This window comes from Episyrphus balteatus, chromosome 1, assembly GCF_945859705.1.
Source record: "Episyrphus balteatus chromosome 1, idEpiBalt1.1, whole genome shotgun sequence".
Taxonomy (NCBI): domain Eukaryota; kingdom Metazoa; phylum Arthropoda; class Insecta; order Diptera; family Syrphidae; genus Episyrphus; species Episyrphus balteatus.
In genome coordinates, this window is record NC_079134.1 from 87,870,778 (window position 1) to 87,990,496 (window position 119,719).

Here is a 119,719-nt window from a genome sequence, read left to right on the forward strand (position 1 = left end):
GGTAACGATTTTTGTTTTAAAAAAATTCCACATCTGAACGTTTATGTGTCAATCTGGAATTTGTTCATACAAGCACCGTACCGTGACCCGTACCGCTACCGCGCATCTTCCGGTGTGGCCAAGCCTTGATTTCAAAAAGATTATTTGAATCACCCTATGTGTAGCAACTACCTTGCCGACAATTTTTTATTTTGATTTCATGTGATTAGGAGTTAATCCCTTTGACATTCTTGTAAAAAAAATTTTTACTCCAACGCCGCATAAGAAGTTATTACTTCAATAATCTTAATTTTAAATTATATACTCAATTAAAAATATTTTTCCAAAAAAAATTGTAATCTCTATTTGAATTCTTGCATGAGAAACAATTTTAAGAGTATTGTTTTGCTGTTACAAAAAAATAATTTTTTCTATACATAAGTTTTCGAATTTTTTCAAAAAAAATAATTTGAAAAATGGTATGCCATTCTGAAGAAATTTTTATCAACATACCTATTAAAAATTTTTTTTAAGAAATTCATTTATCCGAAATAGAACCGAAATGAATACCAGAGTTATGCGCGTCAAAGTTATGTAAAACCGAAGTTATGAAAAACCAAAGTTATGAACTACCGAAGTTATGAAAAACCGGAGTTATGAAAAACCGAAGTTATGAAATACTAGTTCTATGAACACCAAAGCTATGAAACGTGATTTTTGGGTTGGCAATCATGGAGAGGAACGTTGAGTCAAGACAAGAAATAAATTGTTTGAGACGGGGTCGTCTATCCCCCCCCCCCCCCGTTTAGCTGCGAGGGGTAATTTTCTAAAAAACTGACATCATTTAGAAAAACTATTGTTAAAAAACAACGGTTACATCAAAAATATGTACTGTACCTTTTTGTGAAGCCAAAGACTTTTTCTTGTATTTTGTTTTTAAATAAAGCTGTTTTTGAAAAATAGTTTTGTTTCTTTAATTTATCGATAACGAAAAGACATTTTTGGATTCAAAAAAAAAAAAGGGCATTGAATTTTGAAAACTTATCATAAAATTATAAGAAAAATTAGTTCGAAATTTTTGTTCTCACTTTTTTTCAAAATTTGGATTTCGGAAATTAATTTTTCAAAAACTAGTCCATTTATTTAAAAACGTATTAAAAGACATAGTTTTTGACTTTTCAGAAAAACAGCACGTTATTGTTGGTGAAACAGTTGATTTTTAATATTTTTTTCCCAAATTAAGTCAGTATTTTAGAAAATTACCCTTCCCAGCTAAACTACACACCCCCGTCCCTTACAATTTTTTTCTTGTCTTGACACAGTCAATACGCTCTAGCTTTTTGGTACATTCCTCCCTTATATCGTTCCTGTTAATGGTTGCCTACCAGTGGCGAGGTGTGAATAATTTCAAATTGTAGTTCGAAGAAAAATTATTCACCAAGAAATTCAATTCCAAATGTTTAGGTACCTACTTGAAATTATTTCAAATGGTAGGTTGAAGAAAAATTATTCACCAAGAAATTCAATTCCAAATGTTGAGGTACCTACTTAAAATTATTTCAAATGGTAAGTCGAAGAAAAATTTGCTTTCGACTATCAAGTTTTTGAAATACTTGAATAATAACTAGAAGAAAACTTTATTTTTGGGTAATATTGAAGTGGCATTATACCCACGTGTATTTTTTTGTTAGAACCTTGAATAACCCTGATACCAAATTTATACAAAACTTTTAACTCAGCTGCATCAGTTTTAAAGCAAATATGACTTTCTGTCCAACTAAGTACGCAAACATTTTACATGACTCTGATTCAATGAACCGCAGTGTAAAAAAAATGCCGTACGATGTTTCGGCAAGTTACCCTAAAAGTTGGTGTGTTCAATTTTCTTTTCAAAATGGTATAACATTGTTAAGAATATTTCATAAATAACCGAGATAAAAAATTTTTTCTTAAGAAATCCGACTTCTTTTATTAGGTAATTTTTCCATATTATTTAATTTTTGTACCCTTTAAGAACCGAATTTGTTTCCAAAAGTAATAGTTGAAAAACTACGTGTAAGCAAAGGTTTATGAATGAAAATAGTGAAAAAACCTATCCTTTTGGCTCTTTGACCGGAAATGAAATACCCAAAAAAGGTTAGTAATAAACTTTTTTTAATGTTGAATTTAACGGTTGCATGAATTTTTGACTACTCGGGAAAGAACAAAAGAGAAAGAGTTCTTCTTCATAGTCTCCAATACAATTAGAAAATCACGCAAAATACTGACTAAGCAACATACAATTTGGAATGGAAGAATAAGAAATCAATAAAGTTCTAATCGGTCTAACACCTTTCACGAGAACTCAGAATTTCATGCAATCATTAAATTCAACAACAAATACATCATAGGAATGTTAAGTATAATAACCCTTTTAAAAAAATTTATTACGAACGAACTATTTTGGATACGCGGTGTTCTGCGGTCGCCATTTCCAGTCAAAGGACAAAAAGGATAGGTTTTTCCACTATTTTCATTCATAAACCTTTGCTATAACGTGGTCTACCAACTTTTACTTTTAGAGTATTAATTAAACTTATTTAACCTTTAAAAATCAACACCTAACTACTTCTAAAAATACAAATTCGGTTCTTAAAGGGTACAAAAATTAAATAATATGGAAAAATGACCTAATCAAAAAGGCGGATCACAGGGTGACCATTTTTTCGCATTTTTTTCGAATGCCCATAACTCACAAAATACATGGCTGCGATTTTTAAAAATTATTTTTCTGATAACTGTCATCACCTTCACTATCTACCATTTTCGTTTCGCCGTTGACTTATGGGCCACCCTGTATATTGGAAAAAAATCTATGATATTTCAAAATCTTAGACCTTCCCAACTAACAATTTTACTTCCACAAGGTTAGGATCTTTAATTTCTTGCAGCTATTATCTCTACAGGGCTTGTATTTAGTTTGTGAATCGAAAATTCAAACTTCCGAGGCTTAACTTTCGTTAACCGCTTCCTAGAAACCTAGTGCAAGTGGAATTTAAAAATTTCTACAAGCATTAATGAAAACATTTCGTTTAAATTTCAATATGGCCACATGAAATTCCATTGTAGAAGCACAAGAAATAAAAGTCAATAACTGACTTCTTTTAAATGGCTTTGCAAAAGAAATTGTATTAGAACTGCTTACAAAATCTTTATGGATGCTTTGTATTTTTTTTATCCAATTCGAAAATTTAGACTCAAAAATGACTTAGGTAGGTTTTTTAGTATGGTAGAAGTACCAACAACTTATACAATTGCCTTAAATGCATTTATTATTATAGTTCTATATAACCAAAATTTTGTCAATAGTATATGAGTCGTGATATTCATTTAAAAAAAAAAATTACGTTGAATTTCAAATAAACCGCAGTTAAACGGTTTTGTTTTTTTTAAACAAATATTCCACAAAATAAATGTGTTATAGTTACTCTATTCTAATATTTGAATTAAAAAATTGTTGAATCATTGTTTTTGATTGAAAATTATGTTTAATATCACTTTCAAATATAACGACTTACATATTTGTATGTTTTGCATCTCTGTGTGAGAAAAAAAGAAGTTCAATTTCCGGCGCATGCGCGAAAAGCTTTTAGTTTTATATGTTTGCGTAAGCGAAGTTAGGGGATATTTATTTATATTTGTAGAAGTCCTTTAAGTACAAGCAAAACATTGTAAAAAGCATTTAATTTTATAAGTTTGCCTAAGCGAAGTTAGGCTCCCTAATTTTATTTCTAGAAGCCCTGTGAAAGTGAGTACAAGCTAAATTATTTAAACTGTCAGGCAAACTCATGAGAATAAGAAATATTTGGATAAGTGCCATTATGGTAACCATTTTTGGTTTTTTTATTCATTGTTATAAAGAAATAAATGAATAATCTTTTTTATCAAAAAACAAAACCGACTTCCATGGATCAAAACAGGGTTTTATGATTTTTCTAATAGTTCCCATGGCTAAAACTGATTAAAATTAAAATGGGACCACACTGCAGCCACCAGCTTTCCAATACAAAAAGAATTATCAAAATTGGTTCACTTAGTCCAAAGTTATGAGGTAACAAACATAAAAAAAAAAAAAAAAAAAAATACAGACGAATTGAATACCTCCTCCTTTTTGGAAGTCGGTAAAAAGTGAATCTTTTCATATCGGTAATTGGTTTAAAATAGTGATATTAAAAATGGTTTACTGTCCAATTCGGAGTTCATATTCAAGTAAGTGGAGAAGAAAGGAAAACAAGATTTTAATCTTCTCCACTTATTTAAATATAAAATAGTGATGGACATTTTTCAGTTCTAACTTCAACTTTGGAGACTTTTATACATTTTTGAAAACTGCAATAACACGACAAGTTTTAAAAACAATAAACCAGTGCCACACCAAACAAATTTTGTTGAGGATGTTGCTCTGAAATAAAAGAAAGATATTGAGTTTTTATAAAACATGGAACTGTTAATTAATTTGCAGCAAAATGGCGTATGAAATGAAAAATATTTTGATTAATTAATTATTTCTTATTATTAGGCAATGTTTTAGTGAAAGAATTGTGAAAAACAAAAATCAATTATGAGCGGAGGAAGCAAAATAATGTTGCAAAGTCGGGATTTTTCGAAATTTCACAAAAACTGCATTAAATCGAAAACCGTAAGGATTTGGGATGAACAAGTTACCAAATTCTGAGAGCCCTAAAGTTGGCCTATCAGCATATTTCGTTTGATCCATTACTTTTGGGACACCCTGTATATCTGAGTAGCTCGATGGGTAAGGTACCGGACTATCAATCAGGGATGTACGAGGTTCAAATACAGCAAAATGCGTCAAGTTAAGTAAGAAGTTTTTTTCTCAATATAATTGTGTTTGGAAATTTAATTTCAAAACTTGCAAAACTTGTCTGGATCGAAAACAAAGAAGAAAATGAAAAAATAAAATGTAATAGGTACACAAAAAAAAAAATAAAATGAAAAAAAAATATTTTTTTCTTTATTCTATTTGGGATATACCTCGTTAAGACTTTCACAATCCTTCGACAAGTCTACTCAGAGCTTCTAAATAAAAATAAAAGCCTGCAACAATAATACACATTTTCAAATTTCAAATGTTGGTTGTTTCTATAAGGCATTAAAGACATGTTATGAGTCTCTCCAATCAACTTGCATATGACTCTTCTAAGGCCTATCAAGCTTCTCGGGTGGGCCAGATGGCTCTATCGTCGTATACAAGCAATATTTCTAAAATCGAAACAGCTTCGTTAGACCCTTGTGGAAGTAAAATTGTTAGTTGGGCTTAGAAGTTAGCAAATGACAATTTGTGACTTCTGAATTCAGAACACTACTAAAGTCAATTAAAATCACAAAGCTAGGTTCTTGCTTTCGACTTTTTTTTCCAACCAATCATATTAAAGCCATAATCAAACCACTAAATCTTACTACATAAACACTTTTTACACCTTTTACACCATCTAAATTTGTATTATTGGCTGAATTCAATTGGGGCAATTGTGTCACTTTATGTAAATTGCAGTTATTTTATGCACTTTCTGCCAACAAAATTTCCTAATGACATACAATCTAACATCCACGCATATTACTTATAATAGTGGAAACCTTTGACACACCAGCCCAGTGGAGAGATACATACAAATTCATATAAAAAGTCGGAAAGAAGCGTGTTATTTTCTTGTTGTATTCCTACCTATTTTATTCCTAACTGATTTTTTTCAAATTAAACCTACCTCACCCCCAACCTGTGCAACATAATTTGGCTCATCACATCAGCCCAACGATTGCGCGATACACACAAATTCCCCAAATAAGTCGGAGGAAACCGTCTTATTATTAGCCCAGTCGGGATGTACAAAAAATTAAGCTGAAATGGAAAAAATTAGATCGTGCAATTTTTTTCATAGGACGATAGAGGGGATCACTGAGAACTTAAAACCAGTTTTTCGGGAAAATCGGCCTGGAGCTTAAGCCGCCATCTTGGATAAAAGGTAAAATACGTTTTAGTGAATAACTCGGCCATTTTTGATTTTTGACAAAAATTATGCATATACAACTTGTAGAAAATTTTATTTTTTTTAACTTTTATCTTAATAAATTTTTCTATATGACCCATATTTTTCGAGTTAATTTGAAAAAACTATACCCCTACTCAGCTTAAACTTTATCACCTGTTTGATTATAGATTTTAAGATGAACGCAATATGGGAGTGTTTTTATATGTTTTTGGGGATGATAAATCTAGCTGCAATGTTTGTTTTTGCAAATTCCTGAAATTTTATAAACAAAAGGAACTATCTCAAAATCGGTAAGTGTCATTTTAAACAAAATAAGTAAATATTATAATTGATGTCTAGCAAGACAATTAAGTCTTTGAATTTTTCAAATCGCTTCATTAATGCCTGAGATATGACCAATTGTTTATAACTCACTCCATCTTTTAAGCTCTTATTATAAACAATTGGTCATATCTCAAGTCGATTTTCCCGAAAAACTGGTTTTAAGCTCTCAGTGATCCCCTCTATTGTCTTATGAAAAAAAAATGCATGATCTAATTTTTTCCATTTGAAATGTTTAATTCGACTGGGCTATATACATTTTTTTTTCTTGAAATAATGTTGACAGCGTGTGCAGGTGTTGATTTAAATTATATTCATGTTGCAAAAAGTTTATGTTGTTGAGTTTAAGAATTTCAAAAGGTAAGACGGAAATAATCGAGTTATATGAACTCCTACCTTAAAGCCACATCCTACCCAAAAGCCACATTTCATAGCGTTTTGATAATACCAAATTGATTAAAAAAAAAAATATTGTTTTTAAATCTAAAATTGATATATGTATGTATTTGTAAGTGAACGTTTTGTTTTTGAATTAAAAGTAATAAAATGCTCTCGTACAATTTTTTTTGTTGAAATTGGTTTAATCAATTACAAGAAAGTCCGAGGTGAAGAAAACTGCTTTATAGCAGGTATGAGTAGGATTTTTGAACTCAAATCACAATAAGCTTTTCTGTTAGGTCTGAATGAAGGGCTTTGTTATATTATTAACAACATAAATTTGCCTCAAATTTTGCACTTAAAGTTTGTGGATAGATATTTATGTAAGATTTATTTGAATGCTTTATTGGTAAAGTTGTAAGATAAATTTTATTCAATTTATTTCAGCGTATGCGATTGGTGAATAAAATTAAGTGCAGGTATTTTGCGATTACCCCTGTGCTGATGAAACTGGAATACTTCCGTAGTTGTAGTAATAACATCTTGTCTGCTCACAAATAAAATCCTTAACGGTTGAACAGTCCTCTGACATCCATTTGAGTGTAGGTTGCTTCAAAATTACACATCCTTTCTCAGAACCGCTGCTGCTATAACAGAGTTTAAAAACATTCAATACATATAAGCTGTAAAGTATCATACCTATCACGAGCCGTTCTTTGCGGTGAAGTATTGCTATTATGATCCACTGGATCTAAAAGCCCGGCTTGAATCCCATCTGTGGAGTTTTCAAAAAAGTCGAATGTTGCGTTGAATGGCAGACCTGTACTCATCCACAAAAACATGCCAGTGCCAAGTCGATTTCCAGAAGTCCAAAAATCATAATTACCATACCCAGCGTTTCGTAGATAAGTTGTCATTGATTGTGCTTTTTCTTTTGTTTCAAAAGATGCTAATTGTAAACCTAATGAACGACAATATTGATACGCAAGGAAATAATTAAGTTCTGGAGAGTATGGATTCATGCGGCTTATGAAATATTGTACTCCATCTAGATGTATTGTTGTAATGCGTTGAGCTGAAAAAAAACAGTGAATAAACAAATTAATAAATAAAGAACAAGTGAATAACTTCTTATTTCTAAAATATGATTTCAAGTACAGTTTCTTTCTCAACTTAAAGTTATTATTCTATAAATATATTTTAGGTGAAAGGGTGTTTTTTTGTAAAACAAGGAAAATCCGCCATAAGTTCAATAAAATCAATTATATAAAAGGTACACCTACGTTGTTTATTAAAAAAACGTTGATTTTTCCATGAGAATTACGAATATAATAAGTCTTCACTAGTTTAAAAAATACACCTGTCACTGAAAAAAATTATTATTCTTAAAAATTATGAATCTCGGTCATAAACCAAAATTCATAAATTTTTAAGAATTATTCATTAAATTTAAGCACGAATTCTTAAAAAAAAATTATTTTTAAGAACAATTCATAAAATGTAAGAATGAGTTTTCATAAAAAATTTCCCATGGAAAATATTTTTATAAATTTTTTTTAAGAACAAATACGAAGGTTTATGAATAAATTCATAAACTTCGAACTCCCATTTGAAAGAATATTTTGCTGAATCTTAGAATCTGGACATACTTTTATAAATGAAATTCACTATTATTTTCCATTCAGTTGTATTTTGAGTTAAAATAATTTTTAAAATTGACTTTTTCCCCTTCTAAAATTGAAAAAAATCTATTTTCAAAATTACATTTGTAAGAATTTCATAAATTTTTCGTTTTTAAGTATTTTTTCTTAAAATGAATGTATTTTTTCTTAAAATGAATATATTTTTTCATTAATCGAAAAATAACCAGGGGCGTATACAGGATTTCTTCTTGGGGGGGGGGGGGGTCATGCAAAATTTTTTTTAAAAAAGTTTTGATAGTAGGCATAAACTTGAAAATGTGCTATTTGAATTAAAAATATTAAAGTTTGTTCGTTTTGCATATCGAATCGAGCAGTTCCGAAGAGGTCTAAGAATAACCAAACAAAAACGTTGTCTGATTCGTTTGCTTTTGTTTAGGGTTCAACCTTAAGTCTAACCAATTAAGACCATCCTGTCCTTAAAGTACAGTGTAATGTATAGGGATAGGATTTCCATACACTTAAAAACGAAAAATATGCGCTCAAAATATACTCTTAAAAAAAAATATGCACTTTAAATATGCTTTTAAGGCCACATGAATTTGTAAAATATCAATATTTCTTTAAAATTATAAAAAGATTTTACGTAACTTTTATGAAATCTTTATACGAAACCATTTCCGAGTTCAAAGATGTAACTTTTTGGAAATATTGGGGTTTTCTTTAAAAACAATATATAAAATTGGCGAAAATTTACTCTTAAATAATCCAATTTATAATTTGAGCGTGTTTTTTATGAGTTTGGACAACGTTGATTTGCCAGTTTTGTACAGCATTTGCTTACGTTTTTGACTTTTTTCCAATTGACTTTCAGTCACTTTTAGTCAAAAATTTTAAGCGTGAAATTTCGTTATTTTTTCCAATTTTTGCGAAAATATGCACGAAAAACATGCATTTATTTCCAAAATATGTCAAAATATGCAAAAAAAAAATGCTAATAAATGCAAAATATGCAAAAATGTGCACTAACGATTGATTGCCATTTTAAAAAAAATATGCTGATTCGTGTACATACTTCATTGCCATACTTCCGAGGTGTTCCTAAAGCATTTGCATGGAAACCCGATCCCTAGTAATGTACAAGTCCTTCGATTCAATAATTTGCCTTTAAAAAACTCTGCATTGTTTTCCGCTAGTCCAGAATTATTTTATGAGTTAAAATAAAAATCATTTTAATTTAATAACACTGGTAACTTTCGAATTAATTGTTTTTCCAAAAAAATTGTGTTTGAAAATATAATTTTTTTAAATTTTGTTTTAAAATTGTATACGCACATTTTTATTTTTTTTTTAAGACGAGGGGGTTACAGGATTCAAATAGGTACCTCTGTGAAAATAGTAAAGACAAAAAAATATTTTTGTCGTAACAGAAAATATTAAACAAAATTATGCTAGTTTTAGGGTAGATATTTTTTCGAAATTTCAAACGCCAATACTAATTAAAGAAATGCTTTAGATCACTCACTAAGGATTTTACAATTTTCGGCTCTGATTTCGTCAGATTTGAGGTATTTATCGGCGGTTTAAAATATAAAACATATTCAGTTATATTTATTAGATTTTCTTAAATTGATTATCGAAGGATATTTTAAGTGATCTAAGCTTGCTTAAATATTTAATTTGCCTTTAGACAAGCTTGTTTATATTATTATCAAAATTAAAAAAATATTTGGATTTTAAATCCATACAAAACTCTACAACACAGCTTAACATGTAGCCTATCAATGCCTTATATTATCGAACGAATCAAAATAATCCTAATCCAGCATAGCGGTTGCTAAAAATATCCCCAAATATAGGAAAATAGTTGGTTTGAATACCGAAAAATTTTTTCACTTTTCATTTTCGTTCATGTTCCAAAACTTCGACATTTTGGAAATCACATAACAATTTCTTGTTTAAGTTTTGAGTTCTTGGGGGGGGGGGGGGGGGGGTCATGACCCCCTGACCCCCCCCCCCCCCCCCCCTGTATACGCCGTTGAAAATAACTAGTATTTTACCATATTAAAAGCGATTCTCAACAAATCCTGTACACTTGAAATTGTCATTGCAAATTAAAGCAAAACATAGAATTAAGTGAGTGTTAGATTTTATTTCATTTCTGTAAATATTTAAATTTTGTTTTAACATAATATTATTATCATTTCTCAAATTATTCTATATGATGTAGGTACCTATAAATTCTTTATATTTTTATCTTTCCAACTTATTCAATTTTGTATTGTGTTTTTTTCAGCTCCAGATTCTAATGCTGCCGATTACAATAAGGTAAAAGTTAATTTAACCTTCTATTTCGATTTCTTAAACCAAATAGTACATAGTCATTTTACTAATACAAACTTTTTTCTATCTTTCCAGATGATGCATCCATTAAAAAAGTAAAATTAAATTAAAAATTAAATTGATAGTGATAGTGATCAATAAAACATTTTTATAACGTTTAAACTTAATAATTTCTTTTATTTTTAAAAACAATTTTCATTTTTTTGTTTTAGATGTTTAGCCCAGTCGAATTAAACATTTCAAATGGAAAAAATTAGATCGTGCAATTTTTTTTCATAGGACGGTAGAGGGGATCACTGAAAGCTTAAAACCAGTTTTTCGGGAAAATCGACTTTGTGCTTAAGCCGCCATCTTGGATTAAAGGTAAAACACGTTTTAGTGAATAACTCGGCCATTTTTGATTTTTGACAAAAACTATGTATGTAAAACTTGTAGAAAATTTTATTTTCTATAACTTTGATCTTAATAAATTTTTCTATATGACCCATATTTTTCGAGTTAATTTGAAAAAACTATACCCCTACTCAGCTTAAACTTTATACCCGCTTTGATTATAGATTTTAAGATCAACGCAATATAGTGTTTTTATATGTTTTTGGGATGATAAATCTAGCTGCAATGTTAGTTTTTGCAAATTCCTGAAATTTTATAAACAAAAGGAACTATCTCAAAATCGGTAAGTATCGTTTTAAACAAAATTAGTAAATATTAAAATTAAAAACATTAAAAACATATATGAACACTTCCATATTGCGTTGACCTTAAAATCTATAATCAAAGTGGGTATAAAGTTTAAGCTGAGTAGGGGTATAGTTTTTTGAAATTAACTCGAAAAATATGGGTCATATAGAAAAATTTATTAAGATAAAAGTTATAGAAAATAAAATTTTCTTTTGCTGTCTGTTTGTTTGTTTGGAATTCAATTTTTTTTAGGAACAAATTAAAGGCTTGGAATGGTAATGTATTATATGCATTTATATAAATAAATGCATACATTTTAATGAAAAGGGTATTATATTTTATGAAAACAATCATACAACTTTAAGAAAAACTCATAGTTTTTATGATTTTTTCATAAAATTTAAGCAAAACTTCATTTAAATATTTACGAAATTTATGAAAAAAACTATAAAATTTAAGAAATAATCTTAAAATGTAAGAAACTTTTCTTAAACTTTATTCTTAAATTATAGAAAAAAAAATTTTAAAAATAATTCTTAAATTGTATGAATATTTGTTTTATCAATAATGATTTTAATTATTAAAATCTAAGAAACTTTTCTTAAAATCTAAAGCCCATTTGCTGAAACGAGTCTTAAATATTTATGTGAAACATAAACCCTTAAGTTATACATAGCGGTTTGCACGAACTTCAAATTGTGTCATAAATTCCTCTAAGTTTAACATAACTTAGGGGCAAGAAATAGTAGAACTCAAGGATTTTATGATCAACTTAAAGTATTTAATTGACCAAAAAAGAAAGAACGCGGCTTAAAAAATTGATGTATGTGGGGGAAAAGGAAAAACATTATCAATTTAATATAAATTCACTCACATTTATTATTTATTTATTTATGAATAATTTTTTTTTATTAAATTAAACACATTTTTATTGCCACTTTCACTATTTAACACTTTTTTCTGCAATAAAAATTGCCAAAATAATAAATTTGTTGAATTATTCCCGGTTAATTTCTCAAAAACAATTCAAATACACTGACGTTTGAGTCGTTTGATATTTTAATTTGAAGCTCTCAGCGATTTCTCGCATGAAAGTGAATCGTTGCTAGGTTTAACATAAATATTTTTTAGAAACTTAGAATAAGCTAAGTAAAACATTAGAGCTGTTTAATTATCTATTTAAACATTATTGTACTAACATTTAAATATAGATAATATTTTATGACCATAAGAATGTTATGTACATATTAAGGTTCAAAGTGGACGGCGACGGCATATGGCATAGATCCTTGTATACATGATTCACACTGATTGTGTTTATGACACACATCTGTGTGAATCGTGTTACAAACAAATGCTTCTCTGTATCACACCGTCGTTATCCAGTTTGTTATCTATGTAAATAGTCTTATCTGTAGAAGTAAGTTAGATATAAGACATATATGTATATGTAGCTGTAATGTAGTTTAGTTTTAATTCAATAAATCAGTTCGTTTCTTATATTCAAAATGGAATGTTGTGTCTTGTGTTTTGATATTTCGATTGAGAATTATTCAAGAGCTATGTTCGACCTATCTAAGATTAGAATTTATGACTAGTATGAGCAAATGGGCCTAAGAAACTTTTCTTAAACATGTTCAAAAATTTTCGAATTCATTTATGAACAGAATTCTTAAAATTTTCAAAAGGAAACAAGAATCTGAAGCGTCTAATAGAATATAATGGTAAAAAGGGTGTTTTTTCGAGTGAAATCAAAATTGATGAGCCGCCTTACTGAAATTTAGTAAACACGTTGCGTTTACGATAGAAAGCAAAGATAAAAAGTTGGGGTAGGTACCATTTTTGTCCCAGTTTTTGTTTAACCAATTCTGAATTTCATCATTTCTTAAAGAAAAAACACCCTTTCACTAAAGATTATTTTGTATACTCGTATAACAAACGAAACCTTTGAACTAAGTTTACAAAATTTAAAAAAAATTTAGTCAGCTTACTTTCTTACACATAACTGAAACCATAAAAAAAACCTTTAAGAACTTTATGAATCCTTTGTCTCTACTTTATCTAAAACTTTCATCCCGAATTTCATCATCGTTTCATGTTGTCCATGGGTTTCGGTTTTATTTTACCTGTTGAAATAAAAAACAAGCACCCTTGTTTTTAATCGGAAATTTGCTTTAGAGCAATCGTATTGACTATATTTTAATGTCAATCGATTCAGCATCAAACAATACCGTAAAAACATGTGTCATATAATAATTTCACAAAAATTTTTTTTTAATATATTGTCGACCTTCGCCCCTCTCTCTCTACGAAAAAACACCTTTCACCCTTTATAGACTTTACTATCCTTGGTTCTTATCTCAAGAGCAAACTTTTTGCCAAGTTATATGAGGGTAACAATTTTTTTAAATTTCTATTTTACCTACCAACTTAAATATATTTGAGCAAACTTTTTGCCAAGTTATATGAGGGTAAACATTTTTTTGAATGCCTATTTTTTAAATATATTTTGTTTTCAAGTTTATTCAATGTTAGATCTTAACCGTTTTATCTCCCTATCAACTAAAAAGATTTTTTTCAGTATCCATCAAAACTCCTACAAATATTAAGAAAAATAACGGCATTACAAAACATCTGCCCATTCACCCTATGAAAGACAGAACCTCAATACTAGTAGATGCGTTACATTACAGATTCACCACTTTAGGAAAACTAAGTAAAATTATAAGCAATAACGAGTTCAACACAGGCTTCTTAATGTGGGTTTGAAGTGTATATCTTGGAACACACACTTCAAATCTGTAATACAAAGGTTTCATTTAACACTAAACGAACATTTGAGCTTGCTCAAACTAAATAAGACACTAAATTGGCATTTCTCGCAAAACTCGTTTCTTCTTCTTCTTCTCAAAAAACGCTTGTTCGATCATATATCAAACTTTTCCATGCAGATCATGGGCATTAGCTTTGACAACCTCATAAAGTTCAGAACTCTAATACTTTTTTATAATATAAAGCAGACTAAGCAACCTGACTATTTGTACAGCAGATTAGATTTTGCAAGTTCGCAAAGAACATCTTATTTTATTCCACCTCGTTTTTATTGTCTGCAATCGGAGCGCTCATTCTTCGTACACGCCGCACAGTGTGGGAATTCGCGAATTTAGCGGAATAAAATTAATAACGCTTGCATTTTAAATTTTGTTGTGGTTTTTTTTTGTGATTAGTTCATTGAATATGTGTATACAATCAAATGTAATTCACATTTTGGTGATATTTTATTTAAGTTTTTGTAAAATGAGCTTGGAAGTGACAGGTTATTTTCACCAAAAAGTACTTTTTTTTGAAAATCATAATTTACAAAAAAAACTTTTGAGGAATGATTTATTGTTTAATTTTATGACAAATATGAATAAAATAAAGAAAAAAGTTAATTATTGTCAGAATTGACTAGGTTTTTTGCAAACCGATATGTCAATGACGTTGTTTATGAACTAAAGAAACTATTCTCTAAAAGGCTACTAAAACGTACAAGATACTATTTCAAAGGATGTTTTAAATTATGTAGCTTTATTTATGCACAATCAATGTTTTTTTTGTTTAAATTGGTAAGTGTTCTGTCACGAAATTTTTCTGCCATACATTATCAAGGATACCAAAAATTAAAAGAACCTTAAAGTTCCTGTCGAAAAAAAATCAGTTTAACTGGAATAGACAATTTGTTTTTACCAATCGTGTTATTTTTGTAAAATAAACAGCCAATTTGAATTTATTTAATTGTTTTTACTGTATGTTTTGTTTTTAATGTAAACAATTTCACCCTTACTAATTCCTTTTTCCACTTTTTCGCAAACTAATTTCATATGCAGTTGAAATTTCTTCAAAGCTAAATGAGTCTAAGAGGCCTTCTACTTTCTTCTCCTTCATTTTTTCACAGGACTCATTAAATGATTTTCTAGGTCGTAAAATATTTGCTGTGGTATTACTAAATAGCCACTGAGCCAGGAAGCATTTTTGCATTCAAAGCTTTCACGGTTCCTGTTTTTTGACCATAACTGATCTAACTTAAAACAAGTTGTCCTCACAGACGCCTTTAATGATTTAACTGCTTCTTCAGAAAACGTTATGTTACCAAAAACACTTAAAACAAATGAAATAACTGCCTCAAAGCGCTTAATTTTTATTTTTGAGACCCAAACATCAAATATTTCCTTCTTTGTTATTTGGAAAGACATTCTTTAAATTATATAATACCGAAATATTTTGTAATTTAAAAGGATAGTTTGCTAATTATTCAAATAACATACCACATTATAAAAAGACGAAAATTAATACTCCACAGTCATATACACACAATAACAAAACACAGCACTTATAACAAGTAAAATTAATTTTAATACCGATTTTCAAAGTATAAAATATCAAATTTTGTGAAAAATACGCGTTAAAGGCACTATTTCTCGAAAAATAAACAATTGTTTTTTTTTAATTAATTTATTTTTATTATTATAATTGGAACACCCTTTATCAGATGTAATATTTTTTTTTATTAATTGATAGTTTTCGTTTTTAATTTTTAATATAACTTAATTCTTTTTTTTTCTTACTGTTAACTTTGAATTTGAACACCCTGTATTTTTATTGGAACTATTTTAAAATCAAATTCACAAATTTTTTGAACACCCTGTGAAATAAAAAAAATTTCTAATTCTATAACATTCTTCTTCTAACAAAATACCAAAAAGTGAGCAGCAGCACGGGTTTGTAAGAAAAAGATCAACTGTAACAAACCTGCTCACCTTTCTTCATAAATGTTCAAATGCATTAGAGCAGGGAAGGGAAGTAGACTGCGTATACACAGACTTCTCAAAGGCATTTGATCAGCTTAGTCATAAAGTCATCATTTTTAAACTTAAAGCTTTTGGGTTTCCGCCATTTTTCATAGCGTGGGTAGAATCATACCTTATTAATAGGTCCTATCAGGTAAAATTTAGAAACTGTCTTTCAGATTCTTTCATTGCTCACTCAGGTGTTCCTCAAGGAAGCCACCTGGGCCCTTTTTTATTCATTCTCGCTATAAATGATGTAACATCATGCATGCGTTCGAGTGAAATTTTAATATTTGCTGACGACATGAAGATATTCAAAATAATTAAATCTAACGATGATCACGTTCTTTTACAGAACGATATTAATAGTTTTAGTGTTTGGTGTGAAAAAAATGGTCTAACACTTAACCCAGTTAAATGCCAGACAATTACTTTTTCTAGGAAACGATTTCCGAGTGTTTTTGATTATTGCATTTTGCAACAGCAACTTTGTCGAGTTGACCGTTTAAGGGACTTGGGTGTTCACTTTAGCTGAAATTTAGAATTCACTGAACACATCAATTACATTATAAATAAAGCTAACTCTATGCTCGGTTTTATTAAACGTTGGGCAAAGGAATTTAATGACCCCTATGTTACACTTTCCTTATATAATTGTTACGTTCGACCCCATCTCGAATATGCTTCGCAAGTTTGGACTCCATTTTATGAAATTCACAAAAGCCGTATTGAATCAATTCAACATAATTTCATAAGATTTGCTCTAAAGGGACTTCCTTGGTCTGATCCTTATAACCTGCCTCCATATGAACAAAGGATCCAACTTCTTCAGATTCAAACTCTATATCAAAGACGAGTTAATAATGACCTAATATTTCTCCATCAACTTCTTAATGGATACATTGATGCTCCAACCTTGTTAGCCTGTATCGGGATTAATTATCGCGGAGGGTCTCACCACCTTCGAAGATTTGAACTTTTACACGTTGACTTTCATAGAACAAACTATGGCATACATGAACCTCTTAATCGTGTGTGTAAACTTTTTAACTTAAACACATCTTATATCGACTTTAATATAAGTAAGGTGGGATTGAAAACAAGTTTTCGGACCAGTGTTTTTCAATGTCTGTATTAATTTTATAATGTAATATATGTTAATTGTTAGTTTTGTATCGTAGTATATATTTTTGTGCATGTGTTATTTACTAACCACTAACACATGCACTTATGATGAGCCTCTGATTGTAGATTGCAGCTTGCTCTAAGCTCACTACATCGGAAATTTCTGAAGTGTAAAAAAAAAAAAAAAGTTATTCGATTTTTACGGTATGCCATCATTTTTTTTTGTTGATGGTCATTTAGAAAAAAAAATGAATATTGTCTCTAAGCGGAATAACGCTGAATAACTAAAGTTTTGCTCTAACAAAGGTACAAAAATCGAAAAAAAAAAACACATTTTTTTAACTTCAATCACCAAAACAAAAATGTAAAACACCCTGTGAAATAAAAAATTACTTACATAATTATATCTTGATATTTAGAAAATATAAAAAAAAATAACTGGAATAGACAATTTGTTTTTACCAATCGTGTTATTTTTGTAAAATAAACAGCCAATTTGAATTTATTTAATTGTTTTTACTGTATGTTTTGTTTTTAATGTAAACAATTTCACCCTTACTAATTCCTTTTTCCACTTTTTCGCAAACTAATTTCATATGCAGTTGAAATTTCTTCAAAGCTAAATGAGTCTAAGAGGCCTTCTACTTTCTTCTCCTTCATTTTTTCACAGGACTCATTAAATGATTTTCTAGGTCGTAAAATATTTGCTGTGGTATTACTAAATAGCCACTGAGCCAGGAAGCATTTTTGCATTCAAAGCTTTCACGGTTCCTGTTTTTTGACCATAACTGATCTAACTTAAAACAAGTTGTCCTCACAGACGCCTTTAATGATTTAACTGCTTCTTCAGAAAACGTTATGTTACCAAAAACACTTAAAACAAATGAAATAACTGCCTCAAAGCGCTTAATTTTTATTTTTGAGACCCAAACATCAAATATTTCCTTCTTTGTTATTTGGAAAGACATTCTTTAAATTATATAATACCGAAATATTTTGTAATTTAAAAGGATAGTTTGCTAATTATTCAAATAACATACCACATTATAAAAAGACGAAAATTAATACTCCACAGTCATATACACACAATAACAAAACACAGCACTTATAACAAGTAAAATTAATTTTAATACCGATTTTCAAAGTATAAAATATCAAATTTTGTGAAAAATACGCGTTAAAGGCACTATTTCTCGAAAAATAAACAATTGTTTTTTTTTAATTAATTTATTTTTATTATTATAATTGGAACACCCTTTATCAGATGTAATATTTTTTTTTATTAATTGATAGTTTTCGTTTTTAATTTTTAATATAACTTAATTCTTTTTTTTTCTTACTGTTAACTTTGAATTTGAACACCCTGTATTTTTATTGGAACTATTTTAAAATCAAATTCACAAATTTTTTGAACACCCTGTGAAATAAAAAAAATTTCTAATTCTATAACATTCTTCTTCTAACAAAATACCAAAAAGTGAGCAGCAGCACGGGTTTGTAAGAAAAAGATCAACTGTAACAAACCTGCTCACCTTTCTTCATAAATGTTCAAATGCATTAGAGCAGGGAAGGGAAGTAGACTGCGTATACACAGACTTCTCAAAGGCATTTGATCAGCTTAGTCATAAAGTCATCATTTTTAAACTTAAAGCTTTTGGGTTTCCGCCATTTTTCATAGCGTGGGTAGAATCATACCTTATTAATAGGTCCTATCAGGTAAAATTTAGAAACTGTCTTTCAGATTCTTTCATTGCTCACTCAGGTGTTCCTCAAGGAAGCCACCTGGGCCCTTTTTTATTCATTCTCGCTATAAATGATGTAACATCATGCATGCGTTCGAGTGAAATTTTAATATTTGCTGACGACATGAAGATATTCAAAATAATTAAATCTAACGATGATCACGTTCTTTTACAGAACGATATTAATAGTTTTAGTGTTTGGTGTGAAAAAAATGGTCTAACACTTAACCCAGTTAAATGCCAGACAATTACTTTTTCTAGGAAACGATTTCCGAGTGTTTTTGATTATTGCATTTTGCAACAGCAACTTTGTCGAGTTGACCGTTTAAGGGACTTGGGTGTTCACTTTAGCTGAAATTTAGAATTCACTGAACACATCAATTACATTATAAATAAAGCTAACTCTATGCTCGGTTTTATTAAACGTTGGGCAAAGGAATTTAATGACCCCTATGTTACACTTTCCTTATATAATTGTTACGTTCGACCCCATCTCGAATATGCTTCGCAAGTTTGGACTCCATTTTATGAAATTCACAAAAGCCGTATTGAATCAATTCAACATAATTTCATAAGATTTGCTCTAAAGGGACTTCCTTGGTCTGATCCTTATAACCTGCCTCCATATGAACAAAGGATCCAACTTCTTCAGATTCAAACTCTATATCAAAGACGAGTTAATAATGACCTAATATTTCTCCATCAACTTCTTAATGGATACATTGATGCTCCAACCTTGTTAGCCTGTATCGGGATTAATTATCGCGGAGGGTCTCACCACCTTCGAAGATTTGAACTTTTACACGTTGACTTTCATAGAACAAACTATGGCATACATGAACCTCTTAATCGTGTGTGTAAACTTTTTAACTTAAACACATCTTATATCGACTTTAATATAAGTAAGGTGGGATTGAAAACAAGTTTTCGGACCAGTGTTTTTCAATGTCTGTATTAATTTTATAATGTAATATATGTTAATTGTTAGTTTTGTATCGTAGTATATATTTTTGTGCATGTGTTATTTACTAACCACTAACACATGCACTTATGATGAGCCTCTGATTGTAGATTGCAGCTTGCTCTAAGCTCACTACATCGGAAATTTCTGAAGTGTAAAAAAAAAAAAAAAGTTATTCGATTTTTACGGTATGCCATCATTTTTTTTTGTTGATGGTCATTTAGAAAAAAAAATGAATATTGTCTCTAAGCGGAATAACGCTGAATAACTAAAGTTTTGCTCTAACAAAGGTACAAAAATCGAAAAAAAAAAAACACATTTTTTTAACTTCAATCACCAAAACAAAAATGTAAAACACCCTGTGAAATAAAAAATTACTTACATAATTATATCTTGATATTTAGAAAATATAAAAAAAAATAAAACTTTTTATTAAAACGCACACCAAACGCACGAGAAAAAATTAAGAGCAAAGTAATCTCTTTCACCAAATAAACAGAAAAAAAATCGCCAACTGCAACTTCGAAGCTATTTTTTTTTTGTTTACATGATCCCCACCTATCAATGCTTTTGTTATCACTTTCTACAATCTATTAGCTTTAATAAAAACCGGTTTTGGCATCAAACAAGACAAGTCATTTTTCGAATTAAATTCCGCTAAATTCGCGAAATCCCACACTGTGCGCCGGCCGTCTCTTTATGGAACTCATTACCCCTTTCACTTAGGAGAAGTACAAATATGAGTAATTTTAAAAATAACCTTTTCATTCACTTGGACAGTGATACATAAATAGATCTTATTTATTTTTTTTATTTAGCTCAAGCTTTTATCAATTAATGGGTAATGTATTTTTAAACATAATATTTAATTTTAATTTAAATTTAAATTCCAAAAAAATATATATTGAACAACTGTAAAGCATTCACTACCTATAAGATTCTTCATAATGTGAAATCATTTTTCAATCAATAAATGTAAATGTAAAATGTAATGTAAATGCAAGTACGAAAATAGCTGTTGATAACCTTGCATATTACTCAAAATACGAAACATTTTCGGAACGTGAACAACTTTTCGTCCGGAACTCACAATAGGAGAAAAGTGAAATAAATTTTTTCAGCTCTTGTGAAACTCACTAAAGGGGTGATTCACTTTAATATGAATAAATTTGAATGAGAAGAACTCTTGAACTTTGTTTGAAGAAAAAATGGAAACAAAATAAATAAAATCAATGAAACAAGAGTCAATACTCCTGATTTAAAGAAAAATGAAAAACATACTTAAAAGGAAAAAGCGGATATAAACGCCATCGATACAAATTGTAAAAAGAAACTATGAATATCAAGAGCTAATTTAAGAAAGTGTACAATTTGATAGAACTCTAGCCGGAAGGGATTATTCGAACAAAGAAGGGGTTTCTAACCAATAAGCGACCGGGAGTTCGAGTTCAAAACGTCAACAATTTTTTATGAAAAAAGTTTTAAATCGTAAATTCAATAAGGTAAGATTTTGCTAGAGTATCTTGAAAATAATAATAAATAGAACATCATCTTATGGTAATCACATACTCAGTGGCGTACTTTGAGTCACCGGGGCCCCGGGGCAAGACTAAATTTTGGGGCCCCTTTGATATTTGGGGGCCCCTTAGATACAAAAAAGTACGTATAAACCATACATTTTTTTTTGTATGGCTTATTTATTTTTAGGTTTATTTTTATATTTTAATATGTTCGTAATGCACTTTGCTATACTTACTTAAAATTCCTATCAAAAAAGTAGTAAATACTTGTACTAGGGGCCCCCAAAATTCAATATTTAGAGACCACTAAAATAAAAATTAGTTTAGCTTAGAATTGATAGTTCTTACACATTTGATTTTCCATCATCAAACATAGTTTATTTCTTTTGGGGCCCCTGAAAAATTATTTTTGGGGCCTCAAAATTAAGTGCTTAGAGGCCCCTAAAATATAATTTATTTTTTTTGGAGCCAAGAATTAATAGGTATTGGGACCTATGTTCTGAAGTAATATTCGGAATGCCACCAATAACGTAATGTTTTTATTTTGGGCCCTGATTTATTTATGTTGGGGCCCCTGAATTGATATTTAATTTTCCATTTGATTGTTTTGAACCACTGAAGTAATAGCTTTAGAGGATCCTCAAATAATATTTGTCATGCCATCAGAAAATTTGATGAATAATTTTGGGCTCCTTAGTTATAGATTTTGGGGCCCCCAAATTAATATTTGATTGCCTCTCAACTAACGGGGTTCCTGAAAAAATATTTTTTGGGACCCTTCATATAATATTTTTGGAGCCCCGAAGTCATATTTTTTGGGGCTCCTAAAGTAATATTTAGTAATCCATCAACAAATGTAATTTATTTTAAGAAAACAATTTTTTTTTATTTAATTTTTTTTTGACGCCCTGAAGTAAAGGCTTTTGGGGCCCCTGGCCTGAAATTGTTTTTTTCCTTTTTTGAGGCCCCTAATGTATTATTTGTGGTTGCAAAGATTTTTCAAGTAATATTTTTTGGGGCCCTGAGATAAAATTATAATTTTTCTTTTAAAAAAGCAGTTTATTTTTTTGGGGCCCCTGGGGTAACCTTTTTATTAAATCAATATATATCGAGTGGCTACCAATGACCAATGATACTGAATGACATAATTTGTCTCCCTTGTATCCGAAGTGATTCAAATACATTTTAATTTACTTCGTAACTCAATTTCTGCTAACAGTTTCCTTCTCTGCATTTTCTCCAAAGGGGGCCCTGGTGTCGGTTGGGGGCCCCGGGGCGCCGCCCCACTTGCCCCTAGAGAGTGTACGCCCCTGCACATACTAATATTCTTCCTTATGTTAACATTATTAATGTAGTATTTTTATGCTATCCTTACTTATTTAAAAACTTTAGTTACAAGGCAATTTGTAAAATAAAATTTCAAATATAAGTTAAATGAATTAAGTACAAACCTAACCTTTACTAATAACATTAACTTTAAGAAAATATGTATGGTTGTAAATTAAAAATTAATTTTATATAATAACTTGGAAAATATACTGTTTATACAAAATCTATAAAAAAATTATATTACGTATACGCCATAGTGTCCCACAGTTTATGAACATTCATTGCATTTCATTTAAATGTTATGTCCATTCTTAAGGAGGGGAGGAGATTCATGCACATTGCACCTAAAAACCATATCCTTAACAATTAAGCACAGTGCGATATACATGTTTCAACTTAATATACAGTAGCGACCAAAAAAAATGCAAACAATAAAAACATTTGCATTAGCTCGTCTAAAAACGCATATTTAGGTAGACTTTTGACCAAATAATGGTTTTGGAGTAAAATATTCCACAAATTGACTCTGTTTAATGAAATAAAACAGTTTCAATATGCCAAATTTGGTAACTTAGTTCTTGTTAAAAACTCTTTTAACCTCTTTCGTTTGCATTTTTTTTGCTCGCTACTGTAGATAGTTGTGCCTTCATCAGTGTTAAATTTAAGTCACTTGTTGTATGTACGAGTATTGTTATCTTTTTTACTTGGTACTATAGGATTCGTAATTGAACTCGAGATAACAATTAGACATGACATTACGATGATGGAGAATGCCAAAAAATTGGGGCCGGCTATTCTGTCTGTCTGTCTGGCTCTATATATCTCGAGCTATATAGCCTAAACTAGAAAAGAGATTTTCTTCAAACTTTATTAACAGTTTTGAGTGATTCACTAGGGAAGAATTTGAAATTTTTTTAGGACCCAAACAAACGGTACCTCCCATACAACGGAAATAGAAGAATACATTTTTTTTTAAAGACGGCTCTAACGATTTTGGTTAAAAACTTTATGTGATTGATTGATTGATATTTGGGGTGTAAGATGCACTGCGACCTATAAGATCTATTGTACCCCCCTTTTAAGCTATATGAGTTAGTACCTCATTTTATAGCTCCTCCTCTAACCTAATTCCTTTCAGGAAATTGAGTAATGCTACAAAGAATACCCAAGTTTATACAGGGTGTCCCAAAAGTAATGGATCAAACGAAATATGCTGATAGGCCAACTTTAGGGCTCTCAGAATTTGGTAACTTGTTCATCCCAAATCCTTACGGTTTTCGATTTAATGCAGTTTTTGTGAAATTTCGAAAAATCCCGACTTTGCAACAGTATTTTGCTTCCTCCGCTCATAATTGATTTTTGTTTTTTACAATTCTTTCACTTAAACATTGCCTAATAATAAGAAATAATTAATTAATCAAAATATTTTTCATTTCATACACCATTTTGCTGCAAATTAATTAACAGTTCCATGTTTTATAAAAACTCAATTTCTTTCTTTTATTTCAGAGCACACCCTTTAAAAAATTTGTTTGGTGTGGCACTGGTTTACTATTTTGAAAACTTGCCATGTTATTGCAGTTTTCAAAAATGTATAAAAGTTTCCAAAGTTGAAGTTAGAACTGAAGATATTACAATTTAAAAGCAACAAAACAGGGCTTTTGAGAGAAAAATTTTTTTCAGGGTGTTGCTCTGAAATAAAAGAAAGAAATTGAGTTTTTATAAAACATGGAACTGTTAATTAATTTGCAGCAAAATGGCGTATGAAATGAAAAATATTTTGATTAATTAATTATTTCTTATTATTAGGCAATGTTTAAGTGAAAGAATTGTAAAAAACAAAAATCAATTATGAGCGGAGGAAGCAAAATACTGTTTCAAAGTCGGGATTTTTCAAAATTTCACAAAAACTGCATTAAATCCAAAACCGTAAGGATTTGGGATGAACAAGTTACCAAATTCTGAGAGCCCTAAAGTTGGCCTATCAGCATATTTCGTTTGATTCATTACTTTTGGGACACCCTGTATATAAAAAAATATTTTTTGAACCGTTATTAACGGTAGCTGCCAATGCCAATAAACACTTTTGGTTTGGTTTCTGAATATCTCGTACACAACTGACTCAATTTCAACTAAAATTTTTTAATACAGTCAAATAAGGTGAAAGAAGGGGTAAACCTCGGAATGAATGCTGCATATCTTCGTTTTGGCATTCTATAACATACCTCAAAAGTCTAGAAAAATCTCATGTCCGCAAGTCGAAGGTCAAAGCGCGAAATGGAGATTTTCAAAATTAGCAATAATAGACAATGACTTCAAGGTATTTTTTAATGCTGATGCCAAAAAATCTAAAATCAAGACAATCTGACGTCTCTGAAAAAAGTTATACCTGTTTTTCATCTGTCAACCCATATTATTATAACAGTTGCAAACTTACTACCGAAAAACCTTTAAAAGTTATAATAGGGTAACCAAATCCAAATTTTGCATGAAGGCTTACATATCCATTATCATTAAGTATCAAAACAATGCATTGAAAAAACATTCATATCTATGAAAAATTGGTATTTTTTGAGAAAAGGGGAAATTTTGGGATGTGCACTAAAAAACATCCTGGTACAGACTTGGAATTAGTGCTAATAGGCTATTTTTTTTGTTTCTATTTTTGTTTGGATATTCTATAACTTATGTCAAAAATCTAAAAAAATCATATGTCCGCAAGTCCTAATTTTGCAGGTTAAACTAAGCAAGGTGGAGATTTAAAAAAAATAATAAGAAAAGTTAAAATTTGTATATGTATACCAACATAAGCGACATGATTTCAAAGTAATTTTTAACACTTATTCCAACAAAACTCACAAACAAGTCAACCTGACCATCCCTGAAAAGTAATGCACCTTATTCATGTTGATCTGACACAAATATGTGAAGTGTTGTTTTTCAATTTTTAAAAATCTGCACCTTATCTATAAACAAAGAAAATTAGGACTTGCGGACATTAGATTTAGTTAGATTTTTGTCACAAGTTATAAAATATCCAAAAAAGATAGAAACAAAAAAATTAGCCTATTAGCACTAATTCCAAGATTGCATCAGGATGTTTTTTAGTGCATATCCCAAAATTTCCCCTTTTCTCAAAAAATACCATTTTGTCATAGATATGAATGTTTTTTGCATTGTATTGTTTTTATTCTTAATGATAATGGATATTAAAACCTTCATGCAAAATTTGGTTGCCCTACCATAATTTTTAAGGGTTTTTTTTTATTTGTTGAACAATTTGGAGCTTCTTATAAAGCGAGCTAGTATATCTATGTCTATATTTGCTAGATTACTAGAATTGTTATAGAAGAATTCTCCCAAATGGAGTCTACGTCTTTGAGATAACAGGTGTAGGACATTCACAGAGAAGGTGGGGAATCGATTCCACCTCCTCCTCATCCACGCAGCTTCTGCAAAAATCATTGGAATAGATTGCAAGGTGTGTTGCGTGCTTGCCTTTTATACAGTATCCTTTTATGACACCTATTTCGGAGCTGATTTGTGATCTGCTTAGAGATATTAAACAATTAGAGCGCTTCAGATCCAGTACTGGCCAGATCTGTTTAGTCGCTACACATGTGGTGACATTATTCCACCTAAGGTTTGTTTTATTTGTAGCACCTTGTTTCAGTATTAATTTACACATAGCCATGGGGATACAGTGTTCCACTTTTGGCAAGTTCATCAGTACTGAAATTTCCTGAAATGTCTCTATGACCCGGCACCCAGCAAAGGTGAATGTTAAATTGCCGTGCCATCTCCATCAGAGAGTATCGACAGTTAAAGGCAATTATTGAATTGGTAGAGAAAGAATCAAGAGATTTAATGGCTGCCTGTCCATTAAATATCCGAAAAGATACGGATATTTTTGTTTGATATAACGTTTTATTTAAGCCAAGACAGGACTTCTTTTATCGCCAAAAATTCCGCCTTGAATACAGTTAAGGAGAGACTCAAATTCAGTCTATCTGAGTATACACCTCCACCAACTCCATCTTCAGTTTTTGATCCGTCCGTGTAAAAATGGATCAAATTATCTTTCAGGAATTTTCTGTCCTCCCAGACTGATCTAGAAGGGATGGTAACCTGAAAGTTTCTATCAAACTGCAGTTGTGGGATGGTGTAGTCTATTTTACTTGGGATTGATCCGAATGAGTTCAGAATAATATAGTGACCAATATTATTAGTGAAGAGGCTTTGTACTTACAGCCATTTGTTTGCCATATATGTCGAGGGGTGTTAGATGTAACAGCGTGTCCAGTGCCGCGGAAGGAGTTGTGCGAAGTACTCCTCCTATGCACAGACATGTTGAACATTGGACTTTGCTTAGTTTAACACAATTAGCATTATTTTCTAGACCAGTCCACCATACTGACACACCGTATGTTTGTATTTGTATTTATTTATTATAATCTAAATTACATGATACTACAAGATTAAATCTTATGATAAAGTATCTAAAAACAAATTTTACAAAATGAATAAATTTACAATAAATAAAATAATTTTTACACAATAAGCAATTATGTAAATAATAATAATTTTTACAAAAAAGGTATATAAATTTTTACATAAAAGATTTAGGTATAACAAAATAAGATAATTTTTTTTTTTTTAAAAAGATCATTTATTAAAAACAAATTATGAATGAAAAAATTAGTATGTTATGTTAGAATCGGTTACTGTTGTGTAGAGCCAATGAGTAATTCGAGATTGAAGCCCCTATTTGTTTCAAATGGCGTTTTTGCATTAGAAGTGCCACTGTGGAACCGTATTATTAAAAATTTAGAAAATTTCCAAAAAACACATTTTTGGGTTCCACAGTGGGTACCCTCCCATACAAAGTGCGGTCAAAAATATAATGACCATTTTTTTTTACATGAAACGCCTGTATTATGATTTATATGATGTATTATTGCAAAATAAAATAATAATAACACTGCACAACAAGGTTTTGGATGAATCAACTATACAATACTTTTCCAATGGTTTTTGGTGTGATCATCAAGTCAATTTTTTAAAATGTTTGTTATTTTGAAGAAAAAAAATGGTTAATGCCGGGAATAGAACCTGACTGTCAGTCGAGCACCTTACCCTTACCCTCTAGGTCAATCTTTTATAAAAATAATAGTGCCAATAACGCAATCTTTCAGTTTTAAGTTTTATTTTTTTTTTCTCAGTGTATAGTCATTAAAACTCGTATTACTCGAAAAGGGAAAAAAGGGAAAAGTGCGCAATTATTTCGAAAGGTAGGGCAGTATTCTTCTTTTGAGAACTTAAATTGTAGAAGGCACTCTAAGGCAAACCAACTGAATCTCTAATTTACTGAAAATGAGCTAAAAAAATGATTGAAATTGCTTCGCTTACGAGCCCCATTACAATAAGCCTTAATGTTATTTAACAATATAATTTATATTTTTAGGAAGTATTAACCTTCTCCTTTAATATCAATAATAACACGGTGTAACACTCAAAATATACGCGGGCGGAGACCTATCACGTTTTGTAGAGCTAGTCGCACTGATTACGAAACTGTATTTAAAAATTTTCTCAAAAACTCGAAGACATAGAAACATATAGTTTTCACTGTTCGATAAGGAATCAATTGAGGCAGTTTTCTGTGTGAGTAAATTTTTTTATTAAAATTCAGAGTCTGGACAAAAATAGTAGGTATAAAATGAGTTTTTAAAAAAAATTTTTCACCTATTTTTAACTTTGAAATCGATTATTTCAAAAACTATTGGTTATAATATATTGATTTAAAAATTAGAATTAAATGTACAGTAAATGCACGGGGGTGCATAGACACCCCTCCCAAAGCAAAAAATGTTTGTATTGAACTCCTCTACAAAAACCCGTTATCAAATCCTGGTGCCCAAGTTATCCTATTACGTGCCAAAACAACATTTTTGTTCTATACCTAAAAGTTCGAATTTCTGTATCTGGGTTGAAATCGTAAATTTTTTTTTCTAAGCCAATTTTAAACTGATTTTCATAAAAAATACCTCGTTTGATTTGGAAATAAATATTATTTTAGAATATATTTTTAAAACAGCAAGTTGTTCTGAAAATATATACCTTAATTTGATGTCGAAGTTGGGTAAATGACGAAAAAAAATGGAATTTTTGAAATTTGGCAGTTTATAAATTCTAGGTGGTTTAACCGAGTTACATATTTTATACATTGTTGAAAAGGAAAATGGGTAAAAATTTGACGAAGCTAGATTTTTTTCAATGGGTGAAGGTCAAAAAAACCGTTTTTTGCCCCTAACTCCAGATTTTGGGGGTGTTAGGGACTTTTTAAATACAGTTTCGTAATCAGGGCGACTAGCTCTACAAAACGTGATAGGTCTCCGCCCGCGTATATTTTAAAACCTCATTTTTGTAACACCGTGTAATTTAATATTATTCAAAAATTTTTAACACCCGTTATCACTATCGCAAGTTCACACATTATAACTGCAGCGATAAGCAAGCTGTACTTTTTTTTTATATATTGACTTTGAATGGCTATAAATAAGTGAAAAAAGGTGTTACCTTCTAACTTCTTTTGCTTTTGGTTTGATGGGAGACTTTAGAACGTTGTTTAACAACTGCATTTTTAAAAACTGATATTTAATTTTTTTATTTTTGACCTATGGCGGTACCCACTGTGGATTCTTAAAAAAAAACGATACGAAAATTAAAAAATTTTTGATTTCTGTCGCTCCTGTGTGCACACACATCGCTGGTTGAGAATTGTAAATTTAAAAATATAGGTAGGCACCTACTTATAAAAATTAATGGCGACGGTACAGTTCAAAAACACATACTATATCCATGATTTCACATGTTGTTCAAATTTCAACATAGAACCCTTTGACTGATTTTCTTCAAACAAAAATATGTATGGATTTCGGTAACATACAACTTTTTTGCGCACAAATTTGTTAACATGAAAACGAATGGAAATGAACTTTTTTAGATTCGCGTGTGCGGAGCACTTTCAATTAGAGCTCTTGATTTCGACCGGGTAGTACCCATCCTCGGGTATTACTCGAGTACCCGGGTACCCCTTTATACGGGTAACCGGTTAGTGCGGGTACCCGGGTACCCAGTAGTTTCATGTATTATAATACCCTAGTACCCGGGTACCCGGGTACAATAAAGTCATTTGTATCTGTAATTTATTTGGAAGTGTTCGATTTAAAAATATTAGGGCCATGGGATCTATGATGGGTGGAAAAATTTTTTTTTACTAAAAACCAAAAATGATTGGTATATTTTAAGCTACAATTTATGACCATGTATTTTAAGCTACATATGACCATGGCTGCGGCGTTCTTATGTTATAAGCGTTTGAAGGTACCCAACCCATGTTCGATTTTTTTTTATAATCAAACGTCAAAACTCTTTTGTAACTTTTCCTAATTTCTTTGCAAAATTTTGGTAATTTTATACTTGCATTCGCTCAATAATCTTATCAAAATTCATTTAAGACTTTAACCTGAAAAGTGTATAGCATATATCTGGAAATATTTACATTTTAATGCAGCCACTTAAAACAAATTTTCCCTTATTTTTTCAAGGAGAGGTTTTTTCAAATCTCATTTTCTCTGCTTTTTTTTGACTTAATATTTTGAAAATCTATAAAAATAAAAATAAACAAAGTGAAAGGTATCTTTGCACACGGCAAGGTCCCTTCTCCCGTGGGCATACATCGGCCACCCAGAGGAATGGAGACGATGCAAATGTTGCATCTTTTAATCTTTGCTAGGAAACCAAGTTAAAACTATTTTTGACTGCGATTCTTCGCTTTGATTGGAGAAGTGCTTTGAATTTAATTTTTGCCTTCAATCTTATACCTATGGTGTGTTATTTACCGTTTAAAATGCACAATATCAACAATTTTCCTAACAAATTCTTTTTTTTTTCTTTTGATACCCGAGTACCCGGGTATTCGGGTACCCGGGTACCCGTATTTCTCGGGTCCTTAATACCCGGGTACCCGGCTACTCGAGTTATACCCGAAAACTCGAGTACCCGGGTACTCGGGCGAGTACTCGGGTATCCGGGTATCAAGAGCTCTACTTTCAATTAGCAACCCAACGCATTCGCATTCTTCGTGGTATGAAAGTACGAACTCCTCAAATAAGCGATAGAAACAATATAGAAAATGCTTCAACTTCTGAACAATAGACATAAATTTAAATAAAAAAAACTTCTTTTCAGGTTCGTGGACTAGGCCTTTTGGGGAAACCACTTTAAAAAAGCGCTCCAATGGTGCGGAAAAGACTGGAAATGCAAAAGAACATTGCTTATTTCTAATTTATTATAATTCACTACTAGGTCTCAAGAACTAGGTTGCATCGTAAAAGAACACCAAAAAGTACAATTCTTTTTTATTTTTTTTTTTATATAGGTTGTTTTAGTTGCATACAAAATTGTTGATATTTTAGATTCGAAGAAACTAAAATAATTAATCATAACAATAAGTTCCTACACATTGTGAACATATCAAAATATTTGGAGGGTACAGAAGCAATTGAAACAAGCTTCAAATCCCTTAAAACAAGTAGGTAATTCAGAAATGAAAATCGGAATGACAATTATTGAAAAAGAAATAATTTCAATAAAATAAGAACTGTTTTGCTTTAGAAACTACGTGAAAACTGTACGCCAAAAGCGAGGTTAAGGTAATAAATATTTGGGGTAACGGTATGAAATTGTTAGCAGGATCTATGGACAGTACAGACTCTAAGAAAATATATTCGTTTATGGAAAATGTAGAAAAGAACTTGAAACAATTAACTGGCGAAACGAACAAGCAAGTTGAAATAAATATTAATATGATTCAGAATTGTCAAACCATCAGAAAGCATATCATAGAAAACGATGTGAAAATGAATCAATTTTATAAAAACATTACGACTTTGACAGAAGACATTCTTTTTAAGACGGACAAAAACTCTTTGATCCTACAGCTTTACGTGTACTCATGTAATTTAATAAAATGAAATCTCTAAAATTAAAGACAATATTTTGCTATTAAAAATAAACTTACTAGAACACGATATGTTTATATTGATGAAATGAGAGATTTTAACATAACTATTGAAATGTTACCACTTAAATAAAAAAATAATCTTATAATATTCGTTGTATCAATTCCGATATTTTGGAAAGAAAATTTTTATAATGCAGCCATTATACCTATTCCAAACCTAGATTCAATGGAAATTGAATTTGATATAACATTTGCAACCATAAATGAGATGAAAATTTACCTCTCAAATACAGAAAATCTTTTAAAATCTATGGGGGAGCAGTCACATCCGGACCCTTTGAAACTGGGTGTCTCCGAATGACGAACTCAGACTTCATGTAAATGACCTTGAGTGTATTAGTGACCTTTCTTCGCCATACATCTCTCACCTTCAACGGCATCTCAACTCAGTTCTCTCTCGGTGTCTTCATTTGCATTCTCTTTCCCTTTCTAGAGAACCAAAGTCATAAAATTATAGTTAGGTAAAAAAAACAACATCAAGGAAATAGCCAAAAAAGGGTTGCAAGGTTAGGTACACTCAGTCACAAAAGTAAGTATACACCCCTAACTTTGTTTAACCAAGACCGCTAAGATAAAAATCTAACACATTTTCGAAAAAAATTTAAATGTGTTTTTTTTTTTATTATTCATTGCCTACGTATTTACAAAAAAAAATTGTCAAATAAACAATACTAAATGAAAAACTGACAAAAAACTAAACACAGTACAAAATTTCGCATTACAAAAGTAAGTATACAGAGAAGAAAAAATATGAAAATGTTAAAAGTATAAATACCTAATTTTTTTTGGGAATGAATACATTTTAGGCTTCTTCCTAGACTTGACTTGGTCAAACTCACTTGAAGGAATTGATTTTACTAGGTTTTTTGCAGCATTTGGGCCGAATCTTATCCACTCTTCCTATAAGGCTCGTTTAAGCTAATCCTTAATACAAAGAGACAGCGGACAGGTAGCTGGGTAACAGCAAGTATAATTTTTTTGTTTATTTCATTTACATTGCTATTTATATTATTTAAATTCTTATTCATTTTACCTTATTTTATCATTTATAACCTATCACAACATATTTTTAATTACATTCATATTCACATACATTTATTTCGCGTCATTCATATTTTACCGGTTTTAATATTTTTTTTGTTCTCTTAAATTGCATTTGGTGGTTGATTACATTTTTTGTGCTTTGCTCTCCCACTCATTTAGTCGTCATCATAGTTTTGTTTGATAGTTGTTTTGAGTGGTTTTCGTTTTCACTCTTTATTAATACATTTGAGCGGAAATAGTCAGGGGTGACCAACCTACGTGCTACGGGTGAAATATTTTTTTTTGATTAAGGTGTAGACTTTCAATTAATTTTTTTTTAATTATAATTCATTAATTAATTTTATTGGTCAATAAATAGTTTGATTCGTAGGGTTGCCAACTATCTTTAATTTCGGTTTTAATTTTTTTTTAAATTTTTTTTTGGTTTTTGGAGATTTAAATTTGTGGATTGGATTCTGGTTAACAGAATATTCCAACCTATCGTTAACAACAAGTTTTTTTGGTTTGAGAAAGTGCAGGGTTACCATTTTTTTAAATTTTTTTTTAAACTTTTTTTAAATATTTTTTACTAAAATTCAATATGAATATAGGACGCTTAGCTCAAGATGAACTGGCCTACGAGATGAAGGTCAGAGGTTTGAAAGTAGGGACGGTCGAAGAGATGCGTAAGGCATTAAGTTCATCGAGGTTACTCGTTAAGAGGAACTCGATGGAAGTTAGTCAAGTTTATCCCTTCACTTACGAAGAGGATCGCGATGCTGTTAAGGCGAATATAGAGGAGAATAGGGACCTTCTTAAAGTACCTCCGAAGAATCCAAAATCTTCTGAGTACATTAAGATTGTAACTAAGATTGAATGGTGTATACTGTATAGGTAAGTTAGCTAGGACACCTTGTGAAGCCGAGGAGGAAGTTGATGAGATCAGCTCACTCCGAAATGAAGTTTTGTGTTTGTTGGGAGATTTCACTGGGGATAGTGAGAATAGTGAAAGGGAAGAAGAGTCACCGAAGAAGAAAACTCCAGCTAGGTTAGAAAACCCACCTAAAGGTACCGACACCATTTGGTCAGACTAATGGTTCTAGTCCAAAGTCTGCAGTAGTTTCTAGTGTGGGACGAACAAATTTAGGACCTATTTTAGCAACAGTTGCTGATCCAAGGGATGGTGTCAGCAGTCCTCAAGTAAGAGACGAGGTAGTTAGGGTTCCTGAAAATAATGCTAGGGTTGAAACTCGTTCCGAACGGATTTTTGTTCAACAAAAATGCCCAGAACGTATAGGAAAATGGGGGGTGAAATTTACTGGTGACTCAGACGGAGCATCAGTGAATTCATTCCTGGAGAGAGTGGAAGAACTTCGTTTGGCTAAATTTGTTAGAACCAGAGTGTGGTTATGTCCCGAGTTCTTCTGCATAGAATCGAGTGGCAGCTGTGGTTCCAGCTCCAAGGTGTTTTAACTGTAACAGGGAAGGCCATTTAGCTCAGAACTTTTCAGTTCAAAAACGTTGTTTCGGTTGTGGGGCAGTGGGGGGTAAATCGTAGGGATTGTAGAAGGTGTTCGGGAAATGGGAATCGGGCTCTTGTGTCAGCTGGACAGGAGACCCGTCGGCGTTAATTAAGTCGTCTGTTGGCAGCCAGCAGAACGATGGGGTTCATTTAAGTTTCACTTTAGCGGCAAATGGTAGGGACAGTAGACCATATTTGGGGGTTAATATTTATGGAATCAAGTTTTTGGGATTGCTTGATTCAGGAGCTTCACGCACCATTGTAGGGTGGAAAATTTTAAAAGAGTTAGGACTCAAATTGGGAAAAAGTAGTTTTGGGTCAGTATCGTTAGCAGATGGGGCGGGTGTAGGAGTAGCTGGATCTATTTCTTTGCCTATGGAGGTTGAATAGATCACTACTAATAGAATGTCTGGTTATACCGAAACTCCCACACCTGTTGATCTTGGGTGCTGATTTTTGGGCACTCTCGGGTATCGTTCCGGATTTAAGATCAGGTATTTGGAGTTTTTCGAGTCAAGAGATGGTGGCTTCGATAGCAGACAACATTGCGATTAGGGAAAAATCAGATTTAAATGAAACTGAAAGTAGGGAATTAGAATTGGTTTTAGAGGAACTTTTTAAATCAATGACCGAAGGATTAGGGTGCACCAATTTAGTTGAGCATAAAATTAGAACATCCGCAGAACCAATTAAGCAACGTTATTACCCTGTTTCGCCGGCGATTCAGAAACATATAGATAAGGAGCTTCAGGAAATGTTAGAAGCTGGGGTGATCGAAAAGTCAAAGAGTCCTTGGACATCTCCGATTCTTCTTGTGAAGAAGAAGGATGGTAGTTTTCGGTTTTGTGTTGACTATAGGAAATTAAATGAAGTTACTGATAGGGATGCTTATCCACTCCCCTTTATCTCAGCGATTTTGGACAATCTTCGAAACGCGAAGTATTTGTCTTCCTTAGACATTAAGTCTGCATGCTAGCAGATACCTGTAGAAGAAGAGTCGCGGAAATACACAGCCTTTACTGTACCGGGAAGAGGTCTTTTCCAATTTCGCAGAATGCCTTTCGGCCTCCATAATTCTCCAGCTACACGACAGAGATTTATTGATGATGTTTTAGGTCCCGATTTAGAACCCTTCGTTTTTTTTATTTGGATGACATCATCATCGTCACTGATTCGTTTGAAAAACACATTGAAATTCTCAAAGAAGTTTTTAAAAGATTAGGAGAAGCGGGTTTAAAAGTAGGTAGGGAAAAATGTAACTTTTGTAGACCGTCTTTAAAATTGCTTGGTCGTAGATAGGAACGGACTTCACGTAGACCCCGAAAAAGTGGAAAGCATGTTGAGGATTCCCCCACCGAAAAATCAGAAGGAAGTTAGAAGTTTTGTAGGGACTATTTCTTGGTATCGAAGATTCGTTCCAAATTTTGCAATTTTAGTTAGACCACTTACCGATCTCTTAAAGAACGGTAAGAAAGTTGAATAGACCAACGAATGTGAAGAGAGTTTTAGGAAAGCCAAAGAGTGTTTGGTTACGGAACCGATCCTAACATGTCCGGATTTTTCTCTGCCGTTTGTTGTTCAAACAGACGCGTCAGATTTTGGTATCGGGGCCGTACTTAGTCAGCAATTTGAGGATGGCGAAAAAGCCATCTGTTATTTAAGTCGGTCATTGAATAGAAATGAGAGGAACTACTCTACAACTGAAAAGGAGTGTTTGGCAGTTCTTTGGACGATTGAAAAGTTGCGGCCGTATCTCGAAGGTGTTCGATTTACAGTCGTAACTGATCATCACTCATTGGTCTGGCTAAGCAATCTCAAGTATCCACAAGTTAGATTAGCTAGTTGGGCTATTCGGCTCCAACAATATGATTTCAAGATTATCCATAGGAAGGGAAAGGAACATGTCGTTCCGGATGTTATCGCGAGGTGTCCCAGAATTAGTGGAGATCACAGGTGCGGATTTAGACCATTGGATAGTCAAAATGAAATCATTAGTAGAAAAGAGTCCTTTAGCGTACCCATCTTGGAGATTAGAAGATGGTCGGCTCTATAAACATGTTAGAGTAAATCATATTGTAGTTCACGAAGAAAGTGAGGAGTGGAAATTGGTGAGAGGTAAACAAGATAGAGCAAAAATTCTTAACGAGTGCCATGATGCTCCGCTTTCAGGACACATGGGCGTTAAGAAAACTTTTGCTAGAGCAGCGTAAAAATATTACTGGCCCAAAATGAGAAGGGATATAACTAAATACGTTAGAAATTGTAAAATTTGCCAAAAAGTGAAACCGCTGAACGAGAAACCAGCTGGTCTTATGACGGAGAGGGTAGGGAATTCTAAACCATGGGAAATGATTTGTGTGGACTTGGTGGGTCCATTGCCAAACTCGTCGAAGGGTTTTATGTACATTTTAACAGTGGTAGATTACTTTACCAAGTTTCCACTTTTGTTTGCGTTTCGGACGGCAACGGCAAAAGCAGTGTGTAGGGAGTTGGAAGAAAACGTTTTTCTTCTCTTCGGGGTTCCAAAGTGGATTGTCTGTGACAACGGTCCCCAGTTTCGTAGCAAGGAACTGAAAGCGCTTAGTGAGGCGTACGGGTCACAACTTCGTCATACAGCGCACTACACCGAAAAAAAAAATTGATAATAACAGCTATCAAATTAACATTTTTCAGTGACAAAAGTCGTCCAACAATTAAAATATCAATTTTGATATTTTATCATATCATTTTCACATTTTTTAATTTCAGATGGGATAGTGAAAATTTCACTTTGACAATTAAAATATCATTTTGACATTTTTTTAAGTTTAAGTGGATAGTGAAAATTTCACTTTGACAGTTAAAATATCAATGTTGACTAGATTTTACGTTTTAGTTTATTATAATGAAACCTATTTCTTTCCTTTTCTTTTTTATTATTTTTATTATTAAAAGAATTTTCTTTCTTTTTTCAAAACATTACTGAAAGGGAATATTCTTTACAAAATAATGATCATATTATTTTTTCTATTATAGGTGATATAATTGTTCTGTTATTTTCTTCCAAACTATGTGAAGTAAAATCTTAGTGCCGATCAAATTTTATCAGTAAATCATACATTTTACTTCGAAAAAACACAACGCGCCTTTAAATTAGTACACATTAAGAATTTTGTATTTAATATTTTTCAATAATTTGGAATGAGAAATTGATATGAAAAAATGATAATAAAATATCAAAAAAAATTTCCAAAATGTGACATTTAAATATCATCCTGATAATAAAAATGTTGTTTTAACATTTTAAATATCATTAAACACATTTTATAGAGCATTTTTGGCTGATATTTAAGAAATGTTAATTTGATATTTAAAAAATGTTAAATTGATATTGGTTTTTTTTTTCGGTGTATCATCACCAAGCTAATCCTGCGGAGCGCATCAACTAAATCATAAAGACTACTCTACGAGCTTATGTGTCAGAGAACCATCGGAGTTGGGATTCGCAACTGGCAAAAGTAGCCTGTGCAATTCGAACTTCGCATCATGAGGTTTTGGGAGTTTCGAAATACTTTGCGAATTTTGGAAGGAACATGGCAACTAGTGGCCATGATGTAGGGCTTAGAGTTGGTGATAGGGACCAAAGTGGGGAGGAAATTGATAGGCAGTTTAGAAAGTTGAGAGACGATATAAATAGGAAATTGGAAGCGGCAGGCAAGAAGGCCGCAAAAACCTACAACCTTCGAAGAAGAGACACGCAGTATCAACCTGGCGATCTCGTGTGGAGAAGAAATTTTAAGCGAGTGTCACCTTGGACATATTTGCTTGTGGATGAAAGGGGTAAAGATCGGGGGACATGGCACGTAAAGGATTTAAAGCCTTACATTGACGGCTGAGCCAAAAAGTCCCTTAATCTTTTTATTAATTTTGCTTTTAAACATTTTTTTATTAAATTATATTGGATTTTCAATTTTAGTTCTTATAATTCGTGCCATTCTAATAATCTTGTTATTTTCTTTTTTTCTTTTTTGATTAAATGTTTTAATGATGGATACCCAATATTGTGTTGTTCACCTTAATCCAAGCCTCTCTTTAAGAAATGGTTTACTTTTCTTGAAAAGTAAGCACATTTCTTGGGAGTTAAGGGTGGAGTTTGTTACGGTAAAATTTACCGCAACAAAAACCAGCTTTCGCTGCTTTCCTTTCCCCGTTCTCTTTTCGTTGCGGCTGCAAAATACTGGCGAAGTTGGGGGCAACCTTGGTCCCATCAGCCATTGGTGTACCTCGCCAGTGTTTTGCAAAAGCGACAAAAACAGGTGTTCGTGTTGAAGTTCGAGTTGGACAGATGGTCCTATATATTGTCTTTTGAAAATGCCAGCGGATGAGCTGAAGAAGTAACGAGTCATAGGACTCTTACTTACAACATAACATCAACAATAACATCAAGGTGAACATCAACATAAACATTAACATCAAATAGTAATTTAATCTTAACGTAAATTCTTTTAACGTAAAGTAATATAATTGAAAATCTTTTATATATATGTAAGCAAAATGGGTCTTTAACGCGCTTAAAATTTTAGTTTATTTCAAAGAAAAGAATTATCGGAATAATAGGTTTGAGTTTGAGAAATGCCTTCCTCCTTTAATATTGGAATTTTGTTCGCTCTTCGAATCACGCGCGAATCTTTTATGGTTAACTGGGAGAATGCTCAGCGAAAGCTTTTTCTCGATTTTAATTCTTTTTATTTTCCTCGTAGAATGTAGTTGGGTTTGGGTCTGAACTCGGCCATTTAGTTTCGGCAAGTTTTGGAAGACCTCCAATAACTTGCTTGTGTGTGTGAGAGTAAAGTTCGTTGAGACTCAACAACGGTGGCTTTCCTTAAGAGCAGAGAAGCTTCCAGGAAGCCGGCAATCCGTGACCGACGCACGTAGGAGTATTTGCAGTATCAAAAATCAAAATTGACACCAAGAAGTTTGGCAAAATGGGTGCAAAATAAACATGTGTCAATATGCTGCACTCATTTTTTTGTTTTTCGATCGTGTCTTGTTAAAAAATGAGTTCAATGTTAACTGTTACATCTACCTCATTTTTATTTGAATGCGAAGTATTTTGGTAAGTGTTATTCTATATGCGATATCGAAGTGTTGTGATAGAAATCTAAAAAAAATTAAATGGAGAATTTTTCTTCAATTATTTATTAACGATATTAATAAAGTTTTGAAAATGTTAGATGGTTTTTTCTATTTTAATTCGGGCTTAGAACTAGTATCTAAAAACTTGATATTTTTGGTAAGTTATTATTTGAACTTTAATAATTTTGTTTTAGTATACCCCGTTATTCTGCGATGAATTGAAACTTATGAGTTAGTTTATATATTCTTTAACACAATGCAACAACAATTGGGTGCTCTTAGGTGCTCTTTAGAGAATCGAGGGTCAATTAGTTTTTCACTTTCTGATAGAAAACACTCCTTACTTTATGCAACGTTTTTTATTTTTAAATTAAATTTACTGATGTCATTTGTCATCAGTGTATTTTATTTTGGTGATCTTAATTAAGGTTGGGGAAGAGAGAAAAGAAACTGAGAATTGCGTACTAGGGATGAGGAAAAAAAATTGAGAAAAATAAAGTCGACAGGAAGAGTACAGCGTTAATTAATCAATTTTTTTAGTTTTTGGTAAAAAAATAAAAATAACAAAAACTAGGTTTATATTGAATTTTCTTGTAGGAATACTCATTTTAAACAGAAATAATGACAAAAACCACGAAAAATAATTATGGCCAGATTTTTGATGACAATACTCCTATGTGCGACGATCACGAAAACGATTGATTGGAAGAATGTATGTGTGTAAGAATGGAATGGTCGAGGGAGGAATGTAATGTTGGTGATTGAGCTTGGAAGTTCACTTTTTGGTGAACTTACCAAGCGACATGTTGAATTTTTGGAGGAAGAGAAAAAGAGGAAGAAGAATCGAGGAAAAGTTTGCGATTAAAAAAAATTGCAAACGAGGAAAGAATTTAAAAAAAAAAATTGGAGTTTTTCGAGGAGCGGAGGAGTGGGTCGCGGTATTTTTCTTAAAACGTTTGTTAACGGCCCATTTGCGGTTTTAACTTTTCATTTTATTTTAACATTTCTTTTTTTTTGGCTAGCGGTTTACCGCAAGCCTTATTAAACTGTTGTAATCTTTGCATATAATTCTTTTTAAAAAAATTGGATTTTAATCCAGGGATTTCTAATCCCACGGTTTTTATCCAATTAAAAATAATTTAAATTTAAACAAATGTTGGTTCTTTTTATTTTTCTCATTGGTTTTTCTTTACTAATTAGTTTTGGAATTTTTGCTAATTTTATTGGTCAAACAAATTCCTGGCGCCCATTTTGATTGCAAGTACCCCACTGTACTTGTAATAAAGTATTCTCATTATATACCTAAATTGATTGATTCGACAATCAATAAAATTTTTCAAACTAATAAAATTCTTCCTCCACTGAACCCAGCCCAGCTGAGCAGTCGTAGTGGTAGCTTTTATAAACGAGCTACTTGTTGCACTTTTTTTCTTACATTCTCTTTTGATATCGTGTTCTTGTTTTTATCTGTCAAATTTAAGTCATTCGCGTTTAAAACATTCGTCGCATCGGTGCGCTCTTTGTCCCTCTTTCCTATGAGATGATAATTGTTTTACTTCAGCATCAATTTTATCGTCCAGAGCGAGTCGTTTTTTGTTTCGTTTTAGTACAAACGACTTACGTAATAGGGATGGGGTGAATGCATTCCCCTTTTCCAACTAACAACCCATACATGCCAGTCCAACTACTGGTTGGAGGCTACGAACTGGCTAGTTTATATATAATTTTGTAATTTTTTTTGTGTGATTTTAAACCGTGATTTCAATTTTTTTTTTATGAAAATCTAAAAAAATACGCTAAAAAATAGAACAAATACACGCAACAAACCATATTTTAACCTTCGTGTTTTTTTAATAATCACGTTCCTTAGGAGTTTTCACATGAGAATAAGAAGGACTATCATATATGTACTTGTACATATTTGAAAAAGTTGAGGTGATTTTACTTGGGAAACTCATGGTTGTACAAAAAAACCAGCGATTTACAAAAGCTATCCGTGTTTTACTGGCGAAAATACAGCAAAGATTTGCGTGGAAACCGTGACTTTTAAAGAGGAATCTCGTGATTTTAGGGAGGTAACCAAATCATTAATTTAACCGAACTAACCCTACCCTTGGTTTTAGTGGCCAACCCGTGCTTTAAACGACACGTTCCATGATTTATTTTTTTCCCGACTACCGAAGATTTTGCCAAAGCAATACGTGATTAGAAGATGATTTTAGCAAAAAAAAAACACAATCGTACAGCAGCGACTCATTCTTAAAGTGTAGAGATTATGTAATTTTTCCAAAGTAATTCGGGATGTTTTCGGAATTATCCGTTTATCGGGGAAACCAGTGATTTTAATGATGCGACATTGTGATTTTACCCAATTGTTGTGAAATTTTCTTTTTTTACCGAACGCGAATTACTTTAAACTATGATTTGTTTAGATTTTCGAATCCAAACAAATCAAACACAACGATTGCGATACACTTTTAATAAAATAAAAAAAAAAATAGCAAAGCACGAACCGCGTGCAAAAAGTATGATCAATGAAATGAAAATGACAGTTCGATAAAAAAAATGAAATTAGACAACTGACAGCTAGAAAAGTTCTGCCACTTTTAGCTCAGATTTGGGGTGGGTTCGATTTTTTTATTGGAGACCTTTTTATCAAGTATAGTATTTTTTTATACTTAATAAAAAAGTCTATCAAAATAGATTTAGATTAATTAAGAAAAAAAAACCAATTCAGGGTCGTACCACCTACAAAAAAATTAAATGGGCGCCAGGAAACTTTTGAGGTAGTTTACCAAACCGTACACTGAAAATAATGTATTCAAATAAATGAAAGATAAAGTATTTAAATTTTAATTCTTTTAATATCTAAGAAACCTTGGATAACCAGGATAAAAACTTTGAATTTTTTCAAAAAAAAAAAACAAGTTAAAATATACAATTTTTAAAGTATGGCCGTGGGTCAATTATTGTTGAATCAATAAATGTAAAAAAAAGATGAATGTAAAATAAAACAAAACTATCGCAAAATAATTTTTGGCTAACTTTTTATGTTCTCACTCGTTTGGTGGGCTTTTCAAAAGTGATCATAAAAATGGCGGGTGAAGCTCGTCCATGAGGTTACGACATATAGCCATCCTACTCAGATCTTTTTGCGTGGTGGTGTTCTCTTTCGGACATTCAGCAACATCTCGCCCATTGGCTGAGATTTTGCGTCCAGCTAGAAACAACCATCGCACGCGATCCCGTGCGTTGGTGAACGTGATCACCAATAGCTCAGTGGATGCATTCAACCCTTTTCCGTCAATTCCAATATAAAAAAAGTTAGCGAAACACTATTTTATAAAACTCGCAAAGTCCCCAGCCCAAACCGGCCCAAACTAATAATTTGGAGAAAGAGTATTTTCGTCGAACGGAATCTACACCATTTTCCTTCTAAAATGGTGAGATAGAATCTGATGGATTTTCTTTCAAATCTACTCTAAGCCCGTAGACCTTCATCAACCGGGTGATTTTTCTTTTATGTCGACGACACATTAGGGTGGGCACTCAGCCATACTAAATTTAGGTTGGGTGTATTATAATTCACACCTTCGTTGGACATGGGTAAATACTTCATGCCTTTTTAAATCCTGTGTGACTCATCTCTCACACAAACTCCAATTATAGTTATTTGTATGTTTATTGGACCGCCCGCCCGTCCAAATATTATGGTGTGTTTGTTTATGGGACCGCCTGTCCCAATATCATAGATATGTATTAATTAATCGGACCACCTGTCCAACAATTGTATATGGATAGGTGTTAACCACCATTTACACCATTATTTATAAAACCTGTTTGGGTTGCATTTCCAAAATACTCAGAGAGTAAGCTTCTGGCTGATGGCCCAGGTCTCTTAAAACCTCTTTGAATATTTTGGAGCACCAATTAAAAACGATTTGAAAAGAAAAGGTTAATATTAAAAGGAATGGGTCGTTGAAACTTGTTGTGGTAAAATTTACCGCAACAATTTTAAGAACAAACCTGTGCACAGCTGTGGTGACGAAGTGTCTCCTGATTTTCGTGCAAACCATCATTTTAATGCATAACTCAAACTCATTGAAATAAAAAGCACGAAATAAACCACTTTTGTTAGTTTACTTGAAGATTTTAAGAGCTGGCTCTATATAAGGGCAAGGGCGGCAAAAACTGAAGAGCCTATATCATGAAAATTTGTAAATCCGCCTCTGGATACAAATAATTTAATTAATATAAGACATAAATAATTGTAATTAAAATTTTGATAAATAACTCCCGAAAAAGTGCAACAATTGGCACCCAACGTGTATGGAAAAGCTGGTGGAAGAATTTGTGTTTTTGGTTTGGCGATTGTGTCGTGATTGTTTTTTCTTTTTTAATATATTATAAAGAATTAACTGCGTTTCTTTTTTATTAGGCAGATAATTTGGGGTGATAAAAATTCATTGGGAAAGGAAATTGAAGGTGCTTTGTGGGAAAAAGTACAAGAAGGTACACATACAACACAGAATTATTATACATACAAAACAATACAATACAAAGAGACAGCGGACAGGTAGCTGGGTAACAGCAAGTATAATTTTTTTGTTTATTTCATTTACATTACTATTTATATTATTTAAATTCTTATTCATTTAACCTTATTTTATCATTTATAACCTATCACAACATATTTTTAATTACATTCATATTCACATACATTTATTTCGCGTCATTCATATTTTACCGGTTTTAATATTTTTTTTGTTCTCTTAAATTGCATTTGGTGGTTGATCACATTTTTTGTGCTTTGCTCTCCCACTCATTTAGTCGTCATCATAGTTTTGTTTGATAGTTGTTTTGAGTGGTTTTCGTTTTCACTCTTTATTAATACATTTGAGTGAAAATAGTCAGGGGTGACCAACCTACGTGCTGTAGGTGAAAAATTTTTTTTTTGATTAAGGTATAGACTTTCAATAAATTTTTTTTAAATTATAATTCATTAATTAATTTTATTGGTCAATAAATAATTTGATTCGTAGGGTTGCCAACTATCTTTAATTTCGGTTTTAATTTTTTAAAAATTTTTTTTTTGGTTTTTGGAGATTTAAATTTGTGGATTGGATTCTGGTTAACAGAATATTCCAACCTATCGTTAACAACAAGTTTTTTTGGTTTGAGAAAATGCAGGGTTACCATTTTTTTTTTTATTTTTTTTTGAACTTTTTTTAAATATTTTTTACTAAAATTCAATATGAATATAGGACGCTTAGCTCAAGATGAACTGGCCTACGAGATGAAGGTCAGAGGTTTGAAAGTAGGGACGGTCGAAGAGATGCGTAAGGCATTAAGTTCATCGAGGTTACTCGTTAAGAGGAACTCGATGGAAGTTAGTCAAGTTTATCCCTTCACTTACGAAGAGGATCGCGATGCTGTTAAGGCGAATATAGAGGAGATTAGGGACCTTCTTAAAGTACCTCCGAAGAATCCAAAATCTTCTGAGTACATTAAGATTGTAACTAAGATTGAATGGTGTATACTGTATAGGTAGGTTAGCTAGGAAGCCGAGGAGGAAGTTGATGAGATCAGCTCACTCCGAAATGAAGTTTTGTGTTTGTTGGGAGATTTCACTGGGGATAGTGAGAATAGTGAAAGGGAAGAAGAGTCACCGAAGAAGAAAAATCCAGCTAGGTTAGAAAACCCACTAAAGGTACCGACACCAGTTGGTCAGACTAATGGTTCTAGTCCAAAGTCTGCAGTAGTTTCTAGTGTGGGACGAACAAATTTAGGACCTATTTTAGAAACAGTTGCTGATCCAAGGGATGGTGTCAGCAGTCCTCAAGTAAGAGATGTGGTGGTTAGGGTTCCTGAAAATAATGTTAGGGTTGAAACTCGTTACGAACGGATTTTTGTTCAACAAAAATGCCCAGAACGTATAGGAAAATGGGGGCTGAAATTTACTGGTGACTCGGACGGAGCATCAGTGAATTTATTCCTGGAGAGAGTGGAAGAACTTTGTTTGGCTAACGATGTTCCAGAAACCCACCTTTTCAAATCCGCTTTGGAGCTTTTATCTGGTAGGGCGTTAATGTGGTTCAGGACAGTTAGGGAAGATGTTGGGAATTGGCAAGAACTCGTAAAGGAACTCAAGGCGGAGTTCCTTCCTGCAAACTATGATGATCTTTTACTCAAAGAGATCAATCGTCGTTCGCAGGGAAAGGATGAAACTTTCGGCGCTTATCTTGCTACGATGAGGACATTGTTTCGAAGGCTTTCGGAACCTTTGACAGAGGGAAGGATGATTTCGATTTTAAGGAAAAATATGGACCCATTTTTCCAACTGCAGATTGCCAGTTCCAAACCACGGACCGTGAAGGAACTCGCAATATTAGGTAGAGAGTTAGATACCCTGAAAGTGAATGTGGACACTTTCACCCAACCCTCGAGAGGCAGAAATTTGTTAGAACCAGAGTGTGGTGATGTCCCGAGTTCTTCTGCACAGCATCGAGAGGCAGCTTTGGTTCCAGCTCCAAGTTGTTTTAACTGTAACAGGGAAGGCCATTTAGCTCAGAACTGTTCAGTTCAAAAACGTTGTTTCGATTGTGGGACAGTGGGGGGTAAATCGTAGGGATTGTAGAAGGTGTTCGGGAAATGGGAATCGGGCTCTTGTGTCAGCTGGACAGGAGACCCGTCGGCGTTAATTAAGTCGTCTGTTGGCAGCCAACAGAACGATGGGGTTCATTTAAGTTTCACTTTAGCGGCAAATGGTAGAGACAGTAGACCATATTTGGGGGTTAATATTTATGGAATCAAGTTTTTGGGATTGCTTGATTCAGGAGCTTCACGCAGGAAGGGATGGGTGGAAAATTTTAAAAGAGTTAGGACTCAAATTGGGAAAAAGTAGTGTTGGGTCAGTATTGTTAGCAGATGGGGCGAGTGTAGGAGTAGCTGGATCTATTTCTTTTCCTATGGAGGTTGAAAATAGATCACTACTTATAGAATGTCTGGTTATACCGAATCTCCCACACCTGTTGATCGAAAAGACAAAGAGTCCTTGGGCATCTCCGATTCTTCTTGTGAAGAATAAGGATGGTAGTTTTCGGTTTTGTGTTGGCTATAGGAAATTAAATGAAATTACTGATAGGGATGCTTATCCACTCCCCTTTATCTCAGCGATTTTGGACAAACTTCGAAACGCGAAGTATTTTTTTTCATTAGACATTAAGTCTGCATACTGGCAGATACCTATAGAAGAAGAGTCGCGGAAATACACTGCCTTTACTGTACCGGGAAGAGGTCTTTTCCAATTTCGCAGAACGCCTTTCGGCCTCCATAACACTCCGGCTACATGGCAGAGATTTATTGATGATGTTTTAGGTCCCGATTTAGAGCCCTTCGTTTTTTTTATTTGGATGACATCATCATCGTCACTGATTCGTTTGAAAAACACATTGAAATTCTCAAAGAAGTTTTTAAAAGATTAGGAGAAGCGGGTTTAAAAGTAGGTAGGGAAAAATGTAACTTTTGTAGACCGTCTTTAAAATTGCTTGGTCGTAGATAGGAACGGACTTCACGTAGACCCCGAAAAAGTGGAAAGCATGTTGAGGATTCCCCCACCGAAAAATCAGAAGGAAGTTAGAAGTTTTGTAGGGACTATTTCTTGGTATCGAAGATTCGTTCCAAATTTTGCAATTTTAGTTAGACCACTTACCGATCTCTTAAAGAACGGTAAGAAAGTTGAATAGACCAACGAATGTGAAGAGAGTTTTAGGAAAGCCAAAGAGTGTTTGGTTACGGAACCGATCCTAACATGTCCGGATTTTTCTCTGCCGTTTGTTGTTCAAACAGACGCGTCAGATTTTGGTATCGGGGCCGTACTTAGTCAGCAATTTGAGGATGGCGAAAAAGCCATCTGTTATTTAAGTCGGTCATTGAATAGAAATGAGAGGAACTACTCTACAACTGAAAAGGAGTGTTTGGCAGTTCTTTGGACGATTGAAAAGTTGCGGCCGTATCTCGAAGGTGTTCGATTTACAGTCGTAACTGATCATCACTCATTGGTCTGGCTAAGCAATCTCAAGTATCCACAAGTTAGATTAGCTAGTTGGGCTATTCGGCTCCAACAATATGATTTCAAGATTATCCATAGGAAGGGAAAGGAACATGTCGTTCCGGATGTTATCGCGAAGTGTCCCAGAATTAGTGGAGATCACAGGTGCGGATTTAGACCATTGGATAGTCAAAATGAAATCATTAGTAGAAAAGAGTCCTTTAGCGTACCCATCTTGGAGATTAGAAGATGGTCGGCTCTATAAACATGTTAGAGTAAATCATATTGTAGTTCACGAAGAAAGTGAGGAGTGGAAATTGGTGAGAGGTAAACAAGATAGAGCAAAAATTCTTAACGAGTGCCATGATGCTCCGCTTTCAGGACACATGGGCGTTAAGAAAACTTTTGCTAGAGCAGCGTAAAAATATTACTGGCCCAAAATGAGAAGGGATATAACTAAATACGTTAGAAATTGTAAAATTTGCCAAAAAGTGAAACCGCTGAACGAGAAACCAGCTGGTCTTATGACGGAGAGGGTAGGGAATTCTAAACCATGGGAAATGATTTGTGTGGACTTGGTGGGTCCATTGCCAAACTCGTCGAAGGGTTTTATGTACATTTTAACAGTGGTAGATTACTTTACCAAGTTTCCACTTTTGTTTGCGTTTCGGACGGCAACGGCAAAAGCAGTGTGTAGGGAGTTGGAAGAAAACGTTTTTCTTCTCTTCGGGGTTCCAAAGTGGATCGTCTGTGACAACGGTCCCCAGTTTCGTAGCAAGGAACTGAAAGCGCTTAGTGAGGCGTACGGGTCACAACTTCGTTATACAGCGCACTATCATCCCCAAGCTAATCCTGCGGAGCGCATCAACCAAATCATCATGACTACTCTACGAGCTTATGTGTCAGAGAACCATCGGAGTTGGGATTCGCAACTGGCAAAAGTAGCCTGTGCAATTCGAACTTCGCATCATGAGGTTTTGGGAGTTTCGCCATACTTTGCGAATTTTGGAAGGAACATGCCAACTAGTGGCCATGATGTAGGGCTTAGAGTTGGTGATAGGGACCAAAGTGGGGAAGAAATTGATAGGCAGTTTAGAAAGTTGAGAGACGATATAAATAGGAAATTGGAAGCGGCGGGCAAGAAGGCCGCAAAAACCTACAACCTTCGAAGAAGAGACACGCAGTATCAATCTGGCGATCTCGTGTGGAGAAGAAATTTTATGCTGTCTGATGCAGCAAACTATTATGCGGCGAAATTGGCGACCAAATTTGTTGGTCCAATTCCTGGCGCCCATTTTTATTGCAAGTACCCCACTGTATTTGTAATAAAGTATTCTCATTATATACCTAAATTGATTGATTCGACAATCAATAAAATTTTTCAAACTAATAAAATTCTTCCTCCACTGATAATCCAGTGAAATAAGGGTTTAACCTCGGAATGAATGTTAGTAGAAATTTTTTTTGCTCAATATCTTCCTTTTGCCATTCTATAACATATCTCAAAAGTCTAGAAAAATCTCATGTCCGCTTGTCGCGATTTCAAAATCAAATCGCGAAATGGAGATTTTCAAAATTAGCAAAAATAGGCTATGGTATTATATACACACATGATACATGATTTCAAGGTATTTTTTAATGCTGATTCCAAAAAATCGAAAATCAAGGCAATCTGACGTCTCTGAAAAAAGTTATACTTGTTTTTCATCTGTCAACCCATATTATTATAACAGTTGCTAACTTACTACCGAAAAATCCTTAAAAGTTATGGTAGCGGAACCAAATTTTGCATGAAGGTTTTAAGATACATTGTCATTCAGAATCAAAACAATGCAATGCAAAAAACATTCATATCTATGACAAAATGGTATTTTTTGAGAAAAGGGGAAATTTTGGGATGTGCACAAAAAAACATCCTGGTACAGTCTTGGAATTAGTGCTGATAGCCTAATTTTTTGGTTTCTATCTTTGTTTGGATATTCTTTAACTTATGTCAAAAATCTAAAAAAATCTCATGTTCGCAAGTTCTAATTTTCCAGGTTAAACTAAGTTAGGTGCAGATATAAAAAAAATAATAAGAAAACTTTAGATTCTTATATGTATACCAACATAACCCATATCATTTCAAGGTATTTTTCAACGCTGATTCCAACAAAACCCACAAACAAATCAATATGACCATCCCTGAAAAGTAATGTACCTTATTCATGTTGATCTGACACAAATATCTGAAGAGTAGTTTTTCAATTTTTTCAAATCTGCACCTTACCTTCAAAACAAGAAAATTAGGACTTGCGGACATGAGATTTTTTTAGATTTTTGAGGGTAGTTAAAGAATATCCAAACAAAGATTAAAATGAAAAAATTAGCCTATTAGCACTTATTCCTAAGATGAACAAGAATCTTCTTTAGTGCATATCCTAAAATTTGCCCCTCCATCAAAAAATACCATTATTTCTTAGGTATTTATATTTTTTGTAATGGATTGTTTTGATTTTTAATAATGATGGATTCTAAAATCTTCATGCAAAATTTGGTTCATCTACCATAACTTTTAAGGGTTTTTCGGCAGCAAGTTTGCAACTGTTATAATAATATGAGTTGATAGATGAAAAACAGGTGTAACTTTTTCCAGAGATGTCAGATTGTCTTGATTTTAGATTTTTTGGAATCAGCATTAAAAAATACCTTGAAATCATGTATCATATGTGTATATAATACTATAGCCTATTTTTGCTAATTTTGAAAATCTCCATTTCGCGATTTGACCTTGAAATCGCGACAAGCGGACATGAGATTTTTCTAGACTTTTGAGATATGTTATAGAATGGCAAAAGGAAGATATTGAGCAAAAAAAATTTCTACCAACATTCATTCCGAGATTTACCCCTTTTTTCTCCTTATTTTACTGTATTATGAACCCAGCAAAGCTGAGCAGTCATGGTGGTAGCTTTTATTAACGAGCTACTTGTTGCACTTTTTTTCTTACATTCTCTTTTGATATCGTGTTCTTGTTTTTATCTGTCAAATTTAAGTTTAAAACATTCGTCGCATCGGTGCGTAAATAATTATAATTTTGTTTATTGGGATTTTCGTGAAATCCATCGCGGTTTTTAAGTTCGATACAAATAATTTAATTAATATAAGACATAAATAATTGTAATTAAAATTTTGATAAATAACCCCCGAAAAAGTGCAACATGCTAAAAATCAACGCTATGAAAATTTTAACTACTCACTGTAAGAAAATTAGTTATATAGCATGTATAACAGTTAAGAATAGTTGAATTCGTTAATAATTGGTAATACGTTCCAAAGGGTTGGAAGACGTTGCATACTTTTGGGGTTATTTTGAATTTGTTCCAATCGTCTGGTGGGTACATACTAAATGATACTTACCTTTCGATTTCATAGGAAATAACGATATTGTGGGAAATTCACAATGATCGCTTATTGAAAATTTAAAATTAATTAGATAAAACTAAATATTAAATAAAAAAAAATAATCAATAAAAAAAAATATAAAAATAATAAAATAAGTAAATTATAAAAACAAAAAATAAAATTAAGGTTAGGGTGGGTATTGAACCTGCGATAGTTGAGTGATGATCTGTGTCGGTACACAGAACCATTGAGCTATCGGAGTGTTGCAGTAAGCTTGAAAGTGGGTCTATTTTATCTGTAGAACCATAGGTTATAAATTAATGTAAGATAAATTAAAGAAAAATAATTAAAAAGAAAAAAAAAAGGATTACTGATACAAAAAAAGGCAGTAGTATGAGTGATGGCCTGATTTTTGTTTGTTTGGCTAAATTCTTAGATTTTAACTAAAAATCTGAAATTTTTAATTATAAAAATAGCAAAAATTCTAAATATTATTGCATGATAAAAATGAAATTTTTGTAGTCAAAATTACATTTTTAATTGGGATATAAAGATGACCGGATCCACTTCCATGTTTTTAGTACATTATACGTACGAGTACATGTACAAGGACAGGTACAAGTACAAGTACTAGCACAAGTACAAGTACGAGTTCAAGATAGATCCTAGATCACAAAAATGATCAGTTGGTTTCTGGAGTTTAGTGCGATTAGTTATTCAATTCGGGTCATGGTATAAATTTAAAAATAAAGTTTAAAAATTCAAACTATTAATCATAAATTTTTAAACTGTGATAGTGATAAAACAAAAAAAAAGAAATTAAATCTGTGAATTTGCATCGAAGCCATAAAACCAATATCTTGGTTAAATTTATACTAGCAATTCGTAACCATCCAGGTAAATCTCGGCACTAGGCCTTTTAACATTCTATATTATATAATATCATAAGGTTTTAGATAGTTTATTGATACATATATCCATTTTTTTTATAAAAACCGTCAAGGTTTCGAATTTTTGCGAAACCCAGAAACCAACGACGAAATAAGAAAATACGAAATAAAGCCCTCTAAAACATCAGAGGTTTCCACTGGTTGGCTCCAGAAAGCACAACCAGAAAGCTCACATCTGGCTCCACCATAATCCACCACGCCAAAGTCAGCTCCAACTCGACCTCGCTACGACAAACCAAATAGCAACAAAACCCAACGACCCAAACGACAAGCAGCAGCCTAAAGCACCCAGCATTGCATTACAGCAAAAGTGCACAACAACAACCACCTAAAGCAACACCCTAAAACGTGAAAAAGCAACAGTACACGACAACATTAGCCTTATGCAGCGAAGCCCAACAACAGCAACAAATCCATACAACAACGTATAAAACCCTTAAATTCAACCTCCAATTCACCAAACATCTACAACAAAGTCATACAACAAGTTTATATCTCTTAAACAACACAACAATATGCAAATTACAAAATACCACAGAAAAATCTAAAAAAACTAAGTACACTTATCTGAAAACAATTTTTTTTACCAAAAAAAGTACATGTTCTAGTATTATTTAAAATGAAAATTAGAATTTCGATAAAAACAATCAATTAAACCAATTTAAAACTTATAAACTAGCTTGAAAATTAAATTATCTAAATTAAAAATTGAACTAAATATCATAAACTACAATTTAAGAAACGAAAACTTACATACCAGCTTTAAAACTTAAATATCTAAATCTACAAACTAGAATAAAAGATAAATAACTAAATTAAAACTTACAAACAAGTATAAAACTTAAATAACTAAATCAATATTTGATCTAGAATATCGTAAATTATAAAATTACAAACTAGTAATATAAAGCTTACAAACTAGCATAAAAAAAATTAAATAAAATAAAATTTAGCTAGAATTAATCAATATAAATAAAAACTTACAACAAGCATACCAAAATAAGAAAGCTTATCAAAATTGAACAAAAACAAAATTACATGCAAAAACACTAATCTGAACCAATAAAAAAAAAAAAAATATATACAGAAAATAGTAGAAAGATTTTATTAATATTTTCTTTGAAGCAATAATATTTCGATATCGAATTTTATTTCAAATCTAATTCTATTTTAATAGGTAAATTTTATTAAATTATAACAAACCAACAAACGACAAAAGATACGAGCAAAACATACAAAAAAAAACATAAAATCATCAATCCCATTGAAGCGGTGCACCTCCTCGACGGCGAACTCCATCTACATTAATAATAAATAAGTAAGCAGTAAAGCTCGGTAAGTCAATTCTTATTAGAATATATTTTTGAATAAATTTGATTATCGAAATCGAAAATTGCTCATCATATACACCAACCTAAATTTTATATTCAAGATAAAAAGCTACCAATAAAGTAAGCTTTTTTTTGTCATATAAATTTTATTTTAAAGCATACTTTGAGGCTAAATTTTTTTTATTTTGGAGAACAGATTCTCTATTGAAATTGAAGAAATCATATGTGTGATTTGCCTAAAATCAGGCTAAAAATTGGTAAAGATAACAAATCGACGTTAATTTGAATATAATTTAAAAATCATAGATACACATTCACTACATACGACGTTGGTTCGATTAGTTTTTTTTTGTGATTTTACTGAGATACATTTTATGAAACGAATTTCAGTATATATAAGCAGTATAAAATAATACACTGCAAAATTATTTACACTGCTTATTATTTATATTTATCTTTTTTTTAATAAAATGATTTATAACGTTTTACGAAATTTAATGTATCCTTATTTTCGAAATTGAATACCTATGGGAAGTTATTTGAGAAATTTTAAATGAATTTTTTTAAGAAAACTTAAAATGGAATTTTAAGAACATTTATTAGGGTGGATGTGGCGGACTTAAAGGACCTCTTAGGAAAAAGGCAATACATCATGGTGTCCTAAGTATATTTTTTTAGGACACAACGGAATTCGTTTAGGGGGCCTTTGCAAATAAATAATGAGGTCGCAATGGCCATGGACGCTTTATTAAATATTGCGTGGGGGTGTTTACCTCTTTTGGACTACAACACCAAAGTCCTTTCCACTCACCAGGGTTGCCAAGTCATCATTTTTCTCTCTCATTTCACATTTTATTAAAACACGAATAGTAATCTATTATTGTTTCAAAATTGGATGAATTTTGGGTCTCGTTTTTTTTATTAATTCGAACCAAAATTTTTTTATTTCGTTATCATCTCACACTAATTCGGCATGATATTTAACGTAACAAACGTTCTCGGTTACTGTGGCAAGAATCCACCCATTTCGACGAGCTAAGCCTTGGCTTCAAGCAAGCATGCCGAGCCGTAGTAACCAGGACACCCTTCACTTCAGCTGCCAGGATTGGCCTATAGGATCCTGTAGCCTATGGGTCATAATGGTGGCATAAGAAGTGAAGGTAAATAAGTACACAAAATTTTAATAGTGATAATTAATTGTACTTGGGTATTGCTATTTTAAGGGTTATAGTACCTCCCCTTTTTGGGAGATTCGAAATTTTATCCTTATTAAGATGTGTGCTTATTCGAACACCATAGGTTTCGTTACAGGTGGCGCCCAACGTGGGGCCCGAATTCGTCCTTTTTGGTATGAAAAAGGATATGCCAAAAAAAAAAATTCTTGGTTTTTTAAGTTTTAAATTTTTTTTTGATACATAGATGCTGTCAGCTGACGTCCAGTGGGTGGATGATAGAGTCTCTGCTCAGTCTGTTGCGTTCAGCTAAAGCACATGTGAATTACAAAAAATTAAACATAATTATTTCAAGGACTAAAACAAATCCGAATCTTGGATTGATTTCATTCGATTTTTGTTGTTAATTTTTAGAATTTGATTTTAAGTTAGAGGAACAATACTGTGTCTGACCCAAGTATTCGAGTCTTGTATTGTAGATATTGGTAGCAAGTACTTTAAAGTTACCTCAAATCTTTACAAATTTATAATAACCAGACCAAACTTGTTTTTATTTAAAAAGTAATTTTTTTTGTATGGCAATTGTTTGTGTTTTGTTAATTTGAGTAATGAGTGAGTTGATGAAGGATAAGGTGCGCTGGTAGAGTGGAACACTGACATGATGTAGCTGCTTTTCTTAAAGTTTTTAACATGTCACATCCACCCTTAAATTTTATGATAAATACACTTTTTTTTATACCTAATTTTTTTTTATTTCTTTTCTTTTTTTTATATACCAAATTTTTTCATTTCTTTTAATTTGTTTTTGATACAAAATTTTTTTTTTAATTTTTTTATTTCGTTTTCATACCATATATTTTTTTTGAAGTTGATTGAAAAAATTCTTTAGTTCTAATTTTTTTTGGTAATTTTATTTTTACAATTTTTTTTTTTTTTTTGATTTTTGAATTTTTTTTTATTTTTCTTCGATTATTTTAGTTAATTTTTTTTTATACTTTTTTGGGTATTATATTTCTTGCGTTTAGAATTATAAATTTTTTTATTAAATACCCTAAACTACTAAATTGAGGTTCATAAAGTTTTTCTTTGGTATTGAAATACCTACAAAAAATATAAAACATTAAATTTTCTTATAAGATCGGTGGGGAGTTTTCTTTAAGACATTTTTTTGTTGATATTTTTTATTTTTTTTTACCTTCTTTGAATTTTTTTTTGTTTTCATTTCGCCTAGATTTAGTTGATTTTTTTTATATTTTCAATTGTTTTTTTTTTTAAGTGAACTTTCTAATTTTTATTTGAAATTCCTCTCTACAAAAAAAAAAAAAAAATTTGAATTTTATTTACCTACAACTTTTTGATTTTTAGTACTAAATATAGAGACATACAAAGATTTTTTTTTATTCGGTAAATTTTGATAAAAAGGTTAAGTGATTTTGTTACCACAAAGATTTCAAAATGAGTAGTAGAAGATTATCCTTTGTTGAATTCAGAAAGCGTCGTTGTTTACGGAGTAATCCAAATGCACTAGCTGAAAGCATCGACGAATCAAACCAAACTCAAAACCAGTCCACCGACAGTAACAATCCAACTAAGGAAATTCCGGAACAATGTGTGGCGGGACAGGAAGGGGCGGCTTCGTTGTTGGCTCAAATGGCTCAAAACGGAACAAATGGAAATACAGTTCCAGATCAGGATGATCCTGCAGCTATAAACACTGGTAATCCTCCACAATACAACACCACAGAGTCCGAGGAAGATGAGCTGTTGGGTGATTACATCGAGGAAGTCGTTACTGCTGCTATTGGTTTGAATCGAGCACAGGAATTGGAGTTTTTGAGGGCGGAAGCTGAGCGCAGTAGAGTGTATCTACAGGAACAGGTGCAAAACATAGTGCGCCAAACTCTAGTGGCATTGACACCGACGCACAGTGGTGCCATTCTTCGTTTTTGGCGTCAAAATTCATTTGCACGGCCATTTCTGAACGAAGAGTCATGAAATTTGGTACACTGAATGATAATAGTATGAAGAATACAAAAAGGCTGCCAACTTTTTTTTATTCAAAATGGCGGCTCCAAAATGGCGGAAAGAATGAGCTTTAAAAGAGAATTTTCATTTTCAAAACAGTATATAAGCTAGAAATTGGGCTAAATTCATGTCAAAAAGGTGTTAGATTTGTGATTTAGGATTCATAGATTCATATTCTTTACAAAAAAAATCAAAAAATTTGTAAACAAAGTCCAAAAAATGCCAATTTAGTAAAACACACTTAAAGACCTCTAAATACGCTATTTCATGTATTTTTTTTTTAACTTATCACAATTTTGAGATCTCTTCTATTTATGTCTCATAAGAAAATTGAAAATATTGGGATTATATGGTTGCCAACTATGTTTTTAAGTAAATATAAGAAAACATGATATAACTGAGAATTTATTTTTTCCGTAAACCAAAATATACTTTCCTAATAGATTTTAACGTTCTTAATTGAAATCCGAAGTCGAAAAAAATCTATGACGTCACGTTTTTGAGATGTAAGCAGATCAAAATTAATTTTTATCTACGAAACGTGACGTCATAGATTTTTTTCGACTTCGGATTTGAATTAAGAACGTTAAAATCTATTAGGAAATTATATTTTGGTTTACGGAAAAAATAAATTCTCAGTTTTATTCAACATTGTAACTTTTCATTATATCATGTTTTCTTATATTTACTTAAAAACATAGTTGGCAACCATATAACCCCAATATTTTCGATTTTCTTATGAAACATAAATAGAAGAGATCTAAAAATTGTGATAAGTGAAAAAAAAAAATACATGAAATAGCGTATTTAGAGGTCTTAAAGTGTGTTTTACTAAATTGGCAATTTTTGGACTTTGTTTACAAATTTTTTGATTTTTTTTGTAAAGAATATGAATCTATGAATCCTAAATCACAAATCTAACACCTTTTTGACATGAATTTAGCCCAATTTCTAGCTTATATACTGTTTTGAAAATGAAAATTCTATTTTAAAGCTCATTCTTTCCGCCATTTTGGAGTCGCCATTTTGAATAAAAAAAAGTTGGCAGCCTTTTTGTATTCTCCATACTATTATCATTCAGTGTACCAAACTTCATGACTTTTCGTCCAGAAATGGCCGTGCAAATGAATTTTGACGCCAAAAACGAAGAATGGCACCACTGTGCGACGGTCACTCCACAACGCTATAATCCTCCTCCCGTGAATCCACATCCTGTAAACACTGAAAATCAAGGTTTACACCAGCAATACGAATCAACCTTGCATCCACCGAATCCTAACCGTGTGAATCCCGGTCAAACTTTTAACGCGGATAACTTTTTGCGACGAATAAACAACCTTTCGTTAAGTGACACGCTGGGAAGTACTTCTCATCCTGCTCCTACAATTGGTCCTACTACTGCTCCTATGACTTCATTTACAGCTACTCCTACAACATTCTTGCCACAGTGGTTCCATCACTACCACAAATGGGAAACAAAATTCGATGGTAAAAATATGACCGTGGATGATTTCCTGTTTAGGCTTAATAGGTCGAGGTTGGGTTATAATCTCAGTTGGGAACAAATAAATAAAAACTTTCAATATTTTATAACTGGGTCTGCCGAACGTTGGTTTTGGGTGTACATAAGGTCTAATGAACACGCTGACTGGAATACCCTTAAATCTGCTTTAATCGAACAGTTTCGAAGTTTGGAGACCGACTCTGAACTGCTGTGTAGAAAACTTTTTGACAGACGTCAACAGCCCACGGAGTCCTTTGACGACTTTTATTCAGCCATTTTGGAATTAAACAGCCGATTGCGAATTCCTAAACAAGGTCACGAGCAGTGGCGTACGTTGAGTCGCCGGGGCCCCGAGGCAAGACTAAAGTTTGGGCCCCTTTGATATTTGGGGGCCCCTTAGATACAAATAAAAAGTAAGTATACGCCATACATTTTTTTTGTATGGCTTATTTATTTTTAGGTTTATTTTAATGCTTTAATATGTTCGTTATGCACTTTGCTATACTTACTTAAAATGTGTATCATAAAAGTAGTAAATACTTGAAATAGGGGCCCCAAAAATTAAATATTTAGAGACCTCTAAAATAAAAATTTGTTTAGCTTAGAATTAATAGTTCTTGGGGCCTCTGTTCTGAAGTAATATGTACACATCTGATTTTCTATCATCAAACATAGTTTATTTCTTTTGGGGCCCCTGAAAAATTATTTTTGGGGCCTCAAAATTAAGTGCTTAGAGGCCCCTAAAATATTATTGGTATTGGGGCCTCTGTTCCGAAGTAATATTCGGAATGCAACCAATAACGTAATGTTTTTATTTTGGGCCCTGATGTATTTGTGTTGGGGCCCCTGAATTGATATTTAATTTTACATTTGATTGTTTTGAACCACTGAAGTAAAAGGTTTTGATGATCCTCAAATAATATTATTTGTCATGCCATCAAAAAATTTGATGAATATTTTTGGGCTCCTTAGTAATAGAGTTTGGGGCCCCCAATTAATATTTGATTGCCTTTCAACTAACGGGGCTCCTGAAAAATTATTTTTTGGGACCCTTCATATAATATTTTTGGAGCCCCGAAGTCATATTTTTTTGGGGCTCCTAAAGTAATATTTAGTAATCCATCAACAAATGTAATTTAATTTAAAAAACTATTTTTTTTTTTTTAATTTAATTTTTTGGGGGCCCTGAAGTAAAGGCTTTTGGGGCCCCTGACCTGAAGATGTTTGCTTTTTTGGGGCCCATAATGTATTGACTTGAGTAATATTTGGTACGCCATTAACAAAACTTTTTTTGCTTTTTTAGGGCCTCTAATGTATTATTTGTGGTTGCAAAGATTTTTCAAGTAATATTTTTTGGGGCCCTAAGATTATTATAATTTTTCTTTGAAAATAGCAGTTTATTTTGTTGGGGTAACCTTTTTTTTAAATCAATATATTATATTATCTGCATTGTCTCCAGTGGGGGCCATGGATTCGGTCGGGGGCCCCGGGGCGCCGCCCCGCTTGCCCCAAGGGAGTGTACGCCCCTGGTCACGAGCTAGTGGAGTTGTTGAAACTGAATGTGAAGAAGCGAATGGGTGAACTCTTAATTACCTTCTCTACTCATAGTTTGGCGGAGATGGTCTACGTCTGTAGAAACATTGAGAAACACCAAAATAGTAATGACGTGAATTCGCAGAGGCCAAAAATTCAGTTTCAACAACCTCTACAAACTCGGAGGAACGTGTCTGAGTTAGATGTCGAATATTCCGATAATCTTGAAACGAATGATCCAACAGTAGAAGCATTCAACAAGGATGTCCGAAAACTTGTTTGCTTCAACTGTAAAGGAATAGGACATACTCGTCTTGAGTGCCCCGTGCCTCAACAACATCTGTTTTGCTATAATTGTGGTCAAGATAATACGACAGTGTCTCACTGCCCGCGTTGTTCGGGAAACGATCCCAAGAGCAGTCCCATGTCCAGGGCAAACTGCTCTCAGAAAACAATCCAGGACAGACAATAAACAATAATTTTTCTCAAACTCAAAACTTAACAAAATTTGAAAAACCGGTTACCATCTTGAAACCGGATATAAAAACAGAACCAATTCAACCTCAAAAACCAATAGAACCTCGTAAAACTTTGCACGAACGACTGCAAAACTATTATAAAGTTAGGGAAAGAATTTTCGGAACTGAAACAAAAACACCAGTTTCAGCGAAAGTCCTTAAACTCTGACAGAAGTTCAAAGAAAAGAAACGCGAAATCAAAGCCATAGAAGCCACAACTTTTTGTAGTTCGGAAGATCCTACACTGAAAATAATAAATTTCGTAAAATTACGAAAATAATTTCATACACTACATTTTCGTTGGCCCAACGAAACTTTCGTTGGCTCAACGAAAATATGTAATTTTTCGTAATATGAAAACCTTCATCAATTAATGAAAACGTTTCATACACTTTTTCTCCCTCTTTAGAGCCAAAAAATCCAATTTAATGAAAAGATTCATCATTTAACGAAAAATTTCATACTCATTTTAAGGAATAAAAATAAGAATTTGTTCCTTACATTATAAAAATTTTAATCAAGTAACGAAAATCTTCATCAACTTATGAAAATAAATTATTGGCTTATGAAAATTCTTCATAGACTAATGAAATTTTACATTGGTTTACGTAAAAATACATCAATTAACAAAAATAAAAAGTTTCCTTACAAAACGTAGACTAACGAGAAAATGCATACAGAGTACCCTTTATTTTCGTTTGTTGTGTGCATTTGTGGTAGTCGAAGTCACAGTTCGTTACAGTAATATTCAACCCCGAAAGTGCGGAGAGTTAACACGCGTAATAACTAAAACAAATATTGTGTGCTGAAAAAGTTTTCAAATGTATGCTGAAAAAATGGAGAGAATAAATCGGAATTTATTTCGAAAAATTTAAGACTTGGACCTTGGACGAGTGGATCAACGATGAGATATTGGAAAGTAAGTACCATTCGATTATTTTTGTTTTTTGAAGTATTCTAACATTTTGTTTTGTTTTTCTATTTCTTTTTACTTGCGATATAGGTACTATATATCAAGTTATGCATTCGTACAAAAAAAAAAGTTGAGATAACATTTTTCCATGACATTACGATGGTAGACAATGCCAAAAAAGTGGGTCCCGGAAGTCCGTCTGTCTGTCTGTCAGTCTGTCAGTCTGTCAGTCTGTCAGTCTGTCAGTCTGTCAGTCTGTCAGTCTGTCAGTCTGTCAGTCTGTCAGTCTGTCAGTCTGTCAGTCTGTCAGTCTGTCAGTCTGTCAGTCTGTCAGTCTGTCAGTCTGTCAGTCTGTCAGTCTGTCAGTCTGTCAGTCTGTCAGTCTGTCAGTCTGTCAGTCTGTCAGTCTGTCAGTCTGTCAGTCTGTCAGTCTGTCAGTCTGTCAGTCTGTCAGTCTGTCAGTCTGTCAGTCTGTCAGTCTGTCAGTCTGTCAGTCTGTCAGTCTGTCAGTCTGTCAGTCTGTCAGTCTGTCGGTCTGTCAGTCTGTCAGTCTGTCAGTCTGTCAGTCTGTCAGTCTGTCAGTCTGTCAGTCTGTCAGTCTGTCAGTCTGTCAGTCTGTCAGTCTGTCAGTCTGTCAGTCTGTCAGTCTGTCAGTCTGTCAGTCTGTCAGTCTGTCAGTCTGTCAGTCTGTCAGTCTGTCAGTCTGTCAGTCTGTCAGTCTGTCAGTCTGTCAGTCTGTCAGTCTGTCAGTCTGTCAGTCTGTCAGTCTGTCAGTCTGTCAGTCTGTCAGTCTGTCAGTCTGTCAGTCTGTCAGTCTGTCAGTCTGTCTGTCTGTAAACGAAGCTACAGCCTAAACGGATGGGCCGATTGATGCCAAACTTGGTATGTAGCGTTATTTGGCGACTCTCCAGAGGGTTTTTTGGAATTAATTTTTTTGGACCAAAAATAACGGTACTTGTCATATACCGATTTTAGTAAAATTGAAATATCTTGAAAACGGCTCCAACGATTTTGTTTAAAAAAATCAAATGTTACTTTTAAGGTAAGGTCTATCGTTTCATGGAAATTTTTTTTTTTGAAAATCATTATTAACGGTACCTGCCATAGAACCGTTTTTTTCAAATCCGATTATCTCCGAAACTGCATATTCGATTTCAACAAAACTTTTTGTGAAGAAGCATTTATACAATTAAAATATACAATATAAATATAAACCAAAAATAAAATTTTCAAAAAAATAATTTTTGGATTTTTAAAAAAATTTTGAAAATTTTTTTTTTAAAAATCAAATTTTCGAAAACGGGACATTGAATTTTCTTGAAATTTTGTTTTTAGATGTTGATTAGTGCTTTCTACAAAATGGCATACCAATTTTATTTTAAAACTTTTTTTCCAAAAAAATATTTATAAAAAATTAGTTTTTTAAAAAACGGCTCTAACGATTTTGAAAATTTTTTTTCTAAAAATGCATGTTGACATATCAATCAAAACTGCATACTTGTTTTGGCAGGCAATTCAATTTCAGATTTTATTTTGTTTTTTTTTTAAACGAATTTTATTTTTTTTCCAAATTTCTATATAAAAAGTCTTAAAAATTTAAGCAACTTTAACTCTAAGAGCAAGTTCGTGCGACCCAGTCGTGCATTTTATTTCTTTCAGATTCCAAAGATGTCATTCTTATCTACCTTATGGATAAGAACTTATTTAAAATTAAAGGACAAATACTGAAAAAAGTCTAAGACAAAGTATACACTCGAAGAATCCTAAGTGTGATACTTTTCAGCTGGAACACCTTAAAAGCATCCAAAAATAGTTGATTGGCATAGGAGATACAACAAATCCCTGAAGGAATATGTTTAATTTATTTTTTATTTGTTTTTGTGTATTAAATTTAATTTGTTTATTATGTTTATTATGTATTTAATAACCCCTCTCATTTTTTAAAATTAAAAGTTCAAGTTCAAAATAATTTTTTTTTTGTTTTTAATGGTACCCAATTTTGGATCCGCTCCACTTTTTTGAGTTTCAGGTTTTTATTCCAAATTTTAGGGAAAAAAATGAACGAAAAATTTCGTAGGCTTACGAAAAAATTCGTAGGATTACGAAAATAAAGTAAGCATAATCTACTAAAAAAATACTTAATGCAACAAAAAGTTTCGTTAGCTAACGAATATTTTTTCGTAATTCAATTAAAATATTCATCAAATTTACGAAAAAATTCGTTAGCTTACGAAAGTTTACGTTAATTGATGAAAAAAATTCGTAAAGTGATGTAAAAATTCATTAATTCTCGTTCAAAAATTTTTATGAAAAATTTCATTAAAATACGACAGTTTTCGTTAATTGATGAAGTTCTTCGTTAACGTATGAAAGCCATTTCGTTGAGCCAATTAAATTTTTCATCGGCTGAAAATTAATTAAATTTTCGTTGGCTCAACAAATTTTTTCGTTGTATTTACGTAAGGATTTGGTTCAGTGTAGACCCTACGCCAACGTAAAAATCTTCGGTAAGTCCATGTTAGGTTTACTCGATAGCGGGGCTAGCATTAGTTGCTTAGGAGAGGGAGGAGAGGAGTTTCTTCCCAAAAACAATCTTCAATATGTCAAATTGAACCAAGAGATCAAAACCGCAGACGGAATGAAACAAGCTATTGTAGGCAAAATCTTGGCTAAGGTTTCATACAAGGGAGCAACTAAAGAGATACATTTGTATATAGTACCTTCGCTGCAGCAACAGCTTTACTTAGGTATAAATTTTTGGCGTGAATTTAATATAGCTCCAAACCTTCTCTCTGAAATTTCGCTTGATATGCCATCTCGAGAACTAGATGCAAACGCACATATTTTGATGGATGATCAATCGGAGGTATTAAGGAAAAGTATCGGCAGGTTTCCTTCCTCGGCTGTATTAGACCTTGGAAAAACTTCGCTTTTAGAACACGGGAGATGCCGAACCCATCAAACAACGTCACTATCCGATTTCTCCGGCAGTGCAAAAGCTGATGTATGAGGAATTGGATCGGATGCTGGAGCTAGGATTGATAGAAAAAAGCTCTAGCGCATGGAGCTCTCCAGTAGTCCTAGTTCAGAAGCCAGGAAAGAATAGACTATGCCTTGATTATAGGAAAGTGAACGCAAAGACAAAAGGTAATGCGTATCCAATGACTCATATAGAGGGTTTGCTCGCGCGTCTTCCAAATACTCGCTATATCTCAAGTATAGATTTGAAGGACGCGTTTTGGCAAATCCCTCTCGAGAAATCGTCTAGACAAAAGACAGCGTTTACGGTGCCAGGCAGACCCTTGATGCAGTTTACAGTCATGCCATTTGGTCTCAAAAACGCTTGTCAAACAATGTGTGAAGTCATAGACAAAGTGGTACCGTATGAACTGCGAGATCAAATTTTTCCTTATGTTGATGATTTGCTAGTAGTTTCTAGTGATTTTGATGAGCATATCAAGCTTTTAGGCATCCTTGCGGATAGGCTTAGACAGGCGGGGGTTTGCCTCTTTTGGACTACAACAACAAAGTCCTTTCCACTCACCAGGGTTGCCAAGTCATCATTTTTCTCTCTCATTTCACATTTTATTAAAACACAAATAGTAATCTATTTTTGATTCAAAATTGGATGAATTATGGGCCTCGTTTTTTTTTTATTAATTCGAACCAAAATTTTTTATTTCGTTTATTACATCTGGCTCCACCATAATCCACCACGCCAAAGTCAGCTCCAACTCGACCTCGCTACGACAAACCAAATAGCAACAAAACCCAACGACCCAAACGACAAGCAGCAGCCTAAAGCACCCAGCATTGCATTACAGCAAAAGTGCACAATAGCAACCACCTAAAGCAACACCCTAAAACGTGCAAAAGCAACAGTACACGACAACATTAGCCTTATGCAGCGAAGCCCAACAACAGCAACAAATCCATACAACAACGTATAAAGCAGCCTTAAATTCAACCCCCAATTCACCAAACATCTACAACAAAGTCATACAACAAGTTTACATCTCTTAAACAACACAACAATATGTAAATTACAAGCTACAAAATACCACAGAAAAATCTAAAAAAGCTAAGTACACTTATCTGAAAACAATTTTTTTTATCAAAAAAAAGTACATGTTCTAGTATTATTTAAAATGAAAATTAGAATTTCGATAAAAACAATCAATTAAACCAATTTAAAACTTATAAACTAGCTTGAAAATTAAATTATCTAAATTAAAAATTGAACTAAATATCATAAACTACAATTTAAGAAACGAAAACTTACATACCAGCTTTAAAACTTAAATATCTAAATCTACAAACTAGAATAAAAGATAAATAACTAAATTAAAACTTACAAACTAGTATAAAACTTAAATAACTAAATCAATATTTGATCTAGAATATCGTAAATTATAAAATTACAAACTAGTAATATAAAGCTTACAAACTAGCATAAAAAAAAATTAAATAAAATAAAATTTAGCTAGAATTAATTCGATCAATATAAATAAAAACTTACAACAAGCATACCAAAATAAGAAAGCTTATCAAAATTGAACAAAAACAAAATTACATGCAAAAACACTAATCTGAACCAATAAAAAAATATATATACAGAAAATAGTAGAAAGATTTTATTAATATTTTCTTTGAAGCAATAATATTTCGATATCGAATTTTATTTCAAATCTAATTCTATTTTAATAGGTAAATTTTATTAAATTATGACAAACCAACAAACGACAAAAGATACGAGCAAAACATACAAAAAAAAACATAAAATCATCAATCCCATTGAAGCGGTGCACCTCCTCGACGGCGAACTCCATCTACATTAATAATAAATAAGTAAGCAGTAAAGCTCGGTAAGTCAATTCTTATTAGAGAACAGATTCTCTATTGAAATTGAAGAAATCATATGTGTGATTTGCCTGAAATCAGGCTAAAAATTGGTAAAGATAACAAATCGACGTTAATTTGAATATAATTTAAAAATCATAGATACACATTCACTACATACGACGTTGGTTCGATTAGTTTTTTTTTGTGATTTTACTGAGATACATCTTATGAAACGAATTTCAGTATATATAAGCAGTATAAAATAATACACTGCAAAATTATTTACACTGCTTATTATTTATATTTATCTTTTTTTTAATAAAATGATTTATAACGTTTTACGAAATTTAATGTATCCTTATTTTCGAAATTGAATACCAATGGGAAGTTATTTGAGAAATTTTAAATGAATTTTTTTAAGAAAACTTAAAATGGAATTTTAAGAACATTTATTAGGGTGGATGTGGCGGACTTAAAGGACCTCTTAGGAAAAAGGCAATACATCATGGTGTCCTAAGTATATTTTTTTAGGACACAACGGAATTCGTTTAGGGGGCCTTTGCAAATAAATAATGAGGTCGCAATGGCCATGGACGCTTTATTAAATATTGCGTGGGGGAGTTTTCCTCTTTTAGACTACAACACCAAAGTCCTTTCCACTCACCAGGTTTGCCAAGTCATCATTTTTCTCTCTCATTTCACATTTTATTAAAACACGAATAGTAATCTATTTTTGTTTCAAAATTGGATGAATTTTGGGTCTCGTTTTTTTTATTAATTCGAACCAAAATATTTTTATTTCGTTATCATCTCACACTAATTCGGCATGATATTAAACGTAACAAACGTTCTCGGTTACTGTGGCAAGAATCCACCCATTTCGACGAGCTAAGCCTTGTCTTCAAGCAAGTATGCCGAGCCGTAGTAACCAGGACATCCTTCACTTCAGCTGCCAGGATTGGCCTATAGGATCCTGTAGCCTATGGGTCATAATGGTGGCATAAGAAGTGAAGGTAAATAAGTATATAATAGTGATAATTAATTGTACTTGGGTATTGCTATGAGTTGACCTTGTCGTGGTGGGGAGTTGACCTTGTCGTGGTGGGGGTGCTTATCGTGGGATCCTCCAGCAATCCAGTTGCAGGATCTCACCACAAACATAACTCAAAAATAACCTCAATGTTAGAAAACTTGAAAATGAAAACAATGGAAAAAGCTAACCAAAATATTGAAAATCGAACGGGGATATACGTTCAATTGTCGGCAGGTGTCGCGACTGCCGGCGAGGGCTTGGCCTCGAAAGAGGCTAAGTCGCCAGTGACAAAAGTTAGCTCGGCGGAAATAAAGAAAAACGCTGACAAAAAGAAAGGTAAAGGTGAGTCGACCTCAGCCTCCAGAAAGACTGCAAAGTGCAAAACTGGAAGCCGGCGAACAACCACCAATACAAACCCTGCTACCTTGGTAGCTCCCACTAGTGGAAGTACGGCTGTCTCTTACAGTACTACTGACACCCCAAGCACTAATGTAGATAATTCTACGGGCCCTGAAGGGGATGCTATGACTGAAAAACGGACCGTCTCTTACGAATCCACCCTCAGTCAAAGCAAACCCCTTCAGAACACGTTGGTTACTCCACTCCCTGACGGAAGTAAGGCTGTCTCTTACAGTCATGCTTCCGCCGAGGAACACAGTAACAGAATTGCTACTCCAAACTCAGGAATAGTTAACTCTGTGGGTCCGGAAGGGGATGTCTTGACCAGTAAAACGTCTGTCTCTTACAGTCTCACCTCTAGTCAAGGCAGACCTCTTCCTGACCCTAAAAGTGCTCAAATCCCCAGCGGCAGTGTAGCTGTCTCTCATAGTTCCACCTCCGCTGGAGAGGAAAGCAAAAGAGCGTCCCGTAATGACATAAGGAACGCAAAGGGGATCTATAGAGCACTAAGGTTGATACCTATAGCCGAACGGTCCCCAGAGCAATCCAGCAAGTTAGAATGGGCAAAAGCTATTCTCAGCAAAAGATTGACCAGCAGCGACTTAACGTCAAAGCGACAAAGGTCTGTTGAGGATTCCGTCTCGGAATCTAAAAGACAAAAAGTGCATAATTCCAGCACTCACACTAGGAAAGACCTGTCCTTTAGTGACGTTCTTAAGGACAAGTCTATCCTTGCAGTTATCGATAGAAGTAATGTCGATGGCATGATCTCTTTTGACCGTTGGACGATGGTCTCAAACAAACTGCAGATCTCCTACTGGACTCTCATGATGGAGAACCCGGGTGAGCCTGCAGTTGTTGAGGACGCGGGATGGCACCAAGGCCGCGTCAAGCTCGTCGCATTCGGTGACAAGAGATCATGCGATCTATATAAGCTTGCTATCAGCAGACTAGAGGGGCTATGGCCTGATGCCAAGCTAGAGGTTGTGGCAAAGGAAGACATTCCTTGCAGACCTAGAGCTCGCATCAGTATCCCAGCTGAGCTAGCCTGCAAAGATACTGTGCTCAAAATGATCCAGTTTGGAAATCCATCCCTACCCACTCACGACTGGAAAGTCGCAAAGCTGGAGGAGCCAACGGGCCCTTATAGATCGGCAATAATTGTCATCAATAAGGAGTCGTTGACTCCCCTAGCCGCGAACCAAAGTCAGATAAGGTTTGGATGGACTTCTACAACCTTAAAGATCTATAAAAAAGATGAGGAGAGTGCAAAAGCTGCACCTCCATCACTTCCGGCACCTGAGGTTCCCTCCTTAGAAGAAGATATTGCCTTAAATATCAATCCTCCATCTCCATCAATGGAGGTTGATACGCCGGTAATCTCCCCAACTGAGGAGGTCCCCTCGGGCTCTAAAACGCCAGCCATAATGGCTCCAATACCAGATAACTCCGATGTTGAGATGGAAACAGAGGAATATCTCAACAAGATTCTACTCAGTGAAGATGAACTCCTACGTTCATCTTCTGAGTCAGAATCCGAAGACCTGGACCTTACGGTGGTGGGGGCTGATCTGACTAACAGTAGCATTCATGCTCCAGTTAGTTCAGATTAACCTTCACCACTCCAAGCAGGCTTCGGCCTCCCTTCTTCTCCGAATCCACAAGAATGGGGAAGACGTGGTGCTGGTCCAGGAACCATGGATCTGCAAGTCCATGGTTCAGGGACTCAGGACTCCTGGGTACAACTTGCTATATACATCGGACAAAGGTGACCCCAGATCATGCATATTAGCAAGAAGTAATGCTAATGTATATTTACTCCCTAATTACAGCGATCGAGATGTAACCGCGGTCAGACTGCAAACTGACCAAGGAACACTCTGGATTGCGTCGGCATATCTCGGCCATGACCAACTCGGCCCTCTCCCTGGCGAAAAACTACGGAGACTTGTAGCCGATGCTGAAAGGCAAAAGATCTGCCTCATAATTGGTAGCGATGCAAACGCCCATCACACGGTCTGGGGAAGTACCGACATAAATGATAGAGGTGAGTCACTTTTTGATTTTATTTTGAGTACTAACCTGATAGTAAGTAATACTGGCAATGAACCAACATTCGTTACCAGAAACCGACAAGAAGTACTAGACATTACTCTTGTCTCCGATTCGATTCATCAAAGGATCTTAAATTGGAAAGTATCTGAAGAACACTCGTTCTCTGATCATAGATACATCCAATTTAGTCTTAACGATGTGACTACTAAACAGTTAGCATTCCGAAACTATCGCAAAACTAACTGGCAAAAATACAGGGAAACTCTGACAAGCTTACTTAAACCTGAACTTCTAAGTTATCCCTCAAATACAATCGATCTCGACAACAAAGTCAATGATCTCACTTCTGCCCTTAACCTATCAATGAATAACTCCTGCCCACTCATACAAGTAAGAGGAAAGCAGAAGCCACACTGGTGGAACTCAGGGCTAGAACCGCACAGAAAAGCTTGTAGAAAACTCTTCAATCTCGCCAAATCCACTAGAGATGTTTCAGACTGGGACCTATACAAAGAATTCCTGAAAGTCTACAAAAAACAGCTAAGAAAATGTAAAACATCTTCTTGGAGAAATTTCTGTGAAAAAATAGAAGACTCTTCAGAAGCCTCTAGATTAAGAAAAATTCTCTCAACAAACCCTTTAATGCCCAGTGCCTTGAAAACAAATAACGGGGCCTGGACCAACTCCTGTGAAGAATCACTCAATTTGCTACTAGATACTCATTTTCCAAGTAGCTCAAACATTATAAACAGAGTCGACCCATCAGGGCCAGACACAAATTCAAAAAACAATCTTGGTCTGATTACAAGAGAGAAGCTAAAGTGGGCCATCAACGCCTTCAAACCATACAAATCCGCTGGACCGGATGGTATAATACCAGCCGAACTTCAAATGGCATCAGATATTCTAATTCCCATCTTAGAGATAATTCTGAATGGATGTGTAAAATTGAAACACATCCCTGCCCTATGAAGAGAAGTTAAAGTTGTATTCATACCCAAAGCAGGCAAATTCTCTCATGTCAATCCGAAAGACCTCCGACCTATCAGCCTATCATCATTCCTTCTTAAAACCTTAGAACGAATGATTGATATCCACTTGCGTAATGTCATAGATCCCAATCTTATATCTACAGCACAACACGCTTATTGTAAAGGGAAATCGGTTGAAACAGCACTACATACTGTAGTGCGCACTATTGAATATTCCCTCCATCATAAAGAGTTCACCTTAGTTGCATTTCTTGATATTGAAGGCGCGTTCAACAACGTCAGCAACATAGCAATCACAAATGCACTGAAGAACCTTAAAGTAGATAGCTCACTGAGCGAGCTAATAGACCTTATGCTGAAAAGCAGAATTATTAACTCAACTCTAGGAGATTTCTCAGCAAGAAGATCTGTTAGTAGAGGTACACCACAAGGAGGGGTACTCTCCCCACTCCTGTGGAACTTAGTGGTTAATGAACTACTAGTCGGTCTAGAAGTAGATGGATTCAAAGTGATTGCATACGCTGACGACGTCGCCATTGCCATATCAGGAAAACATCTCCATACTATAATAGAACTAATGCAAACTGCTCTAAATAAGCTACTAAAATGGGCAACAAACTGTGGATTGGGGGTAAATCCTCAAAAAACAGAACTTGTCCTCTTTACAAAGAAATATAAAATTCCACAACTAGACCCCCCCTCTATTAATGGTGTTCCACTTAATTTTGCCAGCGAAGCCAAATACCTGGGTCTTATTTTGGATAGCAAATTAAACTGGAAAACCAACATACAAGAAAGAATAAGAAAAGCCACAGTGGCACTCTTTTCTTGCAAAAAAGCTATAGGGAATAAATGGGGACTATCTCCTAAAATAACTCATTGGCTATACACTGCAGTCATCAGACCTATTCTCACTTACGGGGTAGCAGTTTGGTGGACTGCTCTGGAAAAAGTAACATATCGAGACAAGTTAAGCAAAGTCCAACGTTCGGCCTGCATGTGCATCAGCGGAGCTCTCCGTTCGACACCTTCAGCCGCTCTTGATTTATTACTCAATCTTCCACCCATAGATATATTCAGCAAGCAGGTGGCCGCGAGCACTGCTATTCGACTCCAAGCCATCTCTCAATGGACCAATAACTCTATTGGCCACACAAATATTCTGAATTCATTCGGATCAATCCACAGTCACTCCGACTACACCACCCCACAATTGGTTTTCGGCAATAATTATGAAGTCACCATCCCAAATAGATCAGAATGGGACAATGCCGAGTTTCTAAGAGATGATTCAATTCATTTCTACACAGATGGTTCTAAAACCAATGACGGAGTGGGTGGCGGGGTTTACTCCGATAGACTTAATGTTAGTCTCTCCTTCCGTCTCCCTAATCACTGCAGCGTGTTCCAAGCGGATATAATGGCGATTAAAGAAGTACTGACTTGGCTCAAAGAAAACGTGATATCTACATCGGATATCCGCATCTTCTCTGATAGCCAGGCCGCCCTTAAATCGTTAGCTTCGGCTTCCACAAACTCCGTTACTGCCCGCGACTGTCGATCATCTCTCATGGAGATGTCAGAACAGTTTAACATTCACCTTTTCTGGGTGCCGGGTCACAGAGATATTCTGGGAAACTGTGAAGCAGACGAACTCACCAGAAATGGAACTCTAATACCAATTTTACCCAATAAGGCAAATATTGGTATACCAATCGCAACGTGCAAACTCATGCTGAAGCAAGAAGCTATAGAGGCAACAAACATACGATGGTCAAACATTATAACTTGCCAAACGACCAAGCAGATCTGGCCTAGGCTAGATCCAAAACGTTCAAAAAATTTGTTGTCTCTAAGCAGATTGCATATCAGCTCTGTAATAGGTGTCTTAACAGGACACTGTCTCATAGGTAGACACGCCATAAGACTTGGCGTAATCTCTAACGACTTCTGTAGAAGTTGCCTTGATGAGGAAGAAGAAGAAACAATCCAACATCTTCTCTGCTCATGTCCTGCCCTTTCCAGTAGACGTAAAAAATACCTGGAAAAATATTTCTTAGAAGATACCAGTGAACTAATCAATACTGACATCTTCAACCTTCACCGCTTTATTAAAAGCTCCAACTGGTTTAATTAGTGAGGAATTTCCTCACAAAATCATGGTATCACAACGGACCAATAAATGGTCTAAGTGTGTCAGTTGTTTTCCTGACAGCCATTTCTACCTAACCTAACCTATTGCTATTTTAAGGGTTAAAGTACCTCCCCTTTTTGGGAGATTCGAAATTTTATCCTTATTAAGATGTGTGCTTATTCGAACACCATAGGTTTCGTTACATCACTCAAATATTCAGTCGAAACAATCGAACTCACTCAAAATACAAATATTTAAATCAATTGCTCGACCAAACACTCAAATACTCACTATGGTGGCCAATATCAACACACTCAACACATACTCCAATACATTTCGCACATACTCAACACATATTCAACAGTTCAAACCCACTCAAAACTTCTCACTATACATTCACTCAAAATATTCTTACTCACAACTCATAAAAAAAAAAAAAACATTCCAAACTAACATCACTCATTCATAACCCATTTCAAAAATTAAAATATACAGTCCACTAAAATAAAACGATTATAAAATAAAATATTGAACGGCTAAAATTCCATTCAAATTCTTATAATTTAAGATTTTAGATCAAAATTATAAAACAAGCCAACATACGGAAATGAAAGAACACAATAAGAGCCATATTTCACACATCGCCGAAAACCGGCTCGGTTTCGGGTACACCACCTTTTGGCAGGTTGCAACCATCTAAAACGGGCGTTTACCTGAAACCTAGCCGGTTTTCAGCTACGTGTGAAATGGCTCTAAGAACATAAATCATCTAAACGAATATCATCATACTTCTTGATATGTATATTTGTAGGTATTGAAAACCTGCATATGAATAACGCCCGATAATGAAATCAGAATTTCGCTTTAAAAGAAACATCGTTTCATGATCGTCATCTTTAAATCTAAAGCTGAAATAAAATAATAAAGAAGAAGAAGATTGGTTTTATAATACAAATTCTATAAACTACTGAAATCAGTAAAGTAGAAGAATAAGCACTATATTTAATTGGACTTGTTAAATTATTGATTTAATATAGCTTTTTATGGCCTTTAGTATAAACAAAAAATTCGCGTTTCGTCGCGGTGGAGCTCACTTGGACTCATCAGTTGACTTATCGTGAGACACCTTGTCAATACGCAATTATTGTTTATATTCAGCTCAACTTACATAGATTTTTAAACAAAAACCTAATGTGAACTATATCCAGCAAGGTTAATGCCCGCCGTACACCTAGCGCTCAACGCATTCAATGCAAATTTAAAACCTTAAATTCTAATTGATGGTGCTTAAAATTATATTCAAACAACGAGTTTTAGACAGTTGGAGATCGCTGCTAAACGAATTAATTAACAAGTATACGTCGTTTTTTTTATAATTATTTTGTTAAATTCGCGTTCAATGCGTTGAACGCTAGGTGTATGACGGGCATAAGTTTTTAATCATTAAAACTGGAAAAAGGTTTAAGCCCGTGGCCTGGCTAGTGAATAAAGAAGAAGAAGACTGGTTTTATAATACAAATTCTATATACTATTGAAATCAGTAAAGTAGAAGAATAAGCACTATATTTTATTGAAATTGTTAAATTTTTGATTTAATATAGCTTTTTATGGCCTTTAGTCCAAACAAAAATTCAATAATTTAACAAGTCCAGTTAAATGTAGTGCTTATTCTTCTACTTTACTGATTTCAGTAGTATATAGAATTTTTATTATAAAACCAATTTTCTTCTTCTTTATTGACTAGCCAGGGCACAGTCTTAAACCTTTTTCCAGTTTTAATGATTAAAACATAATCTTGCTGGATATAGTTCACGTTAGGTTTTTGTTGAAAAATCTATGTAAGTTGAGCTGAATATAAACAATAATTGCGTATTGACAAGGTGTCTCACTATAAGTCAACTGATGAGTCCAAGTGAGCGGGCTTAAACCTTTTTCCAGTTTTAATGATTAAAATCTTAATCTTGCTGGATATAGTTCACATTAGGTTTTTGTTTAAAAATCTATGTAAGTTGAGCTGAATATAAACAATAATTGCGAATTGACAAGGTGTCTCACGATAAGTCAACTGATGAGTCCAAGTGAGCTCCACCGGGACGAAACGCCAATTTTTTGCCCCTGGACCGGGGCACATTTGACTATTAAAGGGCTACATTTGACAATGGTGGATTAAACCCCACATCGTGTGCATTATATTTTTAAAACTATCTTGCGGATCTCTCTCGTCTACTGTTTAGTTAGAAAAAAAAATGTTGGTTTTAAACAATCTACTTAAGGGGTAATATCACCTTGTAAACCACGAAATCGAGCGTCATTTTCATTAGCGTATAAAACAAAGAAGAAATATTATTTTCTGTTGGTGTTTGTTTAGTTTAATTAAGTATATTAATAGGTAACAGAATAGGCTAATGTAAAATTTTTTAATGATGTGAAATTTTTTAAATGGCGGTGTAGTCCAGGATGATAGTATATCCTGTGCTCCCATCGGACGACCAACTAACTCCTACAGTTTTTAACCGATTGGGCTGAAATTTTGTGTGGAGCTTAAAAATACTATTCTCTAGTGAAGTACGTAGGATTTTTTTGAAATATTGAAATTTAACGATTTTATGGTCTTTTTTCAACGAATTTTGTTTTTTGGAATGAAATAATTTTTTTCAAACTAATGCCATTTCTTTAAAAATTAATACGTACTTCACTAGAGAATAGTATTTTTAAGCTCCACACAAAATTTCAGCCCAATCGGTTAAAAACTGTAGGAGTGAGTTGGTCGCCCGATGGGAGCACAGGATTTTACTATCATCCTGTACTACACCGCCATTTAAAAAATTTCACATCATTAAAAAATTTTACATTAGCCTATTCTGTTACCTATTAATATACTTAATTAAACTAAACAAACACCAACAGAAAATAATATTTCTTCTTTGTTTTATACGCTAATGAAAATGACGCTCGATTTCGTGGTTTACAAGGTGATATTACCCCTTAACAATATAAGGAAAAAAATAAATCAAAAAATTCATTTTCTAAAAAAAGGAGAAAAAACAAAAAACATAAAATATTTCAAAAAATCCCTCCATTTGAATCTTAATAAAAATTAATCAATGTCGATTTATTTTTAAATAATTTATTTAATTTATAATTCTCCAAAATCAACGTAAAACTGTGCCCACATTGCAAAAGTCAAAGGTGCCCCGAAGGAGCCTCATAACTGTTTGTCTTTTTTTTTTCATTAACTAATACTACTTTTTTACAAAGCTGGTTTTAATATACTTAACTTTAAGCATAGTTCTATCAAAATATTGATTCACCATTAAAAATTTTTTTTATTAGGTTCAGAAATCGCTTACATACCGGTGGTCAAAAATTAGATCAGATATACAGAAAATACGAAAACACGTGGTACTCCGCGAAAAGTTAATGAAAGACTGCGAAATTTCACAAAATTTCTTTAAATCAAATTAAGCTTCTTTCTTCATCCAAACTTTTGTTTATTAAGGGCACGATCCGATCATACCGAAAAACGCAAAGTCAAATGTGCCCTGGTGTCAAATGTACCCCGCTTACCCTATCTATAGCTGATAGTGCATGCCATCGGAGCAGGATGGAGCATAATATTTACAACATACGAACAATGGAAAATTTCACCCCATCTCACCTTTGCTCATCCCGCGTTTTACATGAATGGAATCATGGAATGAAATTACCACCAAAACTCCAATCGAGTTTGATTATGTTGATTGGCAAAATGATGATGATACGATGAAACCATCAACAATGATTTTATTTGTCGACTCCATGGTCCTAGATAAAAAAAAAGCGATTAGCCCCGTGCTGCAACTGCGAAGGAAAGCATACCTGGTCCTGTTCATCGATAATTTCTCAGAGAAAATTACATATCAATCAATATGAACAACATATAAACATATAAAAACGATATCAGCATAACACAACATAAATTAAATACACAAAAACTTAAACAAAACAATTAAAACGACAAGAAAGAAAACAACCACGATCGATTCGAAAAACATGTGAGATAAAATAAAATTAAGTAAAAATGAACAAATCAGCTTTTGACATCTGACAGCCGGGAAGTACTTTCATCCACGTAACGTCACGTTACGTTGCCTTATGTTAAAATTCGACTTTAAGCCCAGGCCACAATAAATCTTTGGTGATGTTATCGTGTTTACACGATTCGATTTTAAGATTTTGTTTAAAGTAGTCAAATTGAATAAAGTAAAACATTGAGCAGTCATATTTAGAATATACATTTGCTTTATTATTTACTAATAACGTTTCTATTTGCATGTGAGCTATAAAACACGTAAAGACATCCTACACTGAATCAAAAAGGTACATAAAATTAATGAATTTGTACATTAAATTAATGTAAAAATTCATGGCAAATGAGGTAATGTACAAATTCATTAAATTTAAGAATCTTTTTATAAACAAATTCATATAGACCAGGGAAATTAGTAAATCAAATCGCATTTTTCGCGGGACAAAATTTTTTTCATGGAATGTGTTCAGGGGGTTGTCCTTATCATAAAAGTCAATTTGTTGTGATGATTGGAGGTTGGGAACAGCCACCATCTTGGAAAAGAGATTGGTATATTTTGCTATTAGGCCTAGCAAATTTTGGGAGTAGAGGTATAACCAAAATATAATTACGTAGTTTTGTAGCCATGTTCGTCTTAATATCGAATTCAAAGGTCTGACAACTCTAATTTTGTGCTTTATACGGTTTTCGGGGGGTTAAATAACGTAAGTTTTCCAGTTAATGTGAATGAGCTAAATTTCCATTAATTCAAATTATAAATATAAAATCTCTGTAATTTTTCCTAAATTTGGACACCTCAATTTTGGCCATGCGGCTAGTAGAACTCAAGATATAAGCTTTTTTTAAATACCATATCGGGGTTTTCAATTCAAATAAACAAACAAAAATTTAAACACAAAAGTCTCTAAAACATAATCGCATAAAGAGCTCATATTTTGACTTCTATTCTTAGAGGATATAATATATGGAGTGCTTGTTCCTATACCTAATACATTGTAACGCCATATACATGGATAGGGGTCGCTGCCTTCGTTTTTCATTGCGAGTCCGGTTCCGCAGCTGTAAATAAACACGCTTGTTGATGACAGCCATCTAATGAAAATAAAATGGAGCCCTCTATAAAAGCTTCACGGAACTAACAGCACAAGCACTCCATATATTATATTGTAATGTTTTATTCCGGGTTCACAATAAAACTTATTTCGTTTATTTTAACTTCCACTTATCTTTCCGTTCAAATAAGAACACACTTTATTTCAAATCAATTTACTTTTATTATTCGCTCAAACAAACACACTTTTCAATCACTTTATTTACTACTAACAATTTCCAACACTTTATTTCACTTTGTACTGTACTCTTTCACATTCAAGATTAAACTGTCCCGGTCGGTGTCCACGCTGCCCTTTTATACCTGAAATTCGGAATTCGAGAATGTCTTCGAAGGTTCTCGTCTTTGCTTCTCGAAGCTTCCTTTCCAAGAGGGGGCGCTTCATACTTCCAGTCCAGTGGGATATTTTGGGATATTCAGCAGTCGAGGGAATTTCTTTGGATGCGTTCAGAGGGTAGTTTCTTAATTACTAAAGGTCCGTTCACATTTCTACCTTTACTGTAGCAGGTAGTGTGTTCAGACTTTTATCTTAAAAGTAGTTCGGTAATTCATCGTTACATTGCCCCCCTCTTAGGATTGTTCGTCCCGAACAACTCCATTGCTTCTTTCACCATTATAACGATGTAAACGGTCACAATGAACTACCTTTAATTTGCCTCTTACCCCTCTCTGTATACGGTAAACCACGTCGTTGATTCTGGTTGTTACTGTGTAAGGGCCTTCCCAGTTTTGTTGTAGCTTCGGTGATAGTCCCTTTTGTCGGTGGGGATTGTAAAACCACACAAGTTCTCCTTCTTGAAACCCTGTTGCTGTCGCTCGCGCGTCATATCTTGTTTTCATCCTGTCACTAGACGCTTTTATATTTGTCCTTGTCCGTTGGTGAATGTCAGCCAGTGTTTCTTTCAGGTTATCAACATACTCATCTATTTCCTGTGGCTCATTTGGAACACATCCGAATTTTATCTCACTTGGCAGCCGTATTGTAGAACCAAAAAGGACTTCCGATGGTGTATGTCCAGTGGAACTATGTGTTGCACTTCTATAAGCCATCAAGAATAATGGAATATGTCGATCCCAGTCTCGTTGATTATCGTTGACTACTTTTGACAGGTGTTCTTTAAGTGTCCTGTTAAATCGCTCAACCATCCCATCAGATTGTGGATGAAGCGGTGTTGTTCGCGTCTTCTTGATGCCAAGGAGTGAGCAAACCTCTTGAAAAATCTTAGATTCGAAGTTCCTTCCTTGGTCGGAATGAAGTTCCATGGGTACTCCGAACCTGCTCACCCAATGAAAGACAATCTTATCCACAACTGTTTTGGTTTCCTGGTTTGGGATGGCAAATGCCTCAGGCCACTTGCTGAAGTAATCCATCACTACGAGGATATACCGGTTTCCTTTGTTGGTTTCGGGAAAAGGACCTGCCACGTCTATTGCAATCCTCTCAAAAGGTGTGCCCACATTGTACTGATGCATCGTGCTTTGCATTTTTCTAGCTGGTCCTTTGCTAGCGGCACAAGTATCACATTTTCGGCACCACTTTTCAACGTCTTCTCTCATACGTAACCAGTAGAATTGCTGGCGTACCTTTTCCAGCGTCTTGTTGATGCCTAAATGGCCTCCAGAAGTTCCCTCGTGCATCTCTCGGAGAACATCATTAACCTTTGACTGAGGTACGATTAGTTGCATTACATAAGATTTACCATCTGCGGATTCCCACTTACGCCTGAGTAACCCTTCTTGCACATGAAGTGAGTCCCATTGTGCCCAATATGCTTTGAGATTGGGGCTTCGGTCGGAGATGTCGGCCCATTCTGGTTTCTCTTCATGTTCCTTCCATGCAAGGATGGGTTCGATGTCCGAATCTTCCTGTTGGGCCATCCTGAGTTCTTCATTACTCCAGCCGCAAATGGGATCAGCTCTCGTTCTTCTTACAGCGACAACTTCCTTTTCCTCTAGCCGTGTGCAATGCTTGCAGTCTTGCTTGCACGGGCGCCGAGATAATGCGTCTGCATTTGAATGTAGCTTTCCTCTTCGATGTTGAATCTGACATTGATACGTCTGGAGTATCTCGATCCATCTTGCTACTTGACCCTCTGGATTTTTGAAGTTCAAAAGCCAATTTAGTGCACCATGATCTGTGCGAAGAAGGAACTTCTGTCCATAGATGTACTTATGGAAGTGCTTTGTTGCCAATACCAGAGCTAGAAGTTCCCTTCTGGTCACGCAATAGTTTCTTTCTTGTTTCGAGAGTACCTTGCTGAAATAGGCAACGACCTTTTCTTCTCCGTCATGAACTTGCGATAAAACAGCACCAACTCCAACATTACTTGCATCTGCGTCAATGATGAATTGTTTGCCTGGAGTCGGATAGGCCAACACAGGAGCTTCACATAACCGTAGCTTCAGTTCCTGAAAGCTTTTCTCACACTCACCTGACCATTTAAAGGGTTTACCCTTCTCCGTAAGCTGGTGCAAGCTTTTGGCGATTCTCGCAAAATCCTTCACGAACCGTCGATAGTACGTTGCCAGACCCAGGAAACTCCGAAGTTGATGCTTGTCCTGAGGGGTTGGCCAATTCTTCACAGTGTCAACTTTTTCTGGATCAGTCATTACTCCTTGGGATGAGATGATATGCCCCAAATATTTAACCTCGGTCTTGAAAAGTGCACATTTCTTTGGATTTAACTTAAGATGTGCTTCTCGTAGCCTCTGGAATACAGCCTTTAGGTTTTCACAATGGTCATCAAATGTTTTCCCGTAAACGATGACATCATCCAAATAGACTAGGCAAGATTTCCAGGTTAATCCATTTAAAACGCACTCCATTAAGCGCTCAAAAGTAGCTGGGGCATTACATAGCCCAAACGGCATGACATTGAACTGCCACAGACCATTTCCTGTGGAGAAAGCCGTCTTTTCTCGATCTTCTGGATGGATTTCTACCTGCCAGTAGCCACTCTTCAAATCCAAAGTCGAAAACCATTGTGCTCCTTCCATTGCATCTAGAGTATCGCTGATTCTTGGCAGTGGGTAGCTGTCTTTCTTCGTCACATCATTCAGCCTGCGGTAGTCGACACAAAATCGAGTGCTTCCATCCTTCTTTTTGACGAGAACTACCGGTGATGCCCAAGGGCTTTTGGAATTTTCGATCAGCCCGTCTTTCTTCATTGTCGATATCATTTCTTCAACTTCACTTTGTTTGGCCAAGGGGAGACGTCTTGCTGGTTGACGAATCGGCCTAGCGTCTCCTGTATCGATTCGATGCTGCACCAGTTGTGTTCGGCCGTATTGCCCGCTGGGTGAAGAGAAGATATCAGCATATTCATGAAGAAGCCTTCCAGCAACATTAAGCTGATGTTGACTCAAGTTGTCTGATTTGAGAATTTGAGTCTTTAGTTTCTCAGAGTTCATAGTCATCTGTGTGTCCATCTCGTTGATCTTAGTTATTGCGGACACAGATTCACATTGCCCAACAACTTCTCCTTTCTTAAGCTTGATTGGATACGGTTTGATGTTAAGTATCCGTACAGGTACCATGTTGTTCTTTGGTGCCACAAGAGTCTTCCCGATGATGATGTTTTCGGAACTCTGCTCAACTTCTGGTTCGACCATGAGGTATCGATGGTTTCCACAGTTCCCCTTTAACTTCGTCCACACAAAAACTTCTGAAGAAGGAGGCAGGCACATGTCTTCTTTGATGACAGTTCTAATTGTTGTTGAGTTTTCGCTGCCATAGACCATTGGAATCTCTACATTTCTGTATTTCAGGACTTGATTACCGATATCCAAAATGATTCCATGCTCCTTCATAAAGTCGATTCCAATGATGCACTCGTCACATATATCTGCCACCAAAAACACATGTAAAAACTTTAGTTCTGCTATACGGATCTCAAGACGAACTTCTCCGTACACTCTTGCTGCTTCTCCTGTGGCGGTCTTCAGACGATAGCTGTTGATGTTATGTAGCCACGTCATCTTTACCAAGTCTCTTCGTACAATAGAGGCGGTGGCACCGGTGTCAATTGTAGCCACGTGTTGGTTATTGTTTATGGTTGCCTCTACTGTCAGACTTTTGTTGTCTCGTTTAGTTTGTGAGACTTGAATTGTGGTTCTGGGGCCATCGATACCAGAAACCAGCTTCTGCCCCTCGAAGTTGGTTCTTACTCGTTTCCCGAATGGGAATCAAGTTGAGGATGAGCGTTGGTTGTATCGCTTACCTGTTGTTGGGCAATATTCCTGTTTCCACAGTGTTGGCAAGCAGTTCTTCTTGGTGGCAATCTGCACTGCCGCTGGAGATGTCCGGTCTTGTTACAGTTCCAGCATCGAGCAGCTCCGTCCCTCTGGTTTCTTTGGAATGCGAGTTTTTGACAAGAGCATTCTTCCACTGCAACTTCTCTTACCCGATAAACGCCTTGAGAAGCCTGTTCTGCTGCTTCCATAGTCAGTGCAAACGCTAATGCTTCAGGAAGGGAACGTTTTCCAGCTGTTCGAATTGCTCGCTGAAGATTTATATCAGATACAGCACGTACAAAGGCTTCTGTCGCAAACTGATTGATAATGTCGTCTCCTGCTGTCGGATATGCCAGATGAGCTAACCTTTCAATATCTGCTTGGAGTTGTTGCAGAGTTTCTCCTCTTTTCTGGACTCTTGTATTGAGTTGGACGCGGAAGACTTCCTGCATATGGCCATCTCCAAAGCGTTTTTCAATGACCTGGACAAGAGCGTTAAAGTTACCATTCTTTTCTGGTGGTAAAGTTTGTAACAACTCAGCAGCAGGACCTCTAAGAGCAAGAGTCAGCGCTATACATTTGTCTTCGTCATCCCAGCCATTTGTTGTGGCAGCTGCCTCAAACTGTTTCTTGTAGATCGACCAAGAACTTTGTCCATCAAAGGTTGGTGGATGCATTTCCTTCTTCTTTGAATACTCACCAGAACTTTCTCGGGCCTTAATTTTTCGAACCTTGTCCAACTCTTTAGTAATGTCTTGGAATTTCTCTTCGAACTTTGTGTCCATTGCCAACAGCTTTTCTTTGTTTTCTTCAACACGCTCGTCAAGAGCAGTGAACTTCTTCTCGAAATCACCAAGCTTTCCCTCTAAAAGATTTTTCTGTTCTTCTAGAAGATTCTTTTGCTCATCGCGATGTTCTTCTAGATGTTTCTCCATTTTTTCGAGAAGATTCTGCTGTTCACTCTTTTGCTCGGTACGTTGTTTCTCAATTTTTTCGAGAAGATTCTGTTGTTCACTCTTTTGCTCTGTTCGTTGTTGTTCCATTTGTTCTCTTTGTTCATTGCGTTGTGTCTCAATTTGTTCAAGAAGATTTTTCTGTTCATCCTTTTGTTCTTTACGTTGCTGTTCCATTTGATCTTTCTGTTCTTCAAATTTTGCAAGGAGAACAGCCATCATGGATGACATATCGGAACTAGTACTTACTCGTTCTTCTACCATTTCAACTTCGAATTGAAATGTATCCAAATCTTCGTTTTTCTGGGTTAAATAATCCTGCAGGCGAATAATGAGGTCATTTTTCGATCCAGCAGTAGGAAGACCTCGTTTAGTTAATTCCGCCTTCAGCTCAGTCAAACTTAACTGATTCAATGTCTTACCCATTTTAACTTTTCAAAACGCGAGCACTTTTACTTATTTCAAAATGTTTTACACTTTGTTTATTGTTAAAACACACGCGCACTTTTTATTTTATTCGCGAAATTATCTGATTCGCACAAATAAATAAGTTTTATTCCACTTTTCTGACACCAATGTAATGTTTTATTCCGGGTTCACAATAAAACTTATTTCGTTTATTTTAACTTCCACTTATCTTTCCGTTCAAATAAGAACACACTTTATTTCAAATCAATTTACTTTTATTATTCGCTCAAACAAACACACTTTTCAATCACTTTATTTACTACTAACAATTTCCAACACTTTATTTCACTTTGTACTGTACTCTTTCACATTCAAGATTAAACTGTCCCGGTCGGTGTCCACGCTGCCCTTTTATACCTGAAATTCGGAATTCGAGAATGTCTTCGAAGGTTCTCGTCTTTGCTTCTCGAAGCTTCCTTTCCAAGAGGGGGCGCTTCATACTTCCAGTCCAGTGGGATATTTTGGGATATTCAGCAGTCGAGGGAATTTCTTTGGATGCGTTCAGAGGGTAGTTTCTTAATTACTAAAGGTCCGTTCACATTTCTACCTTTACTGTAGCAGGTAGTGTGTTCAGACTTTTATCTTAAAAGTAGTTCGGTAATTCATCGTTACAATATCCTCTAAGGTTCTATTGGTGGCATCCTCAAGATTGGGGTGTTCAGATTTAGATTTGACACAGCATCAGATTTTATATTTATAATTTGAAATAATGGAAATTTAGCTCATTCACATTAACTGGAAAACTTACTTTATTTAACCCCCCGAAAACCGTATAAAGCACAAAATTAGAGTTGTCAGACCTTTGAATTCGATATTAAGACGAGCATGGCTACAAAAATACGTAATTATATTTTGGTTATGCCTCTACTCCCAAAATTTGCTAGGCCTAATAGCAAAAAACCTATTTTTTTCTCACTTTTGACTAGTACATAGAGAATTTCGAAGTTAAATTACTTCTACAATATGATGGTTACAATAACGATTGTGGGCTTATTTTATAGATAATTATCTATCACATATAGTACATAGAGAATTTCGAAGTTAAATTACTTCTACAATATGATGGTTACAATAACGATTGTGGGCTTATTTTATAGATAATTATCTATAAAATAAGCCCACAATCGTTATTGTAACCATCATATTGTAGAAGTAATTTAACTTCGAAATTCTCTATGTACTAGTCAAAAGTGAGATAATTATAAGTACTATAATTCATTCTTGAAGAGTTACCTAGAGAAATCAAAAGTTCGTTAGATATATGAAAAAATGTCATTTTGCCCCAACCTTGCGACACAAACTCGCACTTTAACCAACTATACAATTTTATTTAATCAACTCACGGAATTGTTTTGTATATCACTTTTTAGATAATTTTATTGTTAATAAGTCTTACCTCTGTCATTTTTTGTTAAAATGAATAACAATGGAGCTATTCAATAAAAACGATACCAATCTCTTTTCCAAGATGGCGGCTGTTCCCAACCTCCAATCATCCCAACAAATTGACTTTTATGATAAGGACAACCTCCCGAATACATTCCATGAAAAAAATTTTGTCCCGCGAAGAATGCGATTCAATGCCCATATTTTGACTAATTTCCCTGAGCTAATAAGGGAGTGAATCTTTCCTAAAAAATAAGTTCTTAAATTTTAAGAATTCTGTTCATAAACGGATTCGAAAATTTTTCAAAATTTTTAAGAAAAGTTTCTTAGATTTTAAGAAAAATTCATACAATTTAAGAATTATTTCTTAAATACTTGTTTTTTTCTTCTATAGTTTAAGAGCAAAGTTTTAGAAAAGTTTACATTACATTTTAAGATTATTTCTTATATTTTATGATTTTTTTCATAAATTTCGTAAACATTTAAATCAAATGTTGCTTAAATTTTATGAAAAGAATCATAAAAACTATGAATTTTTCTTAAAGTTTTATGATTGTTTTCATAAAATATAATGCTCTTTTCATAAAAATGTATGCATTTATTTACATAAATGCTCATAATACGTTACCACTCCAAGCATTTAATTTGTTCCTAAAAAAGTTGTATTCCAAACAAACAAACAGCAAAAGAAAACATCCCAAAATCTAAAAAAAAAAAGAAATGAAATAAAAGAAATGATTAAGTTTAAACGTTATAAAAATATTTTATTGATCACTATAAATTTAATTTTTAATTTAATTTTTCTTTTTTAATGGATGCACCATCTGGAAAGATAGAAAAAAGTTTGTATTAGTATTATTGAAATGACTATGTACTATTTGGTTTAAAAAAGGTAAAATTAACTTTTACCTTATTGTAATCGGCAGCATTAGGCTCTGGAGCTAAAAAAAAAAACAATACAAAATTGAATAAGTTGGGGAAACATAAAAATATAAAGAATTTAGGTACTTATGTACATCATATAGAATAATTTGGGGAATTTTGATAATATTAAGTTAAAACTAAATTTAAATATTTGGAGAAATAAAATAAAATGCAACACTTACTTAATTCTATGCTTTGCGAACATGATGCGTTTGCTTTATTTTGCAATGACAATTTCAAGTGTACAGGATTTGTTGAGAATCCCCTTTAATATGGTTTTTATCTTGTGTTGATTTTTCCCCTAGATTACAATTTTCAATCTTTAAATATGTACCTATAACAAAAAAAAATTAAAATATATTTAATAAAAGAATGACATTTTTAACATATTATGATTTTATACTTATCTTAGTTTATGGGAAAGAGGCAACGGGAACCAACAATATTTTTTACACTGTTAAAATGTCTTATACTCTTCAAAATATTGTCTTTTATTCACGAACTTTTAAAACTTGTTTCCCAAATTATTATTATATTTGTAAGAAGTTCATAAATTTTTTGTTTTTAAGTATTTTTTTTTAAATTAATGTATTTTTTCTTAAAATGAATGTATTTTTTCATTAATCGAAAAATAACGAATATTTTACCGTTATCCTGTATTCGGTATTAAGAACTAATTCTTAAAATTTAAGAATCTGTTCATACTTTTTATGTTCGAAATTCATATTTTTCCAAAATTTAAGAATTAATTCACTAAATTTTATGAAAGTATACATATAATTTATGAAAAAATTCTTACGTTTTGAATGTTTAAGTATATTTTCTTAAAGTCTATGCACTTTTTCATCAATCTAGAAAATAATAACTGTTGTTCTGAATCTATGCCTTAGAAAGATATCTCTAAGGATTTAATTTAAAATCTGATATTCAAAGTTATTATTTTCTAGATTGATGAAAAAGTGCATAGACTTTAAGAAAATATACTTAAACATTCAAAACGTAAGAATTTTTTCATAAATTATGTGTATACTTTCATAAAATTCAATGAATTAATTCTTAAATTTTGGAAAAATATGAATTTCGAACATCAAAAGTATGAACAGATTCTTAAATTTTAAGAATAAGTTCTTAATACCGAATACAGGATAACGGTATAATATTCGTTATTTTTCGATCAATGAAAAAATGCATTCATTTAAAAAAAAATACATTAATTTAAAAAAAAATACTTAAAACACAAAATTTATGAACTTTTTACAAATATAATTTTGAAAATAGATTATTTTTCAATTTTAGAAAGGAAAAAAGTCAATTTTAAAAATTATTTTAACTCAAAATACAACTGAATGTAAAATAATAGCGAATTTCATTCATAAAAGTGTGTCCACATTCTATGATTCAGCAAAATATTCTTTCAAATTGAAGCTAGAAGTTTATGAATTCAATCATAAGCCTTCGTATATGTTCTTAAAAAAAATTCATAAAAATATTTTCCATGGGAAATTTGTTATGAAAACTTATTCTTAAATTTTATGAATTGTTCTTAAAAATAAGTTTTTTTTATTAAGAATTCGTGCTTAAATTTAATGAATATTTCTTAAAAATTTATGAATTTCGGTTTATGAACGAGATTCATAGTTTTTAAGAATAATACTTTTTTCAGTGATGTACATGGTTTGAAGTTGCATTTATTGGAAAATGTCGTCGATTACTTACGTTCAGGGCACTATTTGAAAGAAGAGACTATCGAATACTCGTTTACTACGTTCACTGGCGGGGGAGAATGTTGGATGTTGGACCAACCCCTGAATACTGCCCCAAATTTGACGTCACAAACCCGCCCTGAACTCGGCCATCTATTCATCTTCTGGACACCTACCAAAAATTATACCAGAAATGACTTTGAACAAAGTTATATGAAGGTCAAATAAAGATATTTCACTGGGAATTAATAATTGAAAGAAGATAGCTGTGTTTTTTATGTTGAGAGTTTTTTGAAGACTATTTAGCGAGTTTTGAAAGTTTTAATTTAAAGGAATTTTGAACGAAATCTTTTCTTGGAAAAACAAGAAACACCAAGCTTAAGTCAAATAAAGCAGCTATAGCTGACGGCTTACTGCCGAACTATTTAAAGCAGCAGGAGATGACCTGGTAAGAAGTATAACCCAACTCATCTGCCGAATATGGTCGGAGGAAAGCATGTCCACAGAATGGAATCTCAGCATCGTATGCCGGATCCTTAAGAAAGGAGACCCTCTTAACTGCACCAACTACAGAGGAATCAACCTCCTTAACATCGCATATAAGATCCTCTCTGCCATACAATGTGAACGTCTGAAGCTGTTCGTCAACAATCTGATAGGTTCTTATCAGTGTGGCTTTAGACTAGGAAAGTCCACCATCGATCAAATATTCACATTATGGCAGATCTTTGAAAAAAACCAGGAATAACAAATCGATACCCACCACCTGTTCACCGATTTTTAAACCACTTATGACAGTAACTTTAGAGCTCGTCCAGCTGTGCAGGATGTTGATGGAGAATGCACGATGCTCCGTCAGAGTCGGTAAAGCATTTGATATCGAAAAAGGTTTAAGACAAAACGACGCACTATCATGCGACTTAACCTTAACATCGTTCTTGAAAGAATTATACAGAACTCAAACGTCACCAGAGGCACCATCTTTCAAAAATCCGTCCAGCTGCTTGAATATGCTGACGATATTGACATAATCGGAAGAACTCAGCGTCATGTCAATGGCGCTTTTGTAAGCATCGAAACGTAAGCGGCAAAAATGGGTTTAAGGGTCAATGATTGCAAAACCAAGTATATGTTATCGTTAAAAACGACACTCAACAACGACGCATTGGACAAAACGTCACCATCGACAGCCATAATAAAGGACTTCGTCTACCAAGGCTCCGCTATAAACACAGACAATACCATCAGCGCTGAAATCAAACGGAGAATTACTCTTGCCAACCGCTGCTTCTTTGGTTTGAGAAGGCAATTGACCAGCAAAGCACTCTCTCGAGCAGTGTAGAGTGTCCCTACACAAGACACTTATCATCCCAATCCTGCTATATGATGCAGAAGCATGGACTTTAACGAAGTCGGATGAAAACATTCTGGATTGGTCACCCTAACAACAACAACATCAACATAACAAAAAAGTGAGTTGACATACAACCCTATAATTCTCAGCCTGCGTAGTGTCGTGTATTTTGTCCGCTTAAGTGTGAGGCGAAGTGATCGAAATACGCAGTAAACGAAAAATCAAATAAGGGATTTTGGACTTATCAAAAATAAACTACTAAACAGAAAGCAAAGTAACAATAAAAAACAAACAATAGGAACCTCTATTTAAGCTTACATTTCTGTTGGAAGTATTTTTTAAATGACGGAGACTTTAACCTTGGTTTTCAATTTAATGCAATTTTGGATCCAGAAAAAAAAACTAGTTTTAGTAAGTAAGTAAATAATTCATTTTATTTTCACATTAGTTTACAATTAAATATCAAAATATGAAGTTAAAGCTATGGCTAAGCCTTCAGCCTGGTTAACAAAATTTTTTATTGTACATAAAATTAAATTTTCCAAAAAATAAAAAAAAATTGAATGACAATAAATATATAAACGTATTCTGAAACTAATATCATTCTATATTTTTAAATGGATTTTAAATAATTGCTTAACTTTTTCCACTGGAAGTTGTTGAGAAGTTGGGTGCAGGGAACTAACTTCACGGGAACTACTTCACATGGGAAATAACTTCACCTCTAGTGGGAAATAATTTCACATTTTTCTAGTGAAGCGAATTCCCACTGAATGTGAGAACCAATTTCACTTTTTTGTGGGAACGAAATTCACTTTTGGGTTAAGTTATTACCCACGGAGTGTGGGAAATAATTTCACTTTTAAATAATGTAGGCTTACTTTGGAGATTCAACTTGAGCCGCAAAATTTATTTTATGAGGCCTGTGGTATCTACTCTATTTGACAATTGTGAGGACTGACAAATAAAAATGAAAAATAAAGTTTTAAAATTTAAAATTTAATTTAACTTACTTTAAATTTTTAAAGGTTTTTAATTATTTTTTAAAATGCTTACTCTTTAGAACTAAGTAACAACAAGAATTTATTTACCTTCAAAACAAATTGAGCTGGGGTAACTGTGATAAACTCTATTTAATCTCAAAGTCCAAACGCGAAGCGGAAAAAAAATTTGCCCAGGGGAGAATCAATTTTGGGGTGTGAAAATAAAAAATTCGCGCGAATATTATGGATTTGGATTTTTTTGACATTTAAATTTCTTTACATTCAGATGTTTTTTTGAACCAGTGAATAATATGGCAGTAATTGATAAATAGCTAGCTTACATAAAGTACGTATGTATGGATAGCTGTCATTTTTAGTCAGCAGTGCTACCATAATTAACAAATTTACATGTTCTTATTTTGCTAGCTGCATTGTTTTAAGATCAATCAACCGAGTAATGCAATTAAGAGGGGTTCAATTAACCGTATGTTCTTTTGTACCTATAGGATATTTTCAAATGTAACTTTTTCGGTCAATTAAGCGGGAAAATCAATTAAGTGGGGTGCAATTAAACGCGGAATACTGTAATATGCAAGACTCATATTTTTTTAAATAAAAAATAAATTTAATTTAAATTTAACAAACCTGCTCACGTTTCTTCAAAAATGTTGAAATGCGTTAGAGCAGGGAAGGGAAGTAGACTGCGTATACACAGACTTTTCAAAGACATTTGATCAGCTTAGTCATAAAGTCATAATTTTTAAACTTAAGGCTTAAGGGTTTCCGCCATTTTTCATAGCGTGGGTAGAATCATACCTTATTAATAGGTCCTATCAGGTAAAATTTAGAAACTGTCTTTCAGATTCTTTCATTGCTCACTCAGGTGTTCCTCAAGGAAGCCACCTGGGCCCTTGTTATTTATTCTCGCTATAAATGATGTAACATCATGCATGCGTTCGAGTGAAATTTTAATATTTGCTGACGACATGAAGATATTCAAAATAATTAAATCTAACGATGATCACGTTCTTTTACAGAACGATATTAATAATTTTAGTGTTTGGTGTGAAAAAAATGTTCTAACACTTAACCCAGTTAAATGCCAGACAATTACTTTTTCTAGGAAACGATTTCCGAGTGTTTTTGATTATTGCATTTTGCAACAGCAACTTTGTCGGGTTGACCGTTTCAGGGACTTGGGTGTTCACTTAAGCTCAAATTTAGAATTCACTGAATACATCAATTACATTATAAATAAAGCTAACTCTATGCTCGGTTTTATAAAACGTTGGGCAAAGGAATTTAATGACCCCTATGTTACACTTTCCTTATATAATTGTTACGTTCGACCCTATCTTGAATATGCTTCGCAAGTTTGGACTCCATTTTATGAAATCCACAAAAGCCGTATTGAATCAATTCAACATAATTTCATAAGATTCGCTTTAAAGGGACTTGGTCTGATCCTTATAACCTGCCTCCATATGAACAAAGGATCCAACTTCTTCAGATTCAAACTCTATATCAAAGACGAGTTAATAATGACCTAATATTTCTCCATCAACTTCTTTTTTTTTCAATTTTAAATTCATTTTTATTATTCTTCAACTTAAAACTATCTTAAAGCTAGACAAAAATTCATAAAAACTAGCCTACTTATCAATTACTTACAACTTACTTACTGGCCCTATACGGGCACTCTAAGTTATTCTTCATTTTTCTCAATACTAATGCCTTTCGGCCTTAAAACTAATTTAATTCAAATATTATTTCAAGGTTTTAATTTTTCCAAGAAATAATTTGTACAAAAAACTTGGATTCTGATCATTTTTTTGTTTATTTTAAAACTTAAAAACTAATTAAAAGTACTTAAACTACTTAAAAACTAAATAAAACTACTTAAAACTACTTAAAAACTAGAACAGCCACAGCAAGCAATTTTGTATTTTTTTTGATTTTTGTATTTTTTTTTTTTTTTTTTTTTAATTTAATTTTTTTGTATTTTTTTTGTATTTTTTTTTTTGTATTTTTTTTTTTTGTATTTTTTTTTTGTGCCACCCCGATTGTCCCTACTTACAACTAAGCACCTAAAACTATGTAAGCCGGCCAAGGCATAAAAACAAAGACCACTTTAACTATTTACACTATTATGAAGCCACCAAAACTTGTTCTCCTGCCTTACCCTATCTCTTCGGTCCCGATCGGACACAGTCCTACTGTACCGAAGACGCCCTTCTCCGCCTAGTGCGAGGATGTCCCTGTCATACAGCAGTCGCCTGTCCACGGTTCTTCGCCCGACGTGGTAGATTAGCGGAACTGCCAATCTATCCTGTACAAGCCCCCGACTATCTTAATAGAGGAATGCCTCAGGCGGAATATAGCCGCTTGAACACACACTCTTGAAGTATTCGTCGTTAGGGTAGTAAGCCCCAAAAATGTAGCTATTTGAAGAGGCCATCGCTCTTGAAACGTGGACACGAATAAGCTTCAGCATAAAGTTATCAATTTTATTTATGTTGGCCCTATTGTATAAAACCTCATTGGAATAGTAATGCGTGTAATCAGATTCGGGTGTTCTGTGCAGACCAAGGCAACGTCTAAGACACTGCCTCTCGAACACCCGAAACTTTTCCATTTGAGATGGAGCAACGTTGAACCACACAGGGCATCCATAGACAATGATCGGCCGGATGAGGGCCATGTAGCAAATCACCTTAACCCTGGTGTCAAGCCGACTGCTATAAAACAGCCATTTCGTCAGGGCAAAAGCTCCCCTAGCCCTGGCCAGAGCAGCATCCATAATGTCTATTGAAATATAGATATTGATCTAGCCAGATGCCAAGGTACTTTACTACACTTTAACTCGGCAGTGGATGTCCGTGTGGTCCAGCGATCGCCAGCTTCCGCCAGTTCCTTCGCGTATCCCCTGAAGCCCTGATTTCTGAAAGTTAATTTTCAACTTCCAGTCATCACAATATCGCTGAATTTTGTCAAAGTCACGTTGCAAGAGAATTCTGATGACCTCAACTTTTGGAGCTGTTCTGTACGCAATTAGATCGTCGGCATACGCAATTGCCTGAAATAGACTTCCAATCATATCGCTGGTGTAAATACTAAAGGAAATCGGTGAGTTCACCGCTCCCTGTTGAAGACCATTTTTAATATTAAAAACTATAGTAGAAGTTACATTGCCAACAAACTTTCTACCATTGAGCATGTCATAAAGCATATATAAAAGTTGTTTACTTATACCAAGTCTTGTTAATTTAAGATAGAGACCTTCTAACCAAACGGTGTCGAAAGCTTTTTCCAAATCAGCAAGACATATATATATTCCACTGAATATCAAATACAAGTTTAGACGCGGCATGAATAGTGTCATGTCCTACCTTAAACCCGAATTGATTATCCGGTATGATATTGTTGTCCTTAGCCCACTGAGACAGAGCCCTATTGATAACTTTTTCAAATACTTTGCTGATACTTGGAAGGAGACTTATCGACTTATCCTTTCCCTTTTTTGGTAGAGGATGTACCACTGCTGTTTTCCAACGCTTTGGATAATATGCATTATTCAGAGCGTTGTTGAAAACAGTGGCATAAATGTCAATAGCTTCTTGCGGTAGATGTCGTAGTACAATATTGGATATACCATCGACTCCTGCTGATTTCTTTTTCTTTAATGAATCGAAGATGAGCTTGAGCTCTACCTTCGTAACTAACAGGGTGTTAGCCCCAGCATGCTCGGCGATGATATGGCGTTTGCCAAGTGCTCTTCATTAAACAGATCGCCATTGCGTAATATCATTACGTAGATAGAAGTGATAAGGGAGGGCCCTGTTTTCCAGGTCATGGTTTGGGTTAATGCTAGCATTTACGACCTTGTACACTTGCTGGAAGGCAGCACTCACCGCCTCCACTTTCTCTTGCGGATCTTCGATTATAAAGAGGTCGTCGTCAAAGATGGCTTCCCCTCGATTTATGCCTGCTGTCAGAAGTACGTCTCTGTTTTCCACAGTTCTCTGGATCTTAAGACACGGAAGCTCGTTTTGATCATTCCGTCTAAAAATCTTATTAATCTGCGGAAACATACTAGGGTCGCTAGAATTAACGGCCCGAATTGTCCCAATACAAATTAATAAACAACCTATAATTTTCTTTGATCAACTGGTTGATGTTTTTGATCGACGACTTCAGTGTTCTAATCTCCAGATTGTGTTGGTCGGTAAATCGCCGGTATAAACGTTTAAGTCTTGTCAATAGTCCGCTTTTTTGTCTGTGGAGTGCGTCAATAGTCGCGTTTCGGTAAACGTTATTTTGGTCACGTTCTTTGTATTTAGGTATCGTTCTGTTCATCGTTTGTACGATGGTATCTTCCATCTGTTGGAGATAACCATCGATCTCACTGTTCGACAGATTTCTGTCGTTTTGAGGGGCTATGTTGTTCGAACGCAGTTCTCTTGCTAAGGCATTGGTGAAGCGTGCCCAGCGCATCTTACCGTAGTTGTAAGAATGCTCCGGTACATACTCCTCCAATTCCACAAGCTCGTTCGGAAGCTGTATTGCGGCGGCGAGTCCGCAGTGGTCGCTGTCGTACTCAATTGTACGAAGGCAGTTTCTTGGGTGTTGGCCCACAGAGTCTGTTATTGTCAGTCTTGAGTCTAGAAGCAATAAATCCAGAAAAGAGCCGCTTCTTGGAAACGATGGCCTTTCAGTAGCCAGCAGATCAACCCTATATTCAATATTGTTTTGACTCATCCAATTATACAGATGATTACCTCGCTGATTCTGTATTTGATTTTCCCAATCATGGTGTTTGGCGTTCAGATCACCGGCCATGAGGATATAGTTTTCCTCCAAATTTTCGCACTTCACTATTGTATATTACCTTATAACTAATGCCTTTACGTATGAATATTGCAACACCGCCCCCTTGAGTGGAGTCGGGCCGATCTCTTCTTACGATGTTGTAATTAATATTTGTCAGTTTATGTTTCTGGTTTAGCTTAGTTTCGCTAGCCATAAACACATCGGGACATAGATCTTTCAACAATTGGAAAAGGTTAGCTCTACGTTTGACCCTAATCAGTGAATTTACATTCACAGCTAGGATCCTAAGGGGCCTCTCTGACAGCGCGCCCATTACGACCTAAGTTGCGTTAAGCTAGGCAGTTGAGTGTAGATATGATCTACCCTCACTGCCTGCTTCCTTATCTGGCTTTGAAGCCCTGTTAACTGTGCTTGAATGCTCAGTAGCAAGGTCAAAACCTCTGATTCTGCCGCCGGTACTTTAGGCACGGAGGCCTGTTGGGCAACCTTTGGTGGCCTCTGTGTCGCCTTCGGCATTGCTCTTTGCGCCATTTGGGCGAAAGAGATGCTTGGGTTGACAATCGGAGCACGCCCTACTGGACGTTTTTCAACGACAGCCTGCTTCGCCGTTTTCTGCTGCTTCATTTGCTGAAACCTCGGACAGCCCCGATAATTCGCAGGGTGCCCGACGCTTCCGCAGACTGCGCATTTTAGCTGGGCCTTATCTTCGACCCGTTCCTTCCCGAGTTTACACTCCCCCTTATTGTGGTTCTCTCCACACTTTACACAGCGCGACTGTATTTCGCAGTTGGCTGCGGAATGGCCGAACCTTTGGCAGCGCAAGCATTGAAGCATGTCACCGTGCCTTTTTAATTTGTCCCAAGTCACAACCTGGTAGTTGAGGCCGGTGATACTCCTCAAACTATCCAGTTTGCTGTTGGGCGAGAGCTGCACTAAAAATATCGGCAGTTTCCTTTTCTCCCTTCTGGACAAAGCCGTTTGGAATGGCTTGACGCTGATGATCTCGAGATCAACACTCGCTTTGCTGCAGAGCTCATCATAGAGCGCCTGGGTTCCGAGCAGGAATCTATGCCCTTAAGAAGGACCGTTTGGATTTTCTCCAACTTAGGGGTAAAACTGAAGTACTCAGTGGTGGCTTCTTTTAACAAAATTCTAATTTTTTTATGATCGTCCACTGTACTGCAGTGGATCGCATGTTTTTTTACTATTTAATCTTTTAATATAAAATTTTTCGCCGATGGCCGACTTACATAGTTTTATGGTGTCCTCTAGCTCCATTTTGTAAACATTGATGGGTGGCATATTCTCTTTCTTTGGATTGTTTGTCTGTGGCTGCTGCTGGTGTCCTCTCTGCTGCTGCTGCTCCTGGGCCTGCTGCTGATGAGTGCGCTCCAGCTGCTTACTTCCACTGGGCTTGTTAGCATCTGGTGCTTGCTGTTGTTGTTGTTGCTGTATTTTTTGTTGTTGCTGCTGTGGCTGTGCATTTTGTTTTTGCTGCACCTGTGCCGGTGATTTTTGATTTTGCTGCTCTGGCACTTGTACAGACAGCTGTTGTTGTTGTTGTGCATCTTGTGCTGGCGATTGTTGTTGTCGTTGCCGCTGTTGCTGTTGTTTGGCTTGCTGTTTTGGCTATTGCTTTTGTTGTTGTTGCTGATTTTGCAACTCAAATTTTTGAGCCAGTTGTTGTTGTTGTTGCTCCACTGCTTTGGCCGCTTTAGCAGCTTCCTTATCGGCGAGCTGTTTTTTTTTCGTTGGCTCGGCGCGTCTCCTGCTTTGCCTTCAGCATCTCTATAATGGGTGCTACTTGTGCTTTCAGGGGCTCCATTTGCTCCTCAAACTCTGAAATTTTCTTTTGGAGAATAATCTGCTCCTCAAAATCATCGTTTTCTTGTGGCGGCTCTGATGCAAGATCCGCAAATGAGTTACTGTCGCCAGTATAGTGCCCCTGACCTCCTTCAGATTCATAGCCAAATTCCTCGTCTGTTGGCAGGGCATTTTGTTGTTGTTCACGTATAGCTGCTAAACTTGCTGTAGATGTTCGCGCCGTCTCCTCCTCTTCAGCTGGCAGCTCAGCTGACGGGTCTTTGGAACGACGCTTCGACGCGTTCGGCGGCAGATTCGGCTTCGCGAAGATCCGTCTCCTCCTCTTCTTTACTCCTCCCATATCGGCTGTTGTTGCCGTTGGCTTGATTGCCGTTGTAGCTGGGGCACCTTTTGATGCCCCCGCTATATCACCCGATTGCATAAGCTTTAAGAGCGAATTTTATTTGCAATTATTTTTGGTTTTTAAAAAAAACCTCCAAATAAACTTTCACCCAGCTGGGAATCGAACACCGTTCCTTCGGCTCTCCGGTCCGACGTTACTACCACTGAGCTACCGATGACTTGAAAGCCTTACTGGCTAACTAAATACTTATTAAATCCGAAACCGATTTAAGATTCACTATGAAAGTCGATTACGTCCACACTCTTTCACAGTACACGATCGACTGACAACTTCTTAATGGACACATTGATGCTCCAACCTTGTATTGGGATTAATTATCGCGGAGGGTCTCACCACCTTCGAAGATTTGAACTTTTACACGTTGACTTTCATAGAACAAACTATGGCATACATGAACCTCGTAATCGTATGTGTAAACTTTTTAACTTAAATGCATCTTATATCGACTTTAATTTAAATAAGGGTATCGTCGCCCCAGAATTATTTTGTTCCAAACGCCACTTTTGTCGTTTTTGAGTTAGGAATGCATTTTATGGCAATTTTGTATGCTCTTTCTAAATATTATGTATTTGGATTTATTTTTGACATTTAAATTTCTTTACATCCAGGTGTATTTTTGAACCAGTGGCGCTTTCAAATTAGTACAAATTTACAATTTTTAATTTAAATTTTTTTTTAAAAAGGTATCTCAAACATCGAATTTTTTCTATTTTAAAATGGCTGCGACTCTCGTTTGATTAAAATTTAATATTCTTGTATTACAATTTAAAACCTTTTATATTAGTTTTAATAAATTTGTATCATATTTTAATACAATTATATTTAAATTGAATACAATATATTAAAATGTAATACAAAAATATTAAAATCTAATACAGCGGTGTTAAAAATCATACAATATTAGAATTTAACCCAAGGAGGTTATTTTCTAATAATTTTTGTATTACAAATTTAATACAAAAAAGATTAATAATAATTTAAATATTTTGGAAGTATTATAATATAACATTTTTTGTATTTAAAATTGCTTTAATACAAGAGCTGTATTAAAAAATACTCCAGAATTTTTAACCGTGTATGCTCTTTTGTACCTATAGGATATTTTGGAACTTAGCTTTTTCGGTCAATTAAGCGGGAGAATCAATTAAGTGAGGTGCAATTAAACGGGGAATACTGTAATATGCAAGACTCATACTTTTTTAAATTAAAAATAATTTTAATATAATTCGCGATAGTAATTGATTTACCATAGCGTACTGTCGCGACGGTTAACGGTGCAAGTATTGTCTAACAAAATAAAATACTGTTGTATTTTCAGTATTTTATTTTGTTAGCCAATACTTGCACCGTTTACAAAATAATAAGGCAAGAGTTTGCTAAACAAAAAAACGTCTTTGACTCAATATTACTTATTTTTTATTTGTTTCAACAAAAATAATGTGCACCAAATCGATAGAAAATGTTGTAACGAACAATTAACAATTTATTTTTTTGTCGTAGAACATTTTGAAGTCCTTTAAATTATCTACAATTTAAAAAAAAAATTAGCTCGACATACTGGAGCAAATATATTAGATTAGAAGTAAAATATCCCAAAAAATGTATTTTTGTGAATAACTCCGCTAAAAAGAATGATCAGGTGGTGATAAATTGTGTTTAAGCCTTTTAAATAAACCTCTATCGATCCATGAAATAAAAACTGACATTGCCTCTGTGCGCAAGGTTATGCCCTTTTTTCCGACGCTTTGACTGGAGTATAAGCGACAATAGAACAGCAACCATAACGGACCAAGTCAATAATAAATTCAAATTATCATTAGTTTGGTCAAAAAGTGTTTCGTTTCAAATTGTCATTTGTTGAAGAAAAATTTTCTCTATGCCAAAACATTCAATGGTAGCGTATTTACTTTCACTCAATATATCTCCGAATTCATTCCTTGTGACTTGGTTCACTTCAGCCCTAAGCCCTTCAAATATCAGACCTTGCTTAAAGTCTTGTAGAGTTGTTTATAATTACTAAAAAATGATCCTCATTTTTCGGGTTCAAGTGTCGCAACGGAATATATTTTAAATAGCGTTAAGTGTAGAAGAATACCCGAATTTAATCGCTTTTCAGGAAAAATTTTAATTGGGAAAATTTTCTATAAATTTGAAACTGAAACTTCCGAAATGGAGATCATTGATGTTGCTTAAAATGTTAAAAGATAAAATTGATTGTTTTAGATTAGGAGTTTCTCAGCTTTGTTTACTATAAAAACATCTTCAATATAAGAAAAAAAAAATCTCTGTTTATCTGGACAAGAAGTTGGTAATATTTTTGATATACATATTTATTTTCATATCCAACATGCCATCCTTTCATTTCTTGAGGTTATACAAATTGAAAGTGGAGTTATAGGTGGCTTTCACGTGAACAAGTTTACACCCGGAAAAAATAAATGTCATTTTTCCCTTATTCTGAGTTCTGGTCGAAAAGTTGTTCAGGTTCGGAAAACTCCCCGTATTTCGAACTTTATTTCTGATGCTAGGTAGTCAACAGCTCGTTTCTCTCTTAAATTTTGGCGGCACACAAGAAGCAAGTCGAACAAAAATATTTCGGGTCTTATTTCAGTTGCAATATAGAAATAAGACCTCATTTGAGATAGAAATAAGGCCGCATTTCTGAAGGAAGAGAAATCTTGCTTCGTGTTCATGTTCATAGTACCTAAGTAAATAAGAAGTGAGAAGAATATGGGAGGGGTATGTGGCTTTCTTATTGGACATTACTTCACTTAGAGTAAGAAATAATTTCACTTTTTTTTGGGAAGTTAGTTCTCATTGAATATGAGAACAATTTTTTTTTTTTTTTTTGGGAGCGAAATTCACTTTTGGGTGAAGTGGGAGGTGGAAAATAATTTTTCTTTTTAATACTGTATCTTATTTGATGAGGTGTCTGTGGACACTTTTATTTTACGAAAGTCTGCACTGAAAAATGAAAATGGGAAATCGCAGGTCTTCGCAAAGTTCTTGCACTCTTTTTTTTCTAGTACAAACTTTTAAGAAATAAGTAAAAACAAGAATAGACATGCCTATTATAGAAGACGCAGTGACTCAGTCCCCGGGAATCTACTCGATCCGCAACCGAATCAAATTTCAATCTGTGAACTCCCCGGGATGAACTGTATTATCCATCCACGAAAACACACTAAACTGCATACCGACATATGTCATTGTTGACACTTACATAGCCAAATGTCTTTCTATCACTTCCGCCGCCGCGGCGGCTTCGGTAATACGAAATCTTGTGAAAGTGACTCTCACTCCCGCCGCAGTGCATCTGCGTCTTCGGTAATAGGCATGAGAAAGTTAAAAATTCGTACGAATTTTTAACTTTCACATGGAAATGGAAATAAGGCCGCAAGCATTGTCAGGGCCTAATTTCCATTTCAAATGGAAATAAGGGCCTATGCGGCCTTATTTCGTAGGGCGTTATTTCACGTCACCCATAAATGACCATTGTGGCAACCGTGGCTATGGGTGTGGGATAATGATCGCAAACAAAATTTTAGTATTATTTTGCGCCACCTCCCATTGAGGTAATGGAGGTCTTCCATTACATTTGCGTATTTGAAAAAGGTTGAGAATTTTTTGTGTTCCACGTGAAGACAGATGAAAAATCAAAATGTAGGAAATGGGACATTAGTAAAATAAGTTGACTCTTGCGTTAAACAATGTAGCTTGAACAGTTTGGCAAAGCACTTCGAAAATTGGTAGGTGAACTCAGTATAACATAAATAATATAATAAATAATAATTAAAAAAAAAAAACCACTATCGCAAAGTTTCGGAGTTCATAGTACGCAAACCTTTAAATGCGTTTTTCTCGAAAAACTGCCATTGGCGTATAGAACAAAACAATTCTGGGGAGAAGATATCTTGCCGTGCGTCGTAGTCGGATTTAGGTTTGTCCGAACATACCTCTTTGGAACTCTTACACGGTTGCCGTTTTGGTAGAATTCTACAAATTTTGGTAGATCTTAATAGCTCTAGTAGGTTGGTAGATTAAAGTTCAGTTTGGTAGATTTTTGCCCTTTCGATTTTGTATTCAATCGCTCCACTTAATATAAAAATAATAATTCTATTATTTTTTCTTCGTTATTTTATCAGCCTGACCACGGGCATACATTTTCTAAGTGTCTGAATTTAAACAAATTCTCTTAGAATATTTAAATTCACAGTATATTCATGATGGGAGTTTTATAAGTTGTCGGTAAACATCGACCAAAGTAAGGCGTCTTAGTAAGGGAACGACAGATCTAACTGATGAGCCCACTGTCGTACCTGGGCGAAACACTTTGGTTTGGAGTTGAGGTCACTTGAACTTTAAAATTTAATTATATTCAATCGCTCCACTTGAAATAAAAATAATAATTCTATTATTTTTATTATTTTTTCTTCGTTTCTAAACCCATATATTTTATATTTGAAGAAAACCAGTCAAAGGGTTCTATGTTGAAATTTGAGGAACATGGAACCACAGATAATAAATTATTATTATATTATAATTATGATTATATTCATGCCTATTATAGAAGACGCAGTGACTCAGTCCCCGGGAATCTACTCGATCCGCAACCGAATCAAATTTCAATCTGTGAACTCCCCGGGATGAACTGTATTATCCATCCACGAAAACACACTAAACTGCTTACCGACATATGTCATTGTTGACACTTACATAGCCAAATGTCTTTCTATCACTTCCGCCGCCGCGGCGGCTTCGGTAATACGAAATCTTGTGAAAGTGACTCTCACTCCCGCCGCAGTGCATCTGCGTCTTCGGTAATAGGCATGATTATCTGTGATGGCACCTTATTATTATAATAAATTTGTGTGAAACCATGGAAGCTATGTGTGTTTTTTACTTATACCGCCGCCATTATTTTTTTTTCTATTTTTATTTTACTGTTGAAATTACAAAAATTTTGGTGTATAAAACTCATTTTTTGTATTTTGTATGAAATGCAACCTCATAATTCTCAGCCAGCGAGTTGTATATAAATTGGTTTTTGTTTTGATGAAAACAATACCTACTATTCAAAGGTAAAACTCGGGCCGGGTCGTTATTCTATACTCCAAAATTCTGTATCTGAATAAAATTCTGTATGAACAGAATTCTTTATTTCATTATTCTGCTTTTCTATTATTTTGTATTTCAAAATTCTGTAAATTATTGTGCTTTTCGAAATGCTGTAATTTCAAATCACTAGGTACAATAAAACTTACAGTTATGAACATATATTTTAATTGCCAATTTGTATTCAATCAACAAGTAACACAGTATGTATAAGTGTAGTATCTATAAAAACAAAAAACATTGAGTAGTACATAAAAAACAATAGTTTTGATAATGAAAAATGTGCGTTATTTTTTTTCATAAGCATAACATTGTCGGCCGTATTTATCAGATTTGCTTAAATTGGTTCTCAAAGGTTGTTTAGTTATCTAAGCTTGCTTAAATATTTAATTCGCCTTTAAGGCCATGTGTGAATTGCGGTAAATAGTTAAACCCGTGTAAAATTTTTGACACTATTGAGGTTAATACAAAAATTTAAGTTGTATGGATTATTGTTTAAAATTTTGTCTGCCTTTTTTCTGCCATGATACTCCTTTTTAATAAAATAAAAAACAAACCCATCTGCAAAAAAATTTAACCAGGTCCCAGAGCCCAATAAATTTTTAACAGCTGAAAATTTTTGATTCACCTCAATAGTGTCAAAAATTTTACACTGTTTTAACAATTTAACGCAATTCACACACGGCCTAAGCAACGTTGCTTAAATTTGTATTTATAATCGAATTTCCACAGATCCATAGAGAAAGGAATACCTAGAGACGCGACTTCGGTTGGTTTTTCTCTTCCACCCTACAAGCTGCCATACATAGAGAAAGGAATATCTAGAGAGCCAGAGATGAGTATTTACTTCATATGTAGCAGATCTACTTCATTAATTTATTTTGATGTATCTGCTACGTAGCAACCTATTTCTACTTCGTTTGACAAATTTTTTCTAAGGAACAAAATTTCATTTAAGATGTGTCGTCTTGTTTCATTTTTTGATAATCGAAAAAGTCATTTAAAAAAATGCTTTGTTAGTGCACTTTATTTGTGAATTAGCTCACTAGGCTCTGCAAGAATTTCACATCTTATACATCCAAATCAAAGACCCATCCAAGATATCAAATATTTTATGTAACCGCCCAGATCCACATAACGGCTGTGGGTCCGGTCATGCATTTTGCATAAAATAAAGCAGACAGCGGCATTTAAAAAACAATCTTAGGTTATTTTATGGCAGATGGCACATCTTTGCTCATGGAAGAAAATTAATAAATCAAAATTTAAGATTCAATGGAAAAATTATCAAAATTCAATAAAATTACAAGCAAAAATCTGCACTTAATAGTAAGTATATATGTATGTAATTTTAGGTTGGATCTGGGGAATTCTTTGTCGTCCCAGACAGATATATATATATATATATATATATATATATATATATATATATATATATATTAGACTGGGCCAAAAAAATAAAATATTTTTTTTTTTGAAAGTTACTTCGAAAATCTTGTTCAGGATGATGAAAAAAAAATTTGGTGAAAATTTGAGCCGTTAAAAAAAATTTTAAGAGGTCTATCATCGGTGTTTTTTACTTTTATACATGATATGATGTTTTACAACAGAACTGCTAGACGATCAAAGTAAAAAAAATTTCTGTTCATTTTTTCTTATATAAAATTAAATTTCCTACAAAAAAGATCTAATTGAAAATTTTCGTCAGACGATCCGTATTCGAGTAATTAAGCTTTTTAAATCGAAGTGTTTTTTCAATTTGCCTGTTTCACTTTGGAATTTTGTGATGAGCAAATAAGTGAATAGAAAAATAAAACCTCGACAGATTCTTATAGGAAATTTAATTCTCTACAAAAAAGGTCTTGTAGTAATTTTCCCTAAATTGAGTTTTGAAGAAGTTATTCACGATTTAAATCGAGAAAAAAATTAAAAAATCAATCTTCAATTTCAAAATTTTCTAATTCACTGAAAATTCAATATTTTCAAATTAGCAAGATGTTTTCTTGTAGGGAATTAAACGTTCTATAAAAAGTTCCTTGGCAGCAAATTAATTGCTTTAACCGTTTAGAAGATAATCGTATTCAAATCACAAATGCATACTTGTCATAAGAAAACTATTGAAATCAGTGGGCATTGGTTTTGATACGAATATCTTCTTAACGGTTAAAGCAATTAATTTGCTGCCAAGGAACTTTTTATAGAACGTTTAATTCCCTACAAGAAAACATCTTGCTAATTTGAAAATATTGAATTTTCAGTGAATTAGAAAATTTTGAAATTGAAAATTGATTTTTTAATTTTTTTCTCGATTTAAATCGTGAATAACTTCTTCAAAACTCAATTTAGGGAAAATTACTACAAGACCTTTTTTGTAGAGAATTAAATTTCCTATAAGAATCTGTCGAGGTTTTATTTTTCTATTCACTTATTTGCTCATCACAAAATTCCAAAGTGAAACAGGCAAATTGAAAAAACACTTCGATTTAAAAAGCTTAATTACTCGAATACGGATCGTCTGACGAAAATTTTCAATTAGATCTTTTTTGTAGGAAATTTAATTTTATATAAGAAAAAATGAACAGAAATTTTTTTTACTTTGATCGTCTAGCAGTTCTGTTGTAAAACATCATATCATGTATAAAAATAAAAAACACCGATGATAGACCTCTTAAAATTTTTTTTAACGGCTCAAATTTTCACCAAATTTTTTTTTCATCATCCTGAACAAGAATTTCGAAGTAACTTTCAAAAAAAAAAAAATATTTTATTTTTTTGGCCCAGTCTAATATATATATATATATATATGTAAAACTTTGATATACTCACGTTTTTACACGTCCCTCGAAGTCCTGCCGGCAGCACGTATCAGGAACGTCGTTTTAAAAATCACTGAATTTAATTTTTTTTCTTTTACCGATACTATTATTTTTACTTTAAATACAGATAAGCTTTTACACAATATTTTTTTTTCTATATTATAAAATTAATTTAAAAATTACTTTAATAAAAAAAACTAATTTTACTTTAAACTTTACTTAAATTTAACTTTAATTTTTGAACCTTTTTCTTGATATTTTTTTTTTTTGTATTCAAATTTATATAACTTTAATTCACTCTTTCTACTTTTTTTTCTTTTTAGTTCTTTCTTTAGTTCTTTCCTTGTTCACTTATTTCTTTCTTTCTTCGTTTTATTCGTTTAAACGTTCGCAGCTTCTAGCTCCTTCTAGATCCTTATGTCCCCGTCTTGATTTAATTGTTTATAAAATCCCTCGTTTGAAATAGATTCCTGCAATGAATGGCTTCCTTTTTCTTTTGTCAGATAACCTTGTTACAGGACATCTAAGCTGAACACAAGCATTTAGCAAGTGAAATTGAAAAAAAATTTCAAACAAATAAAATAATGGCGCAAGAGTGCAGTAGTCGTTCTAGTTTTTTATTTTTATTTAACCCTTTTGGACCCAGCGTTACTCTCATGTAACATAATTTTAAAAATTCTTAAAAAATATTCCATTAAATATTTTTTTAGGTTTCGATGGCTTAATTGAAAGATAATAATGCCTATTTATTTATTTAATATGTTAAATGCTTACATTAGAAATAAACTTAAATACTAACAATGGAATTATTAAACTACTGGATTATTACAAAAATTTAGTCAAATATCATACCTTTAAATTTTGTTAATCGAAAAAGGGACTTTTATTCACATTTTTTTTTTTGCAAACATTTTTTTATATATGGTCATAGTTTTGAAAAAAAAAGATATAGAAAATGTTAATGCAATGAAAAAAAAAATGTTAATTTACAATGAAAAAATTTAGCGAGCACAACATTTTGAAGGCAATTTAATCTTCTTTTTTTCTTTGGAGCAATGTTTATGTCTATCTCAACCCAAAAAAAATGTATACATAGCTTAAAAAACGAAAAAAACTCAAAAAATCGATTTTTTTCTGATTGTTTCGACTATTGTGGTATGGAAATTTTTTTTTTTCAATTTTTAAAAAACATTATTCCAATAGGAAATTTAATTCTCTATAAAAAGTTTTATGTGCAATATATCAAAATTTTGCTTGGTTTACGAGGTATATTGAAAAAACCAAAAAGGGGGCTTTTGCACCCCTATCTTCAGTTTGCACCCTCTCATTTAATAGCAGTCCGCGATTTTATCTTCTTTTATAACCCATTCAACGATTCCTGCAGTAAAAACCCGTGAACGTCTTAGTTCCTTTCTAAACTACATAATCAAAATCAATAGCCTATTAAGATCCTAAAATGAAGACAGTTTTTTTTTTACTTTCTAATTTCGTTATTGTTAATGAAAATTTTGTTTCAAGACAACTTATGTTTATTTTTCTATGTAAAAACATATGAAAACGATTTAGCGACTTTTTTTTTTAAATAGCGACTTTTTCGACAAAAAAGCGACTTTTTTTCAATTTTTCAGATTAGCGACCTTTTTTTTCTAAAAGCGACTTTTTTAGCGACCTTTCAAAAATTTTCAACGGTAACGCTGGATAAAGTCACCAAAATCTATGCCTAGTGAAACTACATACCTCTGCTTATTTTCTGTTGAATCTTAAAAGGAATTCCTTTTCTGCTGTATGGGGCTTTGCAGCTTTGTTAATGAAATCTCACTACATTCACTTTTCTTGAAATTTTAAGTTTTTTGTTTTTTTTTTGTCTCTTAGAATTTTATATTTTATTATTTGTTGTAACTTTTCACTTTTTTCAGTTTTTCGATTCGATTCGATTCGATATTGTAAAAATAAAAATTTAAATTGGTTTAAAACTGTATGAAACTTTGTTCAACTACTAATCAGAAATTCTTCCACAAGATTAATACTGATCTGACTGAGATTTCTTGGTCATATGACTACCCTTTGTCTAAACCCTTAAACAAAGACCCCCAATATACTTCTAAAATTCTTTGTTTTATGAGATACATAAGGCTATAACCGTAGGGTAGCTGGACATAGTTACTGGTATTGTCATTTGTACTCTTCACTCATTTGTACTTACAAGCCTAATATGGGTAACGTATTACCCTTATACATATAACAAGTATTCACTACTATTGTACTGATTGTACTATATTTGGTTACCTTGTGACTACTATCACAGATTAAAAGTATATTCCTATCTTATAAGCTAATATCACAGCATAAATATTGCATCTTATCATCTTAAAACATTCTAAAATACTATCTATTGCATTTACTACTTTTTTCCCTGTTTTCAAAGTGTAACCGTATTTTTCTTTCTTTTGAATTCGCCGCAAAAAGAAATGGCCGACTTGAATTACATAATTTCTATCTGTACTCTTTTCTCTCCTTTAAGAAAGAGACAGATAGAGTGTTATTTTGAAGTGTCAAAATATTCTATGTAAATTGAGAAAATATAACTAAACGTGGTGGCGAATGGATGGCATAATTGGTAAGTTTTATTTTTGGTATTTATTTCTTTTTATTTTCTTTTTTAATGATTTTTTTTTCTTTTAGATTTACTATATTATATATGAGAATGATAAAAAAATGCATAAATGGCATATCGAAGGACTCAGTGCCCACGATAGATGGAGATAAACATAACAAAGGCAAATTAGGAAATTTGGTTTTGTTCGCCACTACCTGTTGTAGTGGAAACCATCCAGCACTGCTTCTCCACTATCTGGGGTATATCTTGTGCACATTATGGGATCTGCAAGATACAATCCAAAGAACCTATTGTGGATTGTAGGAAGATGGATGATGGATGCAAAAAAATGAATTGAGGTTGAGGGGGTGGTGTATGATCACCTCCTCCCTCCAAATATGTATGATGTATGGTAGTTAGAATGTAGTTTAGATTTTATTATAAGATGCTTTTATTATTTTACTATTATTTTTATTATCATATTTTTATAAATGTAGTGGTAGTGCATGTTAGTTTAAGAATGAAATGCTTTCTTTTTTTTGTTTATACAACTGGCTCACGTTACAAAATCTTCTCGAACAAATAGAGAAACAACGTACCGAGCAAAAGAGTGAACAACAGAGTGTTCGCGGTAAAATAGAGAAACAACGTACTGAGCCAAAGAGTGAACAACAGAGTGTTCTCGAACAAATGGAGAAACAACTCGAAAAAATGGAAAAAAATTTAAGCACAGCAAAAGAACCTTCTAGATGAACAGAAAACCCTCATCGAAGGTAAGCTTGATACGATCGAGAACAAGTTTGTTGCTCATGATGCTTCCAAAAAAAGACGGTGCAAAACAATCTCAAGAAAAAATTGGGAAAGTTGAAGAAAAACTCGAGCAAGTAGATTGAAAATTCGAGAAAGTGGATGACAAATTCGAAAAAATGGAAGTTAAAATGCAAAGTATTACCGAAGTACTTGACAAGGTTAGAAAAATTAAGATCCGAGAAAGTTCTGGTGAGTATCCAAAGAAAAAGGAAATGCATCCACCAACCTTTGATGGACAAAGTTCTTGGTCAATCTACAGAAACAGCAGCTGCCACAGCAAATGGCTGGGATGACGAAGACAAATGTATGGCGCTGACTCTTGCTCTTAGAGGTCCTGCTGCTGAATTGTTACAAACTTTACCACAAGAAAAGAATGGTAACTTTAACGCTCTTGTCCAGGTAATTGAAAAACGCTTTGGAGATGGCCATATACAAGAAGTCTTCCGCGTCCAACTCAATATAAGAGTCCAGAAAAGAGGAGAAACTCTTCAACAACTCCAAGCAGATATTGAAAGGTTAGCATATCCGACAGCAGGAGACCACATTATCAATCAGTTCGCGACAGAAGCCTTTGTTCGTGCTGTATCTGAAAAAATCTTCAGCTGCGATACGAACAGCTGGAAAACGTACCCTTCCTGAAGCATTAGCGTTCGAACTTACTATGGAAGCAGAAGAACAGGCTTCTAAAGGCGTTCATCGGGTAAGAGAAGTTGCAGTGGAGGAATGCTCTTGTCAAAAACTCGCATTCCAAAAAAACCAGCGAGACGGAGTTGCTCGATGCTGGAACTGTAACAAGACAGAACATCTCCAGCGGCAGTGTAGATTGCCACCAAGAAGAACCTCTTGCCAACACTTTGGAAACAGGAATATTGCCCAACAACGGGTAAGCGATACAACCAACACTCATCCTCAACTCGGAAAACGAGTAAGAACCAACTTCGAGGGGGAGAAGCTGGTTTCTGGTATCGATGGCCCCAGAACCACAATTCAAGTCTCACAGACTAAACGAGACAACAAAAGTCTGACAGTGGAGGCGACCATAAACAACAAACAACACGTGGCTACAATTGACACCGGTGCCAGCACCTCTATTGTACGAAGAGACTTGGTGAAGATGACATGGCTACATAACACCAACAGCTACCGTCTGAAGACTGCCACAGGAGAAGCAACAAGGGTGTACGGTGAAGTTCGTCTTACAATCCGTATGGCAGAACTAAAGTTTTCACATGTGTTTTTGGTGGCAGATATATGTGACGAGTGCATCATTGGAATCGATTTCATGAAGGAGCATGGAATCATTTTGGATATCGGTTATCAAGTCCTGAAATACAGAAATGTAGAGATTCCAATGGTCTATGGAACCGAACACTCAACAACAATTAGAACTGTGATCATGGAAGACATGTGCCTTCCTCCTTCTTCAGAAGTTTTTGTGTGGACGAAACTAAAGGGGAAATTTGGAAGCCATCGTTACCTTATGGTTGAGCCAGAAGTTGAGCAAAGTGCCCAAAACATAATCATTGGGAAGACTCTTGTCGCACCAAAGAACAACATGGTACCTGTACGGATACTTAACATCAAACCGTACCCAATCAAGTTTAAGAAAGGAGAAGTTCTTGGACAATGCGAGTCTGTGTCCGCAATAACTAAGATCTACGAGGTGGACAACTGGACACACAGATGACTGTGAACTCGGAGAAACTAAAAACTCAAATTCTCAAGTCAGACAAATTTAGTCAAAATCAGGTAAATGTTGCTGGAAGGCTTCTACACGAATATGCTGATATCTTCTCTTCACCCAGCGGGCAATACGGCCAAGCACAACTGGTGCAGCATCGCATCGATACAGGAGATGCTAGGCCGATTCGTCAACCAGCAAGACATCTCCCCTTGGCCAAACAAGGTGAAGTTGAAGAAATGATATCGACAATGAAGAAAGACGGACTGAACGAAAATTCCAAAAGCCCCTCGGCACCACCGGTAGTTCTCGTCAAAAAGAAGGATGGAAACACTCAATTTTGTGTCGACTACCGCTGACTGAATGAAGTGACGAAGAAAGACAGCTACCCCCTGCCAAGAATAAGCGATACCCTAGATGCAATTTAAGGAGCACAATGGTTTTTGACCTTGGACCTGAAGAGTGGCTACTGACAGGTAGAAATCCATCCAGAAGATCGGGAAAAGACGGATTGCTCCACAGGAAATGGTCTGTGGCAGTTTAATGTCATGCCTTTTGGGCTATGTAATGCTCCAGCTACTTTTGAACGTTTTATGGAGTGTGTTTTTAATGGATTAACCTGGAAATCTTGCCTAGTCTATTTGGATGATGTCATCGTTTACGGGAAAACATTTGATGACCATTGTGAAAACCAAAAAGCTGTATTCCAGAGGCTACGAGAAGCAACTCTGAAGTTGAATCCAGAGAAATGTGCACTTTTCAACACCGAGGGTAAATATTTGGGCCATATCATCTCATCCCAAGGAGTAAAGACTGATGCAGAAAAAGTTGACACTTAGAAAATTTGGCCAACCCCTCAGGACAAGCATCAACTTCGGAGTTTCCTCGGCCTGGCAACGTACTATCGACGATTCGTGAAGGATTTTGCTTGAATCGCCAAAAGCTTCCACCAGCTTACGGAGAATGGTAAACCTTTTAAATGGTTAGGTGAGTGTGAGAAAAGCTTTCAGGATCTGAAGCTGCGGTTATGTGAAGCTCCTGTATTGGCCTATCCGAATCCAGGCAAACAATTTATCATTGACGCAGATGCGAGTAATGTTGGAATTAGTGCTGTTTTATCGCAAGTTCATGACGGAGAAGAAAAAGCCGTTGCCTTTTATAGCAAGGTACTGTCGAAACAAAAAAAAAACTATTGCGTGACCAGGAGGGAACTACTTGCTCTGGTATTGGCAACAAAGCACTTCCATAAGCACATCTATGGACAGAAGTTCCTTCTTCACACAGATCATGGTGAACCAAATTGGCTTTTGAGCTTCAAAAATCTAGAGGGTCAAGTAGCAAGATGGATCGAGATACTTCAGACGTATAAATGTCAGATTCAACATCGAAGAGGGAAGCTGCATTCAAATGCAGACGCATTATCTCGGCGCCCGTGCAAGCAAGACTGCAAGTATTGCACACGGCTAGAAGAAAAGAAAGTTGTCGCTGTTAGACGAACGAAAGCTGATCCCATTTGCGGCTGGAGTAATGAAGAACTCAGGTTGGCCCAACAGGAAGATTCGGACATCGAACCCATCCTTGCATGGAAGGAACATCAAGAGAAACCAGAATGGGCCGATATCTTCGACTGAAGCCCCACCCTCAAAGCATATTGGGCACAATGGGACTCGCTTCATGTGCAAGAAGCGCTACTCAGGCGTAAGTGGGAATCCGCAGATGGTAAATCCTATGTAATGCAACTAGTCATACCTCAGTCAAATGTTAATGATGTTCTCCGAGAGATGCACGAGGGAACTTCTGGAGGCCATTTAGGCATCAACAAGACGCTGGAAAAGCTACGACAGCAATTCTACTGGTTACGTATGAGAGAAGACGTTGAAAAGTGGTGCCGAAAATGTGATACTTGTGCCGCTTGCAAAGGACCAGCTAGAAAAATCCAAAGCAAGATGCAGCAGTACAATGTGGGTACCTTTCGAGAGGATTGCAATAGACGTGGCAGGTACTTTTCCCGAAACCAACAACGGAAAGCGGTACATCCTAGTAGTGATGGACTACTTCAGCAAAGTGGCCTGAAGCATTTGCCATCCCATACCAAGAAACCAAAACAGTGGTGGATAAGATTGTCTTTAATTGAAACTTCATTCCGACCAAGGAAGAAACTTCGAATCTAGAATCTTTCAAGGGGTTTGCTCACTCCTTGGCATTAAGAAGACGAGAACAACACCACTTCATCCACAATCTGATATGATGGTTGAGGGATTTAACAGGACACTTAAAGAACACCTGTCAAAAGTAAACAACGATAATCAACGAGACTGGGATCGACATATTTCATTATTCTTGATGGCTTTTAGAAGTGCAACACATAGTTCCAGTGGACATACACCATCAGAAGTCCTTTTTGGCATTCTCGAAATTCCGGTATAAAAGGACAGTGTGGACACCGACCGGACACAGTTTAATTTTAAAAGCGAAAGAGTGCAGTACAAAGTGAAATAAAGTGTTGGAAATTGTAAGTAGTAAATAAAATGATTTATTTTTTGAACAAATGGTTTGGCTAGAATTTAAAATTGATTTAAAATATAACAAAAATATACCATAACCATACGAACAGCCTACACTATGTAATTTGTCGGGTATATTTAATTTTTTTTATTTTGTACCACAGTGTTATTTATTGTGTAAATGGTACATAAGTATTTAAAATTTGAAGTAAATACCTACATAATTGATTTTTATTTATTAAGTAACTGTAGCCGCGTTCCTTTGGGAATATTCATCCACTGCTAAGTACTTAAACCTGCTTTGAACTACTTTTTCAATACAGCAAAAGTAGTTCAAAGTAGTTTTAAGTAGGTACTTAGCAGCAGATAAATGTTCCCAAAGGAACGCATCTTTTAAGAACCAGGTTTACTTTTTGTTTTAGTTCATTATTTAAAATTTAAAAATATGGTCACCGTATGCATGTAACATTATGTGTGTTATATCAAATGAAAGGATATATTATCTACATGCAAAATAAAGTTAAATGAAATTTTTGGGAGATTACGATAACCCAGGCGACAAGAATTGATAACGGTTTTATGTAGAGCAGTTCAATACAATAAGTTTTCTAAAATAAGACGAAAAATAAAAAATTATTATTGAAAAACAACGGCAACCGCAACACTTACAATTATAAATGAGGCCTTTTTCAAAAGGTTGCCCCCATGCAACCCCCCTACTTGGGGTGGGTCCGAGTTTGGGTGAAGGCAAATTTTCTTCAATATTAAAAAGTTTTTTTCGAATCCAAAAGAAAATTTGTACATATTCAACCTTGCCCCCAACCCAAATCATATAGTGTACCCAAGCAGGGGGGTTGCACATCTTATTTTGACACGCCTTGAACTTCATATCTATACCTACCATTTTTATTTATTTTTAAGGGGGGAAATCCCTCAGTGCAACAGCTTTTTCAATAATTTTTTTTGAAAACTGAAAGCCTTGATTTAAATTTGGAAAAGTACATGATATTATTGACATTACGAAATGTTGATACAAATTTTTTGAAGTTTTAAAAAATCAAAATGGCGGCTCTACACCCTTTTAAAGTTGGCGTCTCGAATTTGCGCCGTGTAATGCCCAGGTTCAGGAACTTATTTATAATCAAAAGTGAAATTTTTTCCCATTAAAATATATTTAAATGTACTGCATGAACCTAAATTTAGTAAGAAAAAGTGTATAATAAAAATTAGAGACCAAAAAAACGAAAAAACACAATGTTTTTTTATAAACAAATTGTTACAAAAAATATTTATCGTAAAAATTATATTGAACTTTTAGGTTCATGCAATGGCCAATTCGCAATTTATTTCAAGTCATTAGTTTTTGAGTTACGTTGCACTGCCAGTGTTGTTCCATGTAGACAAAAAATGTAGACTACACGATTGTCTACGTGTAGACAATTCAACGTAGACAATTCATCATTGTCTACATGTCAATGTCGACAATGTAAACAATCAATTTTATTTCACCTTTTCAACTTTTTTTGCCTTCTCAACACCCACAGATTTAGATGGCGTTGGTGATTTGGATGGTATGATGAATGATAAAGCATTATGCTTTTGAAAATAATATGATTTTATAGTTTTATAGTTTATAGATTTTATAGTGCAGCCATCTGTGCAATATCCAACTACATATTTGTTAGATTTCATTTAAAGGAAACCCAGTTCACCGCATAGCCTTTATTTATGAGTTCGAGCAGACATATATATGTATTTCAACAACAAAGTACTGATTATTTCAAATATTAAACTTAAATCAACACAAGCGTTTTATAAATTGATATTAACCACGCGAAATAACCATCAAGATTAACAGATTGAAACGAATTGTCTTCATTGTCAACATTGTTGACTTCATTGTTTACATTGTTGACATTGTCTAAATTTTTGACACAATTGTCTACGTAGAAATGTAGACAATCAAAGTCGACGCGTAGAGGAACAACACTGTGCACTGCGCAGAAAAAAACGCGTTTCGAGAAAAATGCATTTAAAGTTTTCGTTTTCATACTGAGGTAGGTTCAAAGCGCATGGGTTTTGGGACTATCTAGGGACTTTTGAAGCTTTATTTAAGGCTAAGACCACTGAAAATAGTTTCTTTGGTTTATAAATGAATTTTTAAGACAAGAAAAAAAAATAATGCAAAAATAAAAAATTCCAGAGGGATTTCCTCCCTTAGGTATTCTTTAGAAAAAAAAAATGCGAGATTCTTAGGACCAATTTCACATGGCCTTAGCGAAGCAACAAAGTTGTCTGAGTAGGACAGAGGATACAAAAAGGCAGTTTTAATCCTGAGCCTGAGAACCCTCAAAGCGGGCCAGGCTACTTAAAAGTTAAAAAGCTGTTAATATTGGCGAAAATAGCCAAAAAAAAAATGAAAATCTGATGATTTTACGTGAAAATGTACATGCAAAAATATGTTTTTTGTCCCATTTATGGCATAGCTTTTGAAAATTTAATTTTCAAATCAAAATTTTGAAAAAAAAATTTCAAACAATTTTTTTTTTAAATTTCATGTAATTAAGTTTTCAAAATTCGATGATCTTATTTGTTTTTAAACAAAAACATAAAACCGGATCCAAAAATATCTTGTCATTTTCGAGAAATTAACAAAAAACCAAAACTACTTTTTTCTAAGAAACCTCTTTATTTTTTGTTTTTACGTGGGTGGACTTTTTGATAAACTCATTTATAAAACATTTACTATTCGTTTATTGTTTTTTAAACTTTATTGTTTACGTTATTTAAATAAGTTGTAAAAGAGTTTTTATCTAAATAATAGAAGAAAATTGTTAAAATTTATGGTGTTCGGAATTAGGAAATTTAGTGTTCGGAATCAGGCACCTAGTGTTCGGCTTCTGGTGAAAACGACATGCCTTCGGTTGAGGTAAGAAAACCTTTGTACTCATTGACAAAATTTAATTTTTTTAAAATAAATTCTTACACCTTTCGTATAAAAAAAATGTTTTATCTTTTTTCTCCAGTAAATAATTTTTTACGATGTTCTTACTTTTGAATTTCCATCAAAAATGGCATATTTATGAAAATATTCGACCCTTCAAATATGACAATGCATTTTAATTATGAGATTATAAAATCAACTCTGGCTACGGGCCACCTATAAAAAGAAACAAAATCATCAACATTTATACTAAAGCTTGCGAACGAATGGAATTTCCTCATCGTATATCAATTCAAAATCAAATAACAATTGATATACGACGATTTCATGCACACCAAATTGAAAATCAAAACATCAAAACAAAAAAACCTACATAGGTATACAATAGAGTGACCGCAACTCCCATAGAAAAAATTTTTTTTCGGGGGAACCCCATAAAATGTTCCGCCTTTGCAGATTTTTAGATAGCCAAAATTTCAGCTCGATTGGATAAGTCTAAATGGTGCCGACACTCGCTCAAAGTATCAAAAATCTCTGTTTTTTTCACTGTTTTTCGAAGAAAATTAGCTCTAGCTCCCAAACAGATGGGGTTATTTACACTTTTTATATATTAAATTAAAGGTAGTGTTGTTACACAACACAACAATTTAGCAAAGATGCTAAATTTGTTTAGTTTTACTAAAAAAAAAATATTGTCATCAATTTAAATTTTCAGTACTTACCTCAAAAAGAGCTGAAGTGCAAACTCGATTTAAAATGAAACTTTCTATGTTATAGATTGATGTAGGGTATCTAATCGAAAAGCTTCTCGTATAATATATAATAATATATAATAATTTTATCAACAATAGAAGCACAGAGTAAAATTGACAAATTGACAAGACAAACTTCTAGGAGTACCAGTTATAGAAAATAGTACTGATGAAGAGCATGCAGCAGCTGTGTATGAAATGATGGAACAATGGGGAGTTTCGAATGCTGTAAAAGCAATGTGTTTTGACACCACTGCTTCAAACACTGGAAGAGTGAAAGGATCTTGCAACATTTTGCAGCAAATATTGGATAATGAGTTGCTGTACCTGGCCTGTCGTCACCATATTCTTGAAGTTTTGCTAGGAGGTATTTTTTATTGTAAGTTGGGTTCAACTGGACCTCAACCAGATATTTTTAAAAGGTTTCAAAATTAATGTTCAAAAATATATTCAAAAATATATCACACGGGTATCAGTGATAAAAATGTAAATAAACACCTAACCCCTGAAGTTATAAACCAGATATCAGATGAATTAAAGGAAAAACTACAAGAATGTCAGCCTAGAAATTATTATAAGGAATTTCTTCAGTTGGTTATGGTTTTTGTTGGAGTTCTAGATGGAAGCGTAGTTGGATTCAGAACACCAGGAGCCACTCACTCATCATGCTAGGTGGATGGCCAAAGCTATTTACAGTTTAAAAATATTCATGTTTCGAAGCCAGTTCAAAATGAGTAACGAGGAACGAAATTCTCCCGGTGATATCTGCGTTTTCATCGTAAAAATTTACTAAGAGGCTTGGTTTAATGCCCCAAGAGCTTATGTGGCTCCTAAACAAAATCTTGATCTTTTGCGTAATTGCAATGAATACCGCAAGATTGACAAAGACATTTCAGAGAAGGCTCTTGCTAAATTCTCAAACCATTTATGGTATTTGAGTTTAGAGCTGGTAGGTCTGGCGTTATTTGACCCAACTTTACCAGATGGCGAAAAATCTGAAATGGCCAACAAAATTTTGAAAAACAGCGAAACGGAAACCAACAGAAAAGTAAATCCAAAGCTACAGACACATGAAGTTGAACAATTTGTCACACCAGAGTTAAAAAATATTGTGAACAAAGAAACATTGAACTTTTTCAGCCGATTGAAAATAAACAGAAGTTTTCTCAAAGAACCTCCAAATCTTTGGCCCGAAAACCCGTATTTTAAATAAGGCTTTAAAAAAGTGCAATCACTTAAAGTCGTAAATGACATTGCAGAAAGAGCAGTCAAATTAATAGACGATTTTAATAACCTTTTAACTAAAGATAAGAAACAAAAACAATATGTACTTCAAATAGTCAGTGAGTGCCGAAAATTGTATCCTTCCAAAACTACTTTAAGTAAATCTCTTGATTAAATTTTTTTTAGTATTTACTTCATTAATTATGTATAAGAAATGAAACACGATGTTAAATATTTTGTTTTTTAGAAATCTGTTAAATGTTTCGTTTTTTTTAACAGTTAAAAAAAAATTTCATATTAAATCGAGCTTTCACCTCAGCTCTTTTTGAGGTAAGTACTAAAAATTTAAATTGATGACAATATCTTTTTTTTAGTAAAACTAAACAAATTAAGCATCTGAATTATTTGTAACAACACTACCTTTAATTTAATATATAAAAAGTGAAAATAACGCCATCTGTTTGGGAGCTAGAGCTAATTTTCTTCGAAAAACAGTGAAAAAACAGAGATCTTTGATACTTTGAGCGAGTGCCGGCACCATTTAGACTTATCCAATCAAGCTGAAATTTTGGCTATCTAAAAATCTGCAAAGGCGGAACATTTTATGGGGTTCCCCCGACCAAATTTCGAAAATCGATTTCTTGCGGTCACTCTAGTATACAAGCAAGCAACAAGGTTACAAATGAAAATACACACACACAGCATCTCATAAACATGCATTTCATACCACAAACAAAATATTCATACACCTGCTTGCAAGATACAAGATTTTTGTTTTTATCTTCTTCAAACAAAAAAAACCTAGCAGCAAGCAGCAACTAGCAAGAAACAGTTCTCTCTTTATTTTCTTCCATCTACTTTTCAAAACTAAAAAATAGCTGACATTTTATTATTCTTTATTTTCTCAACCAACACTCCATCTTTCTTTCTTTATCGATTCCTCCTTCTTCCCCATTTTCGCTGCCTCGTTCCAACTTGGCCTCTCTTTCTTCCGTGCAGATTTCAACAAAAACTGCAAAAAAATGTTATCGGTCTAGGCCTCAGCATGGCGCTAGTAAATTTTCGGCGAGTGAGAGTACTATGAAAATTCATATACAATGAAACAAAAAGCTAACTTACTCAATATATTGCTTACTCTATATGTATATAAGTTTTATCCGATATCACTTGTGCGCCTCCACAATATATTAAAACAAAATAGCGAGACCTAAACAAATAAACAATACAACATTGTATCGATCTACAATGTTGAATCATAGCATATACCCTTCTGGTGTATTCTAATATTTATCTTGTAATAATAAACTGCAACATCCAAGCATCCACTGTTAGATGCTGTGTCATCATTTTAAGTAGTAATAAACTTCGACACCCAAGCATCCGCTAGAGCAACTGTAAGATGCTGTGTCATCATTTTTAAACAAAGAACATTGTAACGATCCCCAGTTGGATCATTCCAAATATCAAAATTATAATTTAATCTTAAGTTGGCTTTCGGGCAAGATACATCAAATCTTAAATTAACCATTGGACAAGACACATCCAATCTTAAGTCGACCATCGAACAAGATACTTCGTATCTTAAGAAAACCTTTGAGATTCAAACTAATAAATTTATTTCTTTTTTAAAAAATATTTTAAAGAAGTTTAATTTAAAATTGGCGCAGTCGGTAGGATCTCATTAAAATAAAATGAGATTCAGTGATACGAAATACAAATCAAAAAGAAAATCAAATTTAATAAAATGAATAAGTGAATTCAACCAATCCATGTAAGGAACAATAAGTGTTTTAAATTTACAAACTCATAATTAAATCATTGATTACATAAGTGAATAAGTGGAATAAACCAATCCATTTAAGGAAAAATAAGTGTTTAAATTTTACGAACTCACAACCAAACTATTGATTGTATCGAGTAACGAAAATACTCAACACAATAAATCGATTAGTGAAAATAATAATAATAATAATAATAATAATAATAATAATAATAATAATAATAATAATAATAATAATAATAATAATAATAATAATAATAATAATAATAATAATAATAATAATAATAATAATAATAATAATAATAATAATAATAATAATAATAATAATAATAATAATAATAATAATAATAATAATAATAATAATAATAATAATAATAATAATAATAATAATAATAATAATAATAATAATAATAATAATAATAATAATAATAATAATAATAATAATAATAATAATAATAATAATAATAATAATAATAATAATAATAATAATAATAATAATAATAATAATAATAATAATAATAATAATAATAATAATAATAATAATAATAATAATAATAATAATAATAATAATAATAATAATAATAATAATAATAATAATAATAATAATAATAATAATAATAATAATAATAATAATAATAATAATAATAATAATAATAATAATAATAATAATAATAATAATAATAATAATAATAATAATAATAATAATAATAATAATAATAATAATAATAATAATAATAATAATAATAATAATAATAATAATAATAATAATAATAAT

The 119,719-nt window shown here is 33.7% G+C and overlaps 1 protein-coding gene across 3 annotated transcripts; it reads right to left on the minus strand.

Moving 5' to 3' along the window:
* Positions 1-6,831: 6,831 nt before the first annotated feature.
* Positions 6,832-76,560, minus strand: LOC129906928 (uncharacterized). Of its 3 annotated transcripts, none has more exons than XM_055982919.1 (5): positions 76,340-76,560; positions 76,140-76,285; positions 73,271-73,389; positions 7,428-7,803; positions 6,832-7,372 (listed from the first exon to the last, which is right to left on the minus strand). In XM_055982919.1, the coding sequence occupies exons 3-5, from the start codon at positions 73,356-73,358 to the stop codon at positions 7,219-7,221; spliced, it is 618 nt and encodes a 205-aa protein (XP_055838894.1). In that variant the 5' UTR covers positions 73,359-73,389; positions 76,140-76,285; positions 76,340-76,560; the 3' UTR covers positions 6,832-7,218. The 3 variants fall into 3 exon arrangements, with proteins under 3 accessions (XP_055838894.1, XP_055838893.1, XP_055838895.1); XM_055982918.1 differs by having other exon boundaries at positions 6,841-7,375; positions 76,340-76,558; XM_055982920.1 differs by lacking the exon at positions 73,271-73,389 and having other exon boundaries at positions 6,859-7,375; positions 76,340-76,553.
* Between the last annotated feature and the right edge of the window lie 43,159 nt (positions 76,561-119,719).

Bases quoted from the DNA above. Each gene is read 5' to 3' on its own strand.
- LOC129906928 (XM_055982918.1), bottom strand. From the start codon at position 73,358: ATGTTTCTTTTAAAGCGAAATTCTGATTTCATTATCGGGCGTTATTCA. The intron at 7,804-73,270 runs GTATGATGATAT...GTTTTTTTTCAG, and splicing joins ACAAATATACATATCAAGAA to CTCAACGCATTACAACAATA. The intron at 7,376-7,427 runs GTATGATACTTT...ACTCTGTTATAG, and splicing joins CAAAGAACGGCTCGTGATAG to CAGCAGCGGTTCTGAGAAAG.